The sequence below is a fragment of the Eleutherodactylus coqui genome, chromosome 2 (genome assembly GCF_035609145.1).
Source record: "Eleutherodactylus coqui strain aEleCoq1 chromosome 2, aEleCoq1.hap1, whole genome shotgun sequence".
NCBI classification, from domain to species: domain Eukaryota; kingdom Metazoa; phylum Chordata; class Amphibia; order Anura; family Eleutherodactylidae; genus Eleutherodactylus; species Eleutherodactylus coqui.
This window is the reverse complement of record NC_089838.1, coordinates 197,081,065-197,187,825: the sequence shown is the minus strand read 5'-3', so window position 1 is coordinate 197,187,825 and position 106,761 is coordinate 197,081,065. Positions and strand designations below refer to the sequence as shown.

The 106,761-nt window shown below is 41.9% G+C and overlaps 2 protein-coding genes across 5 annotated transcripts; both read right to left on the bottom strand.

The window, feature by feature from the left end:
• Nucleotides 1–5,342: 5,342 nt before the first annotated feature.
• On the bottom strand, nt 5,343–8,230 carry ATP6V1F (ATPase H+ transporting V1 subunit F). The gene is made up of 2 exons (XM_066592180.1): nt 7,979–8,230; nt 5,343–6,138 (listed from the first exon to the last, which is right to left on the bottom strand). Exons 1-2 carry the CDS (start codon nt 8,143–8,145, stop codon nt 5,937–5,939), a joined length of 369 nt encoding a protein of 122 aa, XP_066448277.1. The 5' UTR covers nt 8,146–8,230; the 3' UTR covers nt 5,343–5,936.
• Nucleotides 8,231–16,227: 7,997 nt separating this feature from the next.
• On the bottom strand, nt 16,228–101,632 carry FLNC (filamin C). Of its 4 annotated transcripts, XM_066592176.1 has the most exons (49): nt 100,792–101,632; nt 53,984–54,232; nt 50,755–50,852; nt 49,380–49,530; nt 48,093–48,211; nt 47,748–47,825; nt 46,554–46,716; nt 46,143–46,343; nt 44,440–44,571; nt 42,948–43,085; nt 42,278–42,404; nt 41,757–41,893; nt 41,473–41,666; nt 40,460–40,573; nt 40,205–40,348; nt 38,314–38,437; nt 37,999–38,159; nt 37,694–37,784; nt 37,343–37,512; nt 37,086–37,203; nt 36,648–36,910; nt 34,440–35,037; nt 33,097–33,270; nt 31,378–31,540; nt 30,466–30,626; nt 29,086–29,253; nt 28,870–28,993; nt 28,632–28,788; nt 27,183–27,372; nt 26,963–26,986; nt 26,531–26,778; nt 26,332–26,427; nt 25,030–25,129; nt 23,903–24,043; nt 22,913–23,041; nt 22,623–22,796; nt 22,220–22,381; nt 21,727–21,930; nt 21,483–21,635; nt 21,010–21,132; nt 20,583–20,822; nt 20,181–20,450; nt 19,853–19,990; nt 19,533–19,648; nt 19,283–19,415; nt 19,024–19,200; nt 18,570–18,788; nt 18,259–18,468; nt 16,228–17,352 (listed from the first exon to the last, which is right to left on the bottom strand). In XM_066592176.1, the coding sequence occupies exons 1-49, from the start codon at nt 101,141–101,143 to the stop codon at nt 17,165–17,167; spliced, it is 8,304 nt and encodes a 2,767-aa protein (XP_066448273.1). In that variant the 5' UTR covers nt 101,144–101,632; the 3' UTR covers nt 16,228–17,164. The 4 variants fall into 4 exon arrangements, with proteins under 4 accessions (XP_066448273.1, XP_066448274.1, XP_066448275.1 ...); XM_066592177.1 differs by lacking the exon at nt 26,332–26,427; XM_066592178.1 differs by lacking the exon at nt 44,440–44,571.
• Nucleotides 101,633–106,761: the final 5,129 nt, after the last annotated feature.

The following is a 106,761-nucleotide window of genomic DNA, read 5'->3' as shown; positions in this document are numbered from 1 at the left end:
AAAAGTACAACTTACCATTGTTATTTATTTTTATAGTTCTGTTAATTCCAGGGTGCTATATATGAAGAGCTTCAGTACCTGTGGAACGATATAGATTGCATAACTGATTGCGACAAGAAGACAAATGACACCCCTCAGTTATATACACTTTCAAATGTAATGCTTGAAATTCCAAAACCTATTTCTATTCAAGACAGATTATGCCTGGTGAGATATGATCCGATAAGTAGATGCCAATGAGAACCGTCTTGCAGGGATGCTGGAGACACATGATCCTATAACTACATGGTACGAAAGTCCCAGTTCTGTGTGACTGCCTCTGATTCATAAGGCTCCTTTGTTAGCAGGTGAGGAAACACACCAGATACCGCATGCTTCATTACTTTTAGATTTTGGTATTTGTGACTTGTTTCCAGTTAGAACAACCTATAAGAAGGACAGGCCTGGACATGAGTTATCTAGGACACTGCTCCACATCAGTGCGTGTTGTATCTATGGTAATTAATTTAATGATTAGTCAAAATTTCCATCTACAATAGTAGAATTAAAGGGGCACTTAAACGGGTTGTATGGTTATATGACTCATTTTTAAATACTCTATTGGAGACTGTGGACCTAATAGCGGGTTAGGAGGTGTTTCACAATCAGGACCCGGACCTATAAGCTAGAACAGAGATCTGCTACACAGAGCTTCTCTCCCTCTGAAGAACCTGACATCAGTGCATTACAGGGACAGTCCCTTGATTTCAATGGAAACTGTGTAATGCTCAAATCCCCTTGGGCAGTGCTACAGGACGATGAACACTGACTCCTAGGTTGCTCTACATGGGGACCAAAACCTAAGAAGTTCCAGCACTTCCGGAATATGAAAATAACTTTATTCCATGTGCATAATCATACAGTAAAACTGTGCATAGGATATGTAACAGGCCTACGTCGTTCGAGAGGAGCACGACTAAGAGAGCTGGGGGGGGGGGGGGGGCATGAAAGTATTGGGGTATTACTGGTCCATGTTGATGAAGTTTTATTGGAGACGAAGTATAAATAAAGGAAACTATTTTATATCATTGTGGTCATCTGGATGCTTTTCACTTTAAGATCAGAGCTGATGGCCTCCATTTTTCAATGTGTAAGAATTTTCTTAACTCAGTCAAGGGCAGCTGCTACTCCATGTCTGTTCGTATCAGTATCGAATTTTAGACATATATATATAATCTCCTTTTTATCTATTATTCACACACAAATGTCAGAAATTTTCTTGTGACTGAAAATCTGTTCCATTCATCGGAATGGTGATGTTAGTGCAGCAGGTTTATGGGTTCCTGCGGGCTCATTCAGATGAAGGGTACAGTCGCTGAGTTTTCTGCAACACAACTTCTGCTGGTGAATGTAGAGCCCATAGGTAGAGGTCCTAAAATAATGACCTTTATTCAATTTTATAAAAATCAGGGCTCGGAGACACATAAATCCCACATCTGTCTCACTATCAGGGAGTGCCGACTCGTGAGTAAAGGAGCATGCAACCGCAGCAAACTCTCTCCTACAGTCAGTGCATGCGCAGTCCCATAGAGAAAAGTGAGGCTCATAGAACAAGCGCCAACTTTCAGGTGTGACAGTGAGTCAACATGGAGCTAGGTAAGTATAAGAAGTACACCCCGACTCCATGTTCCCTGTTCTATAAGCACCATAGCTTAGCTTATGGTGGTTATTGAATGGGATAGGCTCCCTTTAAAGATGCTATATACGTTCACTCTAGGCACTGTATAGAATGACAAGTACTATTTAGGCAAAGTATGGAAAGAGTCATGAAAAGGCCATTATAGCAAAAAAGAAATGACATTTATGAAAATGCAAAGGAATACAAAACTAAAGTACAGGACGAAAAAAAAAAGAAACACATTTCACATGGGTGACTGTGATATCTGGCCTAATATTGCGCTTGTGCATGTACAATGTCTCTGCGGATGCAAGGTGTTTTTGTTAAAAGCACCTCCCATCACTTCAGTAAAGTTGCGACCCTGAAAGGGATCCTAAGGCCTCAAGTCCACGGGCGGATCGGATTCCTTCCGAGTGAGCAGACCCTGCCCACAGCCAAGAACATTTTTTTTGACCTGTCCAGGTCTGCTCCCTCCTTTCCAGATCTTCTGTCCTCTGCACTGCGGATGCGAGCGGGCCCACTGTGCGCAGTAACTTTTATTTTTTAACTCCTGCTTTCCTGCGGATCCATGGCACGTCTGAAGTGTCAGATGCAGGTGTGCCGCAGATCCGCTGGCTTCCATTGACTTCATTGAAAGCCGTCCGTGCGGAATCCACACCGAAATGGAGCATGCTGCAATTGGTTTTCTGATCCAGAAGGTCAGCAAATCAAATCCGCATGCTTTAATTAATTTGCGGACGCCCATGCATCCCTATGGGTGGCTTGATTTGCGTATCAAGCGGGAACAAAGATGCGATTTTGCCATTATTTTCTCGCAGCAAAATCATGATCGCCTGTGTGAAACTAGCTGAAAAGTTACGGTTTAATGGTTGAGTTTCCGGGATACCAGAGTATTGCAATATTAGCAAAATAAAGCAAAGACACTTGTGACCCAAAGTGATAGTTCAGTCGTATTCAATACCAGCGCTTGCCGGTTCAACTCACATTGCACTCCCGGCGAAACAGCTGGGTGTACCAGTATGGACCCGTGACTGTAGCTCATGTAATACAGGTACTAATATACATACTAAACAACACAACCTTGTTCGTTAATTATCTACTGAACCCTCCCACTGAAAGGTTGTCCGCTAGACAGCATCTTCGGGAAGTAAGGCCTACTGCGCAAAATCACTGCAGGCATTCCACAAAGGAATACCCACAGCAACTTCACTGGAAATCCACAGTGGTCAAATCTGCACCCAAATGGTACGAATTTGACCACATCTTTAACCCTTTCCAATCCACTGTCTGACGTCTGAAGACATTTTGATTGAAGGCTGTACAGCTCCGATGTCGGAAGACGTCCGGCAGGGTATTCTTACTGTAGATTACTGGCCGCTCTGTTGGGGGGCCTCTCCAGCGTGTCACATACTGCAGTATTGGCTCGAGCCAGCAGATGGTGCCATTGTATAATGGCAGAAAGAGAAAGCCCCCTAGGAAACCCTGAATCCAAAATTGGATTGCAAAGGGTTAAATGCGGATCAGGTGCAGAATTCAACCCTTTTATTTCAAGGTTGGATTCCACAACAGAAATCCACATGATGCAGATTTAGAATCCATAGTACGTTTTTTTTTTTTTTTTTTTTAAACATGGATTTGTCTCGGAAAGTTTCCACAGCGTGTAAAGGACATTGCCGAAATCTTCTCCATGTGGCTTGAATGATAAGCACTGTGGAATTTCCACAGGAACGCCATAATGTTTACTGCATGCGTGAAGGCGGCCTTAGGGGCGGAGGCTCGGCTGGTAGGAATATATACGGACTCAACAATCACTTCATCAATTTGGATTTTTAGGAGTCCCTTTTGTCAATTTTGTGAAAGAGGTTTTCCAGGACTAAACGATCAATGAGCTGTCCCCAGGATAGGTCATCAATAGGTGTCCACCACTCAGCATCCCCCCGATCACTGGGAGTGACATCAGTACTCAGGTGAGCGCTGCAGCGGCTGCAGTCCAAACCAGGCAGCGCACTGTACACTGTATAGCGGCTGTGCTCGGCCCAGTAGCTCAGTCACATGCACTTGAAGGGGACTGATTTAATCACAGGCCATGCAACATCACGTGCCAAAAAGGAGGGCAGCGATGCTGGGAGGGTAAAAAAAATAAAATAAAAATACTGCATGACCTATTTTTTGTGTCCCTCAGAATGCATCGCCCATTGTTTTCTGAGGGACAGCCTTGATAAAGACCCATACGGGTAGAAACGTTGGCTTTTGTTTGCAGATGGAACAATAAAGATTTGGTGATTATTTCTCACCATTTGATGCTGCCATTGTCTATACTAATTCGGAGGATTGCAATTTCACAGAAGTGATGCGAGGCGTTTTTGTATAAAAATCACCTCACATTCGGGGGTAAAACGTACATTTACAAGCACGATATCAAATCCGGCTCGCCTGTGTGAATGTAGCCTTCAGCTTATGACGCACAGCTGAACGCGATATTAGACCGTGAAACGTGGCCCGAGATCATGCTCGTGAATGGGCAACATACCGCGGATGCGAGGCGCTTCTGTCAACACCACCTTCCATCACTTCTGAAGAGGTTGCGCTCCTCTGTCGCAGCTTTCAGTCATGTCAGAAGACTGACAAGCGTTTCCAATGGCAAACCTGACATCACACTTATGCGCACGCCGTGTGATGCAGTTTCCTGTCCCACTGAAAACAATGGGTGATGCGTTCCGAGGAGCGCCCAAAAATAGAGCATGGCAAGTTTTTTTCCCGCACCGAGATGCGTTAACAAGAGAGAAATTTATCATTAAGGACCCCATTCAAAATTTATATTTGTGCATCTCCCAACGCATAAATCTCATGCAATTTTCCCAGTCATGTGAAAGCAGCCTCAGGGTGCATTCATATACCCGACAGCCACTAGTGGCCAAAATGCTCAGGTGCGACTCGCATCACGCAGAACATGTCAGTGTGGGACACCCCACTATTGTATGTATTATCCTCATGCACAACTTCAATGTTCCAGTGACGCCGCACGAGTAAAACCACTTTTGTAATTACACCCATTGTAGATAACAGGTTGTATTGCCGTGCATGTCGCAACGCACAAAACTTACACACAGGTGAGAAACTCTTGTATGCGCCCTTAGGCTGGTTTCCCACAGGCGATAAAAATTGCGTGGTTTTTGCATGATGCAAGAGTGAATGATTTTTAATGGTTTCCTTCACATCTGCGATGAGAGTATTAAAAAAAAAAAAACACAGCATGCCATATCTTTCTGAGATTTGCAATTATTTAATCTCCCCTGTTTCCCTATGAAGCCTCTTTTTTACGGCATCGCAAAGCATGAACTTGCAATTTTAAAATTAGAAAGCCCTATTGACTTTTGCCCTAAAAAATTGCGAGAAAATCGCAAGTAGCAGCAATGTTTTTGTGAAAAAATGCATCACTGACACTTAAAAAAAAAAAAAAAAAGACGCAATTTTTTTCACGGCTATATCGCCTGTGTGAAGCGACCCTTCTGGTGAGATCTGTAGCTGAAGCAGCGAGCTGGTTAGAAGGGAAATAACAGATGACTGGCGAGAACCAGACTGGCGCGGCAGTGCCCGGCGCTGTATACATCACACACTCTGTTTACAGTAAAGATGGAGGTGATTACAAACAGCGGCAGGTGAAACAAGAGCGGAGCCGGCGGAGGTCATTCCCAGTGGTGTCTTTATTACATCTATACAACAAGACCGCTTTTACAAGGTGAGACAAGAGCACAAGGTGAGGGGCGTGGGGGACATCAAGTATATTCGGAAGAGCTGCCGGAAACCGCATCAGCCACTACCTCCAGTCCTGGTTATATGTTGGTCGCTCGCACTACAATGCAGACCACCTGCGGGGGATTCAGCCATTATTCACTATGCGGCTATAGCTAGACCGCAAGTCTAGCGGGCCAGAAGTGGATGTCCACAGCGTCCAATCACATCGCTGGGTTCATTCTAGTAAATGGAGGCATTGATTGGACTTTCTGATAGAATCATCTCCTCCACTAACCTTCAGACAAGTGACCCCTTACATTGGGTGGGGGTGGGGGGGGGGCGCACACGAGTCAGAACGGCATAAAGCAGTCACTTCAGTGGAAAATCTAATGACAGCGAGCCGGCAGCAGGAATAAATAGAGACAAAGGAAAAAGGAGAAGTGACATTTTCTTAGCATCCCGTCACTATACACAGTGCGGTGCAGGAGGGGAGTTACACAACATTGTAAGAAGGTCCTAGACTGGGACTGTGGGGTGAAGCCACCTATCGCAGGTCATCGGAGGTGAACATGCCCTTCGCTCGGCGCAGTATAGAGTCCTTGTTGGCATCGTAGGGGTGCTCCTTCGATGGGATTTCAAGCACGGCTGGAATGGAGATATTGTGCGCATCAATAGCGTGGCGGATCATCTCAGCAATGAACTGGTTAATCAGGATAATACCAATATCGTCACGCTGGAGGAAACTCCTGGCAAAGGAAGAAACAGAAAGTTATCACATGTCTATAACACCGGTGATGGGATCTAATTATCAACATGCCGGCCTGACTCAAGAGGCACGGTGACATAGAAATGGCACGCTACTGCCCCCGTAAGGGACACTGTGGAGAAACGAACTACAAGCTCCCTGATACAATGGGGGTCATGAAGGACGACTCTGCAGTAGACCACTCAAGGGGAGTGGATGCTTGCTGCATTACTTAACACTGTGCATGCCTATGGGGAAACACAGCGCCCCCTACTGGACCTCCCATCTCACTTGGTGACATTCACAAACACTTTTACAGAAGAACATACTTTGTAGCATAGCTGCAGTTATTAATGACTCCAGATGTCAGTATGGCAGATAGCTGCGAGGCAGTGCAGTAGTAGCTGCCAGCTGTACACTAGTCACTCCACAAAGAGCAGTCAGCAACACTTTATAGCAGCCTGGATTCTGCTGATTACTGGAGCCATAAGCAGTCGTGACGTGCCGACAGCAAGTAGTAAGCGTGAACCTGCCCTTATTACATAGTAACATAGTTCGTAAGGCCGAATGAAGACAATGTCCATCTAGTCCAGCCTGTTAGCCTCCTGTGTTGTTGATCCAGAGGAAGGCAAAAAACCCCAAGAGCAGAAGCCAATTAGCCCTTTTGGGGAAAAAATTCCTTCCCGACTCCCTAATGGCAATCAGACTAATCCCTGGACCGAGCCCTGTGTCCCTACAAGTTCGTGCCGGCAGGTTGGGGGATTTACTCAAAAAATTAAAGTCTAGATTTTTTTGCACCCTCTTCTTAATTTGGGATTTTAAAGAGAAGCTGCGGTCAGGTATGAGCAGTACTAAGTCACGGCGCTCACACCGCAGGGTCACTGGAGCAGGGGAGGTATTCCTTATACTTACCCCTCTCCCGATCCAGCGCTGCCACCCCCAAAAGTCAGTGTGGACCGTGGCTGCATGCTGCGCACACTCCTATAGCAGTCACTGGGGGGTGCGTGTACAGCGCTGGATCGGGAGCGGGGTACGTATGAGGAATACCTCCCGTACTCCAGGGACCATGTGGTAGGAGCGCCATAACTTAGTCTGAGCGCTCAGACCTGATAGCAATATTGATTTTTTTTGGTTCTTAGAAAAGCTAAAAACACCAAGGGAACTTTTTTTTTTACATAAGGGAACAATAAACAGCGGCAGTGCGGGCGGGCCACATCCTGCAGTCACCCCCGCCCCCCATGTACTGTCCGCTCCCCCCAGTCATCCCAGCAGAGCCCCCTGCACACCCCACTACACCCGATGTCAGCGCCACCCGCAGGGCTAGCCTTTATTCAGCGTTGAAGATGAAAGTTAGAATCGGGTCTCAGCAACATGGTGAATAAGTCCAACTTCTAACCTTCACAGGACGCCGCAGACCCCCATTATATGGTATTAGGGGAGTGCTGTGTAGGTAAGCCCCCCGATGTCCGCAGGACGCCATCTGCTGGCAGAGGACCCGCTGTTGTCCGCCCGGCACCTATGGTGACATCCCTACAAAAGGAGGCCTGTGTTGTCAGTAAACAGCTGTGATGTGTAGGGCCTGCAGCCAGTGACAGGAGGAGCAACGGAGGGCACATGGGGGTCAGTGCCTTACATGGGTTTCCCGTTAACATCAGATCGGGATGGGGGATCCAGCTACTGAGACCCCTGAGGTTACCTGAAGCGGACAACCCGGATATGTGGGGGTCACCCCCGCCCGCTGTTACTGCAGCCTCCATCCCGAGGGTGATCAGGCGCCCCCACAGCGTTCCCGGGAAGCCCCCCGGGTAGAGGCGGTGAGCACCCTCCCGCCGCCGGCTCACCTGAACGTCTCCTCTATCTCCGTCACGCTCGTCTCCTTCTCCACCACCAGGAAATTCGGCTTCCGGTTCTTGTTGAGCTCCCCGATGCCGCCGAGCAGGAAGCCGGTGCAGGTGTCTTCATCCCCGATCACCGCGATCAGCTTCCCCCGTACCAGGCCGCCCGCCATGTCTGCTCCCGGGTGTATCAGCTGACAGCGAACTACTGCTGCAGCCGGGCTCCTCCGTCATGTGACTGATGCGGCAGCTGACACTGAGGGCGGGGCTCAACGGACTACGTCATCCGTGACTGGGCGGAGCCGAGTTGTGAAGGTCAATGTAGCGCAGTGACTGTGCTGCCCTCTGCTGGTCTTATAGATTACTGCTGCTCTACCTCAGTCTGTGACCCGACGTAGGTCGGCGCACGGAAGTATAGAGGGCGGGAGCGCGTGCATCGGTTATGTGTGCTCCACGGAAACACAATACTGTACAGATAACATAATACAGTGGGGACACAGAGGGGCGCCGGCACACCCCTCCCGGGTGCATATATCTATATTACACCCCAGTTTGGCACTATCAGGGAATCCAACCTCCCAGGACGAGCGCTATACCATTATGTGAGGGCCTGCTGCCCCAGACACTATGGAACACTCACTAATCACAGCCGTTAAAGCTGCTGGGCGAACACTGGACAGGACAGTTATGGCTGCCACCCCCTCCTACTCTGCACTGGCTGAACCTACAGGGGCCTCACAGGGGAGAAGGAGATAAGCTCCTAACAGGGAGACACATGGCCGCAAAGCCAAGAATACTGTGTCAAGTGGTACCAGAACCGAGCTGACTACATGCATATGGTACCAGAATCACGCTTAGTGCACAGATACAGTACCAGAACCGAGCTGACTACATGCATATGGTACCAGAATCATGCTTAGTGCACAGCTGACTACATGCATATGATACCAGAATCACGCTTAGTGCACAGATACAGTACCAGAACCGAGCCTATATAAATAAAATATATCCACCACCATTGAGAAAAAGAAAAAATGGATCTAGAGGCACAGGGTCCTATTATCGGGGGGTGTCTTTTAATACTCACCTAGCAGCCGGCGTTCGGGTCCCTCTCGCTGGTCTCCGTCGCTGCTGCAGGCTGCCGTGTCCTCCTCCATGCCCACAGAGCAGTTCTTCCTGGTAGCGGGGCTTGAATAGCATCAGAACCAGCCTACAGACAACATACAGTTGTGTCCCCTTGGCCGGGCTCACATGACTGTATGTTTACCGCCTATAATGGGCTCTGTCCGCCCGTGTCATACCAGGTGCCTTGCAGGCGATCAGTTACATTACCGTACACAGTACCACTCACATTAGCGTATTGGAACTGCGTAATACAGGAGCGCAGAGAAACGCAGCATGTTCCTTTTTGCCCCGTATATATGTGCAGTAGAGCCCATTGTTCTCTATGTTGCCTTGGTTGGCTGCGCTCACTTCTGCGTCCGCAGCTCCGCATTCCTGCTCCATTCAGCCAAACAGATCCATCTAATGACAGAAGCGAACAGCGCTGAATAGACGGCTCCGACTATAATGGGGTCCGTCCGGTTTCCACTCAGCTGCCAGGCAGTGTACCGGAAGAAACAGTGCTGCATGCAGTGCTACCGGGTTTCCCCGAAAATAGGCGCAGTGTCTTAGTTTTGGGGGAATCTTATATTACTCACCTAGCAGCCAGCGTTCGGGTCCCTTGCGCTTGTCTCCGTCGCTGCTGCAGGCTTCCGTGTCCTGCGGCACGCCGACAGAGCAGTTCTTCCTGGTAGCGAGGCTTGAATACCCCTCCTTCAGCAAGCTAATGCTCTAATTGGTTAATCGAGTGCCGTATCAGCCAATAAGAGCCAGTGCTCGATTAACCAATCACAGCCATTCATTGGATGACATCATTGAATGGCTGTGATTGGTTAGTCTAGCGCGAAGAACGCGACACCGGCTTCTAGGTGATTTTTTTTTTCATGTAGTGTAGCTAGGGCTTATTTTCAGAACATGGCTTATATTTCGAGTCCCCGAAAATCAAGGTAGGGCTTATTATCAGGGTGGGGCTTATTATCGGGGACACACCGTATTTCTTCCAGTATGTTTTGTCGGATCTGCACTGGAGGACCCAACGTGAAGGCGGTCTTACATGTTTTAAACACAGCGATGCGTTATTAAACACAGGTAGTAGCACGTGTGACAGCGCATTTTGCAAACATACAGGCGCACGTGTAGGCTATAGTCTCATGTCTTATATACGCTGTATCGTCCACTGCGGATTTGCATGTAATATTGCAATACAAGCAGTGTGGATGAAATTTCAAGAAACCCATCCATTCAGTGTGGGAAAAACGTGCAGCGTAAATTGACCTGTGGTGCGAATTTTAAATCTTCGGCATGGCGGTTTATGCTGCAGATTTTCACTGAGCTCTTCAGATGAAGGGATGAGATTTACAGTGGATCTGCACCAACATATGTGACAGATCTGCATGTAAGGCTACATCGGTATCAGGGGGGCGCTGACCAGGCTTCCGTCTGACATGCTGATAATGGCACTCAGATGGCACCATGGACGGCCCCATAGGCGATCATAGCTGCAAACTTCCTTCTCTGTTTCAATAGACTTCTTTTGCTTTTCGACGGAACACCCAAATATAGAACATGCTGCGATTTCATCTTCGGTTCAAAGAAGATGGTGGGCAGTGTATGCCTGCTGGAGATCTGGCGGTGACCCAAGTGGCCATTGACACAGGCGTATGCAAGCTGCACACAAGATTCTTGCATCGGACTCACGGCTATCGATGAAATACTCAGATGGGATTTTGTTAAGGCCACAAGTTAGTCGAGGAGAGGGGAGTTGGAAGGACTTATTGGTATAGTTTACTTTCCTTGTAAGATGTATTACTTCAAATTCCCAAGTTTATTCCAAGTGTAATTGGTTAAGACATGTTGTTTTCTTCAAGACTTTACTGTATCCAATGGAGAAAGTGTAACAGGCCTTTCCCAGAAAAGTAAAAGAATTAGTTCTGCCAGATGATACTCAGCTATTGCTACACATCATAGTGATAAGCCAGAAAGAAGATACAGCACACACCCCTTTAATGGGGCTGCAGAGGGAATAGGGTTTAGAGCAATTGCTTTCCATTAGTTATCTAACCATTTAACTATTCTGCTGGACCTCTGCTTGGGCTCTGAGACAAGGAGCTTACAGCTTTGACAAATGTAGTTCAGGCAGTAGTTTGTTTGCAGGGAGAACAAGTAATTAGTAGCATCTCCCTGCAACTTCTTTTGTCAGATCAGGCTCATAGAAGGTAAAATGAAATCAAACAAAACTTGGGCAAGGTATTTCTGAGAAGTACTTAGCCCAACAGTGAAGTGTTCCCCTCACCTCTCCTCTGTGCATCTTTCAAGAATAATGTCTCATCTAGTCCCTCCTCCCCATGTTCTCTCCCCCTCCCTCCTTTAATGTAAATCTCTTCTCCATGTGTAGTGGCTCAGAACACCATCCTGGTCCTCTCCATAAATGTCATACATGTTCTGTCCTATGTGGATGCACTGTGCAAAGCTTGTCCTGTCATATCCAGTGTGTGTGCTGCACAGCTGTGGCACTTGAGAGGTTAACAGTAATAAAAATCGTTGCCTGCATGTAGGTGTAGCAGTTTTGTCTTGTCATGTGGTACAAGTGAGGTTAAAACTGTGAGTGTTTGAGAGTGGGAAGAGGTCTTCAATCTGTAGTCTTCCATCTTGTCTACCTGAGAGTACTAACACAGAGCCACATGTGAGCACCTTCAGCTTCCATGTAGGTGAAGATGGAGGAAGAGGAGCAACATCCCGTAGCGTTTGGAGTGTGGATGTGAGAATAGTGAGTCCCGTCATTAGAGAGAGAAAGTGTCAGGTCCGGTGGCTCTGGGGGCCTCCGTGCCTGCACTACCGGTCCTATTACCCGGGGTGTGGCACAGAGGAGCTCCGGTCTTGGTGACCTCCCCTGGCTCAGCCCTGCACCACGTTCCCGTTACCATGACACTCAGGCACGCTTTCTCTGCACTCGCTGCTCGATGTCTGGGTCTCTGCTCTGCACTCGCTGCTTGACGTCTGGGTCCTGCTGCTGTCAGGCTCCCTGCCCCAATCAGCTGCTGGGGCGAGAGTTCTGACAGCATTTAAACTGCTCAGTTCCTGCAGACCTTCTCCAGTGTATGTTTGTGAGTCTGACTCCTGCCCCGCATCTCTAGTGAGCCTAAAGACTGTCGCCCAGTTGTCGCCCTAGGGCTTAGCCAAGGGGGGAAAGTAGGTAGGGACAGGGGTTGCAGGTGGTTTCAGGGACTTCCAGTTACCCGGACCCCAGCTTCGTGACAGAAAGAGCCCTACTAAAGTTCCATACAGGTACCTGTTCACACTACAGTCTTTTCCTGTGCGTCCGTCCATAATTAGGATCACCGCACAGAGGTACTTTATTGTGACACCCACGCGCCTGCCATGCTGGGTGTTTATTGGCTAAGCCTCCTTTAATAATTGTCTGCTAGAGGGTCTACCCCCCCTACCTCCTCTTGAGTGCTCACAATCCAGGACTGGTGACATACAGATAATGTGGACTGTAGGACCGTATTCATCCTGTGTATCCTCGCTACCTTTGAGCTATAGCCTTTCAACTCTTACTCAGAGAGTCTTTGTCAAAGACTCTCTCAGTAAGAGTTGAAACGTTGTGGGCAATAAAGTTTTGTTTTTTGGAGTCAACCCCTGGAGTGCTGCTCTTGCATATATTTTCTGCTGTTTGAAATACGGTCCAGGATCCAGGACTTTTAAGAGCGAGCACCATCTGGAGAGGAATATCTTCCCTGCATACTGACAGGCGATACGTGTGCTGCGATCCATTCATTGTTTTTGAGCTATAGCCTGTTACCGTTTAAAGTGAATTGTACCTGCATTACCTGTTATTCAAGTTATTATATTAAGCTAAAGTTATACCAGGCCCTAACCGTTACTGAGGACCCAAGGTACTATACACAGGTCTCTGTGTTCATTTCTCTGCCGCATAGCATACCGGTGTGTGGGAACAATAGCGTCACGAGTGATAAGTACTACTACCCCCATCAACCCTTACATTGGCATTCTCTGGTAAGTGTCAGTGTGACAAGTCAGCACTTATCCCTCCCAGCTCTTTACGTTAGCCAGGTGCCTAGGGTCACCCCTCTGGGGTGTTACACATGCATGCCTCATTATATCTCCATGTACCCCCTCCCCCACCTCACCACCCATCTGTGTCCTGTATAAAGTGCAGTACCGGATGCTGAATATTCCGCGACAGCGTTGTGGCATATGCAGTCCTGGAATGCCGCACCAAAATCTGCACATCTAACTATAGATTTTGATATGGAATTACGGCAGAATTCTACCAGTTTCAATTCTGCATCAAAATCTGCACGTTGGCGATGAGAAATATGGTGCTGAATATTCAGCAGGAGGCATATTACACAACAGTGTTGCAGAATATCCCGTCCCGTGTGAAAGCACAGCATCTTTCTTCACCCCCTCTGCATTCCTTTTATTAGCTGTGAGTTCTGTCCCTGGTCTGCCTGATGTAAATCCTGGAATCCATTTTACATTTTTTTTCTTAACTCCTAAGCAATGTTGAATTATAAAAAAAAAAAAATACACCTAATAATTGGTTTTACTACATCCGTAATGACCCATGTTATAAAATCACATCATTTATCCCCCACAATAAATGCCATAAAAATATATCTGAAGAAAAACTCTGCCAAAATATCTGTTTTCTGACCCTCTTGCCTCCCAAGACCAGAAATAAAAGGTAATAAAAAAGTTCTATGTACATCACAATGGTGCCAATGAAAACTAGACATATCCCATAAAAAAACAAGTAGTCACTCAAGTACATCAGCAGAAATATAAGAATATTCTAGATCTTGGAATGCAGTGACACCACAACAAATGATGTAAAAAAATGTTTGCATTGTTCAAAACTTTGGTATTGCTGTAATGCTAATGACCAGTAGAATAAAATTAAAATATTATTCATGCCGCACGGTGAACAGAGGTAAAACGAATCAATAAAATAGTGGGGAAATTGCTGTTTTTTTCATCCCTCTCCAAAAAAAAAATGCTAAAAGTCATTTAATGCATTACATGTACCTGTAAACAGTGACATTAAAAATACTAATTGTCTCAAGATTACCGGTAAATTAAAAAATTATGACCGCTGGAACACAGAGGGGAAACATTTTTTTTTACTAATCCTTTTAGTGACCCTCCAATGGGACAAAATTCCATCCTAGCACTGGCTAAAGGAAAGTATTTTACCTATAATTATTCTTCTCTACCATCCCTCCAATGTGCCCATTCCAGGGCCGGTTTTCAGCCATCTAATATAACCACTGCAGTTTTCTAATTTACCTAATGCATACTGTGCACTGTTCTTTAAGGGTTGTCCCGCGAAAGCAAGTGGGTCTATACACTTCTGTATGGCCATATTAATGCACTTTGTAATGTACATTGTGCATTAATTATGAGCCCTACAGAAGTTATTCACTTATCTGCTCCGTTGCTAGCGTCCTCGTCTCCATGGTTGCCGTCTAATTTTCGCCGTCTAATGGCCAAATTAGACGCGCTTGCGCAGTCCGGGTCTTCTTCTCTTCTCAATGGGGCTCCGTGTAGCTCCGCCCCGTCACGTGCCGATTCCAGCCAATCAGGAGGCTGGAATCGGCAATGGACCGCACAGAAGCCCTGCGGTCCACCGAGGGAGAAGATCCCGGCGGCCATCTTCAGCAGGTAAGTAAGAAGTCACCGGAGCGCGGGGATTCAGGTAAGCGCTGTCCGGTGTTCTTTTTTAACCCCTGCATCGGGGTTGTCTCGCGCCGAACGGGGGGGGGGGGGGGGGTTGAAAAAAAACAAAAAAACGTTTCGGCGCGGGACAACCCCTTTAAATTAGACCCTGCTCCCATTGGGGCTCATAATCTAAATGCCAAATTAACCTATCGGTATGTTTTTCAGGATTGGTGAAGAAACCGGAATAATCATAAGAAACCCAACAAACACATACACACTCCATGCAGATATTACTCCTACCGTAGTTGGGTTTAAACCCAGGACCCAGGGCTGCAAGGCAACATTGCTATTCACTGATTACCCTCAGTCACTGAAATTCAGCTCCCTCTGTGCGCATGTCGCTTTCCCTTAGAGCTTATACACATGGTGTATAAGTCTCAATGTCCGGATGAATTACATCCTAGGATACTAAAGGAAGCAGCAGAGGTAATTGCTGAACCATTCACCATAATCTTTGAAAATTGAGAACAGGAGAAGTCCCAGAAGATTGGGAATGGGCAAATGAAGTCCCTATCTTTAAAAAAGGGGAAGGCAGCTATTGATTCCAGGGCCAGTTATAGGAGGTAGCAAACTGGGAAAGGCATTGCAAGGACCTGGACCCCCAGGAGCATCTGAGAGTGGAACATGTAAACCTTTACAGCTTTGGACCCCAAGGAACCCCATTAACCCCCTGCAGCTCTAGACAGGGCCCATTTTCCATAACAGTGGAATTACAAGATGTTTTGTTGGTCAACCCAGGAATGTGTTAACTGAAAATTGCTTTATTATTAAAATGAACGAGAGGCATCTGATTTTCTTAACCTTAGCTGTCCACCTCTCAGGCTGCAAAAATGACCTATCAATTTTTTCGGCAGTTCTGGAATTGCTGACTTGCTGATAGTCTGGTGCTGGTTTTGGATGTGTTTCTACATCTTCTGAATCATTGGGTGTGGTATTAGGTGTGATGTGCTTGGTCACACCTGTGGGTAATTCTAGGGTTATTTAACCTGGCCTGATACTGAGGTGAACTGTGGTTGATTGTTAGTTTCTGGTTGGCTGAGCTAGCATTCAGAGCTCTGGTCCTGGAGCGGCAAGTTACCTGCATCTCAAGCTAAATACTGTGCTTGTTTTCATTTCTAGTTTTGGTTTTCTTGTGTTTCCCGCGTAGGGTCAACTAGGGGCCGAGGTACATGGTCAGGACCGTCCTTATCGAGGCGATCGCCCTGTGTTCAGGCAGGGTTCTTTCCTGTGTTTGGTTTTATAGGAACAGTGTTTCCCATATTTTGGTTCTTTCCCTATTTTGTTATTTGTGCATTTGCATTTGTGAGAGATCTGCGGGTGACAGATCCAGCTCGTCCTGGTTGGACCTAACATCAATTCTATAATATAGTATTACAGATGATGCGATAAATAAATCACTAGACATCAGGCACATTTAGCAATGCATTTTTATTTTCTTTAATATGCACCAACTATATCATCTATAACAAGTGACAAGTTTTTATCATTGTCTTTGATGCATCAAAAATATCTTCCTATAAAATGCAGTCACATAGTAGGCACCATGTGATATTGGCTCCGCCCTTATAACAGTGCTACGACAACCAATTATATTATTTAGATACTGTCCTGATAGAGGTCATAGAGTTAAAAATGCCTACAAACATTTAACATCTAAAGTGCAAGTTAACAGAAACTTGCATCAGTTTACAAAATTAGGATTCCTGTACCTTTAGAAAGGGGTGCAACTAAACTTCACTTTAAAGCTGCAACATCTTTTTCTCCTGACCACTAGTAGCTGAAAGAAATCTCTGGGCTCACTTTTTTATGGGTTTATAATGCTTTTTGGTTATTATTGTGCTTTGTTATCAGACTCTACAATTATTGTACATCAGTGATACTGTTGTGACTACGTGCAAATTCTGTAAGTAGAAAAAATTATGGTAAAATTAGCTTCCCAGTAACCAATAGTGACCATATTATGACTCCATGACCTCTATCGCCCCCCCCCCTACCCCTTTAATTCAAAAAGTACCCTCCCCACAAATAAAAATAGAAAACAAAGCACATATAAAACAAAACAGGGAACAATAGAAAATAAAACACCAACCATAATATAAAGGAAGATTTTGTAAAGAGCAGAGAAGACATGGACATCGTGGGTGATGTGCACACTTGTTTTTGTTTACCATGCCTTTATCCTATAGGAAAGTCCTTAGGTTTGATGAACAAAGGCACTTTGTGAATTATTGCTATGACAGTTTTTTTTTTCTATCAGTGCATTTGCATAAAAAAAGAATTAGAGCCTGTTCCTCACTGGCAAGTTAGTAGGCCTCTTACAAAGCCTATTGGGTTATGAAAATTGTTTCAAGGCACTGAGACTTGGAAGGGACTTCCAGGAACATTCTGGTCACCCCACTTAACAATAAGGATGTAATCCCCTTTGTCTTTTACAGTGTAGGTCACATTATATAATCGATTTCCCATGTGCTTCACATATACTTCCTCACATGGTGTCTTTGGCCCATGGACTCCTACCATTAGCATGTTGGTGCCTATGGAATAAAAAAAATGTAAGTTTATTTAGTTTTAGTCATAGACTGTGGCTAAAATCAGACATTTGTTTACTTTCCCAAAGAGTGATATCATAAAAGTGTAGATTTGGTCATTTGGTCGTAGAGCTTTTAAAGTGACTCAGTTTATTGGTATGGAAAGAGATTTTCTAGTAGTCAAACGACAAAATGTTTCATGTGCCTTAAGAAGCATTCACACAGAGTTTCTGCTTAGACAGTGGGTTTCCCAAAAATGGCACTAAGATAGAACATAGGCTTTAATGTGTGACATGGAGACCACTGTGGTCTCTGTTTAACACATTAAAGCCTATGGTGTTGTCCAGGGTTCTATGTCAATGCAGCTTTCGGCATTTGAGAGAGAAACCCAAGACGGAAAACGGGTGTTTGCAGAAAGGCTTCGTGAATGCACCCTTATCCAAAAAATACAATTATGTTAATCCATTTAAATTAGCCTATACAGTTCAGGAATATGTCTACGTATACTGTTAAAAGGGATGCAGTTGTATGCAACTATACATCTAAACAACTGCATACGTCTGCAATTTATTTTCATTGTAAAACAATGTATACATTAATATATACTTTCTTTTTTAGGGTTTGAGAGGGGCTTATATTAGAGCCTCTCTCAAACCCTAAAAAAGCTCCAGATTGAGCAGAAATGTCTTGTGAATACATGTGGTGTATACGTTGAAGAGGTTTTATACAAAGCAGTTGGTTTGATTTTGCTTTGTCTACAAACTATAGCCTTTGGATAAGGGTCTAATCCATTCCTGATGGTACTTTTGCATACCGCCTATACAGATGTCTTTTTCTTTAGCTTGACTCTTAACATGATGTGATATCACCCATGTAACTGCACTTACAAACATAATTAATACTCATTCTTACCTGCTTTGCTGCAGTCTACAGTGAAGGTGTTTTTCTGTCCAGCGAAGGCTTTTGAAAGACCAGCACCTCTAGAGACAACTTTGGAAGCATCAGATGTAAATTTAGGGACTGCCATTCCATAGCCTCCTACAGAGGCAGAGGACTTTGTAACCGTTTCCACCAGCACAGTAGATGTTTCATGCAGACTGTGACCACCAGACAGCCTTACTCCTATTTAAAGGCAAGCAAAAATGTTGTGTGACATATGTAAGCTTAAAGAGATAAACAAGAATAACATTTTTAGGTTGTTTTCTTAATTATATATAACCTACCTGTCACACGGGCCTTGAATGGACTTCCAACTATGTGCTGAGGTCCTCCATATTTGATTGAGATTAGATAATTTCCAGGAGCCATTGGAGTATATGTTATTTTATAACCCTCAGGAGAATCTTGGCAATCTAACTTCACTTTTGAAGGTCCATCAATTGTCACAGATAAAGATCCAGACCCAGCATTCATTGTATTTACTACAAAGTCAGACGGTCTGCCTGTGGAAAGAACACAAACGAAAGGACAAAAGTTAGGACAAGGCCAACTGGGTCAATCATCAAACTAATACTAAGAAGAAGAACTGTAACTACATTTAAGTGACTTAATAATGAAATGTATAACAATCAGTGCCTGCTAAAGTTGTCCATCATTTTGTGAACCATAAATGTTTATATACATGAAAAACAATTATAGTCAATATGAAATACCAATTTCTAATGTGATAACTCTTACCAGTGACTCCACCCTCAAGCCCAGGTCCATAGGCCGTGACCAATCCAGGATCACCAGCCTGACTCTGCTCGCCAACACGGATTTTGAAAGGACTTCCTGGGATATGGCGGCCATTGAATTTGACATCAATTGAATGAACTCCATTTTCATGAGGAATGAAACGTATTGAGTATTTATCTGAAGGTATGATAGAAAAATGTTGGTTATAAACATAGTACTAGCTTAACTTTAGGTGATAATCAGTAATATCGTCTCTTACCACTGTCCACTTCCGACACGTAGCATTCTTCTACAATACCAGATGGTGTGTGTACTTTAGCATCTATCACCCCACGAGCTCCATTTAATTGTACTGCAAAAGTGGCTGGTTGATTGACCTTCAATCCAGTCTCCTATAATGATGAATATTTAAAATGCATTGAAGATAGTGACTTGTATTAAAAGTCCTCCAGCTCAATTGAGTAAATTATGATTAGCTACATTAATTCGAAGATACTTTAATATTTTACCTGTAGGCTAGTGACATTCAATCTGCGTGCATCATCTGAACGAGAGGCTACTGGTACCACAAATGGGCTGTCAGGGATTTGCTCATCATTAAATTTGATGGATACTTCATAGTCACCTGGATTACAGATGATATTGCTTAAAATTAGCATTTTTACCTTACATCACTACCAACAGATGAAGTCAAAATAAGTTCTACTGATAAATGGAATCTATGTATTACAAAGGTTACTATACTGTATATACTAAGGTTAGCTGAAAGCAATAATAAATACTGCAGTATACACTCATTAATGTTTGCTTTCGAAATGCATGAGCTCACCAGCTTCTTGTACAATGTAGGACACTCCACAAGACCCATCCTTGCGATCTTCAAAGGAGATCTCTGCTTTACTAGGTCCTTCAACAGCAATTGACAGACCACCAGCTCCAGCCTCTCGAGTCCATATGCTGAACTCAGCTGCAGAATTAAATTACAGACAGAAAACTTTTAGGTCTCACTTTCTGACTAGGTCTGACTATTCCTTGTGTTAAGATAAGAGAACAATAGCTTTTGAATGTTTAAGATAAGTTGTTGCAGAAAGTTATTAAGGTCAATTAAAACTTTGCTACATCTGTACATTCATATGTATTCTTTCATGGCTGCTCACCAGGGACTCCTGCAACGGCCCGCTCCAAGCCAGTGCCTCCTGCTCTGACTTTATGGGCTCCTCCTTCACCCATAGGGCCTACAGTGAACTGGAAAGGACTTCCAGGGACATGTTGACCTCTGTACTTTACACTGACAGTGTGGGCTCCCATCTCTTGTGGAACAAAGCGCACACTGTATGTGCTGTCTTCTCCATCAATGATCTCCGCATCTGCTGTTTTTCCAGAAGGGCTGGTGACTTGAGCTGTCATATCCTGAGAGCCTACTTCACCTGGAAGAGATAGTGAACATTACTTCATAATATATTCAGATAAATTTACATCTTTAATCATAGAAATAAACTGAATGCATTATTTTAAGAACAACCTGCATTATGATCTCTGCAATACTCTGCAGTACCTACCTTCTTGTCGTGCAATGCTGCTGAATGAACCTAGACTCTCCCGGCCAAGGAAGTCTCCAAAAACATTGTGGAAAGGGTCACCTCCAACTTGTGTAGATTCCTCCACCCTCACTTCACGCTTTGTTTCACCTCCACGTGTCTTGCTGATCTCTGTACGTTCGGTACGTGTATATGTATGACTGCTGCGTGTGAATGTACGTGTGAGGCGCTCTTGGGCTGAGACCATCTGGAACCAGTTGCCTAAAACAAAAAAGGAAAACATAGCACATTATTCAGAGATCAGTTTTGGCTAATGCTCATAGCACATAATTCAGAGATCAGTTTTGGCTAATGCTCATATAATACAGTTTTGAGTACTATTGTCTATATTTGCTTACCACACTTTTTGATGTTCATATTATACTATACTAATAATCAGGCTCCGTACCTGGAATCTTGAGGTTGAGATCACATGTGCTACCAATACTGGCAATAGAGGGAGCTTGGCGTTTTCTGGTTATGCTCTCCTTCATACGCCCTTCACCTGTCACCTTCACCATAAAAGGACTTCCTGCAGGATACATTGGAAGCAGGGATTAGCATTGTCACAAATAGATTATATACAAGTATACACAGACAAGCCTTTATATATCTAAGTAAATGTGGCTTATGACACTTTTGAACTAAAATCAAACCAACATCAATGTTAACAATATTTGTACATTACAAGATCATTATCATCAAGGCTGGGTTTTACATACTAATGATATATCTCCAAGCATCTCACACACCCAATCAGCCCATGATCTAAAATAGTACTTTTTGCTAGTACTCAAGTAAATCTCAATGCTTCTCATTTGGTACATAATTACATAACAGATAAGGCACTTGACATACAGTATGTATGCATATGTTCCATACCTGGTACATGTTTCTCTGCAAACTTGATGTTTATAATGTATGTTCCTGGCTCAGTAGGACAATAAGACACTTTGCATGTTCCATCTTCCACATCCTCACAATTTATATCTACTTTGCTTGGGCCTTCAATAGATAAACCTAAACCTCCATATCCTAAAAAGAAAATAGACACAGTCATTCACAAAAGTCAGCCAAAGCATTCACAAATTAAAATATATTCAGAAAAAAAGCAAATGAGACTTACCTGCATTTCTGGTGTCAACTATGAATTCAGACACCTCAAAAGTAATGCCTTCCAGCAGTCCCTTTCCTGACACTTTCACTCTGCTTGCATCACCGATCTCGGACTGTCCAACCATGATCTTGAACGGGCTGTTATTAACATGTTTTCCATTCTTCTTTACGCTCACCACATGCTCTCCCACCTCTTTGGGAGTGAAGGAGATTCCTGAAGTTCAAGATACATCAGCAGTCAGCATTTGGTGCTTAGTAGTGTAGTAGCTATGAACGTGAGAAGGTTCCAACATCTTTAGGTGACCTATGGTATGTGTGGGCTGTGTTAATCATTTAGTTTTTTCTGAATATGAATGTAACCTGGTAATAAGGTGACAGTGATTTTCCCTGATTCTCTGTGACTGGTCCCTATTCGACTTAAAAAAAAATCATACAATATTCTTATACTGGAATGTTATTTCGAATGAACCTTCTTTTTCACAAGATGTATCCATTTTCCTTACCAATATGCCTGTTAGGCAGTCTCTTTAGTAGACATGGCTCCTCGTTACCAGATGGGGCTCTGATGCTGGCAGTTAACAGACTTAAATCTGTCTCTGTGATCTTGAGGGACACATCGGTTGAGGTTCCCACGTTGAGCTGAGAAGTTCTCATGGAGTCATCACCTATTGAGATATAAATAATTATAAATATAAATATTACAAAGAACAGATACAGAACCGGATTGCCTATATTTCCCAGCTAACAACAAATAAACAGGTTTTATAATATGATAATTAAGAGAACAGACGCCGAGCGTTAGATGCGGTCCACAATCACAAAGCTTGATGTTTTACAATAAATCCTATGATTCTCGTAAATGTATGTTCACAGGGCAGCACGCCCAAAGCCTTCCATAGAAGTTACCTGTAATTTTTGCTGTGAAAGGACTGCCTGGTATATGCTTGTCATCAAATCGCACAATGATGTTGTAGTCCCCAGGAGCAGTAGGCAGATAGGACACAGTGCATGTACCATCTTTATTGTCCTTGCATGTGATTTCTGCCTTAGATGGACCTTCCACAGCCAGTGATAAGCCACCTGTTGTAAGATCACATAGAAAGCAGCATATAAAAAACAGTGAGCTCAACATGTATTTTTGCATAAAACAGGAGGGAATACTGCAACTTCAAGTAACTGCTTAAGGTGTTACATACCTTCTCCGGCATCCTTTGTGATAATGGTAAAGGTCGCAGGCTTGTTCACCATTCCATGGCTAAGCCCTGGTCCATACGCACTCACATGTCGGCTGTTAATGGCATCTACATAAAACTGCAGTGGACTCCCTAAAAGTAAAGTAAAAGTAACAACATTAATGAAAGCCCCTAAACTTCACAAAAGTATAAATGATAAAAAAGTGGTAAATTAACTTAGGAACATTACAGGAATTACTAATGTAAGAAGGAAGAAACCATTATGAGGGCCCATTCTTGATCTACACAGAACAAGCAGGCATCCTCTTTTCATTTCATAAACCTTGCTATTATTGTACACACAGGACATATCATTAAAATGTACAACAGGTTATTTGTGAATCAGCCTATAAGATATAGACCTGAGTGGCAAGTGATGCTATGCATCGTCCTTATGTATACATATTTCACCACACATGATTTAGTTTAAATTCCACTGTAATCTGGACCTCCCACTTCCAATATTTCTTCCAAGCCTCACCAGTTCTCTGGAATGCACTACCCCAGGCAATCAAATTAATTCTGAACACCCATAGCTTTAAGTGTGCCCTAAAACACATCATTTTAGAGAGCCCCATCATATTCCCTAATCTAAACCTTTCTCCATCTACCCCGCTTCTACATTATCCCTTGGAAACCTGACCCCCTTCTTCCCACTGCGTCCCCCATACACCCCATTGCGCTTCTCATATGCTTATTCATAAACACGGGTGGTGATAGGCTCACACAGCTTTATGTATGTATAGCGCCCTATATGTATACTTGCTTATAGTCTGTGAACTCGTATGCAGCAACCCCACCCTATTGTTCAAGCTTAACACTGTCTGTCATGACTCCCCCGATTCCCAAAGTGCTGTGGAATATGTTTGTGCTATATTATTATTATTTGTCATTTTCACGTTCATTTCTTCTAAGGAATGTCTTGTTGGTCCCTGTTAATCATAAGTGAGTTACCTGGAATGTGATTTCCATCATATTTTATATCCATTTCATGCAATCCTTTCTCGACTGGAGCATATTTCACAGTAACTGTGCCGTCTTTGTTGTCAGTGATATTGGGTCTAGCCGTCTTCCCAGATGGCATGCGGACCTCACCTAGATAAATAAAATAGAAATGTGTATATAATCTTTCATATCTTATAATCTGAATAAAAAAGGAAGCTAAGAAAATGGTGGTTAAAGTGTGGGGTTTCTTTTTGCAGTATATACATAGTAATACTAACCAAGCACTGATTCTGAGTTACAGCCTGTAATACAGTCCAGAGCAGCATTCACAATTCTGCTGCTTGTTTTTTTAAACAATAAATAAGCTTCTGGACATACAGTATTCCTTAAACTGAGATCTTATTATGTAGCCGGAGAGTTAGGTTCTCCGACATCAGATTACTGGGCAGTGGCTGGTATACTACAGATTGTAAATGACTGTAGACATAGATTCCCATTCTGCAGCCAGGTGTTTCATAACATCCATTACCTAACTTTGTAGTGTCATATCTCATTAAAAAGATAGTTTCAACCAATATATACATGTACTATATACTGTGCAGCTGCTGTGTTTTTTTCTATGCAGCTATCTTTAAAGAGCACCCGCTCTTTTTATTTAAAATGTACATAATAGGCGATTCTAAGCATTTTTACAATATGTTTTATCAGATAATTCTGTACATTTTCCTTAAAAAAAAAACCCTGTTCTGTTATGCATCTAGAGGAAACGGGGCTGAGAAATCCATCTTCACCTAGCTGCATAACAGGCTTAACAGTAGAGGGCGCTGCGTCCAGATGTGTCTGCAGTGTTCTCTATAGAACAGATATAGGCACAAGTGTTCTGTTGTGTATAACACTGTATGAAGAAGACCTATTATACATAAGTATCATTTTTAAGATATGAAACAAGTCTTTTTGTGCCCTTTTTTCTAGCAGTTTGTAGGTGTACAATATGTAAGTGCTCACTAGAGATGAGCGAGCACGCTCGGATAATGTTCGCTCGAGTAACTGCCTTATCCGAGCGTGCTCGCTCATGTCTAGTGCTCACATTACTGAGACAATATATACATTCAGTAGACTTGACTGGATTGTCATACCTGTAATCTCTCCCTTCTGAACAGTGAAAGGTATGACGAGGTTGAATGGCCTGAGCATGGTGTCCAAATTATCAACAGGAACAACAGGTTCTTCAGTAGCCTGCAGAGAGTCAAGCAGTCAACTTAGCCCTCACTAAATGACATCAAGAAAGAGTATACAATTTGTGAAATATGCTAAAGGAGAAAAAAATGAAAAATGTAAAGGAAGCAAGATATAGAGGATATATGCAATACACTTCAGGAAGCAAAGAAAAGATAAAGATGGTTATAAGAATGTATCATTTTAGAGTTCACACAACCAGTAGATTTAGTACACATTCGATGATCGGCCTGTCCAGCTGAAATCAGCTGATTTGGCCAACCTTACTCAATTTTGTTTAGCCACCTAAACGCTGGAGGCACATGTCCGTATTACGAGTTGCATCCGAGAAACTTGGCTGCAACTTGCATTGGACAGCAGACGGACACCAGTCCTGTCCAATTAGCATGGGCAATGCACAATCATAAACATTGCATGTCCTACAGTTGTCCTTGAAAATGGATGGGAATAGGACATGCCATGAGGTTTTTCACGTGGACCATGAGTCTGTGTGAAACTCTGTCCATGTATATAGCCTCATAGACTCTAGTAGGATTGTATGCTGTCCATGAAATTACACAGACATCAAATGTTCCAAAAATATGGCCATGTGCCTTTAGCCTAAGAGGTAGCTTTTATATACCCCACCATGGGTCATTAATCTGCCTTTTTTAGACAGAGCATTGATTACCCATAACATCACACTCTTGCTTGTACTTGGTTTGGCAGCCACTGACTCGAGGGGGCCTGGTTTACATATGTCCACAGTTGTCCTGTACATAACGACTACTCAGTACAAGTTTATTCATTATTTAGTGTGGTCAACTCAAGTTTCTTCTAGTGTAGTAAATAGTCTTATCATAATTTAATCAAAATAGTAATTACGACTCATATATGGGTCATCCACAAAGCATCTGCTGCTGTTCTGTTATGTGTAGTATTTCTACCATAAGACAGCTAACATGTCAGATACCCATTAGTCATAGATTTACTCATCGCTCATGATTGACATGTACTGCCTAGTGAAAGTGGGTTTTCTTAACTAAACAATCTTTTTAAGACTTAATTGCATAATTATAGTATCCTGGTGTAATGTACTGTGCAGTGTTAGCGCAGGATAGAAAGCAAAAAGTATAAGCTATATAGAGGAAAGGAATGGATGAAACTTGGAGTTCTAGATTGATAGCGATTCAGCAATAGAGCAGAGATTCTCTCTGTTATACCCAGTGAGTTGGATAGCCGGGGAGGTGTGCAGCATAGGGCTGATGTAGCTGCACAGTGTCACATGGCTCCTCTATGATTGGGATGGTATCACAAGCCTGGCAGGAGGGAGGGAAGTGAACAGTTATATGATGGTAAGGGGACAAGTTAGATGGGGAGTATTGCACAAGGAGTGTCTCTTAACAATCATTCCAGACTTACCAACACATGGAAGGGACTGTTGGGAATGTGTTCTCCACCAAACCGAATGGTGATCATGTATTTCCCAGGTTCAGGTGCTGTGTAGTAAATATCAAAAGTACCATCCTGGTTTTCTACCACATCTACGTCAAGTTCTGCTCCATCTGGTGTAGACACCTTGCAGGTAACTTTTCCCTTTCCTGCAGCTTTAGCATCTACTGTGATGACGGTTTCCTCTCCAATCTGAATGGTGGGTCCTAGACAGGCGCCTGAGCAGCCCAAGAAGCAATATTGTTTTTTAGGTAACATGTATTCAAAAAGTAACACAACACATTAAAATAAAAGCAGTAATGGGTTTATCCTCAACGGCAGTCAGTTTTGAGATAAGTTTGGTAAATTTTTATGAAAACATACGTGTGAATATGTAAAAAACTGAATACACGTGGAGCTTACCTAATCCATGTCCTCCGATAGACACTAAAAAGAATAGAGAAAAGTTTGTTTAAGTCATGGACTACACATTGGGGAACCGATTCTATATTACATACTGTATTTATATCGATTCAACACTTATTAAACATATTAGACATATTTATTTATTTGTCGTGACTTAAATAGTGCAACATATCCCACAGCGAGTTCAGGGATTGTCAACTTTCACATTGGAGCTCACCTGTCACTAAGCACTTGCTGGCATCCCCAGTGGGTACTGCATGAATACGGAATGGAGAGAAGGGAATTTCATCTCCTCCATACTTAATGGTAATAGTGTATCTTCCTGCCATGTCTGGCACATACGACACTGTGTAGGTACCATCACCATTTCCACGAATATTAGCTTTCTTTGGTTTTCCTTCAGGGTCCTACGAACAGGAAAGATAGAATAAACTCTTTTTTATATATACAATCAAAATATAGGAACATAATTATACTAAAAAAATATATATTATTCAGCTGTTATCTGGCAACAATACATCTTCCAACTCTTTAACTTTGCTGCAATTTTCTTGCGCAACTTCTAATTTTTGCATTTTCATGCAGATGCTATTTTTGGTTGCTACCACTTTAGATACTACTACCACCAATAGTGGCCCTTCATTCTTTAATCATGTCCTAAAGATGGCAGCATATCATGTAGCCAGAGTAGCGTGACTCACTAATGCCTGTGTGAATATTTCACTCTTGCCAGATGGTGACTGTTATCTGAGGATTATCTCTTGTATTGGCTGAGCTCCAACTCCTCTATTTCATTTCCACCTATTTAATTTAAACCATCAGTACTGTATATCTGCGTATGAGTCATGGGAGTGGATATTTTTCTACGTAATGGTTTGTTAAAGCCTAAATATGACATATTTTCCAATACTACATTTGCTCAAATTCTAAAACCAATATTATTCCGCTTCCATAATATTTGGGTCTAAGAGTTTAACTAGTTATGGTGTAACATGTAAATCAGATCACATCAGATATTCAAATATTTCATGTAATTGATAGTGTAAAATCAATCAATATGGTGAGTACATAGTAAAGGAATCTAAAAGCAGTAAAACTAAACAGATATACATATCACACACCATATCAGCTAGCTGTCTTAAGTTAGCCACATAATGTGCATTAAAATGATAACATGGACGACAAGGTTTCTTTTGTTTGTACTTTCTTTTTTTTGTCTTTTTTCATGCTTTTTCACCATTTTCCTTCATAATTTAGACTGAACTCTGAAGAATCATGCCTTGCTTCCACTAGGTGGAGATTTATTGTCACTCTCTGCAGTGCTGAAATATGAATGAGCTCATTCTAACGGGATGTACAAATCTCCCAGCTGCTCGAGAAGCCCTCAAAGGGGTCACTTGTTTTTATAAATATACCATATGGACAGGGATTGTGTTCCTAGATAAGCAGTATTTCTGGACAACCCCTTTAACTATTTTTGACATAGGTAAGAAAAATCGTTGAATGATGGTTTAACAGCAGCTAGAGAGCTATACTTTGTATACTTTTTCAATACTGGCTATTAATATAGTAATAGATTGATTACATGAAACAGTTAAAACTCTACTAGGAATTTAGTTAGCGTGAACCGAGTTCATTAACATGTAACGATAGGCATTGTACTCACCAGAATCTGAACAGTCAGAAGCCCCTCGCCTGCATCACGAGCATCGATGGTAAACTCAACAGGCAAGCTGGCTGGGATACCTGCTGTGTTGAGACCTGGGCCACTGGCGCGCACTTTGCTTGCATCATGAGTAGGCAGTACTTTAATCTTGAAGGGGCTGTGTAAATATACATATATCATCTCAAAGTCTCCAACACAATTTTGATAAAGCTTACAGGCTCTTAGGTGATCCTCTTACCTCCGTGGCACTTCCTGGTCAGCATATCTTACAGATACGGTGTATGGACCATCTGTGGCCGGAGTATAATTTACTGTGTGAGTCCCATCACCATTGTCTCGTACATCTATGGGCTCTGCTAAACCTATAAAATTCAACACAAGGTAGCCATTTAATATTTTTCTAGGAGGTGATTTCTTCTTTTTTCATTCTTATGATCTTATTGCTCTTAAGTACCTGCTGGTCCATGCACAATCACTTCTAGAGGTGCTAATCCAGCCTTGCTGCAGTCTACAGTGAAGGTCTGAGGGACGTGTGCTCTAACACCAGCCCCCAACCCAGGACCTGAGCATTTCACTTTGCTGGGGTCCACCACCTCTTTTACTGGCACACGAAAAGGACTTCCTGCAAGAGAATAATTTTGTAAGTACATAGCAGTTCAAACTTTGCTTTGTTTCATAGAAAATCAAAATGTTAAAGGGTAACTAAACTTTTAAACTTTTTTTATAAGTCAACAGCGCAAGTGGATTTAACAACCTTTTTAGTGTATCCTAACAGAGAAAAATGCTTCTTTCTTCACTTATCAGACACTTCTCCTTCTCTTCATTCTCCTGCCTTTTTCACTAATAACTAAAGGTCCTTTTACACACAAAGATAATCTTTCAAACGAATGAAAGATTGAAAGATCTATTTGCATAAAGTGTTAATGGCCATTAATACTTTATCCTCTTCATTTGCATGTAAAAGGGCCTCTAGGAGCTGTTTGCACAGCTGGGTGTGTGTTTAACAAACCACTACCTACACATTCCATTGCTCTCCCCATTGTTCTAGTGTAAACATGCCTTGTTTGTTATCATAAAACATTTTTTTTTTTTTTTATCGCTTATCAAGTATCAAATAACTCCAGGTCCTTATCCTCCTATAACGAATCTGTGTCTGGAGGTACCTGGTTGCTGTGTGTTGTCTTTGTAGTGCCCAGTTTATGTCTTTTAATATATTTAATAAAATACATTTTTAGTGGTAGTCACGTCTGTGAATTGGTTCAAACGAATGAAAGATTGAAAGATCTATTTGCATAAAGTGTTAATGGCCATTAATACTTTATCCTCTTCATTTGCATGTAAAAGGGCCTCTAGGAGCTGTTTGCACAGCTGGGTGTGTGTTTAACAAACCACTACCTACACATTCCATTGCTCTCCCCATTGTTCTAGTGTAAACATGCCTTGAGAAGAACATCCTGCAGTCTATTGAAAGATGAGCGAAATACATTTAAATGGAATGTATTTGCTCAGTCTTTCAGTGGGCTTTCTTTTCAATCGTTTGGATGAAATAGGAGCGATAATTGTTGTTTGTAAAAGGGCCTTAACTCTCAAGTACTGATAAGATACATAGCGTAGTTCATAGACAGATCAGATGACAGCTGCAGAAGTCTATGGGAGGAGGAAGAAGGGGGAGGAAAGAGCTGCTGAGGGTGGAGAGAGAGGAAGAAGTGGTTTATAAGCGGAGGCAAAAGCATTTTCTTCTAAAAATATAGTTTACAAAGTTTCATGCATGCGTTTGTACTATTAAGTTATGAAAAAAGAGTAAAAGCTTAGGCATTCTTTAAATTTAATGTACCTGGGATTGGCCGGCCACCAAAAGTGATATTGACATCATACTCTCCTGGTGTAAAAGGGATATATTCCACACTACAGCTGCCATCCTTATTGTCTTTGCATGACATTTTGGCTTCAGAAGGACCTTCAATTGCAAGTCCAAGACCACCAGTGCCAGCACCCCTATAGTAAGAGAAGCACCTGTTTCAGTTATCTGGAAAATATCTTTGAGGAATTTGGGGTTATGCAAGTAGAGCTTATTCATTGCGTAATGCAAAGGTATGCAATTTTCAGGAGCGTAACAAATAACCATGAAACAGCATATCAAAACTTGGCAGGGGCTTTACTTCACCATGACTAGCTTCAGCAGTAAGGGAGCTCTAAATATGAGGCAGTTCTGATTATTAGGTCCCAGCTCTGTGCTATGTGTCTTTCATCCTTTCCCTGATCAACCAGTAGTCCACATTAAAGTTTCTTGCCTTCCATCATCCTTGCAACAGTGTGTGAAGCCAAGCCCTTTAATTGATTGATCCCATAGCAGCAGCTATTCCTACTTCGTTGGAAATTACTCCTAGGTTTCTAAATTGTAGATACAGTATACTTAGATTGTGAGCCTCCCTGGCGATAAGGCCTAATCTAAGTGTTGACAACCACTGTAAGTGCTGTATAAATGAGTAAAATGAATGAATATCAAGTTTTCAAAATCAGTGACTAGGTCTCAAGACGTATTCTGATCATATACTGGTGTCAACTGCATGCAGTTGGCATAAAAGTCTACACACCCCCGTTAAAATGTCATATTTTTCTCATGCTAAAAAATCCGACAAAGATGAATCCTTCCAGATTCAATCATTTTACTACAAGCACAAATCTGGAAAACTGAAGTATGACGATTGCACTTTGAGTTATCTGAATGTCTACACAATGTCCTCACCTTGTTTCTACAGTGAAGCGATTAGACTTGTTAAGAATTCCACCTTCTAGCCCAGGTCCATATGCTCTTACACGGGTTGGATCACAGCCTTCAGTTACTGGGACACGGAATGGGCTCTTGGGCACTGGAACATCATCATATTGTACCTCTACTAAATGAATGCCTGTTGGTTTAGAAGACAGAGGTGGAAAATGTCTACTGAATTAAAGATGTTAAATCAAAGAACCTCTATGTTAGTTGCAGTTTTCAAAATTTGCTAATAAACTGCATGATGCATATTTTCCACTGATACCATTAGTTGTATTCTTCCATCCACCTCTAGTTATACTTTAAATTCATTCTTTGTAAAAGAAAAATCAAGCACCTAGAAGGAGTTGTCGTTTTACTGCAAAACTCGGTATGCAGTTACATCTCAGGCAGATATGTAAATGCTTACAGTTGTGGCGTGATCAGATGAACGGTCTTGCCACCTGATGCTCTAAAACTGGTTCCACCCTTGGCCTATAAAAGGCTCTCAGAAGCTACTTGTTTGTAGTGGACCTCTTTTTCTGTTTGCGTAGAGCTTATTGACTACTAGACATGCCTTTATGAGGCAAATCAAAATGATTTTGGACAGTCAGCAGAATTTGATGGGGTGTGCATTATTGGAATGTGAGAAGTTGGATGGTTGTATCGACAAATTGCTTGCTACCTAGGCCGCTCTGACCAGACTGTAAAGAAGTGTTGGGACCAGTGGATGTATGAAGGCACACAAGGTGATCAGGCTCAAGACGCCCTCGAAACACTATCAGTACACAGCATCCGACAAGCATGAACAGCTCCAACTGTTTCATTGTCCCCCATCCACAGACAGGTTGCACCATCGTTATAGGCCCCTATGTCTTTTGGAACCATTTCTAGGTGCTTGGCTGAAGGATATTTAGTCTCACAGCGAACATTACCTGTACTGCCTTTGAGACCCACCGACCGTTGCCTCTGTTTGCAGTTGGTGTAGTGAACGACAAAACTGGACTGGAGCTGGGTTGTTTTCAGTGATGGATCCAGGTTTAGTTCGGGCGTGTTTGTGTTTGGAGACCTGCAGTGAGCATCTCAATCCCGCCTTTGCTGTGGAGCGGCACACTGCCCCCACTGCTGGTGTGATGGTCTGGGGGGCCATTGCATACAACAGTTGGTCACCTCTAGCAGTAGTACGAGGGACAATGACAGCTCAGCGATATGTTCAGCACATCCTGAAAAGAGTGTTACAGAAATGCCTCCACAACATTCCGTGGCTGATCGGTCACCAGATTTATCACCAATAGAACGTGTATAGTACCATCTTGGACACCAACTTTGACAGCCCACGAGTTTGCGCAATTAAGAGGATGTAACAGCAAATTTAGACCAATGTGGATACCATATGGAACCTATAGGACTTCATGCCCTCCGGTATCACATCGTGCATCCAAACTAGAGGCGGCCCAACAGGGTACTAGAGCCTCCCATCAAGTGTTCAGTTTTCGGCAATTAAGTGTTTTTTTACACTTTCAAGGTTACAATCACACAACTCCTTCTAGATGCTTGTATTTTTTTGTTAGACAATGAGTATATTTTATGACAGCAACATAGTAAACATATTACCATCCAAATAACCAATCAGAAACAAATAGAATTGTTACTGTCACAGTCTAATATTCTTCTGTAATTTCCTACCATAGATACTTTATACTTCGATCTTACCATCCTCAAAGGCTGTATACTGTACAAGATAAGTGCCATCTCCATTATCAGATATAAAGCTTTCAGTGACAGCACTAGAAGGGCTGATAACACGGGTGGTAACATGACTTCCACCAGTCTTAGTTAAGGAGCGAGCATCCACCGTAAATTCTGTAGTAACCTCACGTAATACTCCTGATAGAAGAAAATATAATCAATGATGTGCTCCCTTTGCACTATTAACATTTCTTGTATTAGAATTAGAAAAATGTGTTCCCATACAGTGATTTATGTTAAAATATTTAAAGTATTATTTAGCACGTATTTTAATCATTAGCTGCATTCATAGACTTCAAGCTTCTGAGCTTAAATCTCTCAGTATTCTTTGCTGCTTTAGTGTCTGCACAGACCATAAAGGGCTTGTATCAAGATTGACTTTTATCATATATCAACAGGATAGGTGATTAAAGCCTAATCGGTGGAGTTCTCAGTGCTGAGATCCCCACCAATCCCTAGATCGGGGTCTCATATCCCTCTCTTCTTGTCACAGTGGGCTTGCTGCACCAGTAGTGACATGGAGATTGAATGAAGTGATAGTTGCACATGCTCGACACCCTTCCATTCATTTCAACAGGGCTGATGGAAAAAGATAAGTACAAGCACTTGGCTATCAAAGATAGTCCCATTGAAGACGAATGGAGTAGCACCACACTGCATGATCACCGCTCCATGAGGGTGGGTGCACCAAGCTCGCAATAATAAGAAGAAGGAAACAAGGGATCCCTGATCTCAAGATACCCACGATCAGAGTTTTATCTTTTATCCTGTGGATAAATGATAAAAGTCAATCTGGGTACAACCCCTTTAAGGTCCCCATACACCTTCAGTAACTGTTGGCCTAACTAACAGCTCCTATTTCTCACAGCTCTGCCATTCAAACTTAGTTCATGTGTTTTCAATGGGGACAGTGGAGAGAGCTGCAGCCAGACAGCTTTGATGATGGCTTATCTCCAGGAAGAAAAAAAGGATCGGGCATTGAAATTCAATGTACCTGATCTTCCTTTGCCCTGACATCATCTGTCTGGGAAAGTTTGGGAGGCCCCAAGACACAGACAAAACTCAGCAGGACCAAAGTGTCTAAAGCCACTCAATATTTCTATAAATTACATCTATATATGGTATTACTGCAAATTGCTTTTTAAAAGGCAAATTTGCTTCTGGGTGACTAAATGGTTAGAATTTACTAAATTTACCCAAACAGCACTACCTTATGTTATAAAAGTGATTTTAAAAAATCATACATGTAAGGTAAATTCATATCAGGCATGCAAAGTATATTTTAATAGTTTACCCAGTGTACTTACCTCTGGGCTCTACTCCTGGACCATAGACCTTCACTCCACTGGTGTCCACAGCTGGTTCCACATTAACCTGGACTGGGAATTTTGGCACTGCATGACCTCCATATTTAATTGTAATGGTGTAAGCCCCAGGGCATGATGGGATGTAGGTAATACTATAGGTGCCATCACTGTTATTTTGAATAAGAACCTCAGCTTTAGCCCCCGAATCGGATAAGATCTCAATGGTGAGCTCGGCTTCACCAGCTTTGGAACAATCCACAGTAAAGGTGGCTACCTCACCAGCCTTTCCCCTTTCCAAGCCAGGTCCACTCGCGGTCACTTTGCTGGGATCAAACACAGGCCTAATGTCAGCCTTGAATGGTGACCCAGGGATATGGGCTTCAGCAAACAAGATATTGATCGAATACTCTCCTGGCTCTGTGGGGAGGTATGAAACTGAACAAGAGCCATCGCCATTATCCTGACATTCAATCTTAGCTTCACATGGTCCTTCTACTGTCAGGCCAAGACCTCCTGTGCCAGCCCCTTTGGTGTCAATTGCAAATGGAGCAGGTTTACCCACAAACCCGCCTTTCAGTCCTGGTCCATAGGCACGAACCTAGGTAGGAAAGTAAAATATGATATGCAGTTATCTATGTAAAAGCTTAAAAGAAACCTGTCACATAAAAAAATCAGTGCAATCTGAGGGCAGCATGCTACAAAGCAGAAGGAGCTGAGCAGACTAACCCCTTCCTGATACCCTACATACTTGTACGGCGCAGAGGGTCAGTAGTTCCCGCATCGCACCATACTGTACATGTATGGTGCTGATTACCAGGATGTTCAGAAGCTGAGTCCACAGTAAGCGGAGAAGGATCACAGATGTGGCCATGGTCCCACTGCAGCCACTGGGATGGACCTTAACTCAGATCCCGGGGATGTAACCCTTTAGATAATGCCATCAATGCAGACAGCAGCATGTAAAAGGTTTGGAGAAGAAGGGGGCTCCTTCCTTCACCCCATCGGCACTTTCACAATCTGATCATTGGGTATCGATGGTTGCTTATGACCTCCTGGTCTGTAATGTATGGTGGCCTCTGAGGGACACATGACAATGTCAGATAATACCCGGCATAATGCTGGCAGATCAGATGGCATTTGCAATGTGACAAGTTCCCTTTAATAAAATATCTAGATTGAGCTGCTTAGTATGGGAGAAGCCTTTATTCCATAAAATACCTTTTTCACTGTGCTGCTATATTCTCCATCCCCTTAAGTTACATTACATTTTCTAATTTCCTTTAACCCATAATACCTGATGTTTTACACATGCTTGAAAGGAATTATATGATCCAGGCAGAAACTAAATGAATGAACAAATAACTGCAGTATGCCTGCCAAAATCCAAACTTGTATTTCTCTACAAACTGCATTAATAAAACAAGCACATCTGGGTGGAAATAGTAACTGTGTAAAACTTTGCTATCAGTACAGCAACTTTTATATAAGGTAATCAAGAATGTCTGCTTTTATGGTTAGATATAATAATGCACTCTGAATTTTCCCAGTACATCCATGCTATATGGTTTTCGCAGATGTCAGCATCCAACCATTTTTAGGAAAGAGAGTGTAATATCTAAGTCACTCAGAATGTTGTACAAGAAAATAGACAGGAAGATTGTAGTAACTGTTACATAATTCTCTTTTAATCCAATGACCCCCATAGCACACACACCATCAAGCTTCAGTATATCGGTGTCAGGGGACAGTTTCTTTATTCTGCCTTGTCTAAACTGACAATTAGTTATCATAAAATGATCTGTCATAACAAGCTGCCAGAAGTAATAATGTATAGGAAATGTAGTAAATGGGATATTTGGGGAGTGCATTCTCCACCCCTGAATCTGAGGTTTCCCCAAAGGCTGTTTGCATATCTTAACATAGATACGTCTCCCCCTCATTTCTGGCTGCTCCGGCCTGACACTCACCCTGTATATTGCACACACAACAATGAGAAACATATGGCTAAAAACCCTGCACGTGCCAGGAATGAAAGAGGGAACGAGAGAGGGATAGAGAGCAGATATGAATGATGTAGGTAGAACAGCAACGTGACAAATATTAGAGCCAGAGAATGAGCAATGGATAGAAAAAAGGACTTAAAAGATATATAAAGTGGTATGACGTGTTACATAATAAAATAACTGATAAAATACACAGTTCCATTACCTTAGAAGGATCAGGAGGCATTACTGCCTCCACTGAGAATGGGCTTCCTGGCACTGGATGACCATCGTAGCTGATGTCCACCTTGTATGGTCCCTCCTCGGGAGGCATATATTTTACAGTGTGAATTTCACTGGTGACGCCAGTCTCCACTTTGCAGGGAATTGGACGACGTGATGGAGATGTGATCTTCACATCTACCTTGCCCTGACCGCCAGCTCCACTAGTATTAATGGAGAATTCCTGATCCTTTCCAACATCCACTTCTGTATGATTGAAAGCAAGACATTATATGAAATGTAAAGAAAAGGCAGGAGGTGGGCAGACATATGTAGGTGCACAAGTTTATTACAGACATTTATCCATATGTAAGATGTGTAAGTTATCCATATATAAGATGTGAATAATATACTAAGGTTATTTTATAAAGCTGTTACTCACTATTGTTAAGTCCTTGCACTTTAACCTTGCCAAGATCAAGAGGTGGAGCCACGTTGACAAGAAAAGGACTCTTAGGGATGGGATCACCTCCATATGTTACTGAAATGGTTATGGTGCCCTGGTAAAGCAAAAGAACACAATCACATTTATGGATATTTTTGCATGTGATACTAGCTATCTCTAGAAGCGAGCAAGCAATTACCATGAACAATGCCAAGATTGATCAAAACTAATATATTTACGAACAGTAAGATTACCTGTTGTATAGCTGTATACTTCACAGTGTATGAGTAGTCATGGTTGTCAATTATTTCAAAGTCTTGAACTACTTCACCCTTTATGGTCCCAGTAAACTGGACATCCAGCTTAGCCTTTCCAGCACCCTTGGTGTACACTGTGAAATGAGTGGGTTTACCAACTTCCACTCCTGTAGGTAAAAAGAAGTGTTATGAGGAGTCTTATTTTTTGCAACCCAACATTATAAGCCTGATGCAAAAGAAAGAAACCATGATAAAAGAGGCAGTAATGGGAAAATATATACAGGGGTTTGTCAAAGTAATGGAAAAACATAGATGAGCATTATCGGTCCTGGGTGCTTCCATTTTTACCTGTGCGATTGAGCCCTGGACCTTCTGCTTTCACTTTATTAGCATCATGTGATGGGTCTACTTTGACTCTGAAGGGGCTAATTGGTATTTCCTATAGGAGATAAAGGGATACATGTACATGTATTAAGAGGTAAGGGCATGATACAATCTAGAGTATTGGGTTTTGCATTATACAAATGTCTTGAATTAAGAAGTTATATTCCATTCTAAAACATAAAAGTGGAATGTGTTAGAGCGCTATAACTACAGATTATTGAAAGCCCCAATTTATTACTACAGTTTGTTTACCACAAGTTTGTTCGTACCTGGTCAGCGAATAAGACCATGATGGTATATCTCCCAGCTCCGGGTGGAGTGTATTTCACAGTGAAAGTATCATTATCATTTTTAATTATGTCAAAATCAATATCTGCTTCTGCTGGTCCCACAACACCTGGTGCACATTTAATCCCAATGCTGACATCTCCTATAGATAGACACAAAAAAAATCATCTTAGTAGTACCTTATTAACCTTTATTGGGATACAGTATGAATGTTTTATATGACAAGTGTCAGAAAATAAATGTTGTCCCATATAGAATGTAACTATATTTTTGGATTACTGTGAGAATCCCCTTACCTTGTCCTGCCTCACTGCAGTCCACAGTAAAATAAGTCGGCTCATTGGCTTTCAGTCCTGTCTTTTCAACACCAGGTCCATAAACTTTAACTTTGCTGGGGTGACTGCCTTCACCCACTGACACCTGAATGAATAATGTATGGGGTTAAGAGACAATACTAAATACTGAGTCCACAAAACACTTCAAATAGCTGCACTGCTCAAAAAAATTACGGGAATGCTAAAGCATCACAATATATCCCCAAGTCACTTAAATTTCAAGGATGTTAATCTGTCTAGTTTGGAAACCTGCTTTCACCTGCTTTGGTGCAAATGAAAGTGACAATAGGTGCACTAAAGAGGCAACCCAAAGACAACCCCTAAAAAGGGAACGGTTTTGCAGGTGGTGGCCACAGACAATTACTCTCTCCTTATCCTTCTTGACTGATATTTTCTAGTTTTCTAAGATCCTTGTCACTACTGGTAGCATGAGGTGGTACCTGCAGCTCAATTAGATTGTACAGGTAGTCCTGCTCCTCAAGGATGACACATCCATATGTGTTGTCACAAGAAAGTTTGCTCCCAACACACTCTGAAGATCATGGAGCAGCTACCAGAACATGGGCTGTTGCATGAGAAGAGCTGGACAAGGCCGTAGAAGGGCATCAATGCAGCATCAGGACTGGTATCTGCTCTTTTGTGTGAAGAGGAACAGGAGGAGTACTTCCAGAGCCCTAAAGTAATGTCCTTGAGCACGCTAAGGGTCTGCATGTTTCTGACCAAAATACAGTAGGACCTGTGCCCACAGTCCAGCACTGCACAACCCAATTGGCATTCGTCGGAGAACACCAGGATTGCTGGGTCCGCCATTGGCACCCTGTTCTTTTCACAAATGAGAGCAGCTTCATACTGAGCACTTGTGACAGATGTAAAAGAGTCTGGATGTGCTGCGGTGAATGTCATACTACCTCCAACATCATCCAGCATGACTGGTTTGGCAATGGGTCAGTGATGGTCTAGGGAGACATATCTGCGGAAGGTCACACAAACCTGCATGTAACAGCCAGTGGTACTCTGACTGCTCTTAGCTGCCCGGATAAATCTGTCATTCACTAGCCCTCGTGTTCCCTAGACCAAAATCTAGTTGAGAACTTCTAGGACATTCTGTATCAGTGCACCACAAACTGTCCAGGAACTCTTTTATGCCCTGATCCAAGTTCAGGAGGAGCTTATCTAGGGTAACATCCGCCATCTCATGAGGAACATATCCAGACATTGTTAGGAGTGAATACAGGCACGTGGAGGCTATACAAACTACTGAACCACATTGTGAGTTGCCGTGATGAAATTCATGTACATTGATTTTCTGGGTGATTGGGAATCAATTGGCTGATGATTTTGATTTCCACTGACAGCTGATACATAATTTTGTCCTCAACAAACTACACAATTAATATCAGTGTAGATGTTCAACTTGAATCTTTCGTTCATCGTGATTAGAGATGAGCGAACGTACTCGTTACGAGTACTTACGCACCCGAGCACCGCCATTTTCGAGTACAGCGGTACTCGCGCGTAAAGATTCGGGGGGCGCCGTGGCGGCACGGGGGGTAGCAGTGGGGAGTGGGGGGGAGAGGGAGAGAGAGAGGGCTCCCCCCTGTTCCCCGCTGCTCCCCCCCGCACCGCCGCGCCTCTCCCCGCCCCCCGGCGCCCCCCGAATCTTTACGCCCGAGTACTGAAATACTCGAAAATGGCGGTACTCGGGTGCGTAAGTACTCATTACGAGTACGTTCGCTCATCTCTAATCGTGATCCAATGTGTGATTTAAGTGTTCCCTTAATTATTTATGAGAAGTATGTTTAACAATATTTCAGTATATTAAAACATACAATCCCATGCTATAAAGCCTTACCCGGTATGGACTGTTAGGGATATTAACTCCTCCCCATGAGATGATGATGGTGTGTTTGATTGGTTTGATTGGTACATAAACACACACATATGTGTTGTCCCCATTGTCTTTGATCTTTATGTCAATAGGTGTTCCCTCAGCATCCTGAAAAAGATGATAAAATGAGAATAATTAATTTTTTACCGCACATAGTCATTCCAATCAATTAAAATTTATGAGGTCTGGTATGCAGCAGGATTTCATGCATTCACTTACCTGTGCATAGATCTTCAGCTCAGCAGTTCCAGCAGCACGGGCGTCAATGGTGAATTCAGCAGGGTGTTCTACTATGACACCTGTGGGTTCCAGACCAGGGCCATATGCCTTAACCTAGAAATGAAAGAACCAATCAACATGAACCTGAAGAAAAAATGGCAGTGGCACATGTGCAACTTCATAGTTGCTCCTGTAAGCCTTCTAATTTACTGTATGTATTTCTAGACTCATCTGTAAAAGAGCCATATGTATATTTTAAGTAATCCAGTGCAGGATTATCTCTGTCTACGTGACAGGATGCCCTCCGAGCTCCTAGTCAACACACGTTCATGAGCTGGATATATACTGTGTTCCTCTGATGCTAGTAATAGTTTTCCAGTCATATAAATTATGTTTGGAAAGGAACGAGGGATTAGGAGTTGATCCTACAAAGGTCAGAGCCCAGTTAAGACAAATGTGTCCTCCTCACCCTCCCTCGCAACTTGTAAAATAACAGCTGGTGTGAAAGACAGGGATAGCTTTGAAATAGGAGAGGGAACAGAATAGAATTGTGAAGGTGATTGGGCATCTTAAACTACCTTAACTTTTTATATAGAAAATAGTAATCATTGTATCCTAAAAAGCTGTTTGTGACATTTTTTAATTTCTCACCAGATTAACCCTTTGCAATCCAGTTTTGGATTCAAGGTTTCCTAGGGGGCTTTCTCTTTCTGCCATTATACAATGGCACCATCTGCTGGCTAGAGCAGTATGTGACATGCTGGAGAGGCTCCTGACAACAGAGTGGCCAGCAATATACAGTAAGAATACCCTGCCGGATGGCTTTTGACATCGGAGCTGTACAGCCTTCAATCAGAATGTCTTTAGACGTCAGACAGTGGATTGGAAAGGGTTAATCCTGTCTGCTCCAATGTAGCCATTTAAAGACAATCTTAGCATAAACATTATGTAACTATTTCCCTCAGATAGGTAAAGTACATTTCATACAGAGGATATTATCGCTTAACTATTACCTTTTCTGGAAAACCTTTGTTGCTGGCGGGTAGAATGTGAGCAATAAAGGGGCTATCCTTAATATCTTCATCATCGCAGATCACATGCACAGCATACTCGCCAGGTTCAGTTGGCCAATAGCGAACGTCACATGATCCATCTCCCTTATCATCACATTCGATTTTTGCCTGTGAGGGCCCCTCAATGGAAAATCCTAGAGGCGTTATAATAAAAATGAGGAGCATTGAACACTAAGACATATCATTAGCATTTTGTATCATATTTAGCCCTTAAAAACACTTACCAAGCGTTCCAACTTCTGTGCCAATGGCTTCCACTACAAAATCTGCTGATTTGCCCACCATGCCAGTTTCCAGGCCAGGACCCCATGCTCGTACTTTCTGTACTCCCACTTCAGGGCTTATATGGACCTCAAATGGACTGTGTATGACATAAGTAACATACGAATGCAGATTGGAAATATACAGCATTAACAGACAGCATGCATGTTCTATAGAAACTGAATTTACAAGAGACTTGACAAAAAAAGGAGCATGTTAAGGCAAATTGCTTCTTGGAAAGATGCAAATGTTTCTAAATAAGACAAAATCATACAGAATGAAGAGCACTATTAATATGAACAAACAGCAATATCCCACCTTTTCTTATCCCTGATTATTATAGACTACCAGAACAAAGTCTGCAATACATGGAATTTAATTGTACAATACAGTAATCTTTACTATGAAACATCAAATGATGTCTATATATATATATATATATATATATTATAATTGATATAGTTTTAGAAGTTTTTATCCTCACCTTCTGGGAATTGCATATCCACCCCATGTGATTGTTACAGTGTACTTTCCGGGCACTACTGGGTAATAATCACACTCGTACACACCATCCCCCACATCATGGACTTTTACTGGCTCCTCGGTTCCCTCTGTTAAATAGGAAAACACAACAAATGATTTAAGGTCCTTTTAGACAAACCAATTGAATAAGTGAACAAGCGAGTAAAGTCAACGCTAGCTTGTTTGCTCTCTTGCAGCCAGTGTAGACAGGCAGATACATCGTTGGTTCGTTCAAACGAGAATCATTCAGAACCGTTCATTCTCTCTCCCTCCTCCTCCACTCTTGTCTATGGGTAGTATAATTCATCACTCCCCTCCACTTCCTGTTCTCTGTCTTGTTATCTCTGTTACTAGAGACGGGCTTCCCATGACAACAAGCAGCGCACAGTAAATTAGAGGAAAGGGAGACCTCTAGTGGTCGTCACCATAGAGGATTTTTTCAACGTAAAACTTCACTTTAGGTAAACTTCACTTTTGCTAGTTATCATATTAGCACAAGTTGTCTCAAGGTTCAGTGACCATTTTAATATTCTTTGAAGATAGTTTTATTCATATTTAAGGTATGAATGAAAATTACCTTCTGTTTCATAAACAGGTCTTTATGGTAAGTGAAAAGCAATGTCTCTACTTACTGGGACCTTTAACTGATACTTTCAGTTCTCCACTTCCTGCTCCTTTGGTGAATACTTTAAAATCTGCAATTTCCTTGACGCGAACACCTTTTGGTTGAAGTCCACGACCTGAAGCTCTGCAGGCACTAGGGTTACACGCTGCAGGAAAAATAAAGTATGTTCCATCAATGACTATTTATCCAGGGACAACTGCCACAAACTAAATCTATTTAAAATGCCATGTTACTATAATTTACACTGCCACACTCATGTAACCAAAAATGTTTTTTCCCAAGGATATCCAGCATATGTGAACCATGAACCCAAGAAAATATCCATTTTATATACCATGTGCTCATTCCTGAATACTGTGTATTTGCATAACACAAACTCAAAGCCACATGCAAATGCAAAACAACAGACATACAAAGTATCAGGGTCATTTTTTGGATACTGTAGACCCCAATGGTACACTTGATTCCAATGGCAAACGTTTTTGCTATGACAGGATTGAAAAAAACAAGACTCTTTGCAGCGCAGAGAAAATCCACTAAAATAGCTGTTACTAAGTGATCCTCAGTAAAAATGTATAATAGAAAACAAATAATACAGACTGTACATAGTTAATTAACCTAGCTTTGGATTTCTCAACACAAACAACCCTTACTATTTGGACAAACAAACACAGATCCAATAATACTAGTGTTCCTGCCAATTCTCATTTTCCTCTGCTTAATACTAGAGGTTTGTCTTCATGCAGTGATTTTCTATTACTTGTACATCTGCTCTAAAAAATGCAAGTATCTCAGCTCTATACATGTTGACTAGTGTTGAGCAGAACGAACCAGTAGAACCCTGCTTCGGGTCAAAGTTTGCTAAACGTTTGGTTAAGCATGTACCCAAAATTAGTTTTTAGCAATGTTTAACCTTTAAGAGGGATCTACTGGCTCGGTTCGCTCAACACTAGTCCTGAACACTGGTGTATATCACTAAGAGCCATAAAAGCTCTGTATAACACTCTGATAGGGTTATGCAGGGCTTACGTGGCTCTTAGACATTGTTATAGACTAGTTTTAGTTGTTTTGGTGAACCGCCAGTTCAGTTTGAACCTATTTGGACTCAACTAAACTTTTTGCAAAAGTTTGGTGAACCAGGTAAACCAAACTTTTCAAAAGTTTGCTCATCATTAGTGTTGATGTTCTAGTTTAGTAATGTTTCTGTTTCTACAGTAATGACATTCCATTTACTAAATGTGGCAAAGAGCTTTCTAGGACATGCAGCAATTTATTTAAATTGCCCTATCAATGGCATTTTCTGGCATTTTCCCCATTGCCTTCAGTTGTTCTAACAGGCAATAGGTGGACATTGATATGGGCAGGTCATGCTTTCAGCATGCAAGGACTCAGTTGTCACTACTGATCACAAAACGACTCCCATGCACAGGCTAGACTACTCTATCTGGGCAAGCCATGCTAAGGCTCTTGCCCGTTCACTCTTGCCAGGCCATACTAACTTGACTTGCGTGGTTTAGGTTTGGGTGGAGGTGGGGGAGCCACTTTCTTGGCTTTTTCAGGAGTCGGGGTGACAATAGCCTGAGGGGTGATCTGAAGGGGAGGGGTACTGGGAGCCGGGGGCAAGACCACAGCTATTGGAAAAGCAAAGAGACATATGGGAGAGAAGGTCATAGAAAGCAAAGGCAGAATTATATAGCACACTTACTGATGCAAAATAGTGACCAAACAATGACAAATATATACACAGGCCAGCTTCCGATGAGCGTATTGTAACATTTCTGCAATATAGATCTGTATTACAGATGCGTTATAAATGACATTAGAACTGCATGTCATCAGAATTTCATTAGTATTTGATCTGTTTTTGCTGCTGTATATTTTACTTTCCACTCTGCAAATACTGATCCGTATGTGGCCAATAGAAAATAACAGCAATATGGAGATAAAAACGGAAAAAAAACAGGTCAGGCTACATTAAAAAAATGCCATGAAAAATATGTCCATGTAATACAGTCAGCAAACCATGGACTACCTACAGAGCTAGAAAACACTCATCTGGAAGCGGCCTTATGGCAGTCAATAATAGCTGTACATCCATACACACAGGCAGGGATGCATGCAAACTATTGGGTTGAGTATGTGTGTATTTCCTGTCAACCGTTTTAGATTTGTATGACGATTTACTTGACATAAAGACTCAAGGTAGTAGAAAAGGAAATAAGAGTTATCTATTAAAGGGAAACTCTGCTTTTAATCAACAATCATTCGCAGCTTCATTCACATGCATGTGTGTGGCCAATGGTGCACGTGTTCATATTTGACTGCTTTTTCTAATATGATTCATTTGTAACTTCACATTTACATAAAAAGCTGTAACTTTGTTAATGCTTTACTTTGTTGATTTGTATTGATTTTGAGTCACATAAATATTTTTTTCTCTATTCATTTCTAAGCTAATTTCTTCTGGAATCCTTTTACAAGCAGCAGTTGTACAATTCAAGGTGTCATGCCAGCTTGAAATTTGAAAGCAGCTTTATATACAACTAGAGAAAAATACAGGATATAACCCAAAACGGGTACAAAAAACAGCGGAACAAAGAATTTGTAACGTGATTCAAGTTTATGTGCAGATAAGTTGTACAATGTTGGTAAAAGTTTAAGGGTGTTGTGAAGGAGTCGTCTCATAAAAACAACCACTTTTTATATAGAAACTGACTTCTGCAGGTGTAACTTCCCATCAGTCATCTATTTTCACTAAAGAAAGACATGTCTGGCCATACATTTCCATACATAAAAGGGCCAAGTCAGCCATAGTAGGGTGTTTGGAAAAGAGTGGTTTCCATAAGTTCAGTAGGATGCTAAGACAGAATAGAGTATTATGTCAATGATAACTACAGAACACCTGAAGTCACAATGGCACATCTAAAATGTTTAATATTTTGCCTGAAAACATATGAAATGGAATTTACATGCATGTTATCTATATTTATAGGCCATGTGTGCCTGATGAATGGTTGTGGAAAGGAAAATGGTTCATTTGCTTTGAGGGAGTGAGGGACAATGACTATTGTTGGAAAATGAAGATCATTATACCCATGTAATACAATGTTTGACATAAAAACAATAATTTAGAACTCATAATATGATAACACTGCACAGGACCTGGAAGCTTGCCCATATTTAACAGATTATATAAACTCACCTTCTGAAATGTTAACAACATATGGACATTTGGGAATCTGAGATCCAGCGAAGGTAATGAAGATCTTGTGAGGTCCTTCCATATTAGGTCTATAAGTGCAGCGATAGATATTGTCACCTTTGTCTTCCAGAATAACTTCCACTGTGTCTTGGCGATTCTGGGGATCAACGATGACAACACCAACATCACCGGACCCAGCACCTATGAAAACAAGGCAAGCCAATGTATTTAATATTTACACAACTTTGTCTAATTTACTGTGAGAGAACATCCCCAGAATTTCCAGCAATGTGTCTCTGCTACGCCCAATGTCCTAAAACCATTTCTTTATTATACAGTGTATGTTCCTTTAATGTGACTGTATTACTGTCTAATACTTAAAATATTATCTATGTCTGAGGTGACATTTACCTGCTGTGTAGATATCAAAGTAAGTAGGCTTGTTGGCAACATTTCCCACAGGTTCCAGACCAGGTCCTCTAGCTGTAACTTTGTTGGCATCTCCAAGAGCCATGGCTACGTTGACATTAAATGGACTCTTATTAATGTTCTGACCAGCAAATAACACAGTGACCTATGGGTTAAAGGAGGAAATGAAGATAAATGATTATAAGAGAACTCGTAGTTCAAGTAGATGACCATGTGAACACTTATACTGCATTATAAATATCAAAAGATACATCCTTCCTCATCCAGTGTTTTTTTTATATGCTATGCAGTATCTATCTATCTATCTATCTATCTATCTATCTATCTATCTATCTATCTATCTATCTATCTATCTATCTATCGCTACATAAACCTAATACTTCCATTGCAGTTTGTGGTATCACTAACTCCCATATCTCCCATTCCCATATCCAAGATTTTTCTAAAGCTGCACCAGTTCTGTGGAATGAGCTACCCCAAACAATCAAGTTATTTTCCAATGCCTGCAACTTTTTAAAGAGGCCTACCATATTCCTTAATCCATTGCTTCTTAATTTACCCTGCTTCTACATTGCCCCCTTTGAAACCTGACCCCCCCCCCCTTATCCCACTGGGTCCCCCCTACACCCCATACACCCTAATGCACTTAATATCTATATATACTAAAATGCCTGCTGGTGACTGGTACATACAGCTTTATATACTACCTTATTAATTAAAAGACAGCTGGACTATTGTACAGAACAAGCACTGCTACCTCTTGTGTCACCCCTATTTACTCCTGCAAGCAGGGCCCTCACTCCTATTGATCAAACTGTATTTTGGTGTGATATTGTATCTTGTCTATGTTTCCTCTGTGTATATAAATAAAGATTATTATTATCTTATGACCTATCATAAAAGGGATGAGAAGGCTGAGAATTAGTTATAATAACAATAACACCTGTATTTATACAGCTCATACATATTACGCAGTGTTTTGCATCACTTGATGGGTTCCATCCCCATTGGGACTCAGTCTAAATTCACCTATCTGTATTTACATTTGTTATTATAATCATCTAAAGTATAGCTGAATGTAATACCAAAATAAAAGAAAAGTTGTAATAGAGAGTTCATAATGTTCTTTATCGATGGAGAAGCCCTCATGGTAAGTATTAGATGTGTATCCCTTACCTTGTGGAGGCCTGCCACTTTTGGCACATAACTGACTGAATATGTTCTGTTCTTGTCATTGTTGGGGATAACCTTGGCCTATGAAATAATATATACATTAAGAGGCATCATTATAGGAAACACAATTAATCTGTTTAATGTCACTTACTTAAACAAGTGAGTACAATTGCAAATTAATCTATAATAAACACAGCCATGTCATCATTAGTTCTTGGGATATTCTTCATACCGTAAATGTGAGTCACATTATTTTTGTTTCATATCATTTGTATTAGTAGTAGTAAACCTCCCATGAGTAGGACGCTTTTTAACAAGATGTAAAACAGCTACAAATTAAGCCTGTACCTCTTCAGTGTGTCCCTCAGGATCTTCTACAAAGACAAGCACTTCGCCAAGACCGGCTTCAATAGTCTCCACTGTGAAAAAGGCAGGCTTCAAAACCATATTTCCTTGAGGTTCAATACCTGGAAAACATATAACATTGCATATAACATGTAGCAGAAAATCAGAAACATATTGTCAAGTATTCAAATAGTCATAATATTATTACACACAATTAAGCCAATGCATATGGCAGTGCAAGGGCTATACTAATGGGACTCTACATGGGGCCTCAATGCGGTTTCATATTGCAGGGGTGATTGGTATACCGTAATATGGTTTATATTAGAGCATAGAGCAACTTTTTTCCCCTGGATTGTTACAAAATTACAAAGTGAAAAATGAGAGGCACATAGAAGTACAGTATAAATTCACAATTTCTATTATGTCTGTATTTTGGATCTGTTTCATTCTCTGTCACTTGTCCTAACAACAGGAAGAGCTTCGCATACCGATAAAGGGGACAGCAATGTTTTTAAATAGTACATGAAAATAATATATCAAGACTAGGCATAAAAATCAAAGTAAGTCAAACTTTGATCTGGTCATAAATCAACTTAGAAGTTTGTTCGGCAAAAGAGGAAGAAACGCTGGCGACTGATAAATTAGCTCACTGATGGATTTGCTAGTGACCAGCATTCTGCAATTACAGAAGTCAAATGGTGAAAGTTTTTTTTAATGAAACCCTATTGAATAAATGCTTTCCAGCCAAATTCGCCCAAAGTCGTTCATAGCCTTTATGCTTCCTTTTGGAACTTTATCAAATTTTTATTATACTATTTTAAAGGACATTTCAGGTGCAGTATTAATAAGCTATATTCTTATTCTGTCATCTGCATGGAGAGGCTGGGACTCAGTAAGGCCCCACTGGAGCCTGTGTTTTGGTCTTGCCTGTCTCCTAATTATCCACATTTGGGAGTTTTGGCAGCAGGCAGTTTAACTGCTACAGATCAACATATTGTAACAATCGTGATGCTGCCAAGTAGAGATGGAGCAGAGTGGATTGAGAGCATGAGCTCACCCAGACATCGTGTTACACTAAGAGAGCCAGCAGGAAAGGAACTGCGGGGGCTACCTGATCTCCCACTTTAACCCTTCCCTACTGATACAAGGGATCTATTTCTCAAAATGATCTCTAAGAATCCACTTCTAATAGAAATAATAAAAGGAACTATTCTAAAGTTTCCCAAACTGTGCGGCAGAAATAATTCATTTAATTCAGAGAAGCATTGATAACATATAATTCCATACCTGGCCCGTAAGCAATGGCTTTCTTGGGATGCAGTTGCTTAGATCGAAGAGGTGCACCAGGCTTCAGCTTTGCTTTTGGGAACTGGGACAGGTAGGTCATGACTGAGTGTTCATCTACATTGGGATCCACGATCTCTTCAGGGGCGATAACCTACAGTCCATGGCAAGCATTAAACTAGTTAGGTATAGTCAGATATTATGGTAATTGAATTATAAAAGCAGTTTATTTAATCTGCAGCACTTATTATGGTAACAGGCATACTGGATAACAATATACAATCAAAGGTTTACTTCTCACTAGTGCACAGCAGTCCTCACTCTTCTATATTTTATTACTGTTCTCCTCCGCCTAACTTTATAAATTAATCTCTTGTTGAATGTTGTTTTTTGTTTTGTTTTACTTTGTTTCTTCATACCATTTCTACATATATTGGGATTTTCCCAATAGTATCCTAGATTATCTTTGTTGCTCTGTTTATCTTTTTTTTTTCTTTAAGTGCCCACGCAAGGAGATGAGATCATATCGGATGATATCTTCCGGTTATAATTATGTGCTCAGCTTGTAAGAACTAAAGAAAACTATTCCAAAAGTTTATAGAGAAATGTATTTGCCAAATGCTAATAATTGTAACGAGTACTTAACTTAGAACTAGTAGTTGGTGTGCATTTATTACACAGTCACCCATTCGTTTTACAGTGCTGATGAGAAAGTAGCTACTCACCAAGCAGTTCCCTAGTAATAACAAGTGACCAGACGGAGTTCCAGCTAATTTGGGCAGACTAGTCCATAAAAAAGGGTTATGCAAAAGGGTCACCCTCTTTTAGTAGGGGCTAATGCCCACGTTCTATTGGATCTAATAGCTCAATGTTCACGCTGCAGAATTCAACCACGGAATTCTGCAGCGTGAAATAACCCACAGCATGTGCTATTTGCAGCGGGAATACGCTCGGCAGGCTTCCATTGTAGTCAATGGAAGCCGGCCATTACGCTATACTTCCGCTGTAGCACTGCGTAAGTATCGCGTGAATACGAGGCCCCACCCACCGCCTGCCGTGTCATCTGAGTCTGCCGGAACGTCATGCGCTGTACCACGTGGCCCTCCATGCGGGGCGTGGTAGGATAATCCGGAGTGGTAAACATGAGGGTTTGGGGGTAGCCCCGTGGGGGAATCCGCTGCAATATTCCGCTGGCGGAGTCTGTCACGGCCGTGGGCATGAGCCCTAATTGTTTTTTTTGTATGACCAAAAAGTATATAAACATACAACATGTAGACAGATACAGGTCTATACAAATTGTGTGGGTTTTTTTGTTTAATAACATATCATTCTGATTGTCCAAGGTCAACATTCTTATAAGAAGTTCTATATCTCTTACCTGTGGTACACCTAGCCAGTCATCTGCTTGCTGCATTGCCTCCCTTGCATTCTCGACAGGTTGGTTGGGGTCCCATGCTTCCCAGTCTGGGCAGAGACCTACAAAAAGCAGAGTGTATTATTAGGTCATGTTACAGTTACTACTATTGTCACTGTTATAATAAAACTGTAGCACCACTATCTAATATGTAAACTTGGTAGACATACTAGTAATCTTAACCTCTTGGTGCTGCAGCTATTTCCCATCATTTTTTTTGTACCTACCTTCCACGGGCTATCATTTTTTTATTTTTTGTCGATATAGACATTTAAGGGGATTGTTGTATTCAGGACAAGTCGTATTTTTTAATGGCACATATAATGTAATTTATAATGTATTGGAAAAAAAAGTTCTTAAAGGTTTTTTTGTGGGGGGCAGCATCATCTTACTACATCTTTCCAGTGGCAAAGCGATACTGTTATTGCCATTGACCAAGCCATCTGAGAAGTTAAACGGCTGGATTTAAAGTTATCTTTAACCCTTCAGTTGGAGGCAGTTGCTAACTGTAAAATACAGCCAAAGCTTGTTATATAAAGGTCCATTTACACGGGATGACTGTCGGGCAAGCAATGCCCGACACTTGTCCCTGTGTGTCCGCGCTCCCATGCTGTCACACGGCAGCTAGCAGAGTTGGCTGGTTCATTGAGCGGCCAGCAGGGGGGCGGGGCAGTGCAGAAGATTTCTCTCCTCTCGCTCCCCCGCCCCTCTCCATTGAGATAGCACAGTTGCCGTTCACTACTGAATGACTGCTATTTAAACTGAACGTGTAAATGGACCTTCAGGCACAGACTCAAGTCAGCTGGACAACCACTTTAAAAACAAATCCCCAGTCCATTTATGGAATTAAAGTGTGAAATGTAATTAGATTTAGAGTTGAAATAAGCTGTTATACTTAGAAGCGAAAAAAATGCAAATTACTATGTACATTGTAAATGTGTGTATCATGTAATAAATAGCATTTACAGTACAGCAGAAAACTTTGGTGGTGTAAGATACACGATAATAAATAAAAGTAAATGCAGGAATACCTGTGAATCATATGATATGCAGTAGAAAGGAATGTAGAACTGAAATGTATCCATGTGACTTGTCTTATCCACTTTGTAACTGATTGTGTAAACTGGTGTATATTCTCTGTCTCTTGCCTTATATGAGATTACACACTTCTCTCCTCCACCCCTTCTCTCTTTGGCAGGCGGACAGGCTGCTAAACTGGATAATGTTACAACTGCATTTCTCCCTTGTCATGTAAAGGAACAGGCAGTAGCATACGATTTTGTAGAAACGTTTCCTATGCCGACACATAAATGAACATTTAACCTGACCCATTCACTTCAAACAGTAGTAATGCTTCCACAGGTTCAACTTGGACCTCGATGTAAAAACTTTACCTGGGCCCAGGTAACTGCGCTGTATTCTGCCATAGCTTAATAAATCACATGATATAGGATTTCTATGTAATAATATTAATTGGGGTCGATATGTATAGCATGATTACATCAGGATGCAATTATATTATTGTTTAGCACTGTTTTTAATTCCTCTTTTAGAATGACTGTTCAGTTTTAGGACAAAATTTGGCCCCAGGAAAGGAGGAGGTTATATTTACCTGAAGTTATTTATCTTTGTCACCCCCTCCAATCCATCAGTTCTGTGCAATTCTTTGGACTGTCCATGATGGCTGCAACAATCTTCTAACCACCTAATGCACACTCCTCTCAGATTGGCCAGTGCTGATTGCATGACCAGCTCTGGCCAATCAGAGAGCAGGTGTAGTGCATGGTAGTCTAACATTACCTTAGCACTGTGGGGATTAGGTAGTCTGAAGACTGTGCCATCTTGGATGGTTGAAAATGGGACCTAGAATCAATGGACAGGACGGATGCCACAGTAAAACAACTGCAAGTAATATATACCCCTGCCTCTACAGTCCAAGGACAGCATTTTGGCCTGAAAACAGTCGCTTTACGTTTTATGGATGCAAATAGATTTGTATTAGATTTCCACAAACAGTAACTAATTACAACAGACTAAAGCAATGCTATATTCACTGTGGTAACACATAGGCAGAATTGATGCTAAGAGGGTTATTCATCTTATCTGCTGCCTATGATACAATTTTATTTAGTGCATGTGTACAAGTAAGGCAGATATTGAAAGAAAGCAGGAGCATACATAGCACTGGCTGTTATTCCCCATCCCAAACTACTCAGAGGGAGGAGATGTTCCTCGGGACAACTAGGAATATTTCTGTCTATGACTTAATACTTGGATGCTGATCACAAGGTTCCGGATCACCCTTAGGTTAGAGTGCGCTCTGTGCGTTATACTTGTTAACCTATTTATTACCTAAAGTACCTAAGATGTAAGCATCTCTAGTACAGCATTTGAAAAGACAACAGTAATGTAGATAAACAGCCAGGGAGCACGGTGCACTTGGAACAGGACCAGGAGTCAGCAATGAGGATTTGAAGCTTATTAATTCAAGGCAACACGTTTCTCTCCCAAAAATCTCTCTTCATCTGGCCTAATACAGGATCACAAACTACTGTAGATTGTGATCTTATATAAATCCAGATGAAGGTTCAGTTTCGGGTCAAAAGCCTGCTGTCTTGAATTAATAAACCTCAAATCTTCATTGACTCCTGGTCAAAGCTCACCTCACCATGGTCCCTACATTACTTCATTATTTGATGGAGGCTGTTGCTGTTCCGTGGTGGTAAGGCTGCTTATACGTAACAGGCTTATATAGATGTTGTGCCATTACACAACCCTTAGAAATACCAATATTCATTGTGCATCCTATTTATGGTGACTTATCCCTGCTACACTATGGAGTGCTTTCTTTCTTTATTGTGAAAAGACAACAGGGCAGATTTACTAATTCTGTCTAGTAGTTGGTATGAATTTACAGCAGACAGTGCCAAATTTATCACAATGGATCATGATAGCTGATACATTTAGCACATGTTTAGAAACTTGTATCTAACTTTACACCACCTATTTTTGGCTTAGTTTGCACAAAAAATTTGCCCAAAACTCACTTTGCTCACTTTCATTTTAAACTGGTTATTTTAGGGTTCATTACATCGCTAAGTCACACTGGCAGCTGAATTCCTATACTACTTTCATTTCAACTAATTCGAATTACCAATATATACCCAGAATGGGCTTAATACACTTTACTTACCCGGTGCGCAGTTGTCTACCAATGCACCCAGTGCCTTTCCATCTTGCCAGTCCCTGTGGAAGTTAGTGATAGGTAGTTGTGGTATCTTGTTCTGAATCCATCCCAGAAGTCTTTGCTTTGGCGTTTGCTTCTTGATATCTTCTTCATCCTCATCTTCCCACATAGGCATAGAGATAGAGTAGTGCAGAATGAGCGTCCAGATAAGACCCAGGATCAGCTTGAGGTTTCCATCCACAATTGCTTTTGAATCTGCAAATACAAGGCGAAGTGACAAAACTTATTATTGCTTGCAAGAAATTTTTTGAGATTATTTCAATAGTCATAATTTCAATATTATGAATATATAGTAATTCATTGCCTTGTTATCCAACTATTTGACTTTCTGACAAGTATAAAGTGAGTGTATGCTCATTGTATAACGGTGCTAGAATGATCACTGATTTAGGAGCTGGGCATAACAAGACCCTCAGTCAGGATGTAGGGAACATTTTATACATGGTGTAACCTGGATCCCTTTTACTGTACAACATGTTTTATTAGCCACAATCTGTATAGTGTAGTATAAACCAGTGGCTCTAATGAAGTACATCGTATTGTATTCATTTTGGATTATTTATAGCGTCTTTTTAGCATTACATTATTTTAAATTTAAGTCAATTTACACATTTTTTTCACTTAATAATTATGGCTCCAGAACAAATTAATATTGTGATGTTAGGGATCATTATATCCTGGAGTACAGAGAGTTTTTAATTATGTGGAAGCAAGGGACCATTTATTATACACAAAGTTTCCACGGGGTAATTATACTTATGGTCTATAAATCAATCACATGATCTTCATATGTTGTAGAGTGGGCACCAAGTTAAGTCATTAACCCAATTTGATTCTAGGTCTATCAAAAGCTTTTCAAACTTAAAGGGGTTGTCCTGCGAAAGCAAGTGGGGTTATACACTTCTGTACGGCCATATTAATGCACTTTGTAATGTACATTGTGCATTAATTATGAGCCATACAGAAGTTATTTACTTACCTGTTCCGTTGCTAGTGTCCCCGTCTCCATGGTGCCGTCTAATCTTCAGCGTCTAATCGCCCGATTAGACGCGCTTGCGCAGTCCGGTCTTCTCCCTTCTGAATGGGGCCGCTCGTGCCAGAGAGCGGCTCCTCGTAGCTCCGCCCCATCACGTGTGCCGATTCCAGCCAATCAGGAGGCTGGAATCGGCAATGGACCGCACAGAAGACCTGCGGTCCACCGAGGGGGAAGATCCCGGCGGCCATCTTCACAAGGTAAGTAAGAAGTCACCGGAGCGCGGGGATTCGGGTAAGTACTACCCGTTTTTTTTTTTTTAATCCCTGCATCGGGTTTGTCTCGCGCCGAACGGGGGGGCTATTGAAAAAAAAAAAAACCCGTTTCGGCGCGGGACAACCCCTTTAATATGACTGAGGTATCACTCACATAGTGCTTTTTTATACACTGTGGAATTCTGTCTCGGATTTCCATCACAGCAACAAAAACAGCAAACAGAACCATTCAAAAGTAATTGGACACCACTTTGGTGTCCATTTGACAAGAGATTTGCTTGTTTTTGCCTTATTTGGAGTATACAATAGCATAGTCGCATATTCAATACATATACGCTATATGATGTGAGCCACAATATATATTGATACATGATATATTGCCTATAAATAAAATATTTTGTGTAAACCTAATGAAGACATGCTGGTTTCACCATGTAGTGGCAATAAAAATATATAATACCTGCACACTATATTTTAGTATACAGTAGCACACACCAACTACATATATTACAAGTAGACAACAAGTACACAAACACTTATGTGAGAAACTTCAGATGCAAAGACTAAATGAGTCACGCATCCTCTCCATTCCAATCTGTTCTCAGTATTTCCATAAAACTAAAAAGAACAAAAGCAAAGAGAATGCCCAGGAATATAAAGCGAGGGATTTGGGGGGGTCTGGGCAGAGTAACAACTTCTGTCAGCTTTACTGACACTGGAAAGTGAGGGGAGTTATAGGATGTGTTGTGAACAGAAGTGATATCCATATCAAAGAAATACAGTACATTTCATTCTTTTACGTGGTTTCAGGCGCAGGAGTTTGTGGTAGTTTTTATGAAGTTTTCTGAGCCAAAGCCAGAAGTGGATCCAGCGGAAAGTAAAGTCCTTCCATTATATTTCTTAAACCTTCTGAAACTGTTTTTGACTTTGGGTCAAAAAATTGCATAATAAGCTACCACAAAAGCTGCCACAAAAGGAAAATTAACCTTACAGATATTTCACTTATGTACTGATCTTACAGAGGATTTCCAGCACTAAACTATTGAGGACCGATCCTCGGTAGCTGATCGGTAGAGGTCTGCCACCCAAGACTAATGTTGAGCGAACTTAACCAGTAGAACCTTATTTCAGGTCGAACTTTGCTAAAAGCTCAGTTCTGCATGTTCAATTCACTCAACACTAGTCCTGAATACTGGTATATAACACTGTCTTAGAGTCATAAAAGTGTTGCACAACACTTTCAGAGTGCTATATGGGGCTTTTATGGCTTTTAGGTGTATTGGTGAAGTTTGGTTTCAGTTTGAACCGAATCTAACTTTTTGCCCAAGTTCAGCAAACTGGGTAAACCAAACTTTTTAAAAACTTACCATTCACTACCCAAGACCCACCACCAATCAACTGTTCATCGAGGTCATTGATCTACTGAACAGAGCAGCTATGTGCTGGAAACACACAGCTCCATACACTGTGCAGTGGCCCGGAATGGCACTGCAGGCAAAGTTTCCATTGATGTGAAAATAAATTCTGGTGAGTTCAGTTTTGTTTTTTCAAATATTAATATTTCAGAACCCCAAAAATTGGTTTGTTTGCTATGAATTACTGCAGATAGGCACAAAAGCAAAGTATCCAGATGTAAACCTATCAAATGTGCCAAATGACGCTTCTTGGATATATTTGCCATGGGAATGTAATAATACTTTTTTGGTATACAATTCAAGCTAGAAATTGATGATGCTATATTACTGTGTATATATGATTTATAACTTTACTACACAACTAACCTGTAGGCAGTATTCCAGTGTATAAACCATCACTACTACAATAGGTGTAATTCTAGGAGTGAGTTGTATATGGATGCATGCAGTGCACAAACTTAGCACATTCACACTAGAAGGTAAAAGACTGTCAGGGAACAGCTGCATTCATAAAAGAATGCTGTTGTGACTCCAGATCTGCAGATTTTCGTGTTTTCAGCTGTTTCCTGCTGGGAGATCAGGACCAAATGTTGAAGTGGCTGGACCAAGTGGATGACACCTGTCACTGAGCCACAAGCCCACACCATCTGCCACAAAGCAATAATTCCACTCCCATTACCCCATAGTCTCGCCTCCTCTCTGATTTTGCAAAAAAAGATAAAGAATGCGTGAAACGAGTTTACGTGACCTTTAGGTCAACATTTACCTGATAGTCCCAGAGATACCATGATAACTATTAGACTTCATGTCACCTTAAAGGAATATACTGACATTGTAGCATTATACCATATGTGTAATTATACCGGTATTACTCTTGTAAAAGTATTCTAAAGCATGTTACTCAACTTTCAGAGCCCATTAATGACAGATTTATCATAACAGAGGATCAAGATGACTTTTTTTCTTTCATGGGCCACACTGCAATGCAGGATGAATCCAACAGTTTATATGCTCAGTGAAAACCAATCATATCTCTGAAATGCCAAATGGAACACCACAAATGAGTCAGTTTGACTGTAAACAGGGCAGATACGGATTTTCTCAATTAGTTGCGGATTTTGTTGAGTTTTGATCTGCGGAATGCGTTATGCGGAACGTCCTGTGGAAATTCTTTTGCTTTATTCCGCAAACTTTAGTTACATTTTCTGTATGTTAGAAATCCGCAAGAACAATTCTGCAAGATGTCCTTCATTCCAGAGCAGAAAGCTTTTCTGCTGCAGAATTTATTGTTGCGGTTTTGAAGTAAAGACGCGCGGTTTTTTAACAGTTGTGGAATTCAAGCCCCATAGGGATAACATTGTGACTCAGAAATATCCGCGTGTCCTAATCCCGTCCCGTGTGAAAGGTCTCTAATGACAGCTGTCAGCTGACTTTCTGCAAGCAGCTGCGCCTCCGTGGTAGTATTACTCTTACAATTTTCGGTGCACAGATGTGGTTTGTTTGGTCAGGCCGTAGGAGATGTATTATAGATTATAGATGAGCCACATTGATGTAACAATTTAGTTTTAGTGAGCATGCTACAACAAAGAAGACCGCCATACTCTGATACACTTAGATTCTGACTTCCAATGTAAATTTTGTCCCATTTTCTGATGTCAGAATTTTATGAATGTGTCCCCATACCGCTACTTATATTTAATTTATCAATAGTATGCAAATCAGGGTGCATAGGTTCCCTCATCTCAAAATCCCATACCTCATTTGTCATGTAGAACATGTTCTTGGAACGTATAATGTCGGTGGTTCTTATTGTAGCTTCTGGGCGGATATTTATAACACTATGACACAACATTTATTTTTAAAGGCTAAGGCATCTATTTTTTTCCTCAAGCAACAGGTGACACAAAAGCAGTTATATCCCTAAGCTATACTAGACTTCTAGAAGTCAGATGGACCACTGAAGAAATATAACTCAGGAAGCCACAAGGAGAGGATAAACCCAGTAACAGTTCCTGAAAGAGCATTTGGATAGATCCCAAATAAGCCTTCTTACACACGGACTTTTTTTTGTCCGATTTTCAGACTGAACACTCAGTCTAAAAAATTGGTTGGAAATTGCATCCATTCATTTGAATGGGTGTATGCACATGGGCTTTTTCTTACTTACTGATAATCCCAGTGAAAAAAAAAATGGCATCATGTCTATTCTTGTCTGATTTTCAGGCGATAATAGCACATGTCAATGTGCGATGTTCAGCACAAGGATGGGATGTCCGAGTACTGTCCGATGCGTTTTGCGCCCCAGAATTTCAGGCGCGGGTTTTAAATCACACAAGTAGCCTAACAAGCACTTAATAAAACTTTCATGTAATCCAGTAGAGGGTTCCAGGTTTCTGATCTTAGCACTAATTCTATTATACAATATTTTTAAAGGAGACTTTCAACAGAGAGGCAAGGAAAAGGGGTATATGACTCCTGCCAGCTACGTTACCCCTGTTGCCACATGGCACAGATAAAAAAACAAGATTACCACTGGCAGAGCACAGACATATTAGTGCGGGTGAAATACTAACGACCACCTGTCTGTGAGTGATGAGTGACTGTGTGAGTTACATGTGAAGATGTCACCGTCATGTGATCAGTCTCCGGGGCTCTGAGCTCCGCCCCTGATCAAATGACAGTGACATCATCACAGGTCCTAAAACATACAGAGCTGTGCTGCATGACATTAGTAAGTGGCGTAATGCGCCACCAGAAACACTGGTACTAGTCTCGTTATGTTTGCTGGTTGATATGTTCATGATAAAGTGAATTTGGTTACTGGTTAGCAATTGCTTTGCTAGTACTACATGTTCATTAGGGATGAAAAGAAGAAGCTTGGGTGAAACACATCTAATGGGGTATATACCATAGATGCAGAGCATGCAGTTTCTGTGGGGCCCTCGGAGTAAGGGGGTCCAGCCATGGTTTGTGCTCTGTGGCTTGTTGCAGGACTCCCATCTTCAGAGAAACTGTAGTGTCACAAAATAAGTGCCCATTCAGAGTGCCTATTTCACAGACAGCACACAGACCCATTATAGCTAATTCGGCTACATACACAGATGTTTTTTCACACGGACCAATAGTCGGTGTGAAAAAAAATATTCACACCATGTCCTATTTTCGCCCGCTACCCACTACCCATGGGGCAATGTCCATTGCCAGCATAGATCAGACAGCACATAGATGCGTTACCATGTGCTATCTGATGTGAATTGTAGCCAAGAATCTTGGCACAACTTGCATATGGTTCTGTGAATGTGGCCTAAGAGTGAATAACTGGCCCAAGGTAACTCAAAGAGTTTGGAAAACAAACTCTATCCTGGGTGTCAAAACCTGATACAATAATGAACTGCATTTGATCTTTGCTGCCAGGCCCCCTCTCTTCTATGTATGCCACAGAGTGTGGTCTCCTTATTAACACAGAATATCTTGTCATACCACTGAAGCTGGGCTTATGTTATAAGCATTGTCCTTTGACGTATTTTTGCCATTACCTCATACATTGGGTTGATGGCTATTTGCAATTTCATTGAATAAACCTATCTGGAAAAGGTTTTTTTGGAACATCTTTGACCCTGTTTACTATTTTATGGTTCATGTATTTTTTAGGAATTTTATTTTCTACAACTGAGGTTTATGAAACATGATAGGTACATTTTTTTGTCATTTAAACTGGGACTGCTTCTATTTCTATTGCTTTGACATTAATTGTAGGTCTCTTATAACCATATTCTATGGGGAATCTTAAAGCTCCCATGTGTGTGCATGAGGAATAACACTATTTTTGGCCATTACATTACTTGCAACCTGCATTTTCTAGCTGTTTTCTGCCTCTGCAGGCTCAATTTCTAATTTTCCGGTTTTCCTTAAAGGGGTTGTCTCGTGAAATCAAGTGGGGTTCAGCACTTCTGTATGGCCATATTAATGCACTTTGTAATATACATCGTGCATTAATTATGAGCCATACAGAAGTTATTCACTTACCTGCTCCGTTGCTAGCGTCCCCGTCGCCATGGATCCGTCTAAATTCGCTGTCTTCTGGCGTTTTTAGACGCGCTTGCGCGAGACAACCCCTTTAAGTTAGCTTGGGGAAACTAGCTACTATGATCCTGCTCTCTCATCTGTCTCTCACATACTCATAGAAGCAGTAGCAGCATACAGGATATTATTCAGGAGTGCTGAGCAGTGTAGCCGTGTCTCTCTGCTTCTGCCTCCTTCCTCTTTGCTCACCCTCTCTTCTCCATAGACTTCTATGGACAGCTGGTATAAACTGAATTCTCTGTGTATGAATTTATGTGTACAGATTTTATAGGCATATTCAGAGCGAGTGGTCAGTGCAGGAGGCATGAGAAGGGATGAAAAAAATAGCTATTAAGTGGAGAAAGAAGCATTTTTCTCTAATATGATATAACGTTTTTATATTCACTTGTACTATTGATTTATTAAAAAATAAACTGTAGTTACTCTTTTGGGACTCTGCATTGAATAATTACAATGGTATACTGCAGTTCTCATCATACAATAATTACTATTAAAATAAAATTCTTATTCTTTAACCTGTAACATATACTACCTGTACTTAATCCTATTTATGCAATGGAGTAATACTTTATCATCTATATTGGGTTGTATGTTTCAGGTTGTAAGATATTACATTACTCTTACTCTCCAGATTGTTCTTGGGTTACTTGGACTCGGGGTCTTTCCTAGCCTGACTTTCTTGAATACTCTGCTATTTGCTGTGTCACAGACAGAGACTTTTTCGTCCCCTTTGGCAGTCTCAAGAGTATGAGGACAGGAGACCAGTGACAGCTGCGTCCCAGGATGCCAGAGTGGAAGGAAGGAGCCATGCCAAGACCAGCCCATTACACTTTTCCACTGCAATGCCAAGGAGCAATCTGCCATCTATAGTGTTAGGTTATAAAATTAAAGGGGTCATACACATTAACGATAACATGTGGCTTAGATTTGGAACACTTTGTCATGCTTCTACAGTGATTTAAAATGTAAAGCCACATAGTCTACACTGACAGCCATCAAAATGAGGCATTTTTATTACTTTGCTGTGTTATTTCATAGACTTCTAATGAACACTAAGTCAATGTATGCATAATGTGATTGTTCCCAGCAAGAGAAACCAAGTAATCTTGTAGATATGATACCTTCTAATGGCTAACAAAAATACATGATGTTATTGCAAGATTTCATGTCTTTTTGTTAGCCATTAAAAGGTATCATATCTACAAGATTACTTGGTTTCTCTTGCTGAGAACAATCACATTTTGCTCTACTGACTAATACGGTACCAAACTTTTTTTTTTATTATACCTAATGCATGGTTAGACATCTAACAATCTTCTGCAAAGGGGTCTTCTTTTTAATGAAAACTGGTCAGCTACACTAAAGGCCCTTTTATACACAAAGATGATCGCTCAAAAGATGGCTTTTGAACGATCATTTTGTATAAACTACTAATTGGTACTAATGCCAATTAGTAGCCTATTAATGCGTGGGAGCCGCTGGGAGCTATATTCGGAGAACAGCGGGTGGTCTGTTCTCTGAATACATTCCCTTTGTTCTGCCATGGAGACAATGTTATCAACGCTTCCCGTCGAGAACACAGCGTGAAGTCCCTGCTATCAGCTCTTCTGCGGAAGGATGGATTGTGTGCTGAACATAGAATCATCCTTCAGCAGAAAAGTGAAAGATGGGCATATTTACACGCAACGATTATCGCTCAAAAGATGTAACAAGCAGACTACCATTAGTAGTGTTGAAAAACTTCAAAACACTAGATAAAAGTTGTGTGTGTATTAATGTAGCCTCATATTCAGTTGTGATTCTCTAATACCTTTTTCCTTTTTTTCCTTGCCAATGGATGCTGAATGCAGAGCACAATGGATTGCTTTATCCTATACACATATTATGCTTCAGGGAAGGACAAGTGTAGTGGTTTTAACAGGATCTGTTTGCAACAGTCTAGCTGCTATTCATAGGACTACATTGAGTAGCCCCATGTACCAGCAATTATTTTTTGAGAATGTATTGTAACAGAAACAAACGATGGAGTGAAATAGTATCAGTGCGACTTCTGTATAATAGAAGTCTGTATAGACATAATTTTAGCTGAAGCATTTGTTATTAGGGAAAATGAATTATTTATTTAAATTCAGTGTCAGACCTAAATAATTGCCATGATCATGCAATTACTTCACATTTTGCCAAAGTACACATATGTTGTTCATAATATTTGTAATTACAATCTGCTACATCTCACCAGCCATAAACAGCACTTTCTGGCATAAACATTCCAGCTACTTTAATAAGATGCTCTCGGGAACAGTCCTCTGTTCTTGTTTCTATGTCAGAGATGGTAATATACACAATATGTTAGATCTGTCATATGTTATCATGTGTATGCATGTACATTAGATGCCCCATTCACTTCAGACTGCAGCCCTTGTAATTTGCATTACACATGTGAAGGGTAATGCCGCCTTCTCACGTGGCGGAAAACACGGCAGAATTTGCACTGGCAGAATTGCTGTGGAAATTCTGCAGCTTTTACAGTATAACCCATGTGGAGGAGATTTAAAAAAATCTCCTTCACAAGGTACGAATATTTTCCACAGCATGTCTATTTATTCTGTGGAGTCATGCTACGGAATTCAACCCTTGCAAAAGAAGAATTAAACTCTGCAGCGGTTCCATTAGAAAAAGCACGGCCAAATCCACACCACTTAGGTACAGATTTGGCCACTGTGGAATTTTTGCAGAATTGGTGCAGGGAGTCTGTTGCAGAATGCCCTAAGCGATTCTGCGATGTGAGAAGCTGATTTCTTGTGTTAACATGACCACTATATGCCTATAGTACATTATATAACCTTGGACATCCCCTTTAAGTTTACATCAGTCTGTTCATACATAGTGTATCTTTTATTTCTATGGAAAGCCCCATTACTGAACTAATAAAAGAAACAGTAGACATGCAGCTTATATCCATTCATGGAGGCCAACTGTATCTGTTACAGACACCTTCGAGAAATTAGACCAGTGCCTCGGGTCAAATACTGTAATTAGAGCTGAATATGCCAGCACTAAAGGTACAGTAGTCCAGTGCTGATTTATGTAGCAATTTGTCTCAACTGGGACCTCCACCCACTATCTGCACGCTGCCTACTCTCATTTACTGGAATTGGTGAGATGATTTACTAGGCTATGCCACAGTAACCCAAATGGCTATTACTACCACCATTCATCCAACTATTTAATCTACTCATATTTACTGACACCAGATTATATAAAACTGCGTTATACAACTCAATGCAGGCAATTAGTGTATGCTGTTTTAGCCATGCAGGCCATTTTAATCAAACAGCCTACAATTAAATAAATGTTGGGAAATGTTTTACTGCTGCTCATAGTACGGAGGAAGTCAGCTATTAGGACTTATGCAGACAAACGCATCTACTGTTACGTATAAATTTGCACACTCAATATGCAGTGATTAGAACCCATTGTTTTCAATGGTTCCGGTCACATGTCCATTTTTTGTGTGCGCATTTCAGTTGCACAAAAAATATAGACTGTCCTATTTTCGTGGAAACAATAACACCAGCAAATTTCATGTGAAGCAACTTTAAAGCTAGTGATCTCCAGTCTATGATTTTTACTCTTCTCATAAAAATTCTTTTCATGCTGTAGTCATTTGCTAATTATGTGTGCTTTCAGAGGAGTGACGGACTTGAATTGAAAGTATCTTGTTATATGGAAAACTCAAAGACTCTGGGGGGGGGGAAAGAAATGTTAGAATTATAAAATTACTTTAGTGTGAACAAAAAAAAGTAAGGAATCTTTTTAGTTTTTTTTTTTTTTTTTTTTTTTAAACTTTGTTTTATTACAATATCACGAAGCAATATAACATACACCATGGCATGTATACAATTACTCATACTTCGTTTTTGACTTATAACAAATTTCTGTTAATACAGTATTATTTTGTAATTTAATTGTAATTTAAGTAGCTTAGTTCTTATCAGCAATATCATTGCCTGGAGTTTGAAGCCTTCAGTATTCAGCTGCTCTTCTCTAGTACCCTATGACAATACTTCCTGCATGTACTGACTGTTCACGGCTAAAAGCCCATTTACACGGAGCGATGATTGCTCAAACGACAGTTTGAGTGACAGCTTTGAGCGATCATTTTGCGCAAATTTTTAAGTAGCTACTCAGCTACTTAAGAGCAATTAGGTGTGCAAATTAAGCCTTAGCTGAAAGCAGTTAATAGCCAGAGGGCTCTTATCTGCATTCAGTTCATTTGTTCTCCAACGGGAAACAATGCTATCAGCACCACCCTCGGAGAACTGCTGATAAGGCTGACTGGCGATTTTTAGGTTGGACTGAATTTAACGATCAGCTAGCAGTGCACGAAAAGTGCACGATGGCCGCGGGTTTAGACGCAACGATTATCGCTCAAACGATCGCATTCTAGCGATTTTTGAGCGATCATCGCTCCGTGTAAATGGGCCCTAACATAGAGACAGGTTGTGGATTTAAATTACCCTCCACATGATCTGTCTACAAATGAACACAATTAGGATTGTTCAGGCCACCTAGGATCTGATAATTGATGTGAATTGATTCTTTATCCATAAAATGTCTTTGAATCACCAAAGTACAGAATAAGAGGTTGCTGACATAGGGACAAAGAAGCTTTCTATGTTACCCTATATAAGGAATAATAATTATTGGGCCTGTCACTTCAAACATTCATAACACACTACCACTGGGTGTACTCTCTGGAGTTTTAGGGTGCTATTACATGGGTGCCATTAACTCTTGGGTAATAGTGCTAATTTCCAGCTAAACTCCCAACTCCTGGGTGACGGTATTCCAAAGCTGTGGCGTATATGTGCCAGAGCCTCGGCCACCTGAACAGGCATTTAAATGGGAGTTACAGCCACACTGTGGCCGTGAAACGGACGGACGAAAATCTTCACCCCCGTGTGAAAGAGCCCTTAACAAGCTGTGCGGTTTTTTTTCCAGATTATCTGCTGTGGAATGTTTTTTTTGAGTTCACACTGGCAAACTTAATTTTCAAACATCAGCAAACAAGGCTTCTGAAGGAGGTTCACTGCGTTTCTGCAGCGGAAATGCTTCAAAATCCACAACAAAACTCCATTTGTGAATGTTATGTTTCCCATTGATCTCTTTTGAGAAAATCCTCAGCAGATTTGAAATCCACAAAGGTTTTCATATGTCATGCTTTTCTGCAGCAGAAAAAAATCTGCAATATGTAAAGAAAATTTCTGAAGTCTCCTCCACGTGGCTTGTACTGGAAATACTGTGGGATTTCTGCAGAGTTTCTGCTAGCACAAATTCTGCAGCATTTACTGCCTGTGTGAAGTTGGCTAATGCTGCAACCAGGTGAAGCTGGACTCTAATGAACACACCATGTGTTCCTTCCCTATCTTGAAGCGGTATATTTTTACTGTTGATAAACTGACAAATATCTCAAATATGACAGTATGTCATCTTCCAATGACTCTAAGTATAACGGATTGCCATCTGTCTTTAAAGGGAATCTGTCACCATCTTTTTACAGCCTTCAATGAGGGAAGCATAAGATAGTCCTGTCACACTGATTACAGTGATGTGTCTGCTGTGGAGATCTGTGCAGTAGTTTTGGAGAAACTTGCACTTTATTAGTAGCATCCAGACACAGAAGTAGTCCTGCATATTCCTGAGCAGCAGGTTGGACACACCCACCCCACCCTCCAGCCAATGATTGGCAGCTCTCTCTCTCTATATATACTAATAAGCAGAGAGTTGACAATCAATGGCTGAAGGGCAGGGTGGGTGGAGCTAGCCTGCAGCTCATGAATATGTAGGACTACTTCAAGTAGTATGCATTTGCTGCTACTGGCGAGTTTCTCAAAAACTACTGCATATATCCACGCAGCAGATATATCACTGTAATCAGTGTGTCTGTCACTGCCTTGTGCTGCCCTCAGAGAGGGGTGCAAAAACATGGTGACAGTCTCTTTAAAGTTAAATTGGCATGCATTCTTTGCATACATTTTCAGAATATAAATAACCCTGCGACCGGGCATGGATATATAAATATACAATTCTGGGTATAAATACTGCGGGCTTACATATTTCTCTATTAATGAATACACATGTCATGTACTTAAATAAATAAGTTCATGTAGCAATTTTGTCTTTAGTTACTTAAAACAAATTACACCTAGAATGTTTTGGTATTTTGCATTTTAAAAGATCTGGAATTTATAAACCCCTGTCTACATTAAGATGGTCAACAAAAGTATATTTACATGTCAGAGTTGTTATAGGGGCTCGCAGAAATACGTGTATTTGTTTGCAAAACAACTCTATTTATCCTGATTATTAGGGTGCATTCAGACGACCGTATATTGGCTCGCCACTATTTGCAAGGATAGGTTGCGGAACGGGGCGGAGCTATGCCCGGGAACGTAGCTCCGCCCCCATTCCGTCCCTTTCATTGCAAATAGTGGCCAGGGGCGGAGAAGAGGCGGGAGCTCAGTGCACTGCTCCCAGCTCTTCCAGCCTCCCCCCCTGCAGAGAGGGATGCCGTATATCGGCTGGACGTAAAAACCCGGCCGATATACTATCGTCTGAATGCACCCTTAAGTTGCAAAAATTTCTGCAACAAAATAAATCTGAATATAGTCTGAATAACCAATTAACTTAAGCTGATGATCAGCAAGAACATTCATTTGTCCAATTGGGCTGTGTGAAGCTGCACCTCATCAGTCAGTTTGTAAAAAGACTTAGGGCGCCTTAACACTGGCGCAATTTTTTTTCACGCAATATTGCATCAGTGATAACATCATAAATGTGAAGGAAACCATTGAAAAACATTGGTTTCATAATTCTGCGTCTCCACTCACTCTTGCATTGTGCGAAAATCACATAATTTAATATAAAGGCCCCTGAGAAGTATAACAAAACAGCCAACAATTGTCATTTCAAGGCAACACAATCCATAAAGAAAAACGTTAGCTAAACACAACATATATACAATTAGCAAGTAACTCACAATACAGCAATTGGTCATGGCCAGCATGAATGAAATGTTCCATTGTCTCCCACTGACCTCATCTCTGAACTAGTTTCCCTTAAACTTCAAGCTGCTTTGTGGTTTATACTGTTTGCTAATTAGGAACTTGAGTTGTAATCCAACCTGGGTATCAAATGGAGACAGCTAAACAGAGCTCATGCCTGTGACCACAGCAGCTATAGATCATTTGAGATAGGGCACCTCATCATGCGTAAAATCGGGCGGCCGGAAATAATAGCGCACAGACGCTTTTACGTTGGCTGGAAAAGATAGTTCTGCACCTATCTTTTGGACAGTTGTCACCGAAAGGACCAAAAATAATAAAACTTAGCTTTTATTGATTTTTAAATAATAAAAAGGCGTCCTTATATTTTCTCATATGTGCTAGAAGTCACACAATAATTAAAAACAGTAGGGCTTAGATATATAGATGAACACTGCTCTGTCCCAACAATCTAGGTGCATTAGCCGGGAATCGAACCCGGGCCTCCCGCGTGGCAGGCAAGAATTCTACCACTTCTACCACTTTTGTATTCCCTGATGTCTTTTTCTATCCAGGGTTACTCAGATTTCTATTTGTCAATGACTTGCACCACCAGATGTTTATTAAAGTGTGGTGAAGCACTCACTGTCAATGACCTTGAACACTTTTAATTCACTATCACAGGGTAGGCCTGATGTCCTCTGATTAGTCACGGTACAGTGATGTCTGTTAATTTACAGTCAGTAATATTGTACCTGACACACACATTTACTAGTACTGTCGTCCCATTTATAACAGTTGCTCATTAATATTGCTTGGGTCGTATTTGTTCTTATTATTTCTAGAACAATATCGCGGTGATTGATTTATATAGAAATCACCCCGATATGTCACCATTAGGTGTTAGGTCCGGAGTATGTTTTTGTATAACGCAGACCCAAGCTTATATTGGCTTGATACTCTATGGTATTCCCTTATGCCTATGACTGATCGCATGAGCCATTCATTTCTTATGGCTCATGTGATTATATACCAAGGTTAATTGCAACCAGACGACAGTTTCAGTGATTATCAAGGATAGAGATAAGTTGTTCCAAATAATAGTGTGTTTTCAATATGTTCTCTCTCCTACTTATACATAGGCTCTATTCCGGAGAGATGATGCTCCCACTTGTATAAGTGATTATTACAGGTAGAACGTATATAAGATGAATAAAGACAGTGGCTGCATTAAATGGAACAGCTGCAGTATTCATCTATGAGCTACTCATCCTTCAGGATTTAAATAGCTGCAATAAAATGCTCTGTCCCAACAATCTAGGTGTATTGGCCGGGAATCGAACCCGGGCCTCCCGCGTGGCAGGTGAGAATTCTACCGCTTCTACCACTTTTGTATTCCCTGATGTCTTTTTCTATCCAGGGTTACTCAGATTTCTATTTGTCAATATGTTCTCTCTCCTACTTATACATAGGCTCTATTCCGGAGAGATGATGCTCCCACTTGTATAAGTGATTATTACAGGTAGAACATATATAAGATGAATAAAGACAGTGGCTGCATTAAATGGAACAGCTGCAGTATTCATCTATGAGCTACTCATCCTTCAGGATTTAAATAGCTGCAATAAAATGCACATAGATAGTTTGGTGGTAGCCCAGAATGAATTCTAGGCTATCACCTATATCCAATGCCCTTTTGGATAAATCTCTGTCTCTGTATATGCAGTCTGTTGTGATGCACCAACAGCTGCTGACTAGAGTAATAATGATAGACTCTGTCTGTTATAGTTGTAGTTGTATATGTCTACGTGGGTTGCATTATGATGAACATACAACCCCCACATAGATTAGTTCTTATGGAGAGAATCGGCCCATGGAACCTATCCCTCCCTCTCCATCTACGCGTTTCCACAACCTTGGAGATGGTTGCTTCCTCAGGATGGAGCTAACCTAACATGACCAGCCTCTCAGGCTGTCAGGATGTAAAATGAGCAGAGATGGTAAGTGTTGCTATCCCAAGGGTTCTTATACCCAAGGCTCCGCCTACTTCAGGGCGGGGCTTGTATTGTAGGAGTGAATCAGGCTGCAGTCCAATATGTCTCACATTTCCCTTGCACTCATTTATATGCGCTTATTCGAGTATTACACTTGGCTCCTCCTCGCAACGTAATCACGTAATCCAGGAACATGTCATGGACCGCAGCGTAGGCTGCTCTGTTTGACTGTCCGATCACGTGATGTCATGACGTGCGGGGGGCGTGTTAGACCGGAGGTCCGATCATATACATTTTCCTTATACTCATCTGTAAGTGCTTCTTCGGGTGTTTCCTCCCCGCAGCGTGATCAGCGATCAAAGGACATGTCATAGAACGCAGCATGAGCTGCTCCGTTCTGACTGTCCGATCGCATGATGCCATAGCGTGCGGGGGGCGTGTCAGACCGAAGGCACGATCATGTGATGCCGTGACGTGCGGGGGGTGTGTCCGCTGGCCTGGCACTCCGATCACGTGACATCATGACGTTCGGAATGTCTATTGGCCTGATCATCCGGTCCCCTGCTCCTGTAAGTTACAGATGGGCGTGTCAGACCGAAGGCACGATCATGTGATGCCGTGACGCGCGGGGGGGTGTGTTCCGCTGGCCTAGCACTCCGATCACGTGACATAATGATGCTCGGAGCGTCTATTGGCCTGATCATCCAGTCCCCTGCTCCTGTAAGTTACAGATGGTATTAAATATTCAACCAGCTGTCTCACAGGAGACTCTTAGGGATCGCAGCGAACATTTTAATCGTTCATTCGCCTAAACCTGTGACACATAGTTGGACATATTCCTCAGACTGGTAGTCACCCAGTCATACAACGCGCGGAAGATTGGTATCTTTACCGCACCTAGCGATTATCTCACCGAAATTGTGTGTCACTTCGGTTGTACACCTCAAGTGATATATCCGTTATAAGTAATTAGCATATTTTAGACTGCAGCATAATTATTCATGAACACTACAAGACGTTAGTAATCCACCGCCTGATTATATATGTGGCAAAAACATTTTCTCTGTTTTTGATATTATGAATCTCGCATTCTGTGACCAGACAGCTGATTCTCTCTCAAGATCAGAGTGTTTGCTTCATCCATAGGGGGTAATAATGGGAATCAATGTCTCATATATGCAAGGACGCATGCTTTATAGACGATGAGGTTTATTCTATTGTCAATATCATCAGTTTTTACGTGAGACCATCAGATCAACTTCATATCGATTCTTTTGGGGACATTAATCTCCTTTTACCTCATAGACGAGTCAAAAACAAATGTTACTCATCATTTAGGGATTACGGAGGAATTCCACTATATTGTCTCGCCAATCTTCAAACATCCCCTCTTCACTGTGGCCTAGTTTTAGTTCTGTATTATACTATTTTCAGACGAATGATGCAAAGGAGAGACATTCATTTAAACCCTTAGGATGGATGGTTTCAAGTCTATATATCCATCCGCACTCTTTTTGTAAAAGCTTCCGGTCCAGATTTCCTCTCCGTCCATTTGGCTTAATCATTTCAATTCCTCGGAAGGTAAGTACATCCGGATTGTTTCCGTGCTTGTCCCTAATATGGTTTGCCACACTAGTTTGTTCCCCCCGATTTATGTTCCCTATATGCGCTAATACCCTCCTGCGCAGTTGTTGAGTTGTTTTCCCTACATAATCGAGGGGGCAGGGACACGATGCTACGTAGACCACACCACTGGTTTTACAGTTGATGTAATCACGTATTTGATATACTTTTCTGGTCGCAGAGCTTACAAAAGATGATCCCCTTTGCATATATTTGCATGCCTTACAGCCTGCACATCTGAAAAAGCCTCTTGGTGGATTACCTGTTACCCAAGTTTGAAGTGTGTTTGGTGTTGATAGATGGCTCCTAACTAGTCGGTCCCTTAAATTCCTGCCCCTTTTGAAGGTTATCAGGGGTCTCTCAGGTAGGTGTTGTGCTAGATCTTTATCTTTCAAAAGGATTCCCCAATGTTTGTTTAGAATCTGTCTTACTTCAGCTGAGTGATCGTCATAAGTACCGATTATCCTTATTTTGCCGTCTCCTTCTTTGCTACTTTTATGTTGCAATAAGGTTTCCCTATCCAGATTTTTTACGTGATCACTCGCTATTGAGATCACTTCTTCTGGATAGCCTCTCACTTCAAAACGATGTGCCATTTGCTTCATCTTTTCCTGGAAGTCTTCCTCCCGGGAACAATTCCGTCGCGTTCTAATCATTTGCCCCTTCGGAATCCCCTTCTTCAGGGGTATTGGGTGGTGGCTATTATAATGAAGCAAAGCATTCGTTGCAGTGGACTTACGAAAGATTGTTGTTTCCAGAGTTCCTCTTTCGGTTTTTTCAATACATAGATCCAAGAAATTGATGGATATTGAGTTAATCTCTGCCGTAAAAAACAGGTTCAGACTATTCCTGTTCAGGCGTTGGACAAACTCCAAAAATTTTTCTTCGGATCCGGTCCACAATATGAGGACGTCATCTATGAACCTAATCCATAGGTCCACAGATGACGTCCACTCCTCATTCTCCTCGCTGAAGACAGTTGTTTCCTCCCACCAGCCCAGGTACAGATTTGCATAGCTGGGGGCACAAGGGCTCCCCATAGCTGTGCCCCTGAGCTGGTGGAAGTGTCTTCCTTCGAAGAGGAAGAAATTTTTTTGCAATACGAATGAGAGGAGTTGAAGTAACAGATGGTTATGAGGTCGATATTGTATCCCTCTCTGGTCGAGATAGTATTTGGTAGCGCAGAGGCCCCCCTCATGGGGTATTGAACTATAGAGTGCCTCTACGTCCAAGCTGGCCAATTTGGTTTCAGATGATAAGGACAACCCTTGTAATTTTCTGAGGACATCAGTTGTGTCTTGAATGTATGTGGGTAAGGCCTCAACAAATGGTTTCAGTATCCTATCTAGGTATTTACTTACTCCCTGTGTGAGGCTATCAATACCCGACACAATCGGTCTACCTTTTAGTGGTGATAAACCCTTGTGCACCTTGGGTAGACTATAGAAGGTAGCCGTTTGAGGGTTTTGAGGTAAAAGGGCATGGAACTCCTTTTCTCCTAGCAGTCCTTCCTCCTTTGCTGATATTAAGATGTCCTTCAGTTCGCTTTGGAATCTATCTGTTGGGTCCCTTGGTAAGATCTCATAATTCTTTCTATCCTTTAGAATGTCCATGCACATTTTTTTATATTTCTCCAGGTCCATTATGACGATATTGCCCCCCTTGTCGGAGGGCTTTATGATAATTTTCGTGTCGCTTTCAAGTGACACCAGGGCCTTTTTTTCACCGGTAGTCAGGTTCTGATATTTGTACACCTTCTCCTTGCCCAGTCTAGCCAACTCTTCATTGACCATCCCCTCAAACAGGTCAACAAAGGGGGTTTCACCTATTGGTGCTGGGTTACTATTTTTAGATTTTAAATCCGTGAAGGGTCCATTACCAGGGATTCTTGTGTTTTCATTTTCAAGGGATTCCAAAGTCCTAAGGGCTTCCAAATCACTGAGATTTAACCCAAGTTCTTGACATTTTTTTCTATCTTGTAGTGAGAAATACTTTCTCCAACGCAATTTGCGTAGGAATAAGGATATATCGCGTGTCCAGCTGAATGCGTCATATTTATTCGTTGGAATGAACGTTAAGCCCTTTCTCAGAACAGATTTTTCATCATCCAATAGTTCTCTCGATGACAGATTCATTATTTGTAGTTCTTCTTCCCCTGAGGATGCTGATACTTCTGTATGGGAAGTGGTATTGCCATTTGGACCATTAAGTGATGTTCCTCTAGAGGTCCCAATGTTAGTTGCTATCTCAGTTGGTAAGGATAGTGCATTATGTGTAGATTTTGATGGTAGTGACAGTCCAGATTGTGAAGACACTCTGGGCCTACTGTATGCCTTTCTGTTCATTACGATGGAATGACCCCTGTCCCCCCCTCTGTTTCGGGTCATGTACTGCATTATAGGTTGCCCTAAAAAATGTCTTTCTTTGGAGCGAGTTCTGTCTCTACCACGTGCCCTTCCTCGGCCTCCCCCTCTTGTTCTACCTCTATTGGAGAAGGTGCCCCTCATGGAGCGCTCGCTACCTGATGCCTCCCCTTCAGATGAACTCATCTCGGATTCTGTGTACGTTCTTATATCGAAGGCTCGGTTATAGGTAAAGTCTTTAAGATCTCTATTGTACTGAAAATGTTTTCTTTCTTTCAGGAAGCCTGTGTATTTGTCTATTGTCATTTTCAATGCATGTTCTCTTTTTTCGAAATCTGCTTCCCCACTAAATTTCTGTACTTCCTTAATTTGATCGTCCAGACTACTCTTATTTTTTTCTAAATTAAGTTTCTCTTCTTCAAGCAGAAGGTTCATCAGTTTAAGCGAGCTCTCCACTGATTCCTTATGCCACTTCTCCATAAAGGGGCCATTTCTCAACCTGGGAGGTGGAGAGATTTGGATTCGTAGGCCTCGGGGTACTATCTTATTCTCTATGTAGTTTGACAATCCCTGAACTTCCCACCAGGACCTTACGAAGTCCTTATATGTCTTAGTCAGAGTCTTGAATGCTTGGTTAATGGAGTTCGTATGTAAGTGTGTCTCCATGTTTTTGTCAGAGAACACAGTTTTTGCCTCTGCTAGCCAGGGGGCGATGTCTATGCCTCCTGTCAGAAAGCCTGCCATTATAGATCAAAATTGTCACCGTAGCAATGAAATCCTTTTTCAACTTTAATGAAACTTGTCACCGAAAGGACCAAAAATAATAAAACTTAGCTTTTATTGATTTTTAAATAATAAAAAGGCGTCCTTATATTTTCTCATATGTGCTAGAAGTCACACAATAATTAAAAACAGTAGGGCTTAGATATATAGATGAACACTGCTCTGTCCCAACAATCTAGGTGCATTAGCCGGGAATCGAACCCGGGCCTCCCGCGTGGCAGGCAAGAATTCTACCACTTCTACCACTTTTGTATTCCCTGATGTCTTTTTCTATCCAGGGTTACTCAGATTTCTATTTGTCAATGACTTGCACCACCAGATGTTTATTAAAGTGTGGTGAAGCACTCACTGTCAATGACCTTGAACACTTTTAATTCACTATCACAGGGTAGGCCTGATGTCCTCTGATTAGTCACGGTACAGTGATGTCTGTTAATTTACAGTCAGTAATATTGTACCTGACACACACATTTACTAGTACTGTCGTCCCATTTATAACAGTTGCTCATTAATATTGCTTGGGTCGTATTTGTTCTTATTATTTCTAGAACAATATCGCGGTGATTGATTTATATAGAAATCACCCCGATATGTCACCATTAGGTGTTAGGTCCGGAGTATGTTTTTGTATAACGCAGACCCAAGCTTATATTGGCTTGATACTCTATGGTATTCCCTTATGCCTATGACTGATCGCATGAGCCATTCATTTCTTATGGCTCATGTGATTATATACCAAGGTTAATTGCAACCAGACGAAGAGTTGGCTAGACTGGGCAAGGAGAAGGTGTACAAATATCAGAACCTGACTACCGGTGAAAAAAAGGCCCTGGTGTCACTTGAAAGCGACACGAAAATTATCATAAAGCCCTCCGACAAGGGGGGCAATATCGTCATAATGGACCTGGAGAAATATAAAAAAATGTGCATGGACATTCTAAAGGATAGAAAGAATTATGAGATCTTACCAAGGGACCCAACAGATAGATTCCAAAGCGAACTGAAGGACATCTTAATATCAGCAAAGGAGGAAGGACTGCTAGGAGAAAAGGAGTTCCATGCCCTTTTACCTCAAAACCCTCAAACGGCTACCTTCTATAGTCTACCCAAGGTGCACAAGGGTTTATCACCACTAAAAGGTAGACCGATTGTGTCGGGTATTGATAGCCTCACACAGGGAGTAAGTAAATACCTAGATAGGATACTGAAACCATTTGTTGAGGCCTTACCCACATACATTCAAGACACAACTGATGTCCTCAGAAAATTACAAGGGTTGTCCTTATCATCTGAAACCAAATTGGCCAGCTTGGACGTAGAGGCACTCTATAGTTCAATACCCCATGAGGGGGGCCTCTGCGCTACCAAATACTATCTCGACCAGAGAGGGATACAATATCGACCTCATAACCATCTGTTACTTCAACTCCTCTCATTCGTATTGCAAAAAAATTTCTTCCTCTTCGAAGGAAGACACTTCCACCAGCTCAGGGGCACAGCTATGGGGAGCCCTTGTGCCCCCAGCTATGCAAATCTGTACCTGGGCTGGTGGGAGGAAACAACTGTCTTCAGCGAGGAGAATGAGGAGTGGACGTCATCTGTGGACCTATGGATTAGGTTCATAGATGACGTCCTCATATTGTGGACCGGATCCGAAGAAAAATTTTTGGAGTTTGTCCAACGCCTGAACAGGAATAGTCTGAACCTGTTTTTTACGGCAGAGATTAACTCAATATCCATCAATTTCTTGGATCTATGTATTGAAAAAACCGAAAGAGGAACTCTGGAAACAACAATCTTTCGTAAGTCCACTGCAACGAATGCTTTGCTTCATTATAATAGCCACCACCCAATACCCCTGAAGAAGGGGATTCCGAAGGGGCAAATGATTAGAACGCGACGGAATTGTTCCCGGGAGGAAGACTTCCAGGAAAAGATGAAGCAAATGGCACATCGTTTTGAAGTGAGAGGCTATCCAGAAGAAGTGATCTCAATAGCGAGTGATCACGTAAAAAATCTGGATAGGGAAACCTTATTGCAACATAAAAGTAGCAAAGAAGGAGACGGCAAAATAAGGATAATCGGTACTTATGACGATCACTCAGCTGAAGTAAGACAGATTCTAAACAAACATTGGGGAATCCTTTTGAAAGATAAAGATCTAGCACAACACCTACCTGAGAGACCCCTGATAACCTTCAAAAGGGGCAGGAATTTAAGGGACCGACTAGTTAGGAGCCATCTATCAACACCAAACACACTTCAAACTTGGGTAACAGGTAATCCACCAAGAGGCTTTTTCAGATGTGCAGGCTGTAAGGCATGCAAATATATGCAAAGGGGATCATCTTTTGTAAGCTCTGCGACCAGAAAAGTATATCAAATACGTGATTACATCAACTGTAAAACCAGTGGTGTGGTCTACGTAGCATCGTGTCCCTGCCCCCTCGATTATGTAGGGAAAACAACTCAACAACTGCGCAGGAGGGTATTAGCGCATATAGGGAACATAAATCGGGGGGAACAAACTAGTGTGGCAAACCATATTAGGGACAAGCACGGAAACAATCCGGATGTACTTACCTTCCGAGGAATTGAAATGATTAAGCCAAATGGACGGAGAGGAAATCTGGACCGGAAGCTTTTACAAAAAGAGTGCGGATGGATATATAGACTTGAAACCATCCATCCTAAGGGTTTAAATGAATGTCTCTCCTTTGCATCATTCGTCTGAAAATAGTATAATACAGAACTAAAACTAGGCCACAGTGAAGAGGGGATGTTTGAAGATTGGCGAGACAATATAGTGGAATTCCTCCGTAATCCCTAAATGATGAGTAACATTTGTTTTTGACTCGTCTATGAGGTAAAAGGAGATTAATGTCCCCAAAAGAATCGATATGAAGTTGATCTGATGGTCTCACGTAAAAACTGATGATATTGACAATAGAATAAACCTCATCGTCTATAAAGCATGCGTCCTTGCATATATGAGACATTGATTCCCATTATTACCCCCTATGGATGAAGCAAACACTCTGATCTTGAGAGAGAATCAGCTGTCTGGTCACAGAATGCGAGATTCATAATATCAAAAACAGAGAAAATGTTTTTGCCACATATATAATCAGGCGGTGGATTACTAACGTCTTGTAGTGTTCATGAATAATTATGCTGCAGTCTAAAATATGCTAATTACTTATAACGGATATATCACTTGAGGTGTACAACCGAAGTGACACACAATTTCGGTGAGATAATCGCTAGGTGCGGTAAAGATACCAATCTTCCGCGCGTTGTATGACTGGGTGACTACCAGTCTGAGGAATATGTCCAACTATGTGTCACAGGTTTAGGCGAATGAACGATTAAAATGTTCGCTGCGATCCCTAAGAGTCTCCTGTGAGACAGCTGGTTGAATATTTAATACCATCTGTAACTTACAGGAGCAGGGGACTGGATGATCAGGCCAATAGACGCTCCGAGCATCATTATGTCACGTGATCGGAGTGCTAGGCCAGCGGAACACACCCCCCCGCGCGTCACGGCATCACATGATCGTGCCTTCGGTCTGACACGCCCATCTGTAACTTACAGGAGCAGGGGACCGGATGATCAGGCCAATAGACATTCCGAACGTCATGATGTCACGTGATCGGAGTGCCAGGCCAGCGGACACACCCCCCGCACGTCACGGCATCACATGATCGTGCCTTCGGTCTGACACGCCCCCCGCACGCTATGGCATCATGCGATCGGACAGTCAGAACGGAGCAGCTCATGCTGCGTTCTATGACATGTCCTTTGATCGCTGATCACGCTGCGGGGAGGAAACACCCGAAGAAGCACTTACAGATGAGTATAAGGAAAATGTATATGATCGGACCTCCGGTCTAACACGCCCCCCGCACGTCATGACATCACGTGATCGGACAGTCAAACAGAGCAGCCTACGCTGCGGTCCATGACATGTTCCTGGATTACGTGATTACGTTGCGAGGAGGAGCCAAGTGTAATACTCGAATAAGCGCATATAAATGAGTGCAAGGGAAATGTGAGACATATTGGACTGCAGCCTGATTCACTCCTACAATACAAGCCCCGCCCTGAAGTAGGCGGAGCCTTGGGTATAAGAACCCTTGGGATAGCAACACTTACCATCTCTGCTCATTTTACATCCTGACAGCCTGAGAGGCTGGTCATGTTAGGTTAGCTCCATCCTGAGGAAGCAACCATCTCCAAGGTTGTGGAAACGCGTAGATGGAGAGGGAGGGATAGGTTCCATGGGCCGATTCTCTCCATAAGAACTAATCTATGTGGGGGTTGTATGTTCATCATAATGCAACCCACGTAGACATATACAACTACAACTATAACAGACAGAGTCTATCATTATTACTCTAGTCAGCAGCTGTTGGTGCATCACAACAGACTGCATATACAGAGACAGAGATTTATCCAAAAGGGCATTGGATATAGGTGATAGCCTAGAATTCATTCTGGGCTACCACCAAACTATCTATGTGCATTTTATTGCAGCTATTTAAATCCTGAAGGATGAGTAGCTCATAGATGAATACTGCAGCTGTTCCATTTAATGCAGCCACTGTCTTTATTCATCTTATATATGTTCTACCTGTAATAATCACTTATACAAGTGGGAGCATCATCTCTCCGGAATAGAGCCTATGTATAAGTAGGAGAGAGAACATATTGACAAATAGAAATCTGAGTAACCCTGGATAGAAAAAGACATCAGGGAATACAAAAGTGGTAGAAGCGGTAGAATTCTCACCTGCCACGCGGGAGGCCCGGGTTCGATTCCCGGCCAATACACCTAGATTGTTGGGACAGAGCATTTTATTGCAGCTATTTAAATCCTGAAGGATGAGTAGCTCATAGATGAATACTGCAGCTGTTCCATTTAATGCAGCCACTGTCTTTATTCATCTTATATACGTTCTACCTGTAATAATCACTTATACAAGTGGGAGCATCATCTCTCCGGAATAGAGCCTATGTATAAGTAGGAGAGAGAACATATTGAAAACACACTATTATTTGGAACAACTTATCTCTATCCTTGATAATCACTGAAACTGTCGTCTGGTTGCAATTAACCTTGGTATATAATCACATGAGCCATAAGAAATGAATGGCTCATGCGATCAGTCATAGGCATAAGGGAATACCATAGAGTATCAAGCCAATATAAGCTTGGGTCTGCGTTATACAAAAACATACTCCGGACCTAACACCTAATGGTGACATATCGGGGTGATTTCTATATAAATCAATCACCGCGATATTGTTCTAGAAATAATAAGAACAAATACGACCCAAGCAATATTAATGAGCAACTGTTATAAATGGGACGACAGTACTAGTAAATGTGTGTGTCAGGTACAATATTACTGACTGTAAATTAACAGACATCACTGTACCGTGACTAATCAGAGGACATCAGGCCTACCCTGTGATAGTGAATTAAAAGTGTTCAAGGTCATTGACAGTGAGTGCTTCACCACACTTTAATAAACATCTGGTGGTGCAAGTCATTGACAAATAGAAATCTGAGTAACCCTGGATAGAAAAAGACATCAGGGAATACAAAAGTGGTAGAAGTGGTAGAATTCTTGCCTGCCACGCGGGAGGCCCGGGTTCGATTCCCGGCTAATGCACCTAGATTGTTGGGACAGAGCAGTGTTCATCTATATATCTAAGCCCTACTGTTTTTAATTATTGTGTGACTTCTAGCACATATGAGAAAATATAAGGACGCCTTTTTATTATTTAAAAATCAATAAAAGCTAAGTTTTATTATTTTTGGTCCTTTCGGTGACAAGTTTCATTAAAGTTGAAAAAGGATTTCATTGCTACGGTGACAATTTTGATCTATAATGGCAGGCTTTCTGACAGGAGGCATAGACATCGCCCCCTGGCTAGCAGAGGCAAAAACTGTGTTCTCTGACAAAAACATGGAGACACACTTACATACGAACTCCATTAACCAAGCATTCAAGACTCTGACTAAGACATATAAGGACTTCGTAAGGTCCTGGTGGGAAGTTCAGGGATTGTCAAACTACATAGAGAATAAGATAGTACCCCGAGGCCTACGAATCCAAATCTCTCCACCTCCCAGGTTGAGAAATGGCCCCTTTATGGAGAAGTGGCATAAGGAATCAGTGGAGAGCTCGCTTAAACTGATGAACCTTCTGCTTGAAGAAGAGAAACTTAATTTAGAAAAAAATAAGAGTAGTCTGGACGATCAAATTAAGGAAGTACAGAAATTTAGTGGGGAAGCAGATTTCGAAAAAAGAGAACATGCATTGAAAATGACAATAGACAAATACACAGGCTTCCTGAAAGAAAGAAAACATTTTCAGTACAATAGAGATCTTAAAGACTTTACCTATAACCGAGCCTTCGATATAAGAACGTACACAGAATCCGAGATGAGTTCATCTGAAGGGGAGGCATCAGGTAGCGAGCGCTCCATGAGGGGCACCTTCTCCAATAGAGGTAGAACAAGAGGGGGAGGCCGAGGAAGGGCACGTGGTAGAGACAGAACTCGCTCCAAAGAAAGACATTTTTTAGGGCAACCTATAATGCAGTACATGACCCGAAACAGAGGGGGGGACAGGGGTCATTCCATCGTAATGAACAGAAAGGCATACAGTAGGCCCAGAGTGTCTTCACAATCTGGACTGTCACTACCATCAAAATCTACACATAATGCACTATCCTTACCAACTGAGATAGCAACTAACATTGGGACCTCTAGAGGAACATCACTTAATGGTCCAAATGGCAATACCACTTCCCATACAGAAGTATCAGCATCCTCAGGGGAAGAAGAACTACAAATAATGAATCTGTCATCGAGAGAACTATTGGATGATGAAAAATCTGTTCTGAGAAAGGGCTTAACGTTCATTCCAACGAATAAATATGACGCATTCAGCTGGACACGCGATATATCCTTATTCCTACGCAAATTGCGTTGGAGAAAGTATTTCTCACTACAAGATAGAAAAAAATGTCAAGAACTTGGGTTAAATCTCAGTGATTTGGAAGCCCTTAGGACTTTGGAATCCCTTGAAAATGAAAACACAAGAATCCCTGGTAATGGACCCTTCACGGATTTAAAATCTAAAAATAGTAACCCAGCACCAATAGGTGAAACCCCCTTTGTTGACCTGTTTGAGGGGATGGTCAATGAAGAGTTGGCTAGACTGGGCAAGGAGAAGGTGTACAAATATCAGAACCTGACTACCGGTGAAAAAAAGGCCCTGGTGTCACTTGAAAGCGACACGAAAATTATCATAAAGCCCTCCGACAAGGGGGGCAATATCGTCATAATGGACCTGGAGAAATATAAAAAAATGTGCATGGACATTCTAAAGGATAGAAAGAATTATGAGATCTTACCAAGGGACCCAACAGATAGATTCCAAAGCGAACTGAAGGACATCTTAATATCAGCAAAGGAGGAAGGACTGCTAGGAGAAAAGGAGTTCCATGCCCTTTTACCTCAAAACCCTCAAACGGCTACCTTCTATAGTCTACCCAAGGTGCACAAGGGTTTATCACCACTAAAAGGTAGACCGATTGTGTCGGGTATTGATAGCCTCACACAGGGAGTAAGTAAATACCTAGATAGGATACTGAAACCATTTGTTGAGGCCTTACCCACATACATTCAAGACACAACTGATGTCCTCAGAAAATTACAAGGGTTGTCCTTATCATCTGAAACCAAATTGGCCAGCTTGGACGTAGAGGCACTCTATAGTTCAATACCCCATGAGGGGGGCCTCTGCGCTACCAAATACTATCTCGACCAGAGAGGGATACAATATCGACCTCATAACCATCTGTTACTTCAACTCCTCTCATTCGTATTGCAAAAAAATTTCTTCCTCTTCGAAGGAAGACACTTCCACCAGCTCAGGGGCACAGCTATGGGGAGCCCTTGTGCCCCCAGCTATGCAAATCTGTACCTGGGCTGGTGGGAGGAAACAACTGTCTTCAGCGAGGAGAATGAGGAGTGGACGTCATCTGTGGACCTATGGATTAGGTTCATAGATGACGTCCTCATATTGTGGACCGGATCCGAAGAAAAATTTTTGGAGTTTGTCCAACGCCTGAACAGGAATAGTCTGAACCTGTTTTTTACGGCAGAGATTAACTCAATATCCATCAATTTCTTGGATCTATGTATTGAAAAAACCGAAAGAGGAACTCTGGAAACAACAATCTTTCGTAAGTCCACTGCAACGAATGCTTTGCTTCATTATAATAGCCACCACCCAATACCCCTGAAGAAGGGGATTCCGAAGGGGCAAATGATTAGAACGCGACGGAATTGTTCCCGGGAGGAAGACTTCCAGGAAAAGATGAAGCAAATGGCACATCGTTTTGAAGTGAGAGGCTATCCAGAAGAAGTGATCTCAATAGCGAGTGATCACGTAAAAAATCTGGATAGGGAAACCTTATTGCAACATAAAAGTAGCAAAGAAGGAGACGGCAAAATAAGGATAATCGGTACTTATGACGATCACTCAGCTGAAGTAAGACAGATTCTAAACAAACATTGGGGAATCCTTTTGAAAGATAAAGATCTAGCACAACACCTACCTGAGAGACCCCTGATAACCTTCAAAAGGGGCAGGAATTTAAGGGACCGACTAGTTAGGAGCCATCTATCAACACCAAACACACTTCAAACTTGGGTAACAGGTAATCCACCAAGAGGCTTTTTCAGATGTGCAGGCTGTAAGGCATGCAAATATATGCAAAGGGGATCATCTTTTGTAAGCTCTGCGACCAGAAAAGTATATCAAATACGTGATTACATCAACTGTAAAACCAGTGGTGTGGTCTACGTAGCATCGTGTCCCTGCCCCCTCGATTATGTAGGGAAAACAACTCAACAACTGCGCAGGAGGGTATTAGCGCATATAGGGAACATAAATCGGGGGGAACAAACTAGTGTGGCAAACCATATTAGGGACAAGCACGGAAACAATCCGGATGTACTTACCTTCCGAGGAATTGAAATGATTAAGCCAAATGGACGGAGAGGAAATCTGGACCGGAAGCTTTTACAAAAAGAGTGCGGATGGATATATAGACTTGAAACCATCCATCCTAAGGGTTTAAATGAATGTCTCTCCTTTGCATCATTCGTCTGAAAATAGTATAATACAGAACTAAAACTAGGCCACAGTGAAGAGGGGATGTTTGAAGATTGGCGAGACAATATAGTGGAATTCCTCCGTAATCCCTAAATGATGAGTAACATTTGTTTTTGACTCGTCTATGAGGTAAAAGGAGATTAATGTCCCCAAAAGAATCGATATGAAGTTGATCTGATGGTCTCACGTAAAAACTGATGATATTGACAATAGAATAAACCTCATCGTCTATAAAGCATGCGTCCTTGCATATATGAGACATTGATTCCCATTATTACCCCCTATGGATGAAGCAAACACTCTGATCTTGAGAGAGAATCAGCTGTCTGGTCACAGAATGCGAGATTCATAATATCAAAAACAGAGAAAATGTTTTTGCCACATATATAATCAGGCGGTGGATTACTAACGTCTTGTAGTGTTCATGAATAATTATGCTGCAGTCTAAAATATGCTAATTACTTATAACGGATATATCACTTGAGGTGTACAACCGAAGTGACACACAATTTCGGTGAGATAATCGCTAGGTGCGGTAAAGATACCAATCTTCCGCGCGTTGTATGACTGGGTGACTACCAGTCTGAGGAATATGTCCAACTATGTGTCACAGGTTTAGGCGAATGAACGATTAAAATGTTCGCTGCGATCCCTAAGAGTCTCCTGTGAGACAGCTGGTTGAATATTTAATACCATCTGTAACTTACAGGAGCAGGGGACTGGATGATCAGGCCAATAGACGCTCCGAGCATCATTATGTCACGTGATCGGAGTGCTAGGCCAGCGGAACACACCCCCCCGCGCGTCACGGCATCACATGATCGTGCCTTCGGTCTGACACGCCCATCTGTAACTTACAGGAGCAGGGGACCGGATGATCAGGCCAATAGACATTCCGAACGTCATGATGTCACGTGATCGGAGTGCCAGGCCAGCGGACACACCCCCCGCACGTCACGGCATCACATGATCGTGCCTTCGGTCTGACACGCCCCCCGCACGCTATGGCATCATGCGATCGGACAGTCAGAACGGAGCAGCTCATGCTGCGTTCTATGACATGTCCTTTGATCGCTGATCACGCTGCGGGGAGGAAACACCCGAAGAAGCACTTACAGATGAGTATAAGGAAAATGTATATGATCGGACCTCCGGTCTAACACGCCCCCCGCACGTCATGACATCACGTGATCGGACAGTCAAACAGAGCAGCCTACGCTGCGGTCCATGACATGTTCCTGGATTACGTGATTACGTTGCGAGGAGGAGCCAAGTGTAATACTCGAATAAGCGCATATAAATGAGTGCAAGGGAAATGTGAGACATATTGGACTGCAGCCTGATTCACTCCTACAATACAAGCCCCGCCCTGAAGTAGGCGGAGCCTTGGGTATAAGAACCCTTGGGATAGCAACACTTACCATCTCTGCTCATTTTACATCCTGACAGCCTGAGAGGCTGGTCATGTTAGGTTAGCTCCATCCTGAGGAAGCAACCATCTCCAAGGTTGTGGAAACGCGTAGATGGAGAGGGAGGGATAGGTTCCATGGGCCGATTCTCTCCATAAGAACTAATCTATGTGGGGGTTGTATGTTCATCATAATGCAACCCACGTAGACATATACAACTACAACTATAACAGACAGAGTCTATCATTATTACTCTAGTCAGCAGCTGTTGGTGCATCACAACAGACTGCATATACAGAGACAGAGATTTATCCAAAAGGGCATTGGATATAGGTGATAGCCTAGAATTCATTCTGGGCTACCACCAAACTATCTATGTGCATTTTATTGCAGCTATTTAAATCCTGAAGGATGAGTAGCTCATAGATGAATACTGCAGCTGTTCCATTTAATGCAGCCACTGTCTTTATTCATCTTATATATGTTCTACCTGTAATAATCACTTATACAAGTGGGAGCATCATCTCTCCGGAATAGAGCCTATGTATAAGTAGGAGAGAGAACATATTGACAAATAGAAATCTGAGTAACCCTGGATAGAAAAAGACATCAGGGAATACAAAAGTGGTAGAAGCGGTAGAATTCTCACCTGCCACGCGGGAGGCCCGGGTTCGATTCCCGGCCAATACACCTAGATTGTTGGGACAGAGCATTTTATTGCAGCTATTTAAATCCTGAAGGATGAGTAGCTCATAGATGAATACTGCAGCTGTTCCATTTAATGCAGCCACTGTCTTTATTCATCTTATATACGTTCTACCTGTAATAATCACTTATACAAGTGGGAGCATCATCTCTCCGGAATAGAGCCTATGCATAAGTAGGAGAGAGAACATATTGAAAACACACTATTATTTGGAACAACTTATCTCTATCCTTGATAATCACTGAAACTGTCGTCTGGTTGCAATTAACCTTGGTATATAATCACATGAGCCATAAGAAATGAATGGCTCATGCGATCAGTCATAGGCATAAGGGAATACCATAGAGTATCAAGCCAATATAAGCTTGGGTCTGCGTTATACAAAAACATACTCCGGACCTAACACCTAATGGTGACATATCGGGGTGATTTCTATATAAATCAATCACCGCGATATTGTTCTAGAAATAATAAGAACAAATACGACCCAAGCAATATTAATGAGCAACTGTTATAAATGGGACGACAGTACTAGTAAATGTGTGTGTCAGGTACAATATTACTGACTGTAAATTAACAGACATCACTGTACCGTGACTAATCAGAGGACATCAGGCCTACCCTGTGATAGTGAATTAAAAGTGTTCAAGGTCATTGACAGTGAGTGCTTCACCACACTTTAATAAACATCTGGTGGTGCAAGTCATTGACAAATAGAAATCTGAGTAACCCTGGATAGAAAAAGACATCAGGGAATACAAAAGTGGTAGAAGTGGTAGAATTCTTGCCTGCCACGCGGGAGGCCCGGGTTCGATTCCCGGCTAATGCACCTAGATTGTTGGGACAGAGCAGTGTTCATCTATATATCTAAGCCCTACTGTTTTTAATTATTGTGTGACTTCTAGCACATATGAGAAAATATAAGGACGCCTTTTTATTATTTAAAAATCAATAAAAGCTAAGTTTTATTATTTTTGGTCCTTTCGGTGACAAGTTTCATTAAAGTTGAAAAAGGATTTCATTGCTACGGTGACAATTTTGATCTATAATGGCAGGCTTTCTGACAGGAGGCATAGACATCGCCCCCTGGCTAGCAGAGGCAAAAACTGTGTTCTCTGACAAAAACATGGAGACACACTTACATACGAACTCCATTAACCAAGCATTCAAGACTCTGACTAAGACATATAAGGACTTCGTAAGGTCCTGGTGGGAAGTTCAGGGATTGTCAAACTACATAGAGAATAAGATAGTACCCCGAGGCCTACGAATCCAAATCTCTCCACCTCCCAGGTTGAGAAATGGCCCCTTTATGGAGAAGTGGCATAAGGAATCAGTGGAGAGCTCGCTTAAACTGATGAACCTTCTGCTTGAAGAAGAGAAACTTAATTTAGAAAAAAATAAGAGTAGTCTGGACGATCAAATTAAGGAAGTACAGAAATTTAGTGGGGAAGCAGATTTCGAAAAAAGAGAACATGCATTGAAAATGACAATAGACAAATACACAGGCTTCCTGAAAGAAAGAAAACATTTTCAGTACAATAGAGATCTTAAAGACTTTACCTATAACCGAGCCTTCGATATAAGAACGTACACAGAATCCGAGATGAGTTCATCTGAAGGGGAGGCATCAGGTAGCGAGCGCTCCATGAGGGGCACCTTCTCCAATAGAGGTAGAACAAGAGGGGGAGGCCGAGGAAGGGCACGTGGTAGAGACAGAACTCGCTCCAAAGAAAGACATTTTTTAGGGCAACCTATAATGCAGTACATGACCCGAAACAGAGGGGGGGACAGGGGTCATTCCATCGTAATGAACAGAAAGGCATACAGTAGGCCCAGAGTGTCTTCACAATCTGGACTGTCACTACCATCAAAATCTACACATAATGCACTATCCTTACCAACTGAGATAGCAACTAACATTGGGACCTCTAGAGGAACATCACTTAATGGTCCAAATGGCAATACCACTTCCCATACAGAAGTATCAGCATCCTCAGGGGAAGAAGAACTACAAATAATGAATCTGTCATCGAGAGAACTATTGGATGATGAAAAATCTGTTCTGAGAAAGGGCTTAACGTTCATTCCAACGAATAAATATGACGCATTCAGCTGGACACGCGATATATCCTTATTCCTACGCAAATTGCGTTGGAGAAAGTATTTCTCACTACAAGATAGAAAAAAATGTCAAGAACTTGGGTTAAATCTCAGTGATTTGGAAGCCCTTAGGACTTTGGAATCCCTTGAAAATGAAAACACAAGAATCCCTGGTAATGGACCCTTCACGGATTTAAAATCTAAAAATAGTAACCCAGCACCAATAGGTGAAACCCCCTTTGTTGACCTGTTTGAGGGGATGGTCAATGAAGAGTTGGCTAGACTGGGCAAGGAGAAGGTGTACAAATATCAGAACCTGACTACCGGTGAAAAAAAGGCCCTGGTGTCACTTGAAAGCGACACGAAAATTATCATAAAGCCCTCCGACAAGGGGGGCAATATCGTCATAATGGACCTGGAGAAATATAAAAAAATGTGCATGGACATTCTAAAGGATAGAAAGAATTATGAGATCTTACCAAGGGACCCAACAGATAGATTCCAAAGCGAACTGAAGGACATCTTAATATCAGCAAAGGAGGAAGGACTGCTAGGAGAAAAGGAGTTCCATGCCCTTTTACCTCAAAACCCTCAAACGGCTACCTTCTATAGTCTACCCAAGGTGCACAAGGGTTTATCACCACTAAAAGGTAGACCGATTGTGTCGGGTATTGATAGCCTCACACAGGGAGTAAGTAAATACCTAGATAGGATACTGAAACCATTTGTTGAGGCCTTACCCACATACATTCAAGACACAACTGATGTCCTCAGAAAATTACAAGGGTTGTCCTTATCATCTGAAACCAAATTGGCCAGCTTGGACGTAGAGGCACTCTATAGTTCAATACCCCATGAGGGGGGCCTCTGCGCTACCAAATACTATCTCGACCAGAGAGGGATACAATATCGACCTCATAACCATCTGTTACTTCAACTCCTCTCATTCGTATTGCAAAAAAATTTCTTCCTCTTCGAAGGAAGACACTTCCACCAGCTCAGGGGCACAGCTATGGGGAGCCCTTGTGCCCCCAGCTATGCAAATCTGTACCTGGGCTGGTGGGAGGAAACAACTGTCTTCAGCGAGGAGAATGAGGAGTGGACGTCATCTGTGGACCTATGGATTAGGTTCATAGATGACGTCCTCATATTGTGGACCGGATCCGAAGAAAAATTTTTGGAGTTTGTCCAACGCCTGAACAGGAATAGTCTGAACCTGTTTTTTACGGCAGAGATTAACTCAATATCCATCAATTTCTTGGATCTATGTATTGAAAAAACCGAAAGAGGAACTCTGGAAACAACAATCTTTCGTAAGTCCACTGCAACGAATGCTTTGCTTCATTATAATAGCCACCACCCAATACCCCTGAAGAAGGGGATTCCGAAGGGGCAAATGATTAGAACGCGACGGAATTGTTCCCGGGAGGAAGACTTCCAGGAAAAGATGAAGCAAATGGCACATCGTTTTGAAGTGAGAGGCTATCCAGAAGAAGTGATCTCAATAGCGAGTGATCACGTAAAAAATCTGGATAGGGAAACCTTATTGCAACATAAAAGTAGCAAAGAAGGAGACGGCAAAATAAGGATAATCGGTACTTATGACGATCACTCAGCTGAAGTAAGACAGATTCTAAACAAACATTGGGGAATCCTTTTGAAAGATAAAGATCTAGCACAACACCTACCTGAGAGACCCCTGATAACCTTCAAAAGGGGCAGGAATTTAAGGGACCGACTAGTTAGGAGCCATCTATCAACACCAAACACACTTCAAACTTGGGTAACAGGTAATCCACCAAGAGGCTTTTTCAGATGTGCAGGCTGTAAGGCATGCAAATATATGCAAAGGGGATCATCTTTTGTAAGCTCTGCGACCAGAAAAGTATATCAAATACGTGATTACATCAACTGTAAAACCAGTGGTGTGGTCTACGTAGCATCGTGTCCCTGCCCCCTCGATTATGTAGGGAAAACAACTCAACAACTGCGCAGGAGGGTATTAGCGCATATAGGGAACATAAATCGGGGGGAACAAACTAGTGTGGCAAACCATATTAGGGACAAGCACGGAAACAATCCGGATGTACTTACCTTCCGAGGAATTGAAATGATTAAGCCAAATGGACGGAGAGGAAATCTGGACCGGAAGCTTTTACAAAAAGAGTGCGGATGGATATATAGACTTGAAACCATCCATCCTAAGGGTTTAAATGAATGTCTCTCCTTTGCATCATTCGTCTGAAAATAGTATAATACAGAACTAAAACTAGGCCACAGTGAAGAGGGGATGTTTGAAGATTGGCGAGACAATATAGTGGAATTCCTCCGTAATCCCTAAATGATGAGTAACATTTGTTTTTGACTCGTCTATGAGGTAAAAGGAGATTAATGTCCCCAAAAGAATCGATATGAAGTTGATCTGATGGTCTCACGTAAAAACTGATGATATTGACAATAGAATAAACCTCATCGTCTATAAAGCATGCGTCCTTGCATATATGAGACATTGATTCCCATTATTACCCCCTATGGATGAAGCAAACACTCTGATCTTGAGAGAGAATCAGCTGTCTGGTCACAGAATGCGAGATTCATAATATCAAAAACAGAGAAAATGTTTTTGCCACATATATAATCAGGCGGTGGATTACTAACGTCTTGTAGTGTTCATGAATAATTATGCTGCAGTCTAAAATATGCTAATTACTTATAACGGATATATCACTTGAGGTGTACAACCGAAGTGACACACAATTTCGGTGAGATAATCGCTAGGTGCGGTAAAGATACCAATCTTCCGCGCGTTGTATGACTGGGTGACTACCAGTCTGAGGAATATGTCCAACTATGTGTCACAGGTTTAGGCGAATGAACGATTAAAATGTTCGCTGCGATCCCTAAGAGTCTCCTGTGAGACAGCTGGTTGAATATTTAATACCATCTGTAACTTACAGGAGCAGGGGACTGGATGATCAGGCCAATAGACGCTCCGAGCATCATTATGTCACGTGATCGGAGTGCTAGGCCAGCGGAACACACCCCCCCGCGCGTCACGGCATCACATGATCGTGCCTTCGGTCTGACACGCCCATCTGTAACTTACAGGAGCAGGGGACCGGATGATCAGGCCAATAGACATTCCGAACGTCATGATGTCACGTGATCGGAGTGCCAGGCCAGCGGACACACCCCCCGCACGTCACGGCATCACATGATCGTGCCTTCGGTCTGACACGCCCCCCGCACGCTATGGCATCATGCGATCGGACAGTCAGAACGGAGCAGCTCATGCTGCGTTCTATGACATGTCCTTTGATCGCTGATCACGCTGCGGGGAGGAAACACCCGAAGAAGCACTTACAGATGAGTATAAGGAAAATGTATATGATCGGACCTCCGGTCTAACACGCCCCCCGCACGTCATGACATCACGTGATCGGACAGTCAAACAGAGCAGCCTACGCTGCGGTCCATGACATGTTCCTGGATTACGTGATTACGTTGCGAGGAGGAGCCAAGTGTAATACTCGAATAAGCGCATATAAATGAGTGCAAGGGAAATGTGAGACATATTGGACTGCAGCCTGATTCACTCCTACAATACAAGCCCCGCCCTGAAGTAGGCGGAGCCTTGGGTATAAGAACCCTTGGGATAGCAACACTTACCATCTCTGCTCATTTTACATCCTGACAGCCTGAGAGGCTGGTCATGTTAGGTTAGCTCCATCCTGAGGAAGCAACCATCTCCAAGGTTGTGGAAACGCGTAGATGGAGAGGGAGGGATAGGTTCCATGGGCCGATTCTCTCCATAAGAACTAATCTATGTGGGGGTTGTATGTTCATCATAATGCAACCCACGTAGACATATACAACTACAACTATAACAGACAGAGTCTATCATTATTACTCTAGTCAGCAGCTGTTGGTGCATCACAACAGACTGCATATACAGAGACAGAGATTTATCCAAAAGGGCATTGGATATAGGTGATAGCCTAGAATTCATTCTGGGCTACCACCAAACTATCTATGTGCATTTTATTGCAGCTATTTAAATCCTGAAGGATGAGTAGCTCATAGATGAATACTGCAGCTGTTCCATTTAATGCAGCCACTGTCTTTATTCATCTTATATATGTTCTACCTGTAATAATCACTTATACAAGTGGGAGCATCATCTCTCCGGAATAGAGCCTATGTATAAGTAGGAGAGAGAACATATTGACAAATAGAAATCTGAGTAACCCTGGATAGAAAAAGACATCAGGGAATACAAAAGTGGTAGAAGCGGTAGAATTCTCACCTGCCACGCGGGAGGCCCGGGTTCGATTCCCGGCCAATACACCTAGATTGTTGGGACAGAGCATTTTATTGCAGCTATTTAAATCCTGAAGGATGAGTAGCTCATAGATGAATACTGCAGCTGTTCCATTTAATGCAGCCACTGTCTTTATTCATCTTATATACGTTCTACCTGTAATAATCACTTATACAAGTGGGAGCATCATCTCTCCGGAATAGAGCCTATGTATAAGTAGGAGAGAGAACATATTGAAAACACACTATTATTTGGAACAACTTATCTCTATCCTTGATAATCACTGAAACTGTCGTCTGGTTGCAATTAACCTTGGTATATAATCACATGAGCCATAAGAAATGAATGGCTCATGCGATCAGTCATAGGCATAAGGGAATACCATAGAGTATCAAGCCAATATAAGCTTGGGTCTGCGTTATACAAAAACATACTCCGGACCTAACACCTAATGGTGACATATCGGGGTGATTTCTATATAAATCAATCACCGCGATATTGTTCTAGAAATAATAAGAACAAATACGACCCAAGCAATATTAATGAGCAACTGTTATAAATGGGACGACAGTACTAGTAAATGTGTGTGTCAGGTACAATATTACTGACTGTAAATTAACAGACATCACTGTACCGTGACTAATCAGAGGACATCAGGCCTACCCTGTGATAGTGAATTAAAAGTGTTCAAGGTCATTGACAGTGAGTGCTTCACCACACTTTAATAAACATCTGGTGGTGCAAGTCATTGACAAATAGAAATCTGAGTAACCCTGGATAGAAAAAGACATCAGGGAATACAAAAGTGGTAGAAGTGGTAGAATTCTTGCCTGCCACGCGGGAGGCCCGGGTTCGATTCCCGGCTAATGCACCTAGATTGTTGGGACAGAGCAGTGTTCATCTATATATCTAAGCCCTACTGTTTTTAATTATTGTGTGACTTCTAGCACATATGAGAAAATATAAGGACGCCTTTTTATTATTTAAAAATCAATAAAAGCTAAGTTTTATTATTTTTGGTCCTTTCGGTGACAAGTTTCATTAAAGTTGAAAAAGGATTTCATTGCTACGGTGACTATCTTTTGGACAGAATACGTCGGTCAGTCCCATAGTCTCCTATGGAAGCTGCCGACAAACGAAGCTCCCTCCACCTTTTCACTCCTTGATGGCTGCCGGCAAAGGGAGGAGGCGGGACAGGGCAGGAGTTAGTGTGCTAATCACCCGCCCTATCCCGCTCCCGCACCTTGCCGGCAGGTGTGGGAAGTTACCATACTAGCTCTTGCCCCGCCCCCTATCTTTGCCAGCATTCAGTAAGGGGGCAGAGAGGGGGAGGACGTTTAGCAGAGCTACACTCTCTACCCGCGCACGACGGTATTCCCGTCCCGTCTGAACGAGCATTGAAACAGGAGATGCAGCCGCGACTTGGTCGCAGCTGCCTCCTGTTCATGCGACTTTCGGCCACGTTGCAGCCCGAGAATCGCATTGCCTATGTGAAGGAGCCCTTAGGCTATAGTGTATGGATTGTTTTGAGTAAGTGTTCATTTAGGGGCCTTTTACATAGAATAATTAGCGTTCAATCGTGTGAAGCCGAACGCTAATCATTTGGTGCAATTACGACCAAGGAATGAACAACGAACAATAATCCATCACTTATCATTCATTTTACACAGGCAAAAAACCTAACAACTATGGGCCCGTGTAAACAGGCAGTCGGTCATCTATGAATAACTGCCTGTTTACTGTGAATGGAGGCAGGCGATAATAAGAAGTGATAATTGCTCGCTAAATGGAGGCAGAGTGCGATTTTTGCATCTGTGCGAAAACACAGAAGCGATCATTTTTGGGATGGCTGTTGGCTCGAAAGTCATGCTGTGTAAAACTACCCTTATTTTCCCATCATCTCACCACAATATACTGATTATTCCACCAATTTCCTGTCCTCTTTTACTTGCCTGTAATGTAGTAAATCAGTAAACACACCATACATTATCGGTGCTATATAAATAAATGGTGCATGCAAATCAGTGTCGGCAATGAGCCCCCAGAGAGAAGAGCATTACATAGAGGATCAGCAGAGGAATGCTAGTATTCTGCATGCCGAGTCCATATCTAACCAACCTCACTGGAATACAAGATGCTGCTAGCCTACAACATTACATCCATAGCTCGCCACGACAGTAATCCTTATAGTCAGTGTTGTAATTTCAGGTCTTCTATAGTGGTTATAGTCTTTATAGTACTGGGGATGATTCTGTTGCATGTATAGATAGCACTATATCTATGTTCTATTGCTGGGTGCATGAGAATACTATTCATAGGGACAGTTAGCAATGCTATATCAAATGCATGTTATGTTTGTAATATTTCACACGTACGAGGGTTGGGTCTCCTCGGGGTTATAAGCATCCAAGACATTTGTATTGAGGAGGATTACGAGTGTCACAAATAGTGCTCTGTGCCATTTCAAGGAGTGCAGAGGCTTGAGATGTATACAGACATTCTATACTTATACAGAGGTTACAGGCATGCTTTGTATAACTGTCTTCTATCTACGGTATGACCACTTTATGGACACCAGTTGCAATAGTATTTTGGGATATCACATGTAAGAGCTCAATCACCCAGTCAATATCATAGATGCCTGGTCTGAGAACTGGTACACGTAGTGTTAACACAGCTCCTGCTACATTTTTATGGTTGCTGGAAAATATAGGTTTAGGATATAAAATATAAGTTACAAGAAAGTAATCTATAATCCTTGGTCCTGCCGGCTTGTTCATTCTGTTCTCATACAAAATGTCAGCTATATCAGTAATGACATCCCTGCTCTGTGTCACACACACCTGTCACGTTCCCTCACAGTTGGGGGTAGGGGCACAGGCAGAGCTTATCTCTTCCTGCTCTGTGCCTATGGAGAAATCATTGTAGATAACGCTGCTGATACCAGTCAACATTTCTATTCATAAGCATTACACATTACTTATTGCCCCTTTTAGACCAGCCCGTTTCTTGTCCCAACAGTAGCAATCGAAACGCATGTTGATCGGTGATTATTTCGTATTCTGTATCACATGGCCTGAGAATTGGCCCCATAGGCTGGCTGTACATCTCCATGTTTACACTGGAAATGTGCAGATGATCAGCGAACATTATTATGTTTGCTGAAACTGACTGATCAGCCAACAAGCAAGCATTGCTCGCTGATTGTTGGTCCTTTTACATGGCCAGATTGTTGGGCGAACGAGCTTTTGGAGGAACATTTGGGCCCGGTAATTGGTCCGTGTAAAAGGGCCATAACTTGTGTTACAAATTATTGACACTAAATCCCAATGAATGCACCATTAGTAGCGCTCCTCTCAACTCGTACCCGCTACATTACAAATACATGAGAATATTTGTAGAAAATTCTGCTCTTATAGGTGGTAAATGGTTATATGTAATCCTACCAAGTCTATCAAATAGGTGAACTAGTCATTTCATTAATATGCATACGCATTTCGGATGTAAAGAATCATTTATTAAACTCATGTAGTTGTAAGTTAAAAAGGTGTCCTAGTAGAGAGATGATTGCAGATTTTAAGAAATTAAGCTTTATTCAGACGAGCACTGCGATTTTCGCTGCCGAAAATCACATGGGAGAGAGACAGCCGCGACTAAGTTGCAGTACATCTCCCGTTTTCTCGCCCATTCAGACAGCCGACTACGATGTATATACGCCGCAGCCCGGAATACCATCGGCAAGGGAAGGGAGTTCAGCTTTGCTAAAATCCCTCCCCTTTCCCTGCCCCTCTCCTCCCCTTGCTAGCAGCTGTCAAAGGGAGGGGGCGGGAGCTTAGCAGAGCTAGTGTGCCAAACTGCCTTCCCCTATCCCCCCCTTGCTAGTTGTCAACAAGAAGAGGGGGCGGGACAGGGTGAGAGCTTAGCAGAACTAGTCGTGCTAAACTTCCTCCCCCTCTGCCTGCCAGCAGCTCTTATTGGCTACTTGTGGCCAAAAGATAGGACAAGTCCTAGCTTTTCTGACCGCGCAAAAGCAGCCGCCGGAATCGGCACTGTAGTTGCTATTTTTTCCAGATGGCTGATTTTACACACCGCAAAATCACCCATCTGAACTAATGCATTGGAATCTAATGCTTTAGATAAAAATAAATAAATAAATCTTGGTATTTGTATAGCGCCAACTTATTCTGCAGCGCTTTCAGGTAATTATTACTTATTACCCCCCACCAGGCAGGGTTCTCATTTTACCGACCTCGGAAGGATGGAAGGCTGAGTCAACCTTGAGCCAGCTACCTGAATCATGCGGGAATCGAACTTGCAACCTTCAGGTCGTAGGCGAGAGCTAACACTCTAGATGGTTGCAATTGTCAACCAGCGTTTTATTGCCATGATAAAACGCTCATGTGAATAAGGCCTTAAGGTGTCCATGTCCAGGAAGATGTGAGGATGTCTCATGGCTGAACAATTCCTTATAATACTGAGCGCTTATTGACAGAGGCTCTTTGTCCACGGCCTGATACCTTTACTGATCCTCTCGTCAGAAGGATCCTGGCATGTATGGCCAGCTCTATTGCCATTATTTATATATCTGAAAGTATGTTGGCAGCAGGGGGCGAGGTATGGGGTGTGTGGAATTCTTTCAGTAGAATAGAACTAAGTGGGTGGAATTTGAAGAATCCTCCAGCAACTGGCGTTTGTAGAAAAAAAAGCAACATACATGATACATGCTTTTGTGTGGCGCACTTCCTAATGTGCCTGTGATAGATGAATTAGACTGCGATCCCTATTGGGGACTAATATCTTCTAGTAAGCAATGAATTGGTGTTATATAAGCAACTGGAGAGAAAGAAATTGTATTGACCCTCTCATGCCCCTTTTGAGCTTAGAATTTCCGTCCCTATGATAAGTCTATAAGTAACCTGCTGATCTACCAGTGAGCTCACCAATTGGAAGCCAATCCAATGCAAATCTAAAAACTGCCTACTGCCTCAGTATTTGAACTCTACTCCCCAGGGTTATACAGCGCATTTTACATCAACATGAATGTTCACCGGAATGTTTGTTTGCCCAATCATATAAATACTCGCTGGTCAGCTGCACATCTCCCCATGTGAACAGGATGATGTGCAGCCAACCAATGATAGCTGTATGGATACAAACATTCATATTAAAGGGGTTGTTCAGTTGTAAACTATTGATGGCCTATCTTCAAGATGGGTCATAGTAGATCAGCGGGGATCTGCACCCAGGACTCCAGCTAATCAGCTGGGGCTAGTGTGCTCATGTGCTGAGCTGATTTTTACAGGAAGCAGACAGCTCCATTCTCACTGCTGTGGTCAGACGTGATATTACATGCATTGATCTTATTGAAGTGAATAGGATCTTTACCTGTAATACCGAGTTAGGACACTGAATTGAGAAAGTAGCTGTTTGCTTTCTGCAGATATCAGCTCAGCGCATGAGCACACTAGCCCAAGCTGATTAGCTGGAGTCCTGGGAGCAGATCCCTGCTGATCTACTAATGATTACCTATCCTGAAGATAGGCCATCAATAGTTGACAACTGGAGAACCCCTTTAATCATGCATCCCTATACAGCACATCATCTGCCTGTGCTCATTGTCAGTCAGCGCCTGTTGTATGGGCAGATGATCTGTAAAAGGACCCTAACATTAGCATTGCCGATTTTGTAAACTTTCTGATTTGTTGGCATATGACATATAACATATTATGAAGCCTCAGACAGAAGGAAAAAGCTATTCAGGGCTTTGAAGAAAAATTAATTTAACTGTTGAGACACTAGATTACAGATTTTGGGTAGAGCAGTGCATGTTTAACGTCAGCCAACATCTTGTAGTGTCAGTAGTAAGAATGAGGTATCAACTAAAGACATATGGAGTAGTCATGTTTATGGGGAGTTATAAATGGAGCTGTGTGCAGCAACATAAAGAAGAGGCATACGGAAATATTTAAGTTGAAGTTCATCCTTCCGCCCTCCTAATCCTCCCGCTGATAATAAAATTAAACTGCAAACATGTCTGCGTGTGGAGGGCCAGATTTATACAATAAAAAAGGAAGGCTGAGGAGTTACTTTATAAAGCTATATTAAGACATTTCAGGAAAAATGCTACATTTACTGTAATAAACCTCAAAAAGAAATGAAAAACAAAAATGTACAGATTCTCTTTCTAGTCATTGTTGTATCTATCTATCCATCCATCCATCTATCTTTTCATCTATCTATCTGCTTTATTCTCTCAATTCCGAACAAATTGCAGATCCCAATCTATTGAATTTGCAGGTAAAGCAAATACACATTTGCCCGTTAGTTAATCTCTGATTACATTTTCCACTGAACTAACTATATTTCATTTCATTGTCTCAATGTACTATTTATACTGATAGGCTTATACAATGACTTAAAGGTGTTGTACCAATATTTCAAGTTATTCCATATCCTGATAACTTGCTGATTGGGGGTGGTCTCACTGCTAAGACCCCAGCCAATCTCTAGAACTGGGTTCCTGTGTCCCCCTCTGCTTGTCACTATAGGGGTGTCTTCTCCCCCTCCACAGTGACGTCAGAAGGAATGGAGCACTGGCTGAGCATGCATGGTTGGCACTTCATTCATTTCAATGTGGCTGATGGAAACATCCGAGTGCTTGGTGCTCATGTATCCCGGCAGTCCCGATGAAATGAATGGAGTAAGAGGCGAGTCTTCTGATTCTATGTGTGCACCAAGTAGCCCTTTCTTATACAGTGTGCTAGCTTCTCTGAGCCCATAAGTGTAATGTACACTCTCGTTATTGCCCTCGTTATAGCCACTTGACACAATAAAAAGCTGACTGCAGAAATGTTCTATGGTGATCTTACAGCACTATATGAAAAGGCTTCCCTGGAATCACACACAACCCTGTAGTGTCATAGTGAGACAGTCGACTCCTGCTAAATCCCACCTGCTCTCTGAAGGGATTATGCTAGAGTTGGAAACCATGTTGTATGGCTTTTTTACAAGCGCATATTTGCCCGTGTTTTTGCACGCATAAAATATTTATGCGCTAAACACAGATTAGAACCCATTGACTTCAATGGGTTCTTTCTCATGAGCGCGTTTTGCACACGTTGTGAAAAGTATAACCTGCTCTATTTTCCTGCATTTTGCACAACAAAGGTCCTATAGAAGTCTATGGAAGGTGTGCAAATATGCAAAGAGAGGCATGAAACACTGCGCAAAGCACAGGGAGAACACATTTGGACCTCATTAGGCTAATTAGCTTTTTAATCCATGGAAAGGGTATGTCGCGCACGTGTTAACTGGGCTTGTGTGCACAAAAAGTACAGTACCATATGCAGACAAGCAGGCAAATCTATCTTTTCAATCCTTGTTCGTGCGCAAATACTCTGCAGCGCATAGGCTCATGTGAAGCCTCCATTATTGTGATACAGAATCATTATGAAGCAAATGTATATTAACTCATATAAAATGGACAAAGATTGAAAGGAAAATATTTGGAACTGTAGTCATATACCTATAAGTACACAGCTGTATCAGTCCATGTCAGCACAACTGGTGGGAATTTATCAACACAGTCACGCCAATTTTGGGGTATAATTGCTTAGAAAAATATTATATTGGTACTAAGCACAGTATTTATGCAGGCCTCCAGCACTTTTTCTAATACAAATCCACAGTCATCATTTCTGCCAGCAGTTAAAGGTTAAAGGGGGTGTGGCTTTCAAATTACATCAAGTACGACTAGTTTATGAAAATTATCCACCAACAGGAGACTGACAGCAGAAAAAGAACACATGGTCCATTTAGTCTGCCATTATATGATTTCTTTGGGATTTTTATTTTAGGATAGCTGTGGATTGCATACTTTATGGAATCCACAGCAAATCTGCCCCCAAATCTGCACGTCTTACATACGGATTTTGCAGCAGATTTGTTTGTGCTGCATTTTTATACCACGTATAAATCTACCCTTAAAGGTTTCAATCCTGTCTCCTCTTAGGAATGTGATGGAGAGGAATACAGGTACAAGCCGGCATTGTTCACTAGCTAGCACCACATTCTTCAGGAGTCCTGAGCCTTGTTAAGGAAATTGGTGCGCGTTAGCCTGCAAGTTACAGGTGGCATACCTTGACCTGGTGAATTAGTTTCCCCTTGCAATGAATGGCCATGTAAATTGAAGAATCTATGCATAATTTATGTAAATTGGTACCCGCCATATTATTAAAAAAGTATTGGCGCACATATCTGTATGACACAGAGGAGAGAAAAGACATATTCTCACTGTACAGAAAATATTTTGTACTAGTGATTACAGCAGCTCAATATTATAACCTGCTGTAGCTACCCACATTTTTCTAAGCTGTTCGCTATTTTTTTTTTCTATTAAATCTTCTTCAGTATTTAACAATGTTAGCAGAGTATCAGTTAACGAACACACATCGTTACCTATAGACACCAGCTTGATATGTTCTCTATCCAGGAATTCCAGCGCCACAGAGACATTCTCCAGCTTCATCTGCCTGAAGTTTGGTCTAGAGTGATACTTTCTGTACATCTTCTTCTGACTCAGGACCTCAAGCAGGGCTATGAGTTTGAGGCCATCAGTTAGGTCTTTCTGAAGGTCCCCTATGCGCTTGTTCATACATTTGAGATGCTCATTGCACCACCTTGTGAAGGTGTTCTGCTGGATCTTCTTCCAGGGGGCATCTTCTGCCAGGTCTTTCTCTGTAGCTGGCATCTCGTCTGCGTCCTCACCCTGGTACTGCTGATGTTGGTCGTAGTAATCATTAGTGCTCATGGTGACTTTTTATTTGGAGCTTTCTGCTTTTTATATGGGGATCAACAAGGGTGGAGAAAAGAGAGGGTGTAAAAACTGCTGGATCCAAACCCACACTGTGAAATCGAGTTCAAACTGCTGAAACAGAGCTCAACAATCAAATTAGTTCCCTTATTATTCGTCCTCTTGTTGGAAACAGTGAGATGTTTCTTGGCAAGTTCTGGTTAACCCTTTTCACGCCCCCTCAGTGGTGGGAGCGAGCTGGGAGGCCTGCGAGAGTTATCACAGTGCAATAGGCTTCCACCTTTCTTCTCCTTCCTGTCTTCTGTTTCCTTTCAGGGAATCCTTTCTTTGTGGAAAAGCAGAGGTGCACAGATAAATGAAGCAGAACTAGGAGAAAGTTGACAGATGTAAAATAATGTAGCAAGAAAGACGACCCAAGAGATAAAGATGTCCCAGCCAACAGGAAAAAACAGCAGGAGAGACAGCTGAGAGCAGAGGGATTTAGCAACTTGTTTGAAAGTGTGGAGTCCTGGATGGAGATGATTTTAAAGAAAACTGATCCCCCTCCCTCTTTAGTCTCCTCTCCACTTCCCTGCCCCCAAACGTCAGAGGCATGGACTCCCAGGAATGCCTTAGCCATGACCATATACAACTAAGATGAGTATTTTCTAATCCCCAGTGAGATAATGAGCAGGGGCTGGATTGGGTGCTATGGATAGCAGGACTTGTGATTGGTTTGCATGGACCATGCTCCAACTGCTTGTAACATTTCTGTATTTTTAGATACCCCATGTCAGTGAGGTCTGTCTGTGAAGGGAGACGGGGGCAGAGGGAATGGATCTTACAACACAAGTTAACAAAAGCAGCAGATGTAATGTAAGGGAGACCACCGCCTCCACCCCCCAGATGAACCACTTCCCCCGAGCATATTGCCATTAATATGTCAGCTACATATGCCAGTATATGGGGAACATATTTAAAATATATTTAAGACTAGGAGAGACTGCAGTTACCAAAATAGTTGTAAAACATTATACAGAGTTCACGTAGTCATACAGACAGGCTCGTGCGCTGTATACAGAGTTCTATCATTATCATATGTTGTTGACACCATCGAAAAAAAAGTGGCAGGCATTATGCGCTAAAGTTAATATGTTGTATATTTTTGACGTTCTTATTTCAAATGATGGTTGTCTCGTGTGCTGCATATAATGAGTCTTTCAGGTGATACAATGACATCCAGAAGACAGATTTCACTGCCCCTGGAATGTCTTAATTAATTTACATAGCGAGTTGCACCTGAGATTCTTGGGCGTAACACGCACAGCACATTGCAAGTCCTATTCTCGTACGTGAATCTTATGAAAATACGACCTCCTTCAGTTTTACCATTGCGAACTATCAGCGCAAGAGGGGAAATGCCTGTGTAAGGTAACCTATTGAAAACAATAGGGTTAATACACTGTGCGACTTCTGTCCATTCTGAAAAGGCGCAGAACTCGCGTGATTTTCTCAGCCGTGTAAATAGGGCTTTAGTGAATGGAAGTTGACAGACACAGTTGTCAATGGGTTTATAACCTCTCCCGTAAAATAGTGTTACTTGCATGGCAGCACAAGACAGGCATCTCTACTGCATTTATTTTCTAATGTTTTTAATAAAAAGTTAGAGAATATGAATCTAAATAGGTCGCAGCTGTGAAAATAAAGGAACATGAATGTCATCTAGGGCACCACTTGGACTATTCTGTGTTAGTCTGGATTATTCTATGAAGCAAATACAAAGAAATCTATTTGGGCATTCTAGCCTTTTAGATTTGAGTCACCTTTCCAGTCACTGGTTAAGTCTTTGCAAATGAGTTACAGCCTTTCCAGCATATTCTCCTTAGTAAGACTTCTCCAGATAGAAAGGCAGTCATGTACGTAGTGCTGCTGAGGTCCCCCTTGGTGACTTCACTCTGTGAAGGGTCAATGCTAGGAACACTGACTCATAAAATATTTTGGTGGATAAACAGAGCTGCAGGCATGGAACATGTTAATGTAGGTCACTATCTGTCTGGGAATGCTCATTAACTAAATCCAGAAGAGTGGGGATATCTTCTGGACTTCCACTTAGGATTCCCATTGACACAAACCAGATTTCTTTGAGTTATTAAACAATGTTAAATGCACTTTTTGTCCGTGAAAAACATAGTATGTACAATGTAATATAAATATAATAAAACAAAGTGACAGTAATGCTGGGAAAATGATTTACCACTTCGTCTCTTGTCAGATATGCTTGTCCGGATGGATGTGCGTTACAGTTACTAGCCGTTCATGCCATATTACATATCATACATCCAACATCTTATGGTAACTGAATATTCCCGATAAGTATATTTGTGGTCCTAAATGTGAAAAACAATTAACAAAGTCAGGCATAAAAGATAATAACTTCATCTGATGACCATAGCAAGGAAAATGTGCTGTACAAATGAGGCTACAGTTTCCATAAAACATTTCCAAGTTTTAAAAACCTGAGACTGTCCCTTAAAATCAGGGGCAGTTGGCAGACATAGAATAATGCTGTTCCTTCCAGCTGGTGGTACCGCCTAATAAGGATATGTGAATTAATGGTGCATGTTTCAGACATCTCGTTGAAGCAATGCAGCAGCCTCACAGCTCAATAAATATTGGATTGAGGCAAAAGTACATGAGCTGTATGACTGAGATTCTGTAGTTTATCTAACGAACGCCTTGCTGTGCCTAAACAAAGACACGGATATCGCAGTAATGTCAGATTTCTTTACAATGCTCCTTTATTAATGACCTAACAGAACAGCAAAATCAGCGATATGCAGAATTACCGTACATGGGGAATAAACAGAGGCACTTTATTCATTTTGTTGCTAAATCATTACCCACAAATGTGGAAACAATAACTTCACACAAACTAATCTCTCCATGTTTTCAACCTAGAAAGTAAAAAAGGGGAAGTTGTGTTGGTAAGTTCTAATGGATCAGACATGTTTACATTTATTCTCAAATTCCTTTTATCACTAGTACATGATGTCAATTAAAGGGTATTGTCATCACAGCAACTTAGGGACCCCAACTGATTTCAAGCTTGCAGCCCTGGCACATCCCAAAGCATGGGTAGCAGAGGACATGCATGCCCCTTCATTCCATTCACTTCATAGAGACCATCGGAGACAGCTGAGCTCAAATACTTAGCTAGGACCTCAACTGATCAGCAAGTTATAATATGCTGTGATGGAAATCTACCTTTAGGCCTCATGTCCATGGGGAAAATCAGGCCTGCTACGGATTCTCTATGGAGAATCGGTAGCGGGTCCCTCCTGCCCCGTGAACATAAGTCATAAAAATAAGAATTAACTCACCTCTCGCCCTCTCCAGATCTTCCCTTCGCCGCGGCTTCATCTTCTCTCCGTCGCGGACGGATCTTCTTACTTCGGCCCGGCGGATGCTCGGGGCACGTCGGTTGCGTGCCCCACGCATGCGCCGGCCCGAAGAAAAAAGATCCAGCCGCGACGGAGAGAAGATGAAGCCGCGGCGAAGGGAAGATCCGGAGCAGGTGAGTAAATTCCGATTTTGGTCTCCCGCGGATCCGGACGGCTTCCATAGGCTTCAATAGAAGCCTGCGGGAGACCTGCACGAAAATGGAGCATGGTCCAGACTTTTTCATGCTCCATTTTTTTTAAATTCCCTTTTATTGACCATCCGCGGGTATTTATCTACCCGCGGGTGGTCAATGCATCCCTATGGGATGCGGATCCGCGGGCAGGAGAAGAGTTAATATCCGCTGCGGATTTTAATTCTTCTTTTGCCCGTGGACATGAGGCCTTAATGATATAAGAAACCACAGGATTTTAGGATCTTATTTTGAATATAGATTGTAAGATCAAATATAAAAAAACACCAAGAATTCTTAAAAATAAAAACCTAAATTATACAATAGGTAATTTTCTGATGACTCATTTCCTTTAAAGACTGTTGAAGAAGTTTTGCTAGGACTTCAAATTCCTTCACAACCACTCTGTCCTTCCTGGTTACCGCTGACCAAGACATATGACTGCTGCAGCCAATCACTGGCTAGAAAAGGTTACTGCCGTGGCCACTGATTGGCTGCAACAGTCACAGAGCCGCAGAGTGATTGTGAAGCAATTTTAAGCAACACATTTTGACCCATTTTTATCTTTGTAACAATGTTCGGGGCTGGAGACAAACACCATTTGCACTTCCTCTGATTGTTATTCTGTATTCTCCTGGAATAATAACCTCTGGTAAAGGTGTTTGTCATTCATGCATGTATTTCCACAGAGGACAAAAAGGAATCCCTACTGTAGGGATGATTACTTAATTTCTGCTTGCCTGCTTTCATCTATAACTTAAAGCATTGTGTATTGTAAGGGAAGCCACAGTTTTTCATGCAGTCTTTTCAGCTAAAGCCAAAAGTGTATACAGAGATACCATAAATGTAACAGAAGGACTAATTATACTTCTCCTTTCTGCTGCATTCACCTGTGGTTTGGGCTCAAAAACTGCATATGATACTGCCACAAATACTGCAGCTTTAAAAAAAAGTTTCATACTCCCTGAGGGGTGCTGCACAAGTAGGCCCAAATGTTGTTGTTGAAAAGTGAAGGAATTGAGCAATGAGAGGGAGACTGATCAAGTTCGGGAGCCATTGCTGGGTCAGTGTGGGCTGTAGTGGCATTATCCCAGAGATAGTGACCAGCAGACTGAGAGACACGGGCTGCCGTGAGGCCTGTTCATTGCAATCTAGTGGAGCTATGTTATGGTTTGACTTATGCCTCCTGTTGGCCACGGCACGTGAACTTGGCTCCCTCTCTTCAGACTCTGGGCTCCAGTGTCTATCAAGGTAGTAAATGCAGTGCAAAGGGCGTGCTCTTAAAGGGCCAACATGCAACTTATAAATGTGTTCGCTGACAAGCCTCAGTGTTCCCTCGATATATCAGGCATCCTTCCCCTATGGCGAGTGCCTGAGTCTTGTAGTCATTTTGGTCTGCTTAAAGTGGTATCAAGTTCGCTCTGACTCTGTGGTTTTCTGACATTGACTATCCCTAATTACATTCCTGTCTCCGCTCCTGACCCTGGCTTGTTATACCAAATATGCTTGTGTCCCTTACCTGCTCTGATCACTGGCCTGCCTATCCGTACTGAACCTGTTCTTTGTGACCTGATCTCTAGCTTGATTTTTGTGCTGAAATGTGGCATCTTCCCCAACCTGGAGAGTTTGACTACATTCCTGTTCACACTCTCAAACACCATGTGTAAGTCTTAAGTAGTGTCAGCTGCCACAGTACAGGGACCACTAACTGAGTAGCAGCCCAGGGATTAAAGAATGAAGACCAGGGTACCTCAGGTGTCACCTCAGGATTTGACCCAAAGCCAAAACAATCTGTGGCTCGTTGGATCCCTGTAAACTGATCCTGACAAGTTAGTGGAATGGTGAAGTTAAGAGGAACATTAACCTCCCAGATGGACAAAAGTCAACAGTCAGTTTGGTGCAACCCACTCTGGTAGATCTGGTGTAGTATCACAGTTTTCGGCCCCAGTGAAGCACTGCTAACAAAAGTTGTCTTGCCACTGCTCAAGCACATAAATAATAGTTG

Bases quoted from the DNA above. Each gene is read 5' to 3' on its own strand.
- ATP6V1F (XM_066592180.1), bottom strand. From the start codon at position 8,145: ATGGCGGGCGGCCTGGTACGGGGGAAGCTGATCGCGGTGATCGGGGAT. The intron at 6,139-7,978 runs GTGAGCCGGCGG...TTCCTTTGCCAG, and splicing joins GAGATAGAGGAGACGTTCAG to GAGTTTCCTCCAGCGTGACG.
- FLNC (XM_066592176.1), bottom strand. From the start codon at position 101,143: ATGAGCACTAATGATTACTACGACCAACATCAGCAGTACCAGGGTGAG. The intron at 48,212-49,379 runs GTATGGAATTAT...TATGTTTTCCAG, and splicing joins AGCCATTGCTTACGGGCCAG to GTATTGAACCTCAAGGAAAT. The intron at 17,353-18,258 runs GTAAGAATGAGT...TTTATTCCATAG, and splicing joins TGTAGACTGCAGCAAAGCAG to GCACCAACATGCTAATGGTA.